This window comes from Macaca fascicularis, chromosome 3 (genome assembly GCF_037993035.2).
Source record: "Macaca fascicularis isolate 582-1 chromosome 3, T2T-MFA8v1.1".
Taxonomy (NCBI): domain Eukaryota; kingdom Metazoa; phylum Chordata; class Mammalia; order Primates; family Cercopithecidae; genus Macaca; species Macaca fascicularis.
In genome coordinates, this window is record NC_088377.1 from 41,319,326 (window position 1) to 41,463,504 (window position 144,179).

At 48.7% G+C, this 144,179-nt stretch overlaps 1 long non-coding RNA gene across 3 annotated transcripts; it reads right to left on the reverse strand.

Moving 5' to 3' along the window:
- Window positions 1-2,774: 2,774 nt before the first annotated feature.
- On the reverse strand, window positions 2,775-73,079 carry LOC141409996 (uncharacterized). 3 transcript variants are annotated; one of them, XR_012433179.1, is made up of 2 exons: window positions 72,976-73,079; window positions 2,775-4,980 (listed from the first exon to the last, which is right to left on the reverse strand). It is a non-coding gene; the product is annotated as an uncharacterized lncRNA (long non-coding RNA). The 3 variants fall into 3 exon arrangements; XR_012433177.1 differs by lacking the exon at window positions 72,976-73,079 and adding an exon at window positions 59,304-59,665; XR_012433178.1 differs by lacking the exon at window positions 72,976-73,079 and adding an exon at window positions 32,870-32,996.
- Window positions 73,080-144,179: the final 71,100 nt, after the last annotated feature.

Here is a 144,179-nt window from a genome sequence, read left to right on the forward strand (position 1 = left end):
CGTCTGCAGGAGGACGTGCATATGTCATATGCAAACACGATGCCATTTTATACCAGGGACCTGAGCGCCCACAGACCTTGCATTCCACAGGCTGTCCTGCAGCCCACCCTCATGGGCACTGCGGAATGGCTAGAATAGAAAATATAGAGGTTTTAAATACTTATGTACTAAATCTAATCTTTTGTTAAGTAATTACTGTGTATCACGTGTATTATTTGGAAGTCCTTCCTGGCCCAGAGACTTGACGTGTTCTTATCTTTTGTCCACTGATCTAGTCATTCCAGTAAGTTTATTGAACACAAATCAATTTTACAATTAAATTCTTACAGGAATCACACTCATACTGCAAGCTGCTTTGGTTTTTAAAGTGAAATAACCAATAGTTTTGCAAACCAGCGATATCATAGAGTAACAGGATAAAGCAGCCCCATGACATGCAGAAACACGGGGTTTCAAAGCTGACCAGTAAAAAACACGTTACCAACCCCTAAATGTGAAAATGTTTTACACCACAACAGATACTCCAGAGAAAAACAAGATGTTCAAAAAAGCCCTTTGCGGAAAAACACTTTCCCCTCCATTGTTCACACGGTTTCCAGAAGCTTGTGTTTGGCAATGACCATGAACCAGAAGTAGCGTCTGCTGCAACTACTGCTACTGCAACACAGAATATTAAGGCAAAAAAAAAAAAAAAAAAAGAAAGGAAAAAGAAAAAAAGAAAAAAAGGCACAGCATATTTCCTATTGATGAGAACAGGTAGAGTGTTATCAGAGTGAGTGTGTTCTACAGTCAACAATGTTCAAATTCTAAGTCTCCCGCAGACACTAGACGGTAACCGCCAAAGCTTGTGTACTTGGCAACGTTCAAGGAGACCAAGTTCAGAGCTGTCACAACGCAGCACCATCCTCACGCGATTATCTCAGGCGGGTTTGAGGGCACGTGCCCCCGTCACAGCGGGATAGCTGCCCAGCCCAGCACTTCCTGAGATCACAGACCTTCACCTTCCCATATCTTCAATAGTTCCTTTACACTGGGAACCAGAGAGCAAAACCTAAAACACTTCCTCAAATCTCAAGACAGTCTTGAGAGCTCTTCTTGCCCCTTCTCTTCTGAAAAAGCCTATTTCACAAGCAATCTGTAGCGCTTACCAGAGCTGGGGCAGGAGGAGAGCTAGTGTTTGGTAGACCGAGTTTCAAGTGTGGGGAGGCCAGAAAGTTCTGGAGATCAATGGCGGTGATCGCGGCATGATAGTGTGAACACAGTTAATGCCACCAAACCATACACTTAAAAACAGAGTGCTATGTAATTTTACCACAATAAAAAGACTGAGAAAAGTCATCTATAATTACCGTCTCCAATATCTTGCATCCTGTGAGGTGCATTTGCTTGTGCACCCTGTGACAGCTCGCTCCTTCCTGACCTCCTCCTTCGGTTTCCTGTCTCGATCCCACTGGTTACTCTCCTCATGAGCCTCTTTCCTGTCATCTGGCAGGGTTCTACCAGGACCCTCTGGCTCTCACGCCACCCCAGTTCCACAGACCCACCCACTGGGTGGACCACAGGTGTCCAGCCCGACCTTGCTGATATGCTTCAGCTGGCCCTGGACTCGAACCACGCTCCTGCGGCTTTCCATCAGTGTGGCATCTGCGAGTTACCTCCTGGGCAATGCCAGGTGATGGTAACATCAACCAGGAGGCACCGCTGAGAAGCAGAACGAATGGTGCGGTGCCCTGAACATCACATCCTTCAACAGAGCTCTGTGTTTTCTCTTCTTCTGGCACAGCTTCGCTGTAGGAAGGAGGCCATTCTTCCAGTGCTGCTACTTCCAGGACCGGGGAAAGCAAGCTTCAGAAAGGAACGGTGTCAAAGAGGCAGGACCCACCAGCAGGGCTGCTGGCGGCCGGGCGACCACAGCCCCAGCATTCCCCAGCCACCACGGCTGACAGCCCAGACTCCAGAAATGCACGGCTTCAACCTTAGGAGTAAAAACCCTCCCAAGCCAACTATTATTTTCAAGAATGGGATTGGGGAGGGGGCTGTTGTAACCCTGCCTCTCTCGATGGCACAGATCATCGGATCCCAGTTCTTATACGATTAGGGAGTGGGGGGGTCCTAACCCTGCCCCCCTTGATAGAAACGAACTGGGATCTGATGATCTGTGCTAAGTGAGCACTTTGATTCTGCCACATGCAGTCATCCTAAGCACCAGGAAAAGTCAGAAGCGTTGAGTGATGACACTGATACCAACACATGCGGTTCTGATGGCTCCGGTAAACTGGCTACACAGATACAACCCGACAGTGGTGAGATCCACGGAATTTACCAGTCTTCCCAAGGATCGTGTTCCTGAATCTTCTGCATTCGGAATAACCGTCTCCTTTGCCAGGGCTGAGCCATGCTACCCTCTCGCCTGTCCTCTGCTTTCACCAGCTTCGTGTGCATTTCCAGGCAAGTGTTTATGCAGGTACTATCACTTATTTCCACAGCAAGAACGTACACAGACACCACACAGAAATGGGCAACCCTATTAGGAGCTGTGCAGGTAGATCTAACTCATCAGATGTTGCAAATTCCTGTTGCCTTGGAAATTAAACTAAGGTTGCTATGACCGTATCTCTTACTGCACCACTAAAGACCATCCGGGTAAGAGGAATGTGCCTCTACATAGCATTCAGCACACGTTTACATGTCGGTTTTCCCTGAATATGGTTGTTATGTGAGACAGAAATCAGTAAGATGGGCTGTAACATATAGTATAGGATCATTGTGTCTCCTAGGCTTAAACACATCCTTTAATGAAGTTTAACTCTCTGGGGACATGAGTTACATAGTAACATGTTTTGGATATTGTCTCTTTCACATTCTAATTATCAACACCAAAGAAGTTCTTGAGTTCCTTGTTAAGTTGAAAAGCAATTTACAAAGCATAAAAGCCCCAATATTATAGGATACAATTCAGTCTTTTTAGCATATTCTCAAAGCTGTGCAACAATCAACCACTACTATGTAATTCCGGGACTTTTTCACTACTGGCCAAGGAAACCTTGAACCCATTAAAGAGTCAGCACCTGCTCCTTCCTTCTGCCAGCCCGTGGCAGTCGCCAGCCGACTTCCGTTTCTCTGGATTTGCCCATTCTGGACACCTGTTGTGAGAAGAATCGTACAGTGCATGACCTTTGGCGTGACCTTCGGTGCTGGCATCTTTCACGTCCAAGATGAGTGGAATCTCACAGTGCGTGATCTTTGGCGCAGGCATCTTTCACGTCCAAGGCTCATTTGGGTTGGAGCACACGTTCTTTTGTTCCTTTTTACGGCTGAGTGAGATTCCATTGTGCATACATTGTCTTTATCCATTCATCCGTTGACAGACACCTGGGCTGTTTCTACTATTAGGAATAATGCCGCTATGAAGATTCTTATATAAGACTTTTCGGTAAAAATACTTTCAATTTTCTTGGGCATATGCCTAGGAGTGAAATTCCTGGGTCGTACGGTGATTCTATGCTTAACTTTTCTGAGGAATTAACTGCCAGACTTTTCCAAAGCAACTGTACCATTTTACTCCCCCTCCCACTAGCAATATATCAAGATTTCAGTTTTCCCAAATTCACCAACATGTCACTGTCCAATACTGGGGTTTTACCCGTCCCGGTGGTTGTGAAGTGGTATCTCACGCTGGTTTTGATTTCCATTTCTAAGATGACGAATTCTGTTAAACATCTCATGTGCTTTTTAAGGCATTTATATGTCTTTCTTTGGAGAATGTCTATTCAAATTCTTTGTCCATTTTTAATTGGATTTTTATAAGAGTTTTTAAATATATTCTTGATATCAGGCCCTTATCAAGATGATGTATCCTATTCTGTGGGTTGTCTTTGTACTTTAACAGTATCCTCTGAAATGAACATTTTTCATTTTGATACCGTCTTTTTCCCGTCAGTTGCTTGTTATGCTTTAGGCGTCTCATCTAAGGAAACATTGCCTAATCCAACATAACAGTTTCACCAGGATTCTCCCCTAAAGGTGTCATAGGCTGAACTGTCCCCCTGTCAAGTTTCCCACGTTAAAGTCACAACCCCAGAAACTCAAAATGTCACTATATTTAGATACAGCGCCTTTAACTTGGCAATTTAGGTCCCATAAGATCTTAAGAGTAGGCCCTGATCCAGTATGACGGGTGTTCTTATAAGACAATTTAGGCACACAGTCCTCAGTGCTGCACACACGTAAGAGAAACCTGTGAGGACACAGAGAAGACGCCGTCTACACAGCATGGGGTGAGGCCCCAGAGAATCCAACCCTGCCTGCATCTTGATCCCAGGCTTCCAGCCTCCAGAACAAAGGAAATAAGATGCCGTTGTTTAAGCCACACGGTCTGTGGTGTCCGTTACGGTACCCAGCAGACTGACAGAATGGGTCTCACACTCAGCTCCTTAACACTGGATCCATTTTGAGCTTTGTGTGTAGGGTGAGGAAGGGTCCAGTCCATCCTTTTCCATGTGGATACCCCAGTTGTCCCAGCACCATTGAGTTGTGAAATGACAAAAGTAAAGCAACCCTTACGTCCTTTCTCCATCAACAGATTAGAGGATATACTGAAGAGTCGTGGACAATTTTGTCAGTTTAAGCCAGTGGTTTTCAAAATTTGGGTCTCAGGAACACTTTGCACTTTATTAAAGATCACAAAAAAGGTTTCTCATGAGGCCAGGAGTGGTGGTTTGTGCCTATAATCTCAGCACTTTGGGAGGCAGAGGCAGGTGCATCACTTGAGGTCAGGAGTTCGAGACCGGCCTGGCCAACATGGTGAAATCCCATCTCTACTAAAACACAAAAATTAGCCGGGCATGGTGACGGACACCTGTAGTCCCAGATACTAGGGAGGCTGAGGCAGGAGAATCACTTGAACTCAGGAGGCAGATGTTGAAGTGCACTGAGGTCACACCACTGCACTCCAGCCTGGGTGGCAGAGCAAGACTCCGTCTAAAAAAAAAAAAAAAAAAAAAAGGTAACAATTTAGTTAATTTTACAGTGATAAAGTCATTACATCTTAACACAGTCTTGAAGAAACCATTTTCCAAAATAAGCAGTAGCATGAAAACAGTTTGTGCTGCTGTGAAAATGCCTAACATCTCTGCATCTCAGAAAGCAGGGTTCTCATGGGCTGTCTGCGTTCAGTGGGCTGCAGAGTCGTGGTTGAAGTTTATGAAAAAAGTCTGACCCCATGCTGATACACAATTAAGAAGAAGTATTTTCAATGTGTTTTCAGATAATTTTAGGTATTCTCTGCTGCCAAATACAATAAGTAGTACTTCAGTACAGGCTGTCTGCAACGTGGAGTCTGCGCTCTGGCCGACGGGCCTTTCCGCCCCAATTCCTTCTAAGTCGACTGGTCCGTCCTGCACTTGAATGGCTTTTACCAGCACACGATTTTGTAATCACACATTGGTTAGAAAACACTGGTTCAGTGTTATGAGCAGCTTCCACATTTCATTCTACGTCAAAAAAAAAAAAAAAAAAAAAAACATATCAATATCACCGTTGATCACATAAGAAAGTGGTGGACACAAGATTTTTATATTTTAATATTCACTGGAAAACTCAAATGTCTAATCACTGGGAATAACGTAAGGTACTTTCGTGAGGTGAAAGAGTCATTTTGTTCAATTTTCAGGCCACACCTGCAAATAACTCCATCACCTCCATCTGAAGTAGCATTGTTTGTAAGTCATTCTTTATATAAAGGCAGTCTTAGTGGAAGAAGTGGTTCTGCAGGTTCATAGCTCAGAGGCACCAGTGTTCTCCCAAGATAACCATAAAATCCGTAGAAGACGCACCTGTGCACACTTTCTGTTTCTCACTCAGAACATTCCAGAAGGATCCCTGAATCCCGGTGCCGCAGCAAGACTGAAGTTTGCTCTCACCCACACAATAAACCCAGGGAGCTCCCCCAGCCCCCACCCCGAGGCCACAGCTTTGGTCCTCTGTCTGGTCTAGGGGGGCTCCTGCAGCTCCAGCCTAACAGGGAAAAGCAGGCACCCACATGTCAGAAAGACCTCCCAAGGTCCACTGAGCACTTCTGCTTATGTGCCAGCCAAGTGCGTTTGACAAGGCTACAGCCAGCTGTACGGCAGGCAGCGAGGTACCCAGCAAATACTTCAGGGCTCACGTTACTGAGGAAGGAAGGTGGACAGCGAGGTACCCAGCAAGTACTCAGGGCTCACGTTATGGAGGAGGAAGCCAGGCAGATAGTGTGGTACCCAGCAGGGTTCACGATACTGAGGAGAAAAGGAGGGTGAAGACAAGGGGCCTGGAACAGTCTGTCATAAGCTTTAGCATTTACAAGGCTCGCTATAGATTATCCGATTTGATCTTAACAGCTCCCAAGAGAGACAGAGGCCTGTTTTCACTTCATAAAAAGAGATCCAGAGAACTGATGATGTGCCCTTCCCACATGCTCCCAGAAATCATCCTCAAATCATCTCTCAGTTGTATGCATGTGATAATATGTCAGTCACGTCCCCTCCCTGCAGGGGGATCGTAATGTCGCCCTGCTGTTCCTTAGCACCCCTGCCCTCTCCTGCATTTCAGCCATGCCAACAATCCATGGGAAGTCGGCACAACCTCACTTCCGCTGCTGCTGATGGCTTGGGTCACCCTTATCTTTCATTTCCACCTGCAGGGACTTTTTCTTTCTTCAAATGCAGCTCAAACTCACTCATTGTGTGAAGCCTTTTCCAGCCATCACAACTGTCATGTGTAAAATCAGTCTGTGGAATGCTTCATTGAGGAGGGGCTTATGTTGCCTCATTGGCTGTGATCACCACCAAATTCTGAGCAAACCAGGTGGTCCCCTCTCCCCATCTCTGCTACAGTGCACTTAAAACAAGGATTCCTGGAAGCACCTTTTTAGTCCAATTCATGCATGAGTCTGCCCCACACCCCACAGACAAGCCCTGGCGGTCAGGGTTCAGGGCCCCCAGGTGGGTAAGGAGAGCTTTGTGCACTCTCTGGAGTTGTCACCCAGAGACCCACGGCTGGAAGGGAAGAAACTTGCATCCTATGAAACATCCAGGCCCTGAGACCCACTCAGAAGCAGAAAACGGGGAAGGAGCCTCAACCAGACCCTTGGGAGGGCAGTCAGCAGGAGCCACGGAGGTCACCAGGAGGGAGGGTGTCAGGCAATGAGGCCAGAAGTGATGTGGCCGGGAAGGAGGAGACGTGGCCAGAGGCAACGTGGCCAGGGAAGGAGACACAGCTGGAAGGAAGTGACAAGAGGGGTCTCCAGGCCTCAGACTGTGCCTGATTTATGGATGACATTTTAATTATGATGTTATATCTAACCTTAAAGAAAAGTAGCAATTTAGAACCACTGTGTACATTTAAAGCACAGTACAAATATAACATTTTCCAAAACAAAGAACAGTGAATTGAAGGAAAAAATAGCAACTCACCAAAAAAAAAAAAAAAGTGAATAAAAAAATTCATTTAAGATCAGAAATAAAGAGATCCTACAGCTCTTGTAGTCCAATCCCCACCCTAACGTGAATGGGAGAAAAAGGGAATTAGATTCTAGTCAGTCAAAATTAAAGACAAAACCGATGCACTTTACTTTCTACTTGACAGAAAACAAGAAAAGCTCATCAAGGAATCCCAACAAACAGTAACTTTAGGAGTCCCCAAAATACAAAATTCACCTTCAAATTAAATCTACTGCTAAGTGTGTATAAAGTTACGTTTTTCTTTATTGCCTTCCTCCTCCCCAGGGGCTTTTTTAGACCTTGTTTCCCCCTAATTGCCTCCAACATCCAGAAAATTTAAACCCCACAAATAAACCGTGTCTCGATTCACACACAGCATCCTTTGGAGCAGACAGTCCATTGCCCTAAGACGTTCTTGTCACCTAAGCACCAAGTACAGCCTGAGAACGCACAACACGCACACACACGAACTCGGACAGACAACAGGTGAGATACGGCACATGAGGAGGAAGATGAGACAAATGAGCTTCAATGACTTCACCGACACCCCAGATCCATGAAGAAGTGACACACGCAGCCTGATCGGGTGCCGGTGACTCCTGGAAAACAGCCAAGGGCAGCATTTGGAGAAGCAGCACCGCAGGCCAGGAGGGTCTCGGGGCTTCAGAGGAGAGGGCTTCCCCGACCAGGTGCTGAGGCTTCAGAGGGGAGGGGTTCCCCGACCAGGTGCTGGGGCTTCAGAGGAGAGGGGTTCCCCGACCAGGTGCTGGGGCTTCAGAGGGGAGGGATGCCCCGACCAGGTGCTGGGGCTTCAGAGAGGAGGGGTGCCCAGGCAGGCGCTGCAGCTTCAGACGGGAAGACGCCCCGAGCAGGTCCTGGGGGCGGCAGAACAAGCCCTGGGTCCCCTTGTCACTTTTCACTCCCTACTCCCGAATCTCGCCCTGAAATTGCAGCAAGTCCAGGTATTCATTTACCCATAAAATTAAGTATCTGTGAGTAACACAAGTCACTAATCCACACCGATCTGAGTCCACAGATACCTCCCAGAGATGCCACCATCCCTTCTGGTAGAAGGACAGCCCAGGGGCACACGCTGCTAGGAAGGGAGACTGTCTGCAGCCTGATGCTGCAGAGTCCTCAACACTTAGTCTACCTTCTGGAACCATGCCGTCTCCTACAGAAGCAACTAGGGGCATGTAGGGTTTTTAAAATCTTTTTTTTTCCTTAAGAGTCCCCCTCTGTCACCCAGGCTGGAGTGCAGTGGCACAATCTCGGCTCGCTGCAACCTCTGCCTCTCGAGTTCAAGTGATTCTCCTGCCTCGGCCTCCCGAGTAGCTGGGAATACAGGCGCCTGTCACCAGGCCCGGCTAATTTTTTTGTATTTTTAATAGGGATGGGATTTCACTCTGTTGGCCAGGCTGGTCTCGAACACCTGACCTCACATGATCCACCTACCTCGACCTCCGAAACTGCTGGGAGTATAGGCATGAGCCATGGTGCCCGGCCCATATAGCTATTTAAATTTGACTAAAATTTAAAAAAATTAGAAATTCAGTTTCTCATTTACACTTCAAGCATTCAGTCAGCCACAGGCGGCCACTGACCAGAGGCTGGTAGAGATGTCACACTCCACTCTGTAGAAGGATCTATGGACGAAGTGGCTCTAAGATCATCTCAGCATCTTTATATTGAAGCTATCGAAGTTTCACTCTGATTATTATAGACATCAGCATTCTCCCATTTAAAAATGTCAGTGCTATTGCAACGATCAGATCTGTGACTTCTCAGAAGCTCTTCTCTTCCTGGACAAAACTACAGAACATCTGCACTCTGTCTCCACACTAAGGGACAGCAGAAGCCTCCGTGTAAAATCAGGGGGAGAAAAAAAAAAAAAGAATCCCTGGTCCCTCTCCCCCTACAATTTTGTGAAACTCCTCTTAATATTCAGAATAACTGCCAGAATTGCAATAAACAAGCAGCCCTTGACCAGGAAGAAACAGGGAAGCAAGAAGAGGGAGATGCCAGGACCCTCAGATCCCTCCGGGACCCCAGGCCCAGCCAGGACTGAGAAGGGCAGCACAGCCCGGCAGACCTACATACCTGATGCGAACTGTGCACACGGCTTCCCCAGGCCTCAGTACCCCGCTCTGCCCTCACTGAGCGCTGTGGCTCTAGTAGAGGCAGCTCCCTGAGCCCCAACACCCACAGCCAGTCCCCTCCTTGCAGGTCTCAGCTCTGCTGTCACTGCCTCAAGTGCCTCCCTGATGCTTCTCAGCATCATCCGCGTACCGTGTCCCCTCTACCCCATAGCCCTTGCTACCGCCCACCCCACTACGGATTCTGGCACACAGCGGGTGCCTGAGACGCCCCAACGCATGGCATACCAGGGTAGGGCTTGGAGTTCCAAGGGCCACATCCCGCATACCACCACAAGCGCCACGGAGGCTGTAGAACGGGTCCAAGTTTCAGGCCGGCGCTCAGCTCCTCCCGGCTGTGGAGGCCAAGAACCTAGCAAGCGAGCGCAGCCGGAAGCAGGATCCCAAACCCCCTTCCTGTTCCTTAAGAGGAACGGGGCCTCGGAGCACAACCCCACCAGCGCCTTCCTCCAATCAGGCAGCCTGTCAGAGCACCGACACCTTCACCGCAGGGCAACCCATCAAGTACCTCCTGTGAGGAGAAAATCACCAAGTACCACAGGAGCCATGTCCACCGGCAGCGTCTGCTGAGCCCAATTAGTGACAACAGCAGCCGGGCCCCCACGTAGCACGTGCCCACTCCGAACCTGCCCCGCACACCACAAGGCCGACCATCCTGGCGCTCAGCTTCCACTCATCAGGGGCCTCTTACAGGAGAGCTCGGCATGTCTATCTTCCCTGGGCTCACAGAAAGGAGCGGGACTCAGCCCCAAGTGTGAACAGAGTCAAGCTCCCACTAGCTGTGCAGACAACCTTCCTAGCCCTGGCCTGGGAAGGGGCCAAGCCCAAACAGTCATCTTTTGCCCGCACAGGTACAGAATTGAGCCAGTTCTCTCAATGGACTCGAGACAGGTCAACTCCAGGCTCTTCAGTACTCTGGGGTTCACCTCGGGCCGCTGCACCTTTGAAACGTGGCTGTGGACTCCTCTAGGCTGCTCAGTGTCACGGCCCATTTCATTCCGACACTGCAGGCCCCTGCTGTGGTGTCAATACCCAGGACACCCCTGCCGGCATCCTCCGAGATGCTGCTGCAGCTGCTGTGATCTGAGAACAGCCACTTGCAGGCATCAAAGGGAGGGCTCAAGTCTCCTCTGAGAGCAGCGGCTACAGCTTTGGAAGACATTGCACTCAATCCTGGGTGAGCCTGGCTCGGTCTGCAATCTAAGCCTGGTTGCTGGGGAGACACACTCTGTTGTAACTGACAGAGGCTGTTGGTGGCAGCTCTACCAAGACCGAGAATGGCAACTAATCTGAGATTTACTATCCATACTTTCTATCTGATGTTTAAAAGGAAAGCATCGTGAAGTTCCAGTAGCAAGGAATTTTCTATCATCTATCACATGAAGATACAGCAGAAATGCAGCTAAAATGTTAGTAGGGTCTATGTAGAGGAACAGACGAGTCTATTTCAGGAAAAGTGCTTGCTGGCTTTTTAGAAACAGAGTGAAATCCCTGCCAAGTAAAAGGTTTGTACTTTTGCTTTGGAAAGTTCTTCCTTATTATTTGAATACATTAACTATATTTAAGTGTTCTTGTAGACTAAGTATTAAATATTCAAAAGTAAGTAATTCTGTTCGGTCTATTTCATTCTTTAAATGCAGCTTTCAAAAACTGACAAACACCTGGCTGGGTGCAGTGGCTCGCGCCTGTAATCCCAGCACTTTGGGAGGCTGAGGCTGGTGGATCACGAGGTAAGGAGATCGAGACCATCCTGGCTAACACGGTGAAGCCCCGTCTCTACTAAAAAGGCAAAAAATTAGCTGGGCGTGGTGGTGGGTGACTGTGGTCCCAGCTACTTGGGAGGCTGAGGCAGGAGAATGGCGTGAACCCGGGAGGCGGAGCTTGCACTAAGCCGAGATCACACCATTGTACTCCAGCCTGGGTGATAGAGCAATACTCCATCTCAAAAAAAAAAAAAAAAAAAAGTTACAAACACCCCATGTCTGCCCTGGCTCCGGCCATCTCCACAGAGTGGACAGAGCTTGGGAAAAGCTCACTGTGGAGGTCCAGGAGGCCGGGCCGCACCTTTGCTCAGCAGATGAGCGAGAGGGTCAGCCACCCTACGGAAGAAGCCCGCATTTGCTATGTTACTGATGATATCCACATAAATTTCTATTTTGCCTCCCACACACAGACCTGGGATCCATGTTTGAGCAAGCGGATCCTGCCAACAGAAGCTCCATGCCATCATTTCCCTGACTTCCCCAACAAGAGCCAGGCCAGGCAGTGTCCCCACACGGGCCCTGGGACTCAGGAAGATCCGGGTCCTGCCCTTCTCCCTCATCCCTGCAGCACCTGGCTTGTTGTGGAAGTGCAGCAGTGCTGGCTGAACCCACGTTCACCTGGGGTGTTCAGGAGAAGCCTCTGTGCAGAAATCAGCTGGGAAGCAGGGCTGTGTGTGCTGGCAGATCATCAAATGGATTTGCAGAACTGAGTTTTCAACACGGGTGCCGCCATCAAGTCCCTCAAGCCCTTCGTGAGCCTAGAGACACAGAGCCATTTGCTGCACTCCCACAATCTCTAACCACCCTGCATGGAAGCTCAGTTTATCCAAAGGACCATAAAATTGTGTGTGTAAACAAAGTTTGGCATAATGAATTAAAACGGAAATCACCACTTCTCTTTTCCATTAATCCATTCATTCAAACAAGTGTCTCGAGTATGTGCATCGAATACTGTGGAATTAGGATTTAGTCCATGCCTTCAAGAAATATACATCACAGAATAAAAGGTATAGCTTGTAACTAACAGTGGTGAACAGGCAAGAAATACACATCGAAGAAAAAAAGGTAGAGCTTGTAACTGTAACAGTGCTGAACAGGCAAGAAATAAGCATCATAGAAGGAAAGGTAGAGCTTGTAACTAACATCATAGAAGGAAAGGTATAGCTTATAAACTAACAGTTGCGAACAGGACAGAATCTCACAGGCTTATCAGGAGCCGCCGAGGAGGAAGCCATGATTCATTTCCACCTGCAGTTGATAAATGTTTCCTGGATAAAGTAACTTTTCTACAGTGATATCTGTTCCTTATTGTTTAGATCTTGCTTGATAGGGTATTAAATCACTACTTTATGTGCTGCTTATATAAAATACATCATTGTCGGGGGAGGTTATAAAGTAAATACTTCACACAAGCTTGGGCTGTGAATGGTGCAAGGCAATGGGACGATGTGTTCCCATGTTCTCGAGACACAGAAGGGGCAAGACCCTGGTTCCTTCTCCTCCCCACCGCCCTGTTCCCAGATGAGGGGTGGAGGCAAGGCCGCTGTGCAGTCCTAGAGCTGGCTCCAGGGCCGGGACACCACGCCCGCACTCTGCGCCTCATGCGAGAAATACAGCCTGGGGGGCAATCACCAATTGACCTGGCGGTGGGGAGTCCTTCATCAAAAGCCTGTGCTTCCAGGAACCAGGACAAAGCAGGACCCCCAGGAAAACTGTTCCAGGTGCTCCTGAAACCTGGGCAGAGTCACAGCCTGGCAGGAAGCACCAGTGATGCAGGTGTGCCCAAGATTGGGAGGATGGCCAGACGCCTGGAGGCCAGACCAGCCTGCAGGATATGACCACTTCTCTCTGGTTCGTTAGAGATAGACAGTCTGGGCTTCACTTTTGTATGTGGAGTCTCACAGTACAGAAATATCACAAAGGGATTAGACTTCATATATCCCAATTTTTTAATTTAAAAAAATCACATTTATTGCAACTAATTCTAAATGCAACAAAGAAAAATAAATAATTATGAAAATGCAGGCCTATAAAATATAAACCACAATCTCTTTACCCATAGGAGACCCAAAATTTAGTTTACCTTTACTTCAGTATCATCTCATTTTTTTTTTTAAACCATTGCTGAGGTGTCTCCTCACTGCCCCATGGGCTCTTCAGGGCTCTTTACTGTTTTGCCGTTTTTTAGGTTTCAGGGAAGGATCATTTTCCCACACTTGTTTGCTTCCTTGTTCACCAATTGTTCACAAGGACATCATTGTGCCTCAGAAAACCTAGTAACTGAACTTCATTAAAAGTGAAAAAAATAAGGACATATTGGCTGCTATGACAGCATCCTCAGTCACCGAATCTCCCTGGGGGACCAGACACACCCCCATCTCCTTGTAACCCCAGCATGCAGGTATCGCTGCAGCTGACAGGACTGACCCAGCCTGGGGGAGGCATGAAAGCAAAGAGAAGGCAGGTGACTCATTTAGGAAACTCGGGTGATCCTCTCGAGCCACGTTTCTCAGGGCGTCAGGGGACCAGCCACATGCAGGGAACCTCCTTGGCCTGGCAGGTGGCAGACTCCTGGGACCCTCCTCAGACACGTTAATCAGAGAATCTAAAGGCGGGCAGACTCTGAAAAGTATCTGTAAAGGAAGGACTTAGCTCTGCTGTGAGCCCACTACATGCGGGTCGCGCAGGACGCCGCTCCCAGCGTCCAGTCTCCATTTCACCCTCCTGGGAGGAACACCCGTCAAGTCACAGAGCACGGTCTTCAGCGAACACCTTCCTGCGCGACCTCCACTGTCGCCCAACCCTGCAGGAGTAGCCTCTGAGTAGGGGAAACAAGTCCTTGCTCCTGACTCGGCCACCTTGACGCTGGGCAGAAGACCAGCACTGCCACGTCTCTGGGGAAAGCAGCGGCCCTGGGCAGGAATGCACTTGGCAGCCCCAGGGAGGGGCCAGGTGTGGAGGAGCAGGCCTCTGCCCGCAGACACGTCAGCTCAGCATCCTGGAGCAGAACCTCCAGTCCAGCTGAGCCTACAGATGGCTGCAGCCCTGGACAGCATCTTCACGGTGACCCGGGGGACTGGGCCAGAGCCGCTCAGCAGGGCTGCCGTGAATTTGCAACCTGAAGAAGCTGTACAGTCGTACACATACGTTGCCTTAAGCCCCTAGGTTTTGGGGTCACTTGTCACACAGCGACAGACAGTGGATGTGCACGGACTCCCAGGCCACGATGGCCTCTGCCGGCCTCACCTGGGCTGTCTCATCTGTTCCCATGACATCACGTTTCTCAAAGTCAAAGGCTGCCAGGGCCCCCTCTTTTCTTCACAAAGTCGTTACAAGCTCACGATACAAACTGGAAAAAAAATCTGTAAAATACAACGTATGATGCAATACAGGGTGAATGCGCAGGCACATACACACGTGAAACAGGTGCATGCACACGTGAACAGGTGTACACGCATGAAACAGGGGCACGAGTGAAGGTGTACACGCGTCAAACAGGTGTGCATACACACATGAAAGCACCAGACATGAAGGGCTGTCTTTGGAATCCTGGTTTTTAGGCATCTCCCTCACCCTTTTACATCTACACGATCACAAACACAGCACACCACAGTACTGAGGGGAAGTCCCAGCTTCTCATGGGGGAACATGAGGCTTTTTATTTATGCCACAGGTTGCATCACTACATTCTAGAACTGCAAGGCCCCGCACTGCCAGGACTGGGTCAGGTCCACCCTGTGCTCCAAGGACCAGGCCGCCTGCCAGCCCACATGGACCTGCCCCTCGGATGGTACGGCTGCTTCGAAAACAGAGGCTCAGGCCCACCCAGAGACCTGAAGTACCTCTTATTAAATCAAGACTTGGCTGTGGGTAAACGTGAAGATTTTTATTAAACATGACTCTGGAACATTCAAAGGACCATAACTGAATGCTCCTTTCGCAGCCACGGCGTGTCCAGACGCTCATGGAGAAGGCCAGGGCGTGGGAACCCACGGAGCCCCGACAAGGCAGACTCGGAGCTGTGTGGCGCAGTTACCACCGATTTTGTGTTGACACTTGCCTTTTATATTCAAATTAAAATAAAAAACAAGACGCAAAAGTGGCTCACATTCTATTTCAATTCTCTATTTTTGTAGTAATTGGGCCCCTTTCCCTCTGGTTTCCCAACCAAGCGATAAATAGGCCCAGCTGTGATTTGTCAAAGTCTGGGCCTCAGTTGTAGAGTAAGTGAGGGGGGTAGGGAGGGGAGCAGGAGTGGTGAGGAGGAGTGGGGGATAGGGAGGGACAGAGGGAAGGATAGAGAGACAGACAAACTGCCGAGGGCTGGAGGCAGGAGGGATGCTCCCTGGCAGCCTCAGGCTCCCCGTTCCAAGGTAACTGAGCTGGCATCACGCATGCGGTGCCGTCATATGACTTGGCTGACACACGCCAGAATTACAACAAAATGCTTAAGGAGAAGAGTAAGCACCAGCATCTTCAGATTACGGTAGAGTCCCGGCTTCACGCTTGCCTTGTATGACATTCTATAAATTGTAAAGATAACACATTTTCTTACCAGCCACGCTGTTCCCCAAATACTAACTATAATAAAGACCAGACAGCATCTGAGTACTGAGCGTGTGTCAAGCCCCGTGAGGTAGGCAGCATTTACTTTGCTAGAGAAAGAAACAGACTCTGAGAGAAACTTCCTGAGGCCAGGCAGCTGTCTCCAAACCCACCTCGCGCCTCCTGACCCTGAACGTGGAGGACCCAAGTCATTCACATGAATAATTTACCTACATGCATGTCAGATTGAGATTCAGCCCCCAGATCTAATCATCTCTATGCAGGAATGTGTCAAGGAAAGTACACAATTCTATGAGTTCGAGCTGGGGGAACAAAGGTAGGCACCCTCGACACAGATGTGGCGCGGAGGTGGGCGCCCAGCGCAGGGGTGGACAGGAGCACGTCCAGCCCTGCCCAGTCACACAACCACCCTGCCGTGCCAGTGCAGGGGCCACCACAGTGTCTCAGGGAAAAGCAGCTTCTCCTGCACAGGAATCTACCCCTGAAAGTGTGTTGCTGAGCAGGTTTGGACCAACATCTCAGAAATCAGACACTGTGTAACACGCTTATCTATACAGGCTGCCTATGTCCGGGAATCACCAATAATTCCCATCTCGCCATCAGTTATTTCTGGTAAATACTGACTATTCTAAGTCAACTGAGGCAACACAAGAACAACATAATGGAAATGTCAGAGTCAATCAACTCCACCTGCTGAAGAGCTGGGACTAATGATGAAACCTAAGGAATCCTGGAGAACGCAGCAGGACCCCAGACCCTGAGGACCACCCCAGCCTCCTTCCACAGGAGTTAGTCGTGGGGCCAAGGAACGGCTTCCAAGGAATCTGAGGTTCTCAAGGTCTTGAAAGTTTAACGGGAATTGAATATTTGCATCTGAGTCACACGAGCACATTAAAAGTAAAATTTCCTCTTTCCACTAGAATTATGAGCTTGGGGAAGCGACACTGGCTGTATCTCATGCTCGTGAGATGTTGGGGGCAGCCGTACATCTCGGGTGAATCATTTATAATGATGAAGGAAGTGCTTGGGCCCTCGATCCAGGACCACAGACCAACAAGGGTCTAAACAGGACAAGCCTCGGCCTGGAATGGCTGGTGTCCGTGGGGGCTGGGAGGAGCACCAAGGAAACTCAGGGGCAAGCCCCACACAAGCTCGGCATGTCCTACCCCACGCAGTCGGCATCAGCCACAGGGATCTTTTGTTGTTTTTTGTTCAGGAAGGAACATATTAAAAAGCCTGGGGCCCAGGGCCTGGACTCCTCAAAGCTCTCCACAGAGCCGGGTTAATTGGCACCTTCCCTCATGTTAAAATCAACTATATATGGCTGCTGAGAGCATCTCAGAGCAGGTGCAACACTGAGCTTCCTTGCTGTCTGGGGAAAACAGGAATTCTAGGCCTCTGCCTTCCTACCTCCCCAGAGGCTCTGGCCCAAGTGAGCTCAGCTTCTCCCAGGTAAGGAGCACAGACCAGCTTCCCACATGCCCCTCAGGTCAAACCACAGTGGTGCAGACCCTTGCACCTTGGCACGAGCCCTCACAACCCACCCCAGAGGAGAAAGCCCAGCCCTGTTGCCCCGGCCTGGCAGGAGGCAGCTGCTGGGGCCCCTGCTCAGTGTTCAGCACAGCGAGGTCCAGCCACACCGGGTGAGACATCCACCCACCCGGACATTCGTCTTTAACCTAAAACAGACACAGGAATTCGGCAAGGGGATCCTTCCCCTGACAAACCCATCCCTCCTGTTCTCATCTCTCCCTCCTGCCCCAGTACTGCGCCCAAGGCCACCCAGCACTGCGCCCAAGGCCTGACTCCCAGTTTCACAGGGAATCCAAGACAATTATGATTTTGAGAAACTGGGAGCTACACAGAAAATGAGTCGGTAAAGCCAGTGTCCACTGATCCTCCACTCCACACAGTGGAGAGCAGTCCTCGGGATAAAACCCACGGGGTGGGGAAGACGCGATCAAGGCGGGCAGGACAGAGCAGCAGCAAAGGGGGTGATTCGGAGAACAAGGCCACATGAACACAAGGCTAAAGTGCTCAGCGGCTGGAAGACAAAACACAGGAGACAGAAACACTGACCGTTTAAAAAGAAAAGAAAAAAAAAAGCCTCACTCTTAAGAGTCCAGCAAGATTTAAGTTCTCAAGTCACAAGTGTATCAGCACAGACTTCTCATAATGCCTGAAACTTGGGTCAGTAAACACGTGAATCAGTTCTCCCAAGTCCATCGTTTTCTTTGATGAGCCTCTTGAGTCTCAGGCTGGTTTCAAAGCAAGCCCTTCTCTGTTTGTTGATGACTTAATAATTAACATACTTGAAAACACATTGACTTCCAAATTAATCTGCTAATAAAATATTAATTACCACACTGGCTGTTCATCCACAGAAGAAACACAATCACTTTCTGGTTGTAAAAACATTAGAATTTGAAGCCCCTTTGGCCATCTGAACAGCCCCTGCTTTTGACAAGCGCATTCCATAGCTAATCTGAAAATCTAGTCCAGGCCATGATCGGTGGGGGGTCGGACTTGCCTCATCACCCCACCTCCCTTCTGGAATTAGACAGAACTTAGACTCTTAGTCTGATGGGAAACATTTACAATCTATTCTCTCCGAAGTTATCTGGAGGATTCCCTCCACATGACAAAGCCTTGGTCTCCACAACCCCTTATCTGACAACTCTCTCGACCAACTGTCAAACAGGAAATTTTCGCATCTACCTATGACCTGGACACCCCTGCTTCCAGTTGTCCCACCGTTCCAGACCAAACCAATGTACATCTTACATTTATTTGATTGATTGCCTCATGTCTCCCTAAAAGCTATAAAACCAGGCTGGAATCTGACCACCTTGGGAATACATTCTTAGGATCTCCTGAGGGCAGCATCAAGGGCCATGGTAACTCATTTGGCTCAGAATAAATCTCGAAATGCTTCACAGAGTTTGGGTCTTTGCTGACACGGTACCTTTCATGGGTATTCATCTGGGGGACTCACAATCAACCGGAGGCAGCAGTTGCCCACTGTGCAAAAGTCTCTGCAGGACTGAGCCTCTGGCACGGGGACTCCAATCCCTGAAGCAGAAGCTGTCCCACGTCGCATGGCCTGATAGACCTGCACCTCCAGGGCTTCTCATTTCAGTCTCAGCAACAAATCTACCAAATGTCATCAACATCACAGAATATTCCTCGAGGCTTTTGGCTGTTGCTTCTCCCCAAGTTTACTCTAGAACCAGAATGGCAATACTCGGAACAGGATGGTTCTCAGTCACTGACCCTCCTGGTAAATACACTGTCCCCAATGCCCTTTCCCGCCAGTCACAGCTTCCTTTGAGTCAGGCTCGAAGGCCACCTCCCCAAGAAGGAAACCTCTTCAATCCAGCAGCCACAGCTCCTGTTCCCATCTAGAGCTTGTCTGCCAGGAAGGGAAGACTCCTCATTCCAGAGACAGCAGGTGCCACAAACTCAGGGTATTAGCCATTGTGAAGGCAAACACTCATGAAATTAATACACTTTTTCCTCCTTGGATACTGACACTTCCTCTTCTGGAGGTCAGCCAAGGTCATCTGCACGAGTCACGAGCGTGATGGCTCCAGCCCCTCCTTCGGTGTCAGCAGTGTGGTTCCACTCTGAGACCATCCTGCATCAGCCGGGCCATGCACCTGTTCCCACGACTGCTGTCAGCAGACTACAGCGATTCTAAGATAATCAGCAAGCTGATGTTCCGAAGGATGCATTTTAAAGAAAAATGTGTAAGTTTTACTGCATGAAATCAGCTACATCTTTTGCTACTCCAGAGGCTTGTTTTGCTTTCCTCAAGGTTCTCTACAATGATCCCGACAGTCAAGGTTCCCAGTTACAGGCAGAGGGGTTGGGCAGGCCGCGTCTGATGTGTAACACACACAGAGGATCCACCTCAAGGGATTTTCCCTGTTCACCAACATCATCAGGACAAAGTTTAAACAGTAATAATCTGCCTGTCTGGAAAACTGAGCCCACTTGAGAACTAGGGCAACAAATGTGTTTGACAAAGTTGCAGGTGGACGTGTTAGTGAATGAATCACTATTTCAAGGAGGATAAAGGCTCACTATTCAAAGGCATGTTTTCGTCAAGTTTTGTAATTTCAGCTTCATGCATTTAAATCATGAAGTGAGGCTTCTACCTGATACATTACAGAATCTCTACAAAATAGACAAAATTCCAATTTTGCACATTCACTCTCATTCTTTTCCATATGCATACGGATGGTGGTAATTTAAGTTGGCATTCCAACAGGATTTCTAAATTAAACTGTCTTCTACTTTAAACACTACGTGTTAAACATTACACACTCCATTGTTCAACATTTAAAGCAGGGTCTGTATGGCCAGTTTTAAAGATTTCTTCCTCACTAAAAACAAGCGTTTAACCAATAAATGGTCTACTCTAAAATATTCTAGAGACAGAGATACATTTGGAGAGTGGACACATTTAACACAGAAATTCGGAACATCAAACAGGCACAACCAGCAGTGAGGGCGGAAGGGGCGCCATGTGAGTGCCCCTAAAAACACGCACAAGCCTGGCTGCTTAAAAGGAATGAATATAGCTCAACACTCTGAACATTGATGGGTCTACTGCCTTACAGAATCCTCCTAGCTGAGCTGCAGGAATCTTCCTTGGAGCCTTTTCTCACCTACACTGCCTACAGGTGCCCACTGGGCTCCCAGGGCAGTATCGTGTCTTTGTTTAGAATATCACAGTATCTGGAGGCCTGTTTAATCCCAAGTCAGAGCCTTATCATAACTCAGACACCATCCCTCAGGACTTGTGGGCCAACTTCGGCTAATGCAGTCTGCTCCACGGTGCCCTGCAGATGGGCTTGGTGCATCCACACGATTTTAAGATTTAGGGCTGCCGTTTTCTGCAGTCACAGACTTACATATTCATCATGACTGAAGGCAGCACGTGTTTTTATGTTCCTTCTGTAATGGTAATAATCATGGCAACATTTCCTTGATCCTTAAAAAAGCCACCTAACAGCAGTTGCATTCCACCCCCTTCCTTAAAATTAATAGAATTTACCAAACTAGGTGAAATCAGTCTTCATGAGAAAGTGACAAATCAGTGTTCACACAATGGCATAATAGCTGGGCATACAGTGTATGTCAACATCCCAAACTAAGCACCCATCACAGTTATTCCCAATTCGCAGGAAAGCTAGAAAAATTAGAAGGCTTAAAACATAATTATAAATGAAAATAACAAGAAACCAAAGTTTCTGAGGAGCATTTGTTAGCCAAGCAAGGAAAGCCATTAACCAGTGCTGATTACATTGCATTTGATTACAGCAGCCAAAGACGTGTCCAGAGGAAGAGACTTTTAAAGATTAGTCTTTCGGTAAGAAAGGTTGCTTAACAAGTTCACACTACTGGGCTACACCAATCGTCAATTAAAAAGCAAGGCAAACGAGTGTGAGTCATTTTCCTTAATTCTTAATACGTCAAAAGTTACCACATTGGCCAAACTGGTCTCCAACTCCTGACCTCAGGTGATCCGCCCGCCCCGGCCTCCCAAAGCGCTGGGATTACCGGCGTGAGCCACCACGCCTGGCTGAGAAGTGTTTGACAGAGGCTGCGGGGAGGCTCCTGTCCCTTCCTGGGACATCCACATCCCACACAGTTTCCCATATCGACTATGACACTCGAAGCATCACAGCAAGGGCAGCTGCATCCCCGCAGTTCTCTGCACTAATGCCACAGCTGCGTGACCAGCCACAGCCCTGGAGCTGCCACTCAGCCTTACCGTGCTGGCACAAGCACAACAGAAACTACCACGCCCCCAAGAGGGAGGAGTGGGGACCCAGGGGAGTGAACCAGGAGGGAGGAATGCGGCCCAAAGGGAGTAGGGAGGAGTGGGGGTCCTGGGGAGTGAACAATGAGGGAGGCGTGGGGGCCCAGGGCAGTGAACCAGGAGGGAGGCGTGGGGGCCCAGGGCAGTGAACCAGGAGGGAGGTGTGGGGGCCCAGGGCAGTGAACCAGGAGGGAGGTGTGGGGGCCCAGGGCAGTGAACCAGGAGGGAGGCGTGGGGGCCCAGGGCAGTGAACCAGCAGGGAGGTGTGGGCACACAGGAGAGTGAAACAGGAGGGAGGAGGGTGGAGTTCGGCCCAGGGAGTGAACCAGGAGGGAGGAGTGTGGTCCAGGGGGGTGAGCCAGGAAGGAGGAGGGAGGAATGCGGTCCGGGGAATGAACCACGAGGGAGGAGTGCAGTCCATGGCAGTAGGGAGTGCGGTCCAGGGGAGTGAACAAGGAGCCTCTGGGGGTAGCAAGTTCACACACCACAAATACCTCCCAATCCATCCGCGTGCAGGGAGGGGACGGAAACCATGCAGGACCTGCAGCGCTTTCTCCTCGCAGAAGAGGAGTGAGGATACCGACTCATACATGAAATCAGAGCTAAAGTTCTACCACGGTGGGGAGACGCTTCACAGATCCAAATGGGTGCAAAAAGAAGCCAATCATACAAGAGCAGTGGATGGAAAGGGGTCAGAAATTTAAGCCTGTAGCAAGCTTTCAGAAAAAACTTCACTTGATCTGCAAGATGACTGCAGCTCTGCCTGATCATTTCTGCAAATGTCTAACTCGCGATGAGCCATCTCAGAGCCGTTCAAGAGGAGTAACAAAATCAAAACACCAAGGCATCCTCCGTATTTTAGATAGCCTGCAACAGTATGGAAATAAGCAGCGGTGCCAGAGCTTTCAAGTTTGTTTGAAGTAAATTCCAGCATGAGGGCAGCATCTTTCTGGCTGAAGCAATGAGGTGGGCCCCTGCTAACCGCATGGGAGACCAGCTTTCAGCTAAGGTGATGTCAAGGGTCTGCAAACCATGATCCCCGACCAAGCCTTGGCCAGGGAACCAGAAGTGATTTTTACACTTTGAAGTTTTAACAAAAGAAATATATGTAGAGACTTCTGTGACCCATAAAGCATAACACGTCACCTACCTTGCCCTTTACAGGAGCTTCTAGCTTTGGTGTCAGTTGCAAAGTGTTTCTATAAAATAATGTCACTGATTCTCAAGCATGCCAGGAAAAGTCACACTTCTGAACAACCCTCAATGGAGATGCACCATCCTGTGTGTTTCACACAGATTTTAGTTTATTAAAAGCCAAAATAAGGGAGATAATTCAGCTAAGTATTATAGTAACACAATTTGAGATACTTAATGATGTGTGACAACAGAACAATTGGCATTCCTGTGAGAAAATAAACTAGCTCAAACACAAAATAACAAATCAAAGCATGTTTCAGCCTCTCAAAGTGATCAGTGAAATTGGGAATAACTTTCAGTTAAATGATACCTAAAAAAAAAAAAAGCAAAAACAAATACCACTACACCGTCACTCCTTAAATTTATTTAACTACTGCTGCAAAATAAAGTGGAGAGATTTCTTACTGCAGGTCATCGTTACCATGAAATAGACCTCTGTGCAGGCTCAGGCCCTCCAGCTCACAAAGGCAGGGGAAGGGAGGAGAAACGATGGCCAGAAAGAAAGGGACAGGGCGATCATGACCTAATCAGCAATTGTACCCGCCCACCTTTCTTCTGGACTTAAAATTTTGGAGCCATCTGGGTTTACCTTCCTATATCCATAAGTCAGCAAGTTCTCGAAGCCAGAAATCTGCAATGCTTCTGGCATGCTTCTGGCAGCCAAGTCCTCTCGGCCTTCTCCCATGTTTTAAGGCCCCATCAGCTCATCCCTGGATAGTATCAATGGCCTCGGAGCTCCAGTCAACCTTGCACTCCACAGACTCAAGTATGCCAAGAGCCACTCGAGGTTGCCACTGCTATGACCAAAAGCTTTCAGAGACAGTCGCCAGCACTGCACAAATCCATGTAGCTTCACCAGGCACAAAGTGGCTCCAGCATTCCATCCAGTCTGTCTCTGCTACCATAGCTGTGAGTCTATGATGTGTCAGGAAGGGAAGGAAGACACCATGTAGATCATCTCATTTAAGCTTCAGTGTCACAAGATGGATTTTGTCATGCCCATTTTATGGATAGGGAAAGCTTTAAGGAGGGCAAGCACAAGGCCCTGCTGACACAGCAGCGAGCTCCACAGAGGCCCGGGCGTGACCACCATCCCACGCTCCCTGGGTCCTGATGTCCACTTCTCCCCCGTGGGAGCCTGATCCTGGGTCTGCCTGAATTGCTACCATTCCTAAGACATGACTCACGTCTGCCCACCTCCTCCTCTGTTTCCCACAGCCCAGAGGCATGTGCTCTTCCATCCAGCCAGACATCACACTTCAGCACCTGCACCTGACACCACTTCAGCCAAAAGCTTCTCTCAAACCTCTCCCCACACCTGCCGGTCACACAGGTCTGCACCCATCGCCTTTCTCACACGAATTCTCACGTATTCCTGTGTAGCACCATCCAACTGATTACAGTCTGAGAGGAGGAAGCTCTGTCGATAAGTCCACATTCTACTTTGCTCCCAGCATTCCGTCTTGAATGAGGCAACCAATTAACAGCAAATTCATTTCAGCACAACATTTCCATTTGAAGAAAAGCAGGGCCCAGAGCTCTGGTCATAATTAAAAGCTTGTTTCATTTGTCATTTGAAAATCCATGTACTGCTGCAACAGCAACACTCCCTCCTCACCAGGCTCTGCCTAAAGGACGTCTCTCTTCCAGCGCACGACTCCCATCAGAACCCCGGCAGCAAGAGCCACGCAGGTTTCCCAGTGCCTCCGGCCGCAGCTTCCATGCTGGGCCAGCACTGACACGACGGGAGTGGTGCCCCCAACAACTACAGGATCGGAAGCTGGCTGACTGCTCTGTAGAATGGAGACATGTTAGTAATCCCTGACATTTCCACTGACAGGCTGCTCAGCTAAACTGGGAAAAATCCTCAAAATAGAAAGAACCCATGGGGAGCACTTCTCTCTCCAACCTGGCAGCAAACGGTGGCTGTGCAGACGACCTCTTCCGGAAAACCATCGACTGCATCTCAGGTCAGCAACAGCCCCTCTGAGGGCCAAAAAATCAGCTCCCCCCGGCCCTCACTTCCTAAGGGTCAGCCCTCCCAGGCCACCTCCCCTGGAAGATCAGCTCTGATGCACCCACGACGGTCAGGAACCGGCTCTGGGACTCATTTGCCAGGCTCCTGCCCACCGCCCTCTCTCTTCTTCCTCCTCCATCTCCCTCTTCACTCCCATCCTCCCTCCCCCTTTCACTTCCCTTCTCTCCTTTCCTCTCCCTCCTTCATTTCCTTTCAGTCTTCACCTTCCTCACTGCACTTCCCCACCCAACTGAGCTGATGCATTCTCAGGTCAGTAGAGGGTTTTCTTTCACTCTGTTTTTATTGCAACGATCATTCTTAATGAACAGAAACCTGTTTTGGACCATGTGGATGCCGCCTCATGACCAACTGCTGCCCCGCGGCTCCGTGTCCACTCAGTGTCCTCATGGCGCAGGTGCCCAGCAGTATGGCTGTGACCAGGGGTAGCAACATGGGACATGGGAGAAGTATCCCAGCCAAGAGGCTCTGCAAAGCCTTCCCAGCAAACCGGAGCAAGGCCGAGGGCCGTAGGGAGAGCGCCGTGCTCATGATGTAGGTAGTTCAGTTTCCGCAAACTGTCCATCGACTGCAAATTACTTTGTTTCCATGGTTACAAAAGGACCATAAGCATTCTGAAATATGTTCTTGGTTTCATGTTTGCGAAATCTAAGCAACATTATATGAAAAATCACTGAATTCTGCCCGAGGCTCCAGGGGTGTTTTCCTCTCTGAAAGGAGTCCCTTCCGGGACTTGGGATTGAGTGACAGCCTTCAATCACGGTTATCCTGGTGGTAATAGGGAACTCCTCAGCCTGCCGGGAGCTGGGGCCCTCGACAGCCTCACGGCTCCACACACCAGTGTTCTAAGGATCACACGTGTGCAGATAGCAAAGCTTGCTGCACACACGCCAGGTGCTAACAAGCCCCAAACTTCTCACTCATACTTGTTAACCACATCTCTTCTCTCAGCCTCCACGGCGTTTCACACTCTGCCTTTGTATAGAGATGAACCAGGCATCCTGAGCGCCACAAAGATTCAACTCCTTCCGGGCAGAGGGGTGCATCTTTCCATCACGGGGTCCTCACTCGAGCTGGCATAGGATTTGCAGAGCGGGCGAGTCTACCGTTGATGATACTTTCTCAATATTCCCTTCACACCCCTCCAAAAACAAGAGTACTGCCAGCTTCTTACCGAGGTTGTAATGAGGAAAAATATTTTTCTCTTATTTGTCACTTTTTAACGTAATACTAGTGAAGAATGTGACTCTGCATGCACACTGTAAGCACCTACGGCGTGAACATTCTGCTCTCCAGTGACTGTATTCACAGGTCACAAAGACAAAACTTCTCCATAGTAGCCAAATAAATATATATATATATATATATATATATATATATATATTTTAACACGACTTCCACTCATCTGAAAGTCACAGATGTGGCTTTTCCTTCATAAAAAGATCCAAATGATCCACAAGCCAGGTTTAATAAACACGTTGGTCCAGGTGGGAAAATGACCCCTCAGTCTCCGTCCCCTCAAAGACCAGGGCAGCCAGGAAACTGCGCTCTCCAGTAAATGACAGCCGGCAGGATTCCCTAAGTAAGCAACCGGAAGATTCCCATCTCGCAGAGCGCGCCTTTCAAGAACAAAGAACAGACTACCCAACCGAGGACTGAGGCAGTAAAGCAACATATTTTCGGCCGGGTGTGGCGGCTAACGTTTGTAATCCAGCACTTTGGGAGGAGGTGGCAGGTGGATCACAAGGTCAGGCGATCGAGACCACCCTGGTTAACAGGGTGAAACCTCCGTCTCTACCAAAAATACAAAAATTAGCCAGGCTTGGTAGCGGGCACCTGTAGTCCCAGCTACTCGGAAGGCTGAGGCAGGAGAATGGAGTGAAGCAGGGAGGCAGAGTTTGCAGTGAGCCGAGATCACGCCACTGCACTCCAGCCTGGGCAAGAGAGCGAGACTTCGTCTCAAAAAAAAAAAAAAAAAAAAAAAAATTAAAAATGTGTCCTCATGTTTTGGCCTTTGAGACAAAGCCTCTTATTTAATCGAGTTCTGACTGAATTTGACTCACAGTACTCTGGCAGATTCTTCATTTTCTGGTGAGACAGACAAATGTCCCAGGGTGAGGGCAATGCCAGCCCTTTCCGGGTCAGCTTTTTGAGGAGTGATATCTGGCAGAACACAACCCAACACCATAGTAGGATCCCCCACCCAACCACTTAGACGCTTTCTGGTACTTACTCTGTCTGCTTGTTTCCCTTTCTTGAATTCAGCTGGGGGAAAAAAAAAACCCAAAAAATTCAAAACCAAAAACAAACAGCCCATGTGTTTTTGTGTCTGAAAAGCTAATACATCCACATCCAACTTTCTAAATGAGACCACGGCAGGTATGATGGTCACCGAACAGTGGCCACTGTTGACAAAATACAAAGTCTTCTGCAAACATGAACGAGTTTCTAGGAATACGAAAGTCAAGGGAATTTACTTCACATATTAAAGCTGTCAAGGGTGCTCATCAAAAATGTACTTAGAAGTTTTCCTTTAAAGTTATTTTTGAAGATTTTTAAGTTGCAATACTTAAAAGCCTCTGGGAAAAGAAAGGATACAGGTATCTGGAAGATTTATACTAAATGGTTTTCATGTCTTTTTGATAAAGTTAAATAAGATCAGCCTTGAAGTAATGGGTTCCACTACTCTGAGGCTGTGGATGGAATCCACAACCCCAAGAGACAATTGAATAAACAGCAAGGCTGCACACACAGGACACAGGTAGTGAGCCAGCCTGACTAGTTGTCAGCTTCTGGGTCAGTTCTAGCCAGTTCTGCCGAGGCCCCACTGGAGATGAAAACCTGCCCTTTAGAAGCCTTCAATCCCCACCTTTCAAAATCTAATCCTCTTCAACTGAGGCCCGAGTCCAAAAATCTACTGACATCTTAGCCCTCGTTAGGCCAGCTGTCCCCCAGCCTTTCTGGCACCAGGGATGGGTTTCATGGAAGACAATTTTTGGGGGGCTGGTTTTGAATTGCAACTCTTCCACCTCAGGTCAGGCATCGGATCCTCATAAGGAGCACCTCCGAGATCCCTCAAATACAGTTTACGATAGGGTCCCAGCGCCTAGGAGAACACACAGCTTATGATAGGGTGCCAGCGCCTAGGAGAACACACAGCTTATGATAGGGTCTCAGCGCCTAGGAAAACATGCGGCTTATGATAGGGCCCCAGCACCTAGGAAAACATGCGGCTTACGAACAGGTATTATACCTAGGAGAACAGGTATTACATGAGTTGGTAAAGCCAAAATCCACCCGATCTACCACTCCAAAACAAACATACACCACTGCCCAATATTGATGTGAGCCAAAAACATGGAAGTCCTGAGGGCCCACACTGACCACAGCCAGACATCACTTCTGCAAGAAGCAAGCACGCGCCTAGAGATCACCCGTGATGACCCAGGAGAGCAGTTTGAGCAGAGACAAACGTGAAGGAGAGGCACATGGGCCAGGATGCTGGGTGTGCCCATCTTTGTGACCTCACTGAGATTGCTGACCTCTGGCCCTTGGTGTCCGTCCTATGGATGAGGTAGCCCCCAAATCCCTGCCTCCCTTCAGCACTGACTGAGGTGGCTCTGAAGTCTCCCCAGGGCTGAGACTGCTTCCAAATCCTGTTAACTGCACACCCACATAAAAAACAATAAACAAAATATCAAGTATGCAGACAGGAAAAGAAAAGTATGGGAATCCCCCCTGATTCAACAGGCATTTAAAAAGTAACAGGAAAATTGTGATAGTCTTTAAACAACCACCAGCTATCACGTCCTGTTGAAATGTTTTAGCTAATCAGGAATATCTTTACCAAGCACCTGTGTGTTCAGGAAATCAGTTGACAGATTCCAAATAACCTCGGAGCCTGCGACTTGACCCCCACTCACGTGCATCACCTCTCCAGAGGAACGAGCCCTGGACACCATTCAAATGGTGAGGAACAGGAACAAGCGTAGCTTTCCCTCAACACCACAAAACAAGCTCGACCCCTAGAAGCCTGGAGAACAGCGACGTTTGTTTAGATGTTTTCCAACTGACCTTGTCAGAGCAAACGTTTCCATCCCACACTGCCCAGTGTTTTACTCTCCCTGGGATACCAGCAGCTGTCAACTCTCAACAAGCAGGAAACAGAGGCCAAGCTGACAGGAGGCCTCTCTCCATTCCCTACTGAATTCACTCAGGACACGGATGTTCCCAAACACACACGGCCCCGAGTATTCCACACCTGGAGAACATTCAAACAACAGACGCTGCAAAGACGTTCCCCTAAAGAGAAACTCAGTTTCTAACTTCCCTTAGGGAAAAATATGAGACCCAGAACTTTCCAGAAAATCAAGTGTGGGAGGAAGCCACTCACCTCTGGCACTTCCTAACCCTGCCTTCCCGCAGGTGCTCAGGAATGCCCCCGCGACAGCCCCGTCCACCCAGGATGACAGCAGGCCTCAGACAGCCAGCACCTGGGCAGCTGGAAAAGCAACCCCAGGGTGAAAATGCCATCCCAGGCACCACTTCCCGGAGCCCCTCAGCAAGAAAAACAGAGGCGAGGCAGAACCGAGGGCTGACTGGAGGCTGGGGAGCCACAGACCCGCACAGCTCAATCGTCGGACATGCTCTTCTGTGGACAGAGCCCAGGGAGAGGCCAGCACAGAGATCCTCGTGCCAGCTCCATGGGCCAGCGTCCTCCAGGGCTGCAAGTTTGTGATCACAGCTTCAGAATTTGGTTCCAGAATCTTCCGGAATCAAAGACACACCAAACTGTAAAACTGCCAGGACAGCAGGGCCCAGGAGCAGGCTCAGGGGAGGACCACGTAGAAACCCCACACACAGCACACACGTGTGCATGCTTACTCCACACATGCCACCCCTTCACCCAATACTATACACTCAAACGCATGTATGCACTCCATACACACCCTCAAATACCCTCACCAAATGTGATGCATGTACACACTCCACACACATCCTCAAATACATACGACACACATGAACATGCTCACTCCATCCACACCTGCTAAATACACTCACCACACATGCACAAACGTGACACACGTGCACACTCATTCCAGACATCACACCCCTCACCAAGTACACAGGTGCACACGCCCCCAAGTCCAGAACCTGCAGACTCCACAAGCTTTGGTTTCCCCCACTGTTTCTCTCAGCACATGAGATCCACACACAGGTGTCACTTACTGACATCTAACACCCGGGGAGGCCCTTAGACAGAACTGCAGTCACAAGTCGGCTTCATTCAGGCATTCATCACCAGCCTCCTGAAGCCACCTCCTGTCCCCACGGGGAGCGGGGGCCGAGACCGGAGACATCACTGGGCTTACAGATCCCCAAGGCTGGCAACCCAGAGAAATCAAGAGGGCTCGGCCACGGCCCTGGAGGGAGACGGGTACTGGCTCAGGTATGCGAAATAGGAGTCCTCATTTCCGTACAGTGTCACCTACGACAGCGTAAGGTGAAAGCCAGTGGTTTGGCATTCCTGGGATAGACAGTCCTGGAATTACAAGGGAAGCTTTTTACTCCTCCCCTCTGAACACATGAGGTCCATGGTCCCCTCACATCTAACACTGGGAATACGAATCAGTGACTCCTTCTCCACCTGAGGACCACCCAAGAGGATCCACACACCTGCTACAACAGTGGCACCGCACCTGGTCAGCAGGGGAGCAAAGCAAATCCCACCTTTATGACTAAAACTGGATTACCCCGACACTGGCAGCCTGCAGTGTGTATATCCTCAAGCCCCCACATCTGCACCACCTGCAAGAGGAACACAAGCCCTTAGTCCCAGGTTCTCAGGACGGCCTGTGAGGTGGATGCTGGCACCTTCTCATCTCCCAGTGGAGAGGAGAGAAGGCCAGGGTTAGGACTGGTGTATCAGGAGGGTCGGGGTTCAAACCCCATCTGCCTCACAAAGCACCCCTTGCCGTTCAAGTGACTTCTATCATCAGCCTTAAAATGTACCACAGTTACCAGCAATTCTGAGTGTTGTTCCTTAGGACGTCATAAGCAAACATTTTGTTAGAAATATTTTGCCAAATCTGCTTTCAAAATCCTATGTTATGAAATGACAAATGAAAATTTGAGCTATGAAATAAAGCACATAGTTAAATGAATCCCAAAATGACTATCGCGAAGGAAACTTTAACTTGAAGTGAAAAATATCCTCTAAATGACATCAGCCAGAATTATCTTCAATCATTACTGATCCCACATGCTTCATGAATTATACAACATCATCTCAGATATGAACTTAAAACCATTAGCTGAATGCACGTTTCAGCTCAACCAAAGTTCTGCTATAATAAGCAGCACAGGCATCTCTGGAGACGATTTTAATTGGGACTACAAACGATGCGCACGATTGTGGTAAGAGGTTTCATGCTGGCTGTTCTCCAAGGTGTGACACAGAGAAACACCACTAACCTCAAAGACACCTGCTGCTTTGTAATGAGATGAGAGACGATGTGGACGGACTACTGTAAATATTTGAAAAGGAGAAACAATGCAAGGAAAGAATCGTATCAGTTTCCCTTTACATTCTTAGAAAAAAACGATTTTTCTTTTCGGATGATTTAAAAAGACAATGACATTTCTGGATTTTTTTTTTAACTTTTCTTTCTGAGACAGGGTCTTGGCTCTGTCACCAAGATTGGAGTATAGTGGAGCAATCGCAGCTCACTGTAACCTTAAGTGATCTTCCCACCTCAGCCTCCAGAGTAACAGGGACCACAGGCACGCACCACCACACTCAGCTAATTTTTCTGTTATACAGATGGGGTCTTGCTATGTTGTCCAGGCTGGTATTGAACCTCTTGGCCTCAAGTGATCCTCCTGCCTTGACCTCCCAAAGATTTAGCCTAAGCGACCATGTGTTATCAGAAAATAGACATTAGAGCACATGCATTTCTATAAGATTTTCTACCTCTTTTCACTGGGGAAAAAGGTAACTTGCCTCCAAGGGTCGGAGACAAAGCTGTTACTGCAGACAAGAACGCTGTGCATTCCGGGAACCGCTACACCACGAGACACGGCCGTGCACCCTGGACGCAGGAGTAACAAACGAGGCTAGCACAGGCCGATGTTGGCCCTCTCCAGAAGCAGGCCTATCCTTCCTCCTCTCCTCAGCCCCCTCCTCTCCCTTCAGGCCTCAGTGGCTGCTGACAGGGGAGAGGCCACAACTAGAGAAGGCTCTCAACTCCACCAGGGACAGGAGCCCAGGACCCTGGGGACACAACTGCTGCCCTCTGTGCCCACCTCCTTCTGGTCCAGCCTTCTCAGGAGCCAGACGTGGCCACTTTGACGCCCTTTCCCTTCTGTGGCTCCTACAAAAACCAGTTCAGCGAGCCCAGGCTGCCTCACACTCCAGGGACACCCGGCACAGGCCCCCTTCATGACCTTATCCAAGCTCCAGGGGCCAGAAGGGTCTTGCAATGTTTCACTTTCCAGTTGAGCATCCCCAGCCTGAAATCCAAAGTGCTCCGAAGAGCGTTTCCTTCGAGTGTCATGAGGAAGTTCGGAATGTTTCAGGTTTCGGAGCATTTTGGAGTAGAGACTCTCAGCCTTAATTTGAACCTCTTCAAGGAAGCCACACACTGAAGCCCCCGATGTCCACCCTACACAATCCCAGCACACCCTCTAAAGTCCTCAGCAACAGATTTTCTTTCTTCAAAAATAACCACAAGTCACAAACTCACACGCAATCACAGAAGGGGGCTGTGGACACCCGCACAGACGATGAAATTTAACTGTCACATTTTTACCTGGGTAATTTAAAGTTATTTCTCAAAACACACCTGTTTTACTGAGTTGCATTTTAAGGTGAACACACACAAATCATTTCAGGGAAACCAACGTCACTTTGGGCTGCGTGTGGTTTCTTGACTCCCGTGAATAACTCAGCGTTCACCCTCACTTCTGGATAAGGGAGAAGATACAAAGAAATCTGTTAAAACAAAGACATGAAAACAAGTTTAAGAAGGGTTTGAAAGGTTCCTCCTGTCCCCCTTGGAGGGGAGAGGAGGACGCCTGGAAAGCTCACGGGGGACAGGAGCACGGCCTCCTCGGTGTGCCATGGACGCCGCCTCGCCAAGGGGAGAGGATGATGCCTGGAAGACTCACAGGGGTGGGAGCACAGCCTCCTCAGTGCTTTCTATATTCAGCAGCTTCAGAAATTCCCGTAGAAGCAGAACACATGAGAACTGAGACTGGAACATCCCAAAGAAAGGGGACGAGGGGTCAAAAAAAGCATTCGATCATTACCAAGGAGCGCGGGCATGAAGCCGCTTCAAAGACCATGTGAGAAGTCATTCATAGGCGTTTCAGAAAATAAGGGTAGCGCGAGATTGCTCGATCAGCTCAAACAGCCTGCCGTCCCTCAGGCCATGAAGTCTCTGAGTTGAGCCTCTCAGTGAGCAGAAGTCACTCGCATCTCTGCCAGAGAAAGTACTACAAGCCGACACAAAACCTCATGAAACCTGGGCTTCAGCCCGTCGACAACAGTGCGTCTGACATGGTACATCCCACCAGATGGTTAAAGACCCCAGGGGTTTATCAGACAACCTCAAAGGGCAGTGTCTGTCCAGCCCCCTTTCCAAGTTCTGGAGGATTTTTCCTGATGTACTATAAGCAGCATGCTCCAAAAGAGACGTAATTAACTGGCTGGGGGTCCTCTTAATTTTGAAATTAGAAACACACTTGGCCAGGCACGGTGGCTCATGCCTGTGATCTCAGTACTTTGGGAGGCTGAGGCAGCTGGACTGCTTAAGTCCAGGAGTTCGAGTCCAGCCTGGGCAACATTGCAAACTTCCATCTCTACAAAAAATACAAAAATAAGTCAGGCATGGGGACATGTGGGACATGTGCCTGTGGGTCCTGGCTACTCAGGAGACTGAGGCAGGAAGATCCCTTGAGCCTGGGAGGTTGAGGCTGTAGTAAGCTGTGCTCACACCACTGCCTGGGCAACAAAAAGGTTTTTTTTGCCTGTCTCAATAAAACCAAAGAGAAAAAGAATTATATACCTGACTAGGCCAAAATAAAAGAGGCCTTGTGGAACCACCTGAAACACAGCTGCAAATTCTGGCAGGGCCTCCCCTGGCTTGATTTGTGGTGAGTGTAGGACCACTCTGAAGGATAGGACCCCAGGAACCTTCCGAGACTAGACCTTACAGTACAACTTCCCTTCGCTGGATGGAACACTGGCCTTGGAGCCTAGGACACCCTGGGGCAGTGCCACCATCCTGAGGCCACCATGGCACAAGGAGGCCCTACCATCATGAAGCCTGGGACGTCCGTCAGAGCAGTGCCACCCATCTGAGGTCGCCATGCCAGGGGAGCCTGGACATCATGAAGCCTGGGACATCCTGAGGCAGTGCCACGAACCCGAGACTGCTGTGACACAAGGGGGCCCTGGTGCCACTGAGAGGCTGCACAGCAGGTCCAAGGCCAGGCCAGGAGTGAAGAGGCTCCACATCCTTTCCATCCCTCCAGCTGAGTCCACAGACGTCTTGGAGCAGAAATGCATCACCCTCAATGTCCACGGGTAAGTTTTTGGCCACAGAATCTGGAAGCATAAAAGATGGTTCTGGGCTGGTTGGTTGTCGACTCGGACCTGTCCTCTTTCCACACAAAACCTGGCTCACACCAAGCAGCGTCTAAGTCCTGGAAGACCTGCTAAACACAAGTGCAGTTACAAAGCAGAGAAACTGGAGGGGGCCGGGCTGTGCTCCAGTGGCACCAGCGTTTCTCAGGAAGACCCCGGGCATTACAGGGTCCAGGACAAGGGCTTCTTGGGATCCAGGACATGGAACAAGAACCCATTCCCCGGTCCTGTTGAATGTGAATTGGCTAAGGGCCGATTCCCTCCCTCGGAGGACTGAGCACTGCCCCACAACACATACCAAGGTAATAACAAGCCCGTTACCAGCAGGAGGCTGGTGATGAAGACGTGAGGACCAGATGAGCACAAGGGATCCTGACAGATCATCCCTGGCACTGAGCAAGGGGCGGACAGCACCCCCTGTTCCTGATGCATCAGCCCTGGCACTGAGCGAGGGGTGGCAGCATGGCCTGTGCCCCTGCAGATGCAGAGGGATGTGAGGGGGGCGCAGGCTGGGCTTGGAGGCTGACTCAACCACCTGCGCTTGCACTTCCGTTCCTCATGGCAGGGAGGCGAGGCACAGGCAGCATTAGGGCTCACCTTGCCCCCGGGCTGCACTTTTTCCTGCTTATGAGTCGTGCTCGCTTTACATGGACAGGCAGAGCTATAATAAAGGTTCCCTGATTATTTCGCTGCCTACATAAAGGGCTTTCAGAATTCACTTCCATCCTTAGGAAAGGGGGCCAACACCAGCCTGTCTCCCTTAAGATGCAATGTCTTATATGGGGAAAAAAAATCAAGAGAAATCAAATAAAGGCCATAAAATACATCAGTTTCAACATGAAAATTTAATAGTACGCTTTAAATTGAAGATGAGTTAATTCACATTTCCAAACCTCTGAAAGCACGGTTATTGGGAGGGAGTGGTTTGCAACACACAAAGGCAGCTCCGTAGAAGGGCCCAGGCTGGATGAGGGCTCAAACACCAGAGCAAGGAGAAAGTCTGAATAAACTTTCTCCTGCCCTGCTGCTGTCTTCTTCCAAAACACACTGGTTATCTGTCAGTTTAGAACAAGGCCTAGGGAGGTGGGAGGCAGGCCTGGGAGGGTCACCTAGCAACCAAGCTCCTCACCCACACAACCCCACCAGGCTGAGCTGAGCAGTACACACAAACATGACTAATTCTCCCCAAAAAGAAGACGGAAGGCAGCACACTGCCACGCCAGGCGCCCTGCAGGTGAGAAGACTGAGGGGGGCCAGAGGTACCTTCAATCTTGCTTGCATGGTGGAGGGAGGGGAATAATGCCACTCACTTGAGTGTTGCACAATTCTTTCTAGCACTGAGTGGCAGAAAACAAAAATTATAGATGCTTCCTCAGAGAAATGTTTCTGAAGAACTGAACATAAATTATGTTCAGGAAATAGCATTATGAATGCCTCAAGTGCTTCTGTTTTTAATAATCCCAGAGTAATTCTATAAACCCGGGAATCAGTCTCACCCAACTCCAGGATCACGGCCCAGGTGACGTGGGCACGCACATCCTGAAGCTCCAATGATTAACTAAAGTGGGGCAAGCGAAAATGATCCTGGGTATTATTTACACGGACACAGGAAGGTGGCTGAGCCCCAAACCCCTAAACCAGGAAGACCAGCATCCTTCAGGGGCCTCACCTCTGTCCTTTCCCAGCCTCTGGGAACCACCACTCTGCTCTCTACTGACACAAACGCTGCTCCACGATACAACCATCTGACCTGGCTGGGATCCAAGTACCCAAGTGCAGGATTGTACATCAGACCAGTGAAGCCAGGAGTACAGCCACTGAACGGCAGTTTTCCATCCCACGGAAACCGGCCTTGCTAGGGGCTTCCTTGGGGACCACCGACCTCACGCCACCACCCCTCAACTACTTCAACTAACTTACATCATGGCAGAGGCCTTTCCAGACAGACCAGCCCTGCCCGAGTCCTGCTTCATGGCAAACCCTCCAGGCAAACGTCCTTGGCCTCCCCTCCGGGAGGCTGTGCTTGGAAGGTGCCCTCATTTACTTCTGTGGCTCTGAGACTTTTAACTAGAGCCCAACACACCTCTTCCTGTTCACATAGTATTGAGTTAACAGATTTTTATGAGTCAATTTTCACTGGGAAAAACACCGTTTCAGGAACCCCAATGACCACAAAGAAAATGTTTTTACCTCCCCTTACGTGACGTTGGCAATGCCAGGTCCAGAAACGTTCTGGATCTCAGATAATGGCATATCCACTCATGGCAAGTCTTGGTCTTGTTTCACAAGCTATCAAATGCTGCCCAGAAGCAGGAAAAAACCCCACAACGTGGCAGGGAGGGGCGATCAGCGTGAGCTCTAAGGCCAGACCACCCAGGTCTGCTGACAGCGTGGCGAGGGGCAAACAGTGCAGGATCTAAGGCCAGACCACCCGGGTCCCGCTGACAATGTGGCTTCAGGAGTTTCCTAAACCCTCTCCTCTCCAAGTTTCATGTCAGAAAAATGTGGTGATAACCGTGTCCACCTCGTGGGATGACGGGAACACACACAGTAACAGTGTCAGCAGGTGTCTTGCTGGGCACCTGGTGAGGCCACACTGCTGTAGGTTGCCCCACGTGAAATCCAACTCGTTATATATGTATGTATGTATGTATGTATGTATATATATATATATACACACACACATGTATATGTATATACCCCAAACCTACAACCCTATAAAGGTCATTAATCCTAGTTATCCTCAAGGCATTGAGGGATCGATAATGAGCCATCCCCCTGCTGCTGACCTGCCTCAGCCCCACCCTCCAGAAACCCCGCATCCACACCAGCTACACAGGATGAGGCCAGGGAAGGAGCAAGACTGTGTCTTGAGAACTTAAACTCTGGGAGCTGAGTTAAATCAGTGCCGCTCAAATCTTGTCACCAACTATCTTGTTAAATTGGGAGATTCCATCTCTGGGGATCTTGAGGGAACCTGAGGCTCTGCATTGAGTGGGGTGAGCACTCGTGCTGGAATGAGATGGCAGGGAAAGCAACCGAATCTGGGGTCGCAGCTGCCTGAGGCTTGGGTCCCACCGGGAAAGTGGCACCAGGGCCCTCAAGACAGTGGCGGAGGTCCCAGGAGGCAAGTCCCTGTGCAGAGACTCATGGACCAAAAGCTTGCTCCAGGGCCAGGAAGGGCTGCTGCGCTGACAGCCATGAGGCAGGCAGCCTTCGAGCTCCTCCAGCTGCCATCCTGCAGGCAGGGAGGACAGTGCCCAGACCACCCCGGGGCTCCCCCAGCCTTCCAGGCTGGTACTCTTACTCCAGCCACTGACAAGAGTTCCTATGTTCCATGCTAGGTTGAAACAGTGCCCCAGGCCTTGGGGCACATGCACCCTCCTGCAGGGCCACTCCTACCCAACACCTGGGGATGGTTATTCCCACACATCCCCAACTCACAGCAAAACTTAAAAATGAAAGTCGGAAGATACAGCCAGAAAACCAATGCTCAAGAAGCAACTCCAGAGTGACTCTTCCTAGAGCTATTGCTCCTGAACATCTTTAAAAACATTTCCAGGGTGACTTCCTAGAGCTATTTCTGTTGAAAATCTTTAAAATTCTTCATTTCAAAATTAGCTTTTATTACACTGTCTTCCCTATTCTACCAAGACTCTAGAAAACAAAACCATTACAAATTCCAATTCTATCTTATAGCAAGTTCGAAATACACATGCTTCCTCAAAGGATTCTCCGTGTTTCCTTGGCGATATCCTTTCCATGCCCCATGCTACTGCCTGCAACAGGGAAGGCTTTTCCAACCCAACCCAACCCATCCCAACCCAACCCAACCCAACCCAACCCAACCCAAGGGCCCTGAGACAGGCCCCTAACGAATCGTCTACAAACTCCTGAGACAGGCTTGCCCTAACGAATTGTCTGCAAACTCCATCTTCCATTAAAAACAGTACTGAAAATGAGCATATTACCGCTTTTTAAAAATTACTGTAAAGCGGACAGTGTTCAGTTCTGTGAATTTCGGCACAAATATTCCCATAATCATCATCACACAAGCAGAACAGTCCAGCAGCCCCAAACCCACTCACGGGGCCTCATAAGCATACCGTCCCATTCCCAGCAACCACCGTCTCTGTGTTCTCCCATCCTCCGAGTCTGTCTTTTGCGAGTGTTGTGGCAAAACACTCGCAAAATCACGATTTCCTGGGCATCGTGCTTGGAGGTGCACCCAGGGTGTCCTGTGATCAACAGCCAGGCCTCAGGGTTGCTGGATGTTTATTATTCCACGTATGGCTGTAGCACATTGTAACCTGTTTTGGGCAACTATAGACAGCGCTATTAACATCTGGGCACAATTTTTCTTAAACATCAGCTTCTGTTTCTCTAGGGTAAATACCCAGGAGTGGGGTCACCGGGCCCCACGTTTGTGTGAGTTCAGTTTTATACGAAACCGCCAAGTTGTCTGCACCCTGCTGAACCCCAGCATCGCACAGGAGTCTCGACTGCCTGTCCTCAACAGCACCTGGGGCTGTCGGAAGACCTTAGTCAGGCGCTCCAAGCAGGGGTGTGAACAAATTCGCTGCGGCTTTGGTGCACATCTCGGTGCAACCAGTCACGCTGAAGGTCATTTCAGATGCTTTCAGGCCATCCTCCCATCCTTCTCAGTGAAGCATCTGTTCAGGTCTCTTCCCGCTTTTAAGTCAGGTGGTTTGTTCTCTGTCATGAGCCGTGGGAGTCCTGTGCATTCTGGATATGAGTCCTTTGCCGGCTGCATGGTTCATAGACATCTTCTCCCCATCTATCGAAAATGTGTCTCTTCAATTCCCTAGGGGTGTCTTTTATATTAGAAGTTTAATTTTGATGAGTCTTACTCACTTGTTTTCTTCCTTGATTATGGATCATGGTATCATGGCTAAGAGCTCTCACCCTAGGTCTTGACAATTTCCATTTCTTCTACAGGTTTTGTAGTTTGGTATTTTACATTCAGGGCTATGGTCCACCTTAATTTTCATACAGGAATTTCTCCCTGTTTTCACTCTTTTGCATACAGCTGTCCCATAATTCCAGCACCATTTGTTGAAAAGACTCAAATTCTACTGAACTGCTTTTGCATCTTTGGGTCTGTTCTGGACTCCACTCTGTCAGCTGACCCGTGTGTCCATCCTGAGCATAATTTATGACTTTAGTGGCCGTCTCTGTGAAAAAAGTAATTCTGTCTGGAAACAAAAACCACATTAGAAATGCTCTAAATAAGATTCTTCCTCTTGTCAGGAGAGCAAAGCCACCTCCCCAAGCAGAGGTGAGGCCTCAACAGCTCCCAGACACAACCTTAACACACAATGGAGAAGGCAATTCATTTCAAGGTAGTTACCAAGGGCCACAACGTGAGACCAGCATAGCCGTGAAAACTGCAATAATTTCACAATAGAATGAAATTCATAAAGAACTGCTGAGAAGCGTGTGATAAGTTACATAAATCACTGTTCCTTAAATTCTGACGGTTGACTAGAACAGAAATAGCTTCACGGTACAGTTCAAAGAAGAGAAAGGTAGGTAGGGGTGGTTTCCACACCACACAGGGCCTGCAGGAAAGGGACACTCTTCCTCTAAACAGGAGGTCCCGGGAGTGATATGATAAACCATGGTGAGAGGCACGGAACTGTGCAAGCCAGAGTCGCGGCCTTTGCCCCACCACGGAGCCTGTGTCCATGAACGACGAGGCTCGAATGTCAGGCTGAGGCAACCGAGGCAGTTATCAGGGGACAAGAAAACGAGCGCACGGTGGAGGCAAAGGTCTGAAATTGAGCAGCAACTTCGAGTCAAGTGGGACAAACTGACTCAAAATACAGGTTCCAAAAACCACCACAGCGAGCTGTTCCTCGGCTCTGGAAAGGCTAAGTGACTAATGCCCACACTGAGCATCTGCTCCCAGAGACGACCCTGGTGACCTAAGGCCCAGCTCCTCCAAGCCCGCGCCGAACCTCATCGAGGAACTTTGCTGGCATCTTATGGTACATTGACATGTTCCCTTAAAATCTGGTATTTCATCAACAATGCAGGCGCCAGCTTTGACTCATTCACATTTCGATTAAACAAGATAATTTACACCCTGGCCATCCCAGGTAAGAGGTTTACTACAATCTTTAAACAGAGCCAGAGGCTACAGTCTGCTCCTACACAACACCATGTCTCTACAAGTTCGATGGGTTTTTACTTTCCATGTCTTCACTTGCCTAGTGCTAGAAAGCAGATTAAAAACAGAAGGAACCCAGAAACACTCTTGAATGAGGCTCAAATATCTTGCAGTCATCATCGTGATGAGATGTTTATTAAACAGAAATGTTCTCCCCTGTAGAAAGCAGCACACATCAACACACACTGGTAACTGTCGCCAGCGTTCCAGATCATCTTCCCTTCCATGGCCACAGTGCAGAGCAATGAACCACGCACACCTGCAGACCCACAGAAAGCGGGGTGACACGGCCGATTCTTGTAGCGAGCAGACCAGGGTGCACTCAAAGTGCATCTCTTTCCAGAGGGCCGCCACGGAAAGTTACACATTTATTCCACGAGTTAATGGCGCTGCACCAAACATTTCTGTAAGATTCTCTGAGCAAGCTTTTCCTTCTGCCTAAAATGTCCTGACACAAACTGAAAAAGTTCTTGGAGCTGCCAAAGACTTCAGTATCCCCTTAACTATTGTCATGCACATCCGTGTGAAGAGACCACCAAACAGGCTTTGTGAGCACAACATGGCTGTTTATTTCACCTGGGTGCAGGCGCGCTGAGTCTGAAAAGAGTCAGCGAAGGGAGGTAAGTGTGGGGCCGTTTTATAGGATTTGGATAGGTAAAGGAAAATTACAGTCAAAGGGGGGTTGTTCTCTGGCAGGCAGGAGTGGGGGTCACAAGGAGCTCAGTGGGGGAGCTTTTTGAACCAGGATGAGCCAGGAAAAGGAATTTCACAAAAAAAAACAAAACAAAACAAAAAAAACCATCGCTTAAGCAAGGACCGGCCATTTTCACTTATTTCTGGTAGAACGTTATCAGTTAAGTCCAGGCAGGGCATTTGCACTTTTGTGATTCTTCAGTTACTTCAGGCCATCTGGGCATATATATGTACAAGTCACAGGGGACGCGATGGCTTGGCTTGGGCTCAGAGGCCTGACAACTATAGTCTTTACTTTTAAGGTGTGGGGTAAGATCATATAATCCTCAACTAAGCTCCTGAAGCTGTGTGTGGCATCCAGCAACAGCACGTTCCATTCCTGGATTACATTTGACTCAAGAGTCCACAGTGAGAACGATTTCTGGTGAATGAAACACCAGGCAGGAGAGCAATTCCGCTGGGCACCTCTTCACACACAGCCCAGGAGCTGGGGGGAAAGGAAGAGGCCCACGCGCGTCCACCGTGCTCACGCCCCCTTGGAATGCGCCCCACTCCTAGAGACCCAGACCCAAGGGAAATCTGACGTGAAAAGGGACAAACCCTCACTTTGGCAGAGGGACAGGGACTCGAGGCCACAACTTGACCTCAGAGCAACACAAGTGCAGACACAGCACCCCAGGACACCCTCTCCACCCAAATTCAAGGAGGAAAACCAACGCCCTGCCCCCTTGCGGAAACCCTCGGCTGCTGGAGCAGATGCCTGCCGGCATGTGCAGCCTCTCCCAACCCACATTCCTGGCTCACCAAATGTGCCTCAGCCCTGGCACTGCTCGCCACACCCACAGGTGTGCCAGGAGGGGCAGGTCCTAAGGTCTCCATTGCACCAAAGCCTGCAAGGCAAAGGGGCCGTTCCCTCCAGCAGGAGTCCAGAAGCACACACTGCACCAGCGTCACAGCGTGAGAATTCTCCCCTGGGTCTCCGAGTCTCCAATCTGTTGCCCGCCAGGGTCTTCTGCCAACGGCAAGGCCCAAGCTGGGCGGCACATTTGGTTCTCACCATTTCCCTTGTCAAGATCAATACTGCAAACATATCCAGTTCATCCTGTCACTAAAAATCAAATAATCCCCCATCTCCATCACAGATGACGCAGTCAGGTTTCCGTTACCGGGGTGTTTTTTTTTTTCTATTTTGAGATGAACGTTTCTGAACGGGTGGAGTGCAGTGGCGCAATCTCGGCTCACTGCAACCTCTGCCTCCCGGGTACAAGTGATTCTCCTGCCTCAGCCTCCCAAGTAGCTGGGATTACAGGTGCCTGTCACCATGCATGCCTGGCTAATTTTCATATTTTCAGTAGAGACGTGGTTTCACCATGTTGACCAGGCTGGTCTGGAACTCCTAACCTCAGGGGATCCACCTGCCTCCTCCTCTCAAAATGCTGGAATTACAGGCTTATGCCAACACGCACAACCATTACTGGTGTAATTTCTAAGCCACTCTCTCACACCCACTCCTTTTTTTTTTTTAAAGAACCATCTTTATGGCTATATTTTTTCCAAGAGAATCAGTTATCCGTTTGAAGTACAAATAAGACATTGTGTTTAAAAACCAAAAATGCCAATTTGCACACAAGTCTCCAAATACCCAGTTGATTTGAGCCTTCAGAATAAGATCAAGCTGTTGGCTGAATACAACTTCCCTTTCCATCTGTCTGCCTGTGAGTTAGACACAAGGACGAAGCCACGAGCTAGGGACATAAAGGCAGGAACCACCAAGGTAGCCCAGACTCTAAATAAAAGCTCGAAGGACCAACACAAAGGTACCACACCCTGCACGCCCTCCTCTCCTTCCTTTTCAGAATTTCCAGAGGATGAAACAGGGACCTCCTCAGATGTCCCACGGTGCAGGCGGCCAGAGGGGAAGGCGGCGGCAGCCTGAATGAGGTGACCGGGAAATCACATTCCACAAACAGAAATTCTCCATGTGCTTTAAATCCTCTGTCTCTGAAGAACTATGCCAGTCTAACAGTCGCTAGAAAACCGCATTCAAGTGTCATTTCCCATTTCAAGCAAAGAAAACAGTGGTGGGGCATGAGGGAAAAACATAGCCATGTGTTCTGGGGTATTAAATTTTTTTCTGTTATAAATATATAATTTTACATTATCAGTTTTCTGTATAATTGATATGCTTCCTAATTAGCAGACATAGTAAAAAAAAGTGAATTCCATGTGTAAGATCAGAGGACCCGTTCACATGGCTTCAGGTTCTGCTACTGTGTTTCAACTTAAGAAAATGGTTCTGTGCATTGGTAACAAGGCCTGAGAGTCTGTGTGAGAGTCTGTGTGGCTGTAATCAGGGTTCATGTTGGCTCCATAGCAGAGGATGTTACCCTGTTACATTATCTTCTACAAAAAATTCTGAAACAATGAAGGCTGAATAGACACACACACCCTCCCAAAATAATCCAAATGTCCACCGATATGAAAAACAGACGAATTACGGTTTCCATCATGGAATATTCCTCAGCAGTGAAAACAAAGTATAGCCACAGGTTCCAACCAGGATGAAGAAAACATTTTAAACACGTTTAAAGTGAAGCGACTAGGTGGAATTCCTCGATTACAGGCATCTGCTCCAAAAGGGTACTGTTCTGAATCCTGTGATGTAGAATGAGAGTTAGCAACCCTGTTTCTGGGCACATCTAGAAAAAAGCAAAATAATGACTACACAATTTTAAATTCTTTGTAAATTATAACTATTACTATGAAAATTCTAAAAATGTGAAAATCTTCCCAACTGTTATTGGACAAGCTTCAAAATAAATACCCTGGCATTGCTTGCCACAGCCACAGGTGTGCCAAAATAAATGAAAATATAGCCCAAGTGAGTAGAATCGAAACCTGAAGACGTACGAGCCGTCCCTGTCTCACTATACATCGTGGAGAAATTTAAGAGCAGGTAGTGACACTGCAATGCAAGGCTCAAACCAACTGGGTATTTGGAAACTTCTATGTAAATTGGCATTTTCAGTTTTTAAACACGGTGTTATTTGTACTTCAAACAGATAACTGTTTGATTTCCTTGGAAAAAACATAGCCATAAACCTGGTCTTAAAAAAAAAATACGGGAGTGGGTATGAGAGAGAGTAGCTTAGAAATTTTAAAAGTGTCGGCAGGGAGCAGTGGCTCATGCCTGTAATCCCAGCACTTTGAGAGGCAGGCCCCACGAGGCCTTTGAGGACAGCGGTCTCCTCTGCTGCCTTCCTGCTGGACTGACCCTACGATATTCACTGGGTTTCCACCCTTGTCTCATTCAACATCCCAAGGGTGGTCTTCATCCTCGTCTGGGGCTCAGCTCTGCCCCAATTTCCTAAATCTCTGCCTTCAGAGCCTGAAAACACCCACGCCCAGGGTCACCCTAAGTCCACGTTTACCCCAGAGAGTCCCAATTTTATGTTTTCCCAGCATCGCCTTAGTGATAATTTATCCTGTAAATTCCAACTGCCTTCACACCTCACCTTTGCTGTCTCCCAGCAGACCCCACTCAGATGCACATGCCCCAGACCCCACACCCAGGTCTGCGCATGCTGCCCTGCTCTGCCCATGTGGGGACCACCTCTCTTTCTTGAGGAATCAGCTGGCGATCATCATCTTGTGGAGGGCTGCCCTGACTTCCAACTCTCTCCAGCAAAGGCAGAAGCCATTCTCGGTACTTCCCCAAAACTCAGACCAAGTATGAATATGGCCCAGATGCTAGCTGTGCCTGGGATGCCATGGGCAGGGTCCCCAGATGCTCTGCACGTGGCCCGGGGCACCGCCTGAACACAGCAAGTGCTGAAGAAATAAAACTGACATGCGCTGACCTCTGATAGGGCCTCCTTCACCATCCACATCTGTCTCCCCTCTGAACAGTAAAATCCACAAGACACGGAGGGCTTGTGTCACTCATCTTCAAACTCCCAGGGTCACCCTGGCAGGTAAAGGGGACTCAAATGTCTTCTGAAGGAAGCAGCTGGTTAGCTGCCGAGTTAAAGGGCCTCTGAAATTCAGAGCTCTGCATAGGAGTCCAGCACACTTTATTATGAATGACTCCAACCACGGCAGAAGTGGCCGTGGAACCAGTGCTGACCAATTCAGGGTTTGTTCACTGTTTCTCAGTTCATTATCACAACTCATGCTCACAGAGCAGCCGCGCACAGATCCTCAGACGTCTACACAGAGTGGGACGATGGCGCCAAGTCACGTGAACGTCCTGTTGCAGACTGGGAGACACCGGTCAGACACGGAGCCAGGCAGAGCACAGACCTCGCGTTAAATCGGCTCCTTGTAAACAGCACTCCCGGCCAGGCCCTTTCCTATCTGCACAGCTTCTACAAATTCAACTCTCGCACCTGACACCTAAGAATACTGCACACCCCCATGTGAACCCCCCATTTACCTCCCAAAATGACCCGGCATGACCGAGGACAAAAAATTTCAACATAAGGGAACCGGAGGGTATGTGGGACTTTCTCGAGTCCCTGCTGCCTCCTGATGGGAGGGCCCAGTGCTTCACACCCCTAGTGAAGGGCAGGTCTCTTCGGCCCCCCAGCTTTGACCTGGAGCTTAAATCAGCATTAACTAAATTTCACTTTCCAGGACCAACTTCAAAGGCCTGCAAAGCCAGAGAAGGGAGAGGAGATGGAACACGCCCCTCAACCTCAGACCTGCTGCAAGCACGCACTTCTCAGATGCGTCCCAAGGTGCACAGCGTGTCCGTTGGCTGTTTCACATCCACCGACCTGCAGGTCTTCTATGTGGCATCAGCCTCCTGGGCACTGGAAACAAGAGGAATAATAGCAAGTCCCCTCTGCAGCAAAGCTGAGGCAAAGGGACCCAACGCAATGGAACTGGCCTTTTTCTGACAGTCTCAAAACAGAAGGAAAATACTGCACAGCCAACTTCCCCTCACGCAGGTTTATTTACCTGTGACTCAGAGGCCATGACAGACAACTTCAGGTTCTTACCGATTCCTATTTTCCCCATCCAGGAAGCCTTTGTTTTTAATATCGTACGAACTTGCCATTTTGTACGCCAAAAACAGCAAATATTGGCAGTTTCCTACAGTTCAACCGAATAAAATATGATCATGGCCTTTTGTGAAACCATGAAGGAAAGGTGGATATCTCAATATGTGTTTCCAGACTGGCTTTGTTCCTGAAGCACTAACTCTGTTCACTCAGGATTTTAGACACTGAAGAATAAACATCAGTATCTCACCAAGAAAACCAAAAAAATGAAACAATTTTGCATCCACCTTGGAGCCTTTTCAGGACAAGGCAGGACACAAACTTTTAAAAAGCTGCAGTTGTCCCTCTGTATACACAGGGACATGGATTCCAGAACACCCCCCGAGTTTACCCAAATCTACGTATCCACAGGACCCCGCGGCCACCCTATGGAAGCGCATGTAGGAAACGTCGGCCCTCCACAAAGCCAGGTTTTTTCAGTAAGGGTTTGGTTGGAAAATACTTAACATAAGTGATCCTTCGAAGCTCAAAACCTATGTTGTTCAGGGTCAGCTGCATTTACTACTTGTGTCATATCTGAGGCCTGAAAGCCATCATTCTCGATACCTTAACGTGATGGCTAACAAACTAACTGTTCTGATTAGAAAGAGGAAAAAGCTTATTTTTAAGCTGACAATGAGACTGGATGCGCTACGGTGAACAAAGAACACACCTAAGCAAGCACCAAGGTTGGGGTGACTTTCTGTGCTCAGACCCATGAGGGCCTGTTCCTCCATCTCCCTCTGCTGAAAGGGATAACTGCTTCTCCCCCATGACTAAAGGGCCTTTTTAAAATATTCACACGAGAAGTGCTATTAAAAGCTGAAAGGTCACAGATAACATTTTTAAAAATAAACACTAACGTAAGCATTTAACAAGCCCATTATGATTTAAAAAAAAATGGTATTAAGTTCTTGGGTGTGGTAGCTCATGGCTGTAATCCCAGAACTTTGGGTGGCCGAGGTGGGTGCATCACCTGAGGTCAAGAGTTTAAGACTAGCCTGGCCAACATGGTGAAACCCCGTCTCTAACGAAAATACGAAAATTAGCCAGGCATGGTGGCAGACGCTGGTAGCCCCAGTTACTTGGGAGGCTGAGGGAGGAGAATCACGAACCCGGGAGGGAGAGTTTGCAATGAGCCAAGATCGTGCCATTGCACTTCAGCCTGGGCGTTGAGTGTAAAACTCCATCCCAAAAAGAAAAAAAAAGTATCAAGTTTTCCTTCCAATGAACCTATCATTCAGCCACCGAGGTATACTATAGCTACTTATTCAGCCATGAGATACACCACAGGAGATACAGGCGAGCAGGACACAGTTCTTCCCTGAAAGAAGGCTGCACCCTCGACAGAAGGGAGGCACACACTCCGAATGGAATAGGCATAGGGAACAGATGCTGCTGCAGGTGGAACTGGCTGCACAGAGCACCCGCTCAAGTGTCTGAGAAACAAGGAGCCGTTGGTGCCATCACCTTCCATACCTGAGCTGGGGCAGTGGGGAGCCTGTCATCACCACCACCACCACCCGGGACAAAGAGCCCCAGAACCACACAACGAGCTTACAAACTCACCGAGACAATGACCGAGCAATGTGCGTGGAGTGATGCGAACACGCAGACGTCAGGGCCACGCGCAGCGTTGGTTTTGTGCATCAACCTGAGCGTGCCTGGGGTGCCCAGATGGCTGGTTCTGCATTATTTCTGTGTGAGATGCTTGTTTGCCTCTGCACTGAGTGGAGACCCATCCTCGCCGGTGTGGGGGGCACCACCCTATCCACCCAGGGCCCCAGTAAAACAGCAAGGCGGGGAAAACTGGGTTCACTCCACCTGTGCGGCTGACGGGCCGGTGACATCTGTCTCTGCTGCCCATGCTCCTGGGTCTCAGCTCCTCAGACCCGGGTGGGATCTGCACCCTCCGCTTCTCAAGTCTTCAAGCCACACCCTCCCAGGACTCTAGCTTGCAGGCTGTGGGTCCTGGGGCTTCTTGGACTCTGTAGCCCCTGCAGCAAGCCTCCCCCTGGAGACACACGCACACCAAGCTGGCTGTCTCTCTGGAGAGCCCTGACTAAAAGCCGCCCCTATAAGTGGTCTTCAGAGTTTCTTTCTAGCCCTAAGATCCCAGCGCCCCTCCTACAATTCTAGGCGGAAAGGTGAACGGAGACCAATGGACAGAGGTGTGTGCGAGGACACGCCAGGCAACCGCACTGGGCAGGAGGGCACTAACGCTCACTAAGCAAAGAATCAATGTGGCTTGCCACAAAAATGAGAACAGTAAGGATTTCTTCAAACAGAAATGAGTTTGTTTCATGATTTGTTCTTAATACATAAGAAAGCATAAAAGTAGGCCTATTAACAATTACGTAAGCCTTTAGAGGCCCTTGAACTACTTCTGTCCCTTTGTGTTTTTATAGAAAATAAGCCTGAGGTTAAAGAGAATAACATCACTGGCCACAGCTGGGGCCACGCGAGGACACAGCTTATACCCCTGAGGTCCCTGGGTGCCCCGAGTCCTTCCCTTGCTATTTATGGCAATGTGGGAGAAACCAGGAGGTCTGAGCATGGACCTGACCGTGCTCCCAGGGGCCGAGGAAAGCACCCATCTGTCCAGTCTTCCCTCCACCCCGCCGTTCCCTCCTACCCAGACTCTTGGGCTGACGCGGCTCATGCACTCAGCAGCGCCATCATTCAACGTTTAGCTTCGCATCACGAGGGCCTCCTCTGGCCTCCTCTGACCACTCCTGAACCTGCAGTCAGCACTAGTTTGCAGGACACGCGTGGACAAAGTTGATGGATCACGGCCTCCAACGAGGAAGGTGCCCAGGCAAGGAGTCGGAGAGCCGGGGATGGAGCAGCACTCACCCAGGGAGGCGAAGGCCAACAGCGGCCACCACTGAGGACCTCCCTTCCCACCCTGAGGGCAGCTCACCCAGGGAAGCGAAGCCAACACTGGCCACCACTGAGGGCCTCAAGGGCTCTCCCCACCCCGAAGGCGGCTGCGATCACATTTCCCATCGCACCAGGAGACCCCTGTATTGAGCACAAACCTTTTCAACCTTTGAATCAATAAGGAATCACAACACAGACATTCCCCCAATCCAAATGGCCAGCCCACAAAACAGACACGCAATCATACACGTTTCCTGTGGGAAAATCAGTCAGTCCCTGGGGCCTCGCGCCAGGGGTGGGGGAGCATCATGGGGAGATGCCCCAGCCCCAGCCTGGCTCTTCCCTCTACAGCTCCTTTCCCTCCTCTTCCCCCCGCCCCCGCTAGCCTCAGAGGCTCCTCCCTCAAATTCTTTCCCCTTGATGAAGTCATTCATGCCCAAAATACAAGGCAAAGTCATGGGGGCTCAAGAGAAAATCCATACCGTGGCTCACGTTTTAGATTCTCATAAGTTTGAGAATAACCAAGCAAGAATCTTTGGCATCTGAATGTGGTCTGAATGCATCTGAGCACACTGCCTTTCACTGGCCTGGAGTGGATCATGGGTATCTCGGACATCTTCGCAACTCTACACCAATTATTTTGAAACACACTAGCAGAATAGAACCATGTGAATAGCTGCTTCTCAGTTAAAAGTAGGAAAAGACTCCAAAAGCTGCCCTCAAGGAACATCCTTCCCACGAGGAGTTTCTGCATCGGGCCCTTCAGGCACAGGCAAGGCCCCTGGGCCCAACTCCCTCATCCCTGCGTCATAAAGCAGCAAAGATGGTGGGGAATAAAGGAAGTGAAGGAGTCAGTCCCGCACAAAACGGGCTCCAGAAGCCACAGCCACTCTCCCAGTGTGGGAGCCAAGTTCAGAGACCTGGAAACACCAGCGTTCCCAGGGAGGAGGGCAGAACAATGCCATTTCCCCCTAGTTTAGGGAGACACCACCCCACGTCCTCTGACCTCAATAGAAGAGACTTCACATAAATGATTTCAATGACTCCACCACACACAGAAAGTGGGCTAAGGGCTAACGCACCCATTTAAATGCCTGGCAAAAACACATTAAATGAACACACAGATAAGCAAGATTCTCCTGTTATCCACGAAATATTCAGAAACAAATCCAACAAGCAATCTCTTTGCAATCAAAAGACCAATTCAGAGGTGCAGATTAAAAAATAAACGTACAACTGAACCCTTAATACACCAAGAACCAAATTCCACGGTAGTGTTATCACATCACCACCTCCCAGCTGAAGGAAGCAGCACTGGCCACTGACCAGCTGTTCACTCGTGGGTCAGTGAACGAAAGGCAGTGCTGTCCAGGACAACGATGAGATGTTAACCTGAAAAGGGCAAAATTGCAGAGGCTGGAGGGACCTTCCAGGTAACCCGGCCCCCTCAGTGGACAGAGGACCCCCGTGGGGCCACAGAGCCCAGAGCTCCAATGTGTTCGGGGCAAGCACTCAACTGCAACCCTGATGATGTCCGAACGCCTTCTGCCCTTCTGCGTCTCTGCCCCACTAACAGGGAATCCGTGAATGCTAAGGACATATAACGCATTTTACAATACATGTAGATTTTTAGCAAATTAAAGATAAACAGTGACAAACTTTGAGAATTAACCAAAATGTAGTTCAGTGAATGCCCAAACTCAAAGCTAGTCTCCAAGAGGTGATAAGCTGTGTGTGGTGGTTAACGCCTGTAAATCCCAGCAGTTGGGGTGGCTGAGGCAGGAGAATCACTTGAGCCTAGAAGGTTGGGGTTGCAGTGAGCTGTCATTGTACTACTGCACCCAGCCTGAGAAACAGAGTGAGACTGTCAAAAACAAACAAACAAAAACAAATTAAAGGAGTTCAAATGAACTCGCCCATACCCTTTAAATTTTCATTTGGGTACATGGGGTGATCTAGTTCCTTTTTCCCTTGCAATACATGAATAATCTAATAATAAAATATAATCTAACAATTAAAAGGGAAAATTTAATTATTTTCCCATTTCATTATTCCCTATCTCAGGGAAAAAGTTAAAATTATTCCCTATTTCAGGGAAAAAGCTAAAAATCATTTTAAACCTTCCTTCCACAAAGCAGTATACTCAGTCATCTCTATCTGCTTTATCAAGTGGAATTCAGCTTCACATGTCTACAATACAGTTTTTGTTAAACAGCGTTTATGTAGACAGGCAAGAGAAAGAAACACTTGGTCTATGTAGAAGCAGCAGAAGACACGTTTTAACAGAAAAGGGAGAAGATACCACCGTGTGAATCTGGAAATTCTGTCCTCATCTTGTCCACACACACAGAAAACACCCAAGCAGGTGCCTAGTGTCCAACAGGAGCACAGAAAGGACAGGGATCCCTCCAGTTGTTTAATGACCAGCCCCACTTGTCACTGCCACATAACAAAATCCGCATGGCAACTTCAGCACGTTTCATTCAAGATTCCAAGGAAATCAGGCTGAAGAACATACAGATGTTTTGCCCACATTTAAAAATCCAGGTGTGGGACTCATAGAAATAAAACACACTATGGGTTCACTTAACTTTTCCAAATTTTTACTTGGAGAAACATATAAAGTTCTTGTCAGTTACATCCTTAAGTTTTTCAATAATTTTTAAATGCAAAGGTCGGGCAAGACTTGTAAAGAGGTACACACATACGGCCCGGCGTGGTGGCTCACACCTATAATCCCAGCACTTTGGGAGGCCGAGGTGGGCAGATCACGAGGTCAGGAAACCGAGACCATCCTGGCTAACACGGTGAAACCCCGTCTCTACTAAAAATACAAACAATTAGCCAGGCGTGGTGGCGGGTGCCTGTAGTCCCAGCTACCCGGGAGGCCGAGGTGGGCAGATCACGAGGTCAGGAAACCGAGACCATCCTGGCTAACAAGGTGAAACCCCGTCTCTACTAAAAATACAAACAATTAGCCAGGCGTGGTGGTGGGTGCCTGTAGTCCCAGCTACTCGGAAGGCTGAGGTTGGAGAATTGCATGAACCCGGGAGGCGGAGCTTGCAGTGAGATCGCACCACCGCACTCCAGCCTGGGTGACAGAGGGACAGTGTCTCAAAAAAAAAAAAAGGAGGTACACACATACATGCTACGTTCTTCTCTCAAAGAGACGGGCCCTTTTTTAAGATTCCAGAAGTAAATGTGGTTGTCACGCTGCTTTTGAGAGGATGGGCTGTGTTTTAAGCATGAACACACTTTCCTCCATGCACCAAGGATGCACCATGGGGGCAGTGCTACCGCCGCCTCCCCAGTCTCTGCTCAGGGTGGGGCAAGGGGAGCTCAGTTGTCTCCCGTATATACCGTCAACAGGCCAGGTGCTCAGAAGGAGGCTTCCAGGACTCGCTGGAGGCATTCGTTAGCAGGGCAGGCAGTGCCTCGTGCTGGTGGGCATCCAGCAGTAAGGGGGTCTTGCACTTCACTCCCTGGGCCCAGCCCCAGACAGAGGGGAAAGAGACACCTGTATCGTAACTCATGTATATTTATAGACACACAGAGACTCTGCAGTGCAAGGTGCAGAACTAGAAGGAATCATGGAAATAAGAGGGAAGACATTTGGTTATGACTGGCAGAGCCACCTCAAGCCTCAGCATTTCCTGCCGGAGCCCTCACTGACCAGACTCCTCCAGGGTCACTGCCACTGCCTTCCCCAGCTCATGACAGTGACACAGCCTCAGAACAACCTCCAACTCCTTCCTCACCAGCCCAGGGGACGAGCTGTTCATGAGTGTCCCAAAGCCTGAATGCGGGAACACAGAGGTGACTGAGCAGAAAGGGGGACAGCCACAATGGCCGCGGGTGTGCAGATATTGCGGGGTACCCCAGCAGCCCTTTCCGTCTTAAAGAGGACGGCCACGGGTGTGCGGATGCTCCCGCGTGACCCAGCCGTCCTTTCCACCTTATAGGGGAATGGCCACGGGTGTGCGGATATTCCCGGGTGCCCCAGAGCCCTTTTCACCTTAAGGAGATTTTCAGTCTCATATCAGTCTCCAAACTATTCAGTGAGGTTGGAGGAGTATCACTGTGGACCAATACTGATTGGCACCAAGTAAGGGCAATTTTATAACCATGTCTCAACCATGAAACAATCAGGTCTTTGGCCATCTGATCTAAGCTTTTTCTATAACAAAGTTGGATAAATAAGTTGAACTTTGGTTTTCCAAAGCTTGTTACAGAAACCACATCTTCCTAGGTGTGGCTCTGTGGTGTCACGTGCACACATCAGTAGCCAGGCTTGCCAAGACTCACGGCACATTACACGTTCACCTGAGAAGGCTGCTCAATCACTGAGGGCTCTGGCGTGCTCTGAAATGAATTTGCCACTTCAGCCTACACTCTACTCCCTTGTTTGGTTAAAGAAACCCAAAAAGCAGAATTTCTTTTGGTCAATCGCCTACTGACCCAACTGCAGAGGTGTTCATTAGAGTACTTTCATTGCATCATAGAAAGCAAAGTCATATAGATCAACTCATTATTACCTCTCCAAAGGTTTAGTAAATCTCCAGATAATCAGGCAAACATTTTAAGAAGCTACATTAAGGTTTACAATACTCAAAATTTAAAACTACATCCATACTTCAAAAAACCACCATTCCCATTTTAGATGGCCAAATGCATATGAGAAAGAAAGAAACGTGCTGAGCGCATTTTTTGGGTAATCTTATGGAGAAACTGCCACTTTAAAAATGGCTCTAGTTCCTGGCTCCAGATGGGTGTGGTGGGTTGCCTCACTCAAGTTCAACTCCACCTGAAGCTGGGACACTAGAAATCCATTCCCAGACTCCAGGGCACAAGAATTCCCACTTCTGGAAACAGCCTGGAAAGCAGACCTGTAGCAGAGAATTCTTTCCTGCCCACCCTAACCGTCCTCTGTGGAAGGCAACAGTCAAAGACAAGTCCACACCCCTAGGCGCAACTGCACTACGAAGAACCATTTCATGGTGGAAGGTGATTGATTAGTGGGAACAGGCACTTTAGCTAATCACTTATGAGGCAGAGATGGGGGTTTGAAGGCCTGTGTCTGGCCTTGTCCTCGGTAAATGGTCATCCGCAAGTCAGCCTAAGCCACATGGGAAGGGGCTTCTTGCAGTAGAAGTGGGGGCGCAGTTGTGGGGAGGGGGAATGTCTTAACCACCACTGTTTTACAGGATCACAGGGCTCAGGAAATGTTCAGTATTATCACACACCAAGGTTTTTACAGTCTGAAGAAAACTACAGTCCTAAGGTGTCAGTTCTCAAAGCCTTAAGTTCCTCCTGCTAAGATTCCCAGAGGGTCTCGACTTCTTGCACTGAACCCCAACTTGCACAGGCACCTGCGTCTTCCTCCTGCAGCAAATACACATGAGAAGGCTGTGGCTCTGCTGCAGTAATGATGCCATGCAGCTCTAACACCGTGGCAGAGTAATGGCTTTGGCCTGAATGTCCCTAAAACCTCATGCTGAAACCATCTCCGATGGGATACATTAAGAGGTGGGACCTTTGGGAGGTCCTGCTCTCAGGACTGGGGTTGGTGTCCTTGTTGGGAGCACCAGGGCTCCTCCACCATGTGAGTCCCAACGAGACGCCTGCTGCCACGCAAGACCCTGTGAGATGCTGCTGTCTGTATGCCACAGGCCCTGGGACACCAGATGTGCAGGTGCCTTGACCTTCACTGCCTTGACCTTGGACTTTCCAGCCTCCAGAGCTGTGAGCAATAAATGTCTGTTTACAAATCACCCAATCAACAGCAGCCGGACAGAGAGACAGTAATGTTACAACATGAGTCACTTTCTCACTGGGCCAGAGGCCTTCCCATGAGCCACCACCGTAAAGCAAGAACTCCCTGGAGGATGCAAAGGGGTTCACAAGGAATTCTACCCAGCACCAGGGTGTCTGTCCTTTCTCGTAGGAAGATAGCTGAGCCATGGCAGGAAACTACGGGGTGGGTAGGGCTAGACAGTAATGTGTCACCTGCTCATCTAAGCCTCAGTCTCCTGCCTCTCATCATGACAGCGGGGGTAACCCCCTCACCTGAGCTGTTGGGGGAGGTAAGATTGCTGGGTGATTAACAATGTTACTTCCATAGAAATTAGGCAAAGAATCCGCCCCTACGTCTTATAATACCAAACCAGGCCAGGAATTCCACATCACTACTAATTTGCATGGGAAAATGCTGGATTCTCATAAGTTCTGGCATGTCATTTGTATTGATAAAGTTTGCAGAGTTGTCATATACTAAGTATATAAAACAGGAAAATAAATCATGCAATTTGGAGGTTGAAGCAGGAGAATCACTTGAGTACAGGCGGCGGAGGTTGCAGTGAGCCGAGGCCAAGCCGCTGTACTCCAGTCTGGGTGACAGAACGAGACTCGATCTCAAAAAAAAAAAAAAAAAAAAAAAAATTGCTGCTTCATGCTAGTAAAGTGGGCAGATTCTACATGCCAACTTATTCAAAGGTCACCTAACACTGACTCAGGAACTCTGGCCCTGATGTGCTTGAAGTTTTAATGCTAACAGTGTTAAAGACCACTCCCCCAGGAGCTCTGAACAAGTACTCCAGGTATACGCTGAACAAGACCACACACTCTCTGACCGAAATCTAACTTCACAGACCCAAACTACAGAACCACAGAAGACACTGCTTCTGTCCAACTTTGTGTTCTGCCACCGTTTGTGTCCGTTATTTCCTACAAACCATCTCATTAGAATTTAGGGCACACAAAAGGCCGATAAAACAGGGTTACTTTTCAAAGGTTTGGAGGTGAAGAACAGATACAATGCATTAACTTCCTATTGCTGCTGCAACAAATTACCACAAATGCAAACCTCCTCTCAGGCCTGGAAGTCAGGAGTCCCAGGGCTGAAGTCAAGGGGTCAGTAGGTTGTGTTCCTGCTTGGAGTCTCCCAATTCATAGAGGCCACCATGCAGCTTGGCTCACAGCCCCACACCCCTCTGACCACTGTCCTGGCCTCAGCCCTGCACCCCTCCAGCCACTGCCCCACCCTTGGCCCATGCCCCTCCGGCCCCTACACCACCCCCGCCCTCAGCCCCACAGCCCTCTGGCCTCTATCTCATCCTCAGGTGTCCTCCTCTGAGGCAGACCCTCGTACTCCCTCTCATCAATGCACATGTGGGGACGCTAGACCCCACCTGGACAACCCAGGGTCCTCCCCCATCTCACTGTCCGTTACAGTCACATCTGCAAAGCCTCTTTTGCCATGGAAACTTCATTATACTAACAATCATTTAACAAGTCCATTATAATGATGTAAAAATTGGCATTGTTTTCCTCCTAATGAACAGATCAGTCACCCATGTAACCTATAAATATTTAACTATTAAATATACAATACTGTAGGGGACAAAGATGAGGAAGATGGTTCCTCCCTGAAAGATGACTGGACCCTAGATGGAGGGATGAACATTCTGAACAGAATCAACCTAACTCAACATTTGAGTCAGAGAGGCCAAGCAGTAAGACTTTCAAAAAAGCAACCAGAAAGTGTGTACCGTGCCTGTAGTTCACAGCTGAGCCTGGCGTCATGAGCATGAGCGTGTGGACATGCATACCAGACCCAAGTTTAAGATCAAATATAAGGAGCTTTCAACTGTAGTATTTAACTAGATCTTATTACAAAATAGCTTCTTGATTACAGTTTTTGTCCAAAAAGTTCTCTGTAATTAAAGAAATTAATTTTCCCCTAAAAAACACTTCACCATCTATCATCCCATAAAAACTAAATGGATATATTAAAGAAAAAAGACAAATGTTTGACTTCGGGGGTTTGCCTACGACTTGGATAAGAATGATTTTCTTCTGGCCAAGCAGGGAGCAGCTGGACCAGACTGGAGGGAAGGAAAAACAAATTTCCACTCTGACCTCAGTTGGACACCAGAGTCTTCCCTGTCAGAATGTGGGTGTGGTGCTTCCCACACACTAGCCTCTGACAAAACTCAGCCCAAGGGTGTGGGAAAAGGCCGTCTACTTCTGAAAACTCTATAAAGTACAGACACATCAAAAGCTTCAGAAGACTGTAAAGTGCCAAGGAGACCACTGCACCCTTGGAGTTTACAGAAAATCGTCAGCATCACACGTGTCTGAGGTCCAGGTTCAGCTCCCAGCTGCCGCGACACCGTGAGCGCAGTCCTGGCTTCCCCTCTGATGCAGAGAGCTGGAAACTCCGCCGGCAACACTCAGAGCTCAGAACATTCTAGATGAAAGCAACGTGTTCCTTTTAAAATGGGGAACCGGGGCAGCACAACTGAAGCGCTACGACTGTCTCAACTACTGGGTTTCGGGGTAGCATTAGGAAATCGTGAGAATCCAAACCTCAGTTTCATACAGATTCCAAACTCACTGCAGGTTCCAGAATTTTTTGAAGCATTCTTCCAATTTATCACTCAGGATTCCCTTGCCAAAGCTAATAAAGTCTAAATTCCTTACGGAAAAGCCACCATAAGCACCACCACAAATAAGATCAACTGAGGCCCGCCCTTTGCACCAAATCTATAAACTGTAACTCACACAAGACTGCTGGAGGCAGCTCTCAGTTGACGCCAAATCCGTGAGACTTCATTATCCCCATTTTGGATCGAGTGTGAAGACTGTCAGCAAACCAGGGCCCCAGTGTGAAGTAGAGAACAGATTCTCTGACACCTGCCTGAACATTTTCTTCCCACCTGTCTTGGATATTGAGCACCCTCAGAGCTACTGAGTCACCCACATTTGCAGGTCATTTATCCAGCCACCAGGATAACATAATTTTGCGACAAAAATGCCTTCTCGGGGCTTTGTCATACTCAACAAGGCAGCTCAGAAGGCTTGGTAAGCCCAAGAAAGGGGGAAGCGTCCTCCAAATAGACAAAGACCAAGGAAAACCGTGCAGACTCTCTCAAGACAGCAGAAACAGAGCCCGCTGTAGCATTTCAGGCCCTGCTGGCCACAGCCCTGCGTTAGGTGGCACCATTTCCACAGATGCAGCCTACTGGGCCCATTTGAAAGGTTCCGCCTGCGAGACACTCACCCCCACTTCCAGTTTCTGCAAGACCCGCTGCAGCCCCACTCCACCCCGGGGGCCGACTGTTCAAGATTTCCCGGCGAGACCCCTCAGAGCCTGCACAGCGTCTGAGACTGGGAAGCACCAAGGATCCAGAAACGCACAAACCCGTTCTCCTCATGCTGCTTTCTGGGTTCCAAGTTGTCTTAAGAACGAGTCCTGCATAAACCCCGGGCTGGGGAGCCAGCCACAGCCCAGCAGCACCCAGCTCATGTGCTCCACCCACCCCACAGAGGACCACGGAGGCCCCAGCATGCGCTGTCCGCAGGGCAAGACACCAGAAACAGCCACAGTTCAGGGTTCTCCCACCCACCCCGCTGCCGTAATTACCTGCTGTGATCTGAATTCTCATTGATTGGGTAGGTGATCCCACAGCTCCGCTGCCCTAATTACCTGCTGTGATCTGAAATTGCATTGGTTGGGAAGGGGATCTCACTGCTCAAGCACTCCCTGCTGCCACCTTGCAAACAACATAAAAACATCCAAAACCTCTCTGAACGTTTACTATAACCTCAAAACAAGACCCATCACGAGACCAGGGAAGATACACACGCACATCTGACAGCTGGTGGGCATCAGTGACCGACGCCACGGCTTCCGTGTGGTGTGTGAAGCGGGAGGCCTGTCACGGTGACTCAGGCTGGGGTCTGAATAGGGGTCTTCCAAGCAACTAGGCAACTAGGACGCACACCCCAAAACCCAAGTCCCCGCACTCATGTACCTGGCAGAAATGCTGCGTGGCCATTGACACCAGTTGTGCACCAAGACCGATCTGTGTCCTGTGGCCCTCACAACGTCCGTACACGTCTGGGCCCAGCACAGGCAAGCATGGCACCCTGCTCACCTCCAGTGGGGCTCTCTCCTACCAAGGGGGATGGCCCTGAAGTCCGTAGAGATTTCCAAAGCTCTACAAAGTCGTCCTTCCTCCTGCTTGTTCAGAAGACCTAAAGCCCTGAAGACACCAGTGAGAATTGACCTAGCCTCTTAAGGCAGCTCAAACACCTAAACACAGGAACGCTGGACCTCTCTGCCCTCGGGAGCAGCCAATAACCCACTGGGCTAAGCAGAAGGCACAGATGTCACATCTAGAAGCCAGTGGTGCTCACGTTTGCATTCCAGGAGCCGCCCTTGTGAGTCCCTCCAAGGCTTCCAAGTCCCACTTGATTGTTTTCATCGTATCTTTATAACATCAGAGACATTATATCTCATGGTATCTATGAGATCCTCTCTACTTTTATGAGCATATATGCTCCCTGACTTACCATGGGATGAAACTGTTCCAATAAACCCAGCGTAAGCTGAAAATATCCTAAATAGAAAGTGCATTTGACATAATAGTTTCAACTTACAATGGGTTCATCCAGAGGCAGCCCATCTCGGGCCGAACAATGCACTGAGTGTGACTAGTTCACACCATCACAAGGTTGAAAAAAAAAATCACAGATGTAACCATTGTGAGCCAGGGACCATCTGTATTGTGGCTCCTGTCTTCAGAGACAACAGAAACCTCTTCTTAGACAAGAATCACAATTTATAATCCTCAAAATATTAAACTTAGTTTAACAATCTACAGATTCAAACAAAGCCAAAGTAGGCCCACAAGACCGTTTGTGCCATTCGCTAAGACACACGACTCTGTAATAACCCTCACCACAGCCCCTCAGGGTGAGTCCCAGAGGCGGGTGAGGCTTGTAGCTACGGACACTAACAAAACCAAAATCAGAGTACGCAGGTGCAGTCAAGTCATTTGACTTCTCCACTAGCATATGCACAAATGTTTATCAGCAAATCTGATCTTTGCTTTACCTCCCTCCCATGACCTAAAAAGGAGTCCACCCCCCCACCACCCCCCCAACACACACCCCACTTCAAAAACATAATTCGTACTTGCATTCAATTCTGGGCCTTTGGAATAGACCTAATGGGGGATTAAACCTCTCCTCCAACCCATTGCTTAGTCTTCTTTGAGGATGAAGGATTTTGCATAACACAAGTCAGCATATAAAAGATCTTGTATAGAAACAGACTTTCAAGGGTCCTCATTAGAGTGATTCAACTAATATACAAAGGACCCAACACACAGCACAATGTCTATTAGAAGAATGATTAATTTGTTCCCCTCAAAATCCTAATATCTACACAGAAAAAATACCCGATACACATTTTATCATTCTTTACCAGTATAGTCATACAAGCAAAAGAGTATCACAAAAGCAAAAGAACACATTTGGTTTGACTCACAGTTCTAAATTTAATATAAAATTGCTAAAACCACCAAGACAAACATGACTATGAAATATTTAACGATCTTCACCTAAATTCAAGTCACCATTCAACCACCAATACCTCTGCTCTCCTTACAGGAACTTCCCAAAAGTAAATTCTGGAATTAACAGGACAAATTTTTCTAGTGATAGAAATTAGGAAGAAATTGGTTGAAGGTGGTTCCTTGGCTGTCAAACTTTTTCTCAATAATATTTTGTAAAATAAAAGCATCAAACAGATCTTTACATTAACTTACAATCTATCAAGCAATACTGGAGCAAGCTTTAAATATTAGCCACATTCTGTCAGGGCTGACTAACATTAAATCAGCATCAGTCTCATGTCTTGCAGTATCCACAGCTCATCTTCTCAAAACCATTTAAGATTTCATAATTAACTCAATTAAACAATCTAAGTCATCTCCTTGATCATTGACATGAAGGGATAATTTTCCCCCCAAATAGTACCTCTTTCCTTGACATGATTTAATCTGTGGTTAGAGTATTTAACAGGATTTCTTTCCTTCTTAGAAAATAAAATATACACCTTTCCAATATGAAAAACACTAACTGATAATGCTATAGCTTAACCAGGTCAAAAGGGTTTTTAAAAAAAAAAAAAAAGTTAAAAAAGGAACCTAACTGCATCTTTGGACCTTATGTGAGGTAGTGTCCAGGGTCACTGGGACCCCCACTTGGTCAGTGCAGCTGGATACCAATTAAAGACAGAAACCCAAGGGTTCACTCAAAGCCCCTTCCGAGCTCTTCATCCTAGTGGAAGCCATGGGCACAAAGGAATGCGGCATTCCACGGAGGACTTTGGGGAATGGCTGCTTGAGAACATCAAAGTGGCTCACGTCCCCAGAGTATAAAGCCAGTGAATGCTCTCAGCTTCAATGCAGCACCATCCACAGCAGCCAAGGTCTGGAATCACCTGAGAGCCCGTCAACAGGGGATGAAGGGAACGTGGCCCGAACATACACAGGAGCAATACTCCACCACACAGCTGAGATCCCTGTCATCCGCGACAGGATGGATGGAGCTGGAGGACATTACGTTAAGCAAACGAGCCAAGCAAAGAAATGGAGCATGTTCTCACTCATAAGCAGGAGCTGAGAGCAGATCTCAGGGAGGCCAAGAGTAGGTGGTCAACACGGCCCAGCAGAGCCCACTCATAAGCAGAATGGGCAGAGGCTCGTAACGGGCACAAACACACAGCCTAATGGCAGCACAAGACCTACTATTGATAAATCAGCAGGGGGATGGCAGTGGGTCATCTACTGTGTATTTCAAAACAGCTAGGAGAGAATATCTTGAACATTAACAGCATAAGGAAAAGAAAATATTTAAAGTGAAAGACATCCCAAGTACACAGATTTCATCAATATAGGGATGAATCAAGATATCACATGCACTCTGAAAACATGTACACATATTATGTATCAACAAAAACAAAAACCAATGACAGAACCATTTGCGAAGCATGGCAGGAGAAGAATGGGAAGCCTGACATGGTGTGGCTGTGTGTCCCCACCCAAATCTCATGCTGAACTCGAAACCTTCGTTGGAAGTGAGCCCTGGTGGGAGGTGACTGACTCATGGGGGTGGTTTCTAATGGTTTAGCACAATCCCCCAAGTGCTGTCCTCATGGTAGTTCTGAGATCTGGTTGTTTGGAGGTGCATGGCACCTTCTCCTTCACTCTCTCTCCCCTTCCAGCCATGCGAAGACATGCCTACCTCCCCTTCCCCTTCCACTCTAAGTTTCCCCAGATGTAGAAACCTGTACAGCCCACAGAACTGTATGCCTATTAAACCTTTTTTTTCCTTATTACCCAGCCTCAGGTAATTCTTTATAGCAGTGGAAGAACAGTACAGTCCTCAGGACCAGCAGTGTTTTCCTTCTACCCAGCAGCCAACAAGGTCCCACACACTAACTTGTTTTCCAAAGCCTTTGCCAGAATGCTGAGGCTGTTTTGGGGATACGGACTTTCCCCATCTCTGGCTAACCAGATGGGGCATCCTATTTGCCTCTTACCACCTTTCTCAGACAAACCCCACCTCTGAAACATCCTCCGCCAGGGGCCTCCTTCAGCAGCAGCAAAGCTGAGTATTCCTTGCACTTCCCTTCTTCTGAACAAGTAAACATCTTAAGCTTATTTTTCCATCTTCCCAGCTCATTGAAAAAAAATCTTATGCTTTCTATTTTCCTAACACACACACGGAAGAGAAGTGCCGTGAGGGCAGGGGCTCTTGCTTTCCCGGATCTGAGCCTGGCCCTCAAACACTAGCCGAATTCATACTGACACGATATCCAGAAGCAGAAATGCAAATATCCACATGACTTCAAATACTCTAAGGCTCTAACAGGCTGAGTGGCCCATGTAACTATGGTTTGTGCTGGGCCATTCAACTGGTGTCCAAATCCCTGTCCAAGTGAGCTCTTTAATCTTGGGACTTTTCAGACAGCTGTTTTTTTTGTTGTTGTTGTTGTTGTTCTGTTTTGTTTTTATTAAAGGGATCTATTACAGTTACAATCAAGAATATCCCAGGCCGAATGTGGTGGCTCATGACTGTAATCCCAGCACTTTGGGAGGCCAAGGTGAGCGAATCAAATGAGGTCAGGAGTTCAAGACCAGCCTGGCGAACATGTTGAAACCCCATCTCTACTAATACAAAAATGAACCAGCCATGGTGGCAGGCACTTATAATCCCAGCTACTCAGGAGGCTGAGGCAGGAGAATGGCGTGAACCAGGAGGTGAGGCTGCAGTGAGCCAAGATTGCGCCACTGCATTCCAGCCTGGGCAACACAACAAAACTGTCTCAAAAAAATAAAAATACACCAATAGGCCCAGTTAGTTCTTCACCAATGTCAGATACATCAGTTTGAAGAAAAATAATATGAATGCATGTTTTTAAATTTCAGTGTTGAATTTAACCATATCTTTTAAGAAGATATGAAGATAGAAGTTCCCCAAGGATCGGGGGAGAAAAAAGCAGTTAAGAAAATGTTAAAACCTCAGGAGAAAAACAAGTATGGGGTAAGACCTCAAGGCAAAACTTTTTCTTTGCGCTTTGATTTCAAAAGAACTGAGATGCCCAAAATATGAACTCTCCCATCTGCATTTTATATTCCTCTATGTCCTTTGAAAGACTGGAGATGGGATCCCAGGTTCCAAAGTGCCTGGTCACGGCTCACATCAGGCGGCATCTTTCACAGCCGTTTACTCCCCTGACTGTGCTTAGAGAGCTCTGTGGCCCAATTTACACAAAAAGGTCCTAATTTACACACGTTCATCACTTTGAACAGAGTCTCAAGAAATGAGACAAATATTGACACTCCACAGAAGCAAGTATTCTCTTCCGAAAAGTCAAGTGTCAGGTTCCCATGAGCCAGGCAGCTTGGTTACAGAAAGCACTGGCTGACTTGCTGGTTTAATGTTAGATGCATTTAAAATGTTAAGTGATCCGGCCCCCCTCCCAGTGGGTGTGTACATTGAGCTGGTTGCAGTAGTGATGCACAGACCACGTGGTTTTGCTTCAAGCAGAGCACCCCACACCCAGGAAGAGGCTAAAGGACGGCATCGAGGTCTAGGACAGTTCTAAGGAGAGCTGCAGTCTGAATGCCTTGTCTGCAAATAGTCTCTCATTTCAGAGGAAATCACTGAACAGAGTTCGTAACACGTGAATTTTAAAAATTCATATTTCTAATTTCATCCCATTAGAACTTTTGAAGAACAGATGTGCACCTGCTCCAAGTCAATGAGAGGACACTCAGACAGTCCCTCACAGGTCCTGGGCCTCCGCCTCTCACCTAGAGAATGTCAGCTCAAGCCAATCACAGCGCAGTGCGATTTTCTATAATATGCACGCCTGCATCTGAGCTGAGATGTGAATGTCTGGAATGTGCCTTGTGGGGACATAAGCCGCTAAAGAATCCGATTTGGAGGGAACTCGAGGCAACTAAAACTAGTTCCACTGGTTTTTCTTAGCAAGGCTTGACCAGGCAAACTGTTATCACTGTTGCTAATTCATGGTAATTGGGATGGGGACTTAACAGTAAGTAATTAGAGCAATTCTAGAATTTGCTACTCAATTACAATGGCACAGATTCCTGAGAATGGAAGAACTGTTGCCCAGGAATAGAGTTCAACAGGTCCTCCCCATACCCCAGGAAACATGACATTTCCATGCACCCCTGCTTTGTTCCCTGGCCACCTGAGCCGTCTGATGGCATCACTCCCCAGAGCTGGAAACACCTGACCTCTTGTCACCCTCCCATCTGCCCTGCTTTCCTCCAGCCCGGGAGACTCAGCGATGCCCACATACAGGACCAGGAAACCAGGGTTATCCTAAACCAGTGCCTGCATTCAAAGTCCTCCATGGCAGGACAATCACCAACGGCCAATACTCCCAGAACCTTCCACCTCAAAACGGGAGCACATCTGGATTCAAACTGACAACGCTGCATTCTCTTTGCCATGTACATATGGAGGCATGTCAGGTTCCACCTAAAGGTATCAAGTTTCACGCTGGTCAGGAGCCCAAACCTAGTCACTCTGCATGATCTCAATTCACCATCCACAGAGAAGCCTGCAGTTTTCCTCTGGTGCACGGTGTGGACGGTGGATGCATTTCCTCTGAAAATTTGGAGACGGGATCCTGGCCAAGGAGGCCAGTCACCCTAGCCCCTGCAAGGCCCAGACGTGCCCCTCTGCTGTCTGCACACAGTACCCAAGTCTAGCAGTGCTGGCTCTGTGGTGGGATCCATCTGGGCCTCAGAGGACCCGGGGCACAGGAACCGTGCAGCCTGGCTGTAGCCAGAGGCCTAAAGGATCCCCACGAGGCTCTCCAGCCAAGGTGCCCCCACCACAGGCACAGCCATTCAAGAGAACTGCCAGTTGAACCGGAAACGTCCCAATCTGCTCAGCCAACACAGAAAGATAACAGCCACCTACAGCTGCTGAGCCCCGAAACGTGGCCACTGGGCCTGAAGGGCTGAATCCGGAATTTAATCTGTGAAGTTCTTTTCAAATGTGTTTGGCTATGTAATCAAATCTTTATTCTAATTAAATTTAAAGGAGCCTCTGGCTATGGGCTCCCTTGTCGGGCATCACAGCTCCAGGGAATAAGAATGGGAAGGAGACGCCCAGAGCCTCTCTGCATTCTCCGCCCTAATTCAGCACGTCATCATAAGGAAAGGCACTCCAGCAGGAGAGGTGTGCACAGGAAGAACTGGGTTGGCCGTGACACAAGCATGACCCCCATGGCATCACAGCTGCCTCAGCCAACAGGCAAAAGACAATGATGCCCACCTGGACAGGTCACCGGATGTGATGATACACCCCAAGCCCTAGTCCCACAGCAGCCAGAGACCACCCGCTGCTCATCCCAGGTGAAACACAAGCCCTAGTCCCACAGCAGCCAGAGACCACCCCCTGCTTGTCCCGGGTGAAACAGGCAGAGCTGCCCGAGCCCTCAAAAGCAGGAAGAATTAAAGAGGCAATTCCCGCGATTCCCACAACACATGACACTCCTGGGAGACAGACACAGGCTTCGCTGTGAAAGTGCAGAGGACGGTGCAGTTCCTAGGTGGGCTGCTTCTTCCAACGATCAGGGAAGAAACCAGATCCGTTTCCTTGTAGGAGAATCTTTTGTACCGTGATTAGACAGAAGGTGGCCGATGTTATCAAATCATCAAGCACCGCACGGCTGTGTCTCCAAGGCGGGCCTGGAAACTTCCAGCCACCCGCCTAGAGGCCGCAGTGCTTACAATGGAGATACGGGTGACTGAGGTCTGGCTTCCTCAGGGAAGCCAAATTTGAACTTTCATCACTGAGGAATCACTCATTTACAGTCACTCACCCTCAGTGCAGAAGAGGGCTCAAGACACTGCACCAGACTTCAACACTCAGGGTTAGGGTCAGGGTCAAATTCACAAGATTTACAAAATGTATTTACTTGGGATGCCGGAAGAGATGTAGCTTCACACTGCCCCAGCTCCAGGGTTTGCTTAGCCCTTTCACCAGTGGATCTCACCAACAGATGACACATCCACGCCTCGTCCATGGCAGCACAGAAAACCATTTGGAAGACAGCCACTCCCACCAAGCTTCCTGACTTTTGGTGTTTAAAATCTGCATCATTTAAAATCTGTATCTCATACGTGAGATTACACTTCTCCGAACAGACATTGCGATTGTCATTTCACCCAAAAGGGCTTTAGGAAATGACACGCGGTCCAGACGCCAGAGGTCGCCGGCCACCTTACTCTAGCCTAATTCCTTTGTGCCTGTATGGAGGCTTCACAGATACAGCCCGGTCACATTAATGACCATATGAGAAGCTCAGGGCATAGACGAACTCAGTGCTGAATTTTTCCATTTTTTGCCCTTTTGTTTTATCCAGAAGACAGCTGAGAGAGGCTCCGGCAGATCATCTCCTCGAGTATAATGACTCCAGCCACTTCTCTTCACCCCAGGTCACCCTTCAGTCACACGCTTTTGAGAAGCCAAAGCAATTCTGTTCTCTTCACTCTGGGTTCCAAGCACTAAATTCCTCCGTTTTATCAATTAGATTATCAAGCAGCCGTTTGTAATCTGGACTGCAATCTGATACAAAATTTAAGGCTAATTTAGGTTGCGGTAACAGCTCCTATTTACGTTATAGACAAGGCATGAATGAAAACTTTAATCTGTTCATAGGACCAATTTTGTAAACAAACCAATTATTCAAGCAATGATTGTCTTCAGTTAGATGCAAATTTCTTTGCTCATAAAAGATTTTCCAGTAGGAATTTTTAAATCCATGGTCTGTCTTTCCTGAGCCGGTCTCTGCACCTTCCCCTGAGTGCACAGCAGAACTTCTCAGGGCATCCCATCAGCAGGCCCACTGAAGAGAATAAGCCCCCAGCCCCCAGCCCAGGAATCAAGTCCGATCCCCAACAACCCCTCGTCCAGCCGGGGCTTCCTCACCAGCACAGCACCCAGAGGTCTTCCTGGTTTAATGTCATGTGTGCATGGAAAGTAGAGTGGTGGAAAGACCACAGTGGACATTCTACAAATGCAAATTCCCTCCTGGAACAGCCCAGCAACCCTCTGTACCGTCCTCAAAGTACCCATGCCAGACAGGCATAAGAGCCTAATGGGGTGCCTAGGAATCAGCATTTAACACGATTCTGATGAATAAAAAAGTTTGAGAGGCCGGTCAGCGAGGGGCTGCTGTGGCCTCCACTCATTTGCAGGCTCTGAAGAGACACAGATTCAGGTAACAGGCCAGACAGGACAGGACAAGGATGGGAAAGTGGAGGGCAAATTCCATGGACCACCAACCACCCCGCCATCCCCACTGAGACTCCGTGATTTAAGGAGAGGCAAAGCCAGGGAGAAAAGATGCTCGCACCATGCGAGGGACTGAGATTTCACCTAAAACGCACAGCATGTGGCTGAGGGCCAAGGTTGGGTAAGCCGGGAGCACAGAACGGGATTCACAGGCCCAGAGGTGCCCCCCACACCCAGACCCCGTGTAGACCTCCCAAGTACTGCCTGTGTCTCCTGCCTGGTTTATTTCCTTCCCCCCTTCTACTGCTGTGTTGGTTTCTCAGCCGCCCCCCACAGCCACACACCCCTCTCTACAAGCTTGGTGGACTGAAAAGGGCGGGGGGGGGGTGGTAAGAGCTGGGCTCTGGGGCCAACGTCCTGCCTGAGACATTAGTTCCAACCCACCCAGCTGTGATGTGAGCCCGAGATTTCTCAAATGTGACATGGAAAGGTAACTGAACCCACTTCCCAGGATGGCTGTGGAGACTGAGATCACATATAGCCACACATCAGCGTCCAGCACACGTGGGACCCCAGCCGTGTTGCCCCTGTTGGGAATCCCTCTACACCCCCTCTGCTACCAGAGCCAACTCCCAGCAGTAGCTGTGGAGGGTGCATCCTCTATTCCCACTCCACTCACCTCCTATCGCTCCACCCAGTGACCTGCCACGCAGCGGCCACCAGCAAATCCGGTCCCACTGGATAACCGACCACCACCACCACCACCCCCCCCACTTTGAGGCATCTTCCACTTGCAGTTGCGAAGCAGGGAGAAACCGCCCTCAAGGGCGCTCACCTGTTCCTTATTGCACGTAATGACCAGCCACGCAGGGCCACCAGCAAACCCAGCTCCACCGTCCAGGTTCTGGTGGGTTACGGCCCCCCTCCCCTGCTTCCTCCTGGGGTGTCTGGGAGGCTCAGAAACTGCCCTCCAAGGGCACTCATCGGTTCCTTATTGCACTAATACCTCATTTACAGAAGTCCACTTTGACTTCCAGCACTGCAAGTGTGACAACTTAGGAATCCTGCTTGCAAGCTCCAAGAGCTTGAGGTCACGTCCACCTCACCAGCATTCCCGAGACCCAGCACTGTCCCACTCTGTGTTTAAAATTCCAAAATACTCTTTCAAAATGCTACTGGCGTTTGGTTTGCACATAAAATGATAAAAACCTTCCAGTGAAACAAATATCTTCAACGGTTTGATTCAATCATAACATGTGAGTTACACATCTGCCAAGTTGTAAAGCCTCATGCATTTATAACATTTTATGTATGGTCAAATGGTTCATTAATATAAATTATGCGAGTCTCTAAGAAACAGGTTTTTTTCTGGCATTAGATGACCAAAGGAAAACTGGGTTCTGGCCTGTAGAGGCAGACATATCTGCTGACACAATCAAGCTCTTTCCCACTGATGTGGTCTCATCCCAGGCCCCTCAGCCAGATGCCCGCAGGCCCCTGGAGGAGCAAGCTGACCTGCCCACATTTCTCAAATGCACAGCAGTTGCTCACACTGCAGATAGAGTTCAAGGCATGAGCAGGCCACCACACTAAAAATACCACGCAGTGTCCACGCCAAGTGACGGTGGTTTTCACTCCATCCCAAAGCCCCATGTATGAGTTTACAGCCATGATTACTACATGGATTTTTAGATCCTCAAGACATACTTTGTTTGCTTTTATGCAACAAAGTTAAAAGACTATCACTCAGATATAGGCTCTGAAACTGTGGAATAATTATTTGGGAACAGAGCCTCTGCCAGATCAGGATAAGCACTTGGGACAACACCCTGTGACCTCGGTCCAAACAAACCCATCCAGACCAGAGGCCTCCCGCAGTGCTCTGTAATTTCTGTGGATTTCTGTAAATGAGGTATTAGTGCAATAAGGAACAGATGAGTGCTCTTGGAGGGCAGTTTCTGAGCCTCCTAACCACACGGCCACATTCAGGCTGAATCCACGCCACCTCCAGAAATACCGTCCCTCGCTGAAGTGTGCCTGGCTTCTCCCTTTTTCCAGAACGTAACAAAACCTGAAAGGACAGGTCTGTGTAGAAAAACACAAACTACTTGTGATTCCTCTTCCCAGTTCAGGCTGTAGAAAGCTCGTTTCAGCCCTCACCATGTTCTGACTGTGGCCTGGTTCTCATAAGAGGAAATAAAGTCCGAATTCTAGTCCCTGTCTCCTGGGCGGTGTGGCAGGCATACATACCTTCAGTTACATGAGGAAAGGCATGGCGAGCCCCTTCCTTCAGTAAAGCTGCACAGTTCCCAGAACCCTGATGCCATCCCCCTCACGCCACTGTGAACACCTGGACAGAGCACATTTCAATGCGTGCACCTTCGTGGGCTGGTTTTCTATTGCTCCACTAAATCACCCCAAAGTTAGCGCCCTGAACACTCACTTATTTTCTCCCATTTCTGAAAGCTAGAGTCCAAAACAGGTCCCACCAGCTAATGTCGAGGTGTCGACAGGGCTGGCTCTGGGGAAGCGACCGTCTCCTCGCCTCCCGCAGCCTCTAGAGGCTTCCGCATCCCCTGGTCCATATGGCACCTACTGTCTTCAGGACCCACAGCAGCCCTGATGGCCCCTCAGCAGGAAGACGCAGAATCTCAGGAGCCCGGGCTCCAGTGCTAGGGCCAAGCCTCCGCACCCTCCCAGCTCCTCACACACGCCCGTGCGAGCTAATAGAGATTCCACTTTAAGTAGTGTCACCTGTGTAAGGGGTAAGTGCCCAGCTGTGAACTGGTTAACCTCGCTCACACAAACCCCGGGAATAACCTCACAGGCCATGGACCACTTCACAATGAGTGACCACCTGCTCGGGGACCTCCATGGGCCAGCAGAGCCCTCAGGTGCCTCCCCGTGGACTCAGGGTCTGCAGCACCAGAGGGCCCTGGATAAAAAAGACAGCTCCTATGTCGGGAGGCACCCACCAGTGGTTGGGTTCCCGGTACTTTAAGTAGCCCAGGTGGACAAGCCGGGCCCTGTGCAACTCCATCACAAGAATAACGGCTGCACGTGGTGAGTGCATGGGTGACCACCCCTCAGCCCAGATGGCCGCACTAAGCACATCACCGCCGTGACCTCCAATGAGACTCAGCTGCTGGCACAGTCCAGGTGTCGGCCCCCAAGAACATTCTGGATCACAATTCACAGTAGTGATTGTGATCAGGGCCACACATGGCTGAATGTATTTACAGGAGGACGCCACAGCCGATCTGGCTGGACTGAGAACATTTCCCATTGTACATTCTTACAACACCATTTTATTTGCGCTTTATTAAACTTTTATGGCTTTTTTCTGCCTATCTACTTTATGGGAGTATTTCTTGTTCTTATGACTGCAGTGACACTTTAAGCTACAACTATTAATGTGTAAAATTAGTTTGGAAGACGCCTTCTCATTAAACATTTCACAAGCAAGCAGTCAGAGGCACCTAACCCGGAGGCCTGTTTTCTTCTCTGAGCCAAACCTACATTGGACTCAAAGAAAAGGGCACACGGAGAGGGGCTGGATCTCCAGCGCCCATTCCTAGGGGGCCTCCTGGGGAGCAGATATGGAGGGAGAAGCCCTGGGCTACGGCACCGTCGTACTAAAGAAAAGTCCATTTGGGTAAATGTAAGTGCCAGACTTAAGAGATTAAGTAAACCATGAAAAGAAACCACTAACCACAACTTCTCCAAAACAGAACTAAACTCCCTTTAGTTTGAATTGGAAAAGCAGAAGTGATGATCAGAATACAAAAAAAAATGACAAAGTATCTGAACACAGGAGAATAATCAAGGGCCACTGTCTCTTCCTGTGTCAGTGGGAGCCTCGCATCTAAGCTGGATTTAGAAGGTTGCTACTTTGGAATGAAAGTTATCCCCAACCCGTTTGTAAGCAAGTGGAGCAGAACGCTTCAATTATTTCAAGGTTTAGCGGTAAAGCTCTGTAACTCTCACAACTATTTTAATTGGTGTGAATTTTAAAGTGACTCAATCTGTTGGCTGGAGTATCTAACCGCTTACCCACGGGGTCATGTTGGAAAATTATTCCAATTGCTTTTGTTTTTCCTACTGAAGATGCATTTGAACGTTCTTGTAGTTTGCAGTTGGCTGGTTCTGATGCTTGGTCCTGAGGAGGCCCAAGTACCCGGAAAGGAAGAATCTGAAACCTCAAGCCATTCGAGTGCTGTCTGGGGAGATGGAGACCCCAACCCGAGGGCCACTGACGGACTCGACACGAATGCAGGGCCGCCTGAGGCAACGGGCCACGAATTTGCCGCTTACAAAACAACATAAGCACACACCCCTAGGTGTGCACACACGCCCTGTACACGCTCACGTCTGCCCATACCAACACCAGCACACACCCCCAGGTGTGCACACATGCTCTGTACACATCTGTCCCCGCCATCACCAGCACACACCCCCGGGGTGCACACACGCTCTGTACACGCTTACATCTGTCCATGCCAACAGCACACACCCCCAAGGTGTGCACACACGCTCTGTACACATCTGTCCCACCAATGCCAGCACACATTCTGTATGCACTCACATCTGTCCCTGCCAACGCCAGCACACATCCCCAAGGTGTGCACACACGCTCTGTACACGCTCACATCCCTCTCTGCCAATATGAGCACACACCCCCAGGGGTGCACACACGCTCTGCACATACTCATGTCTGTCCCTGCAGCCTGAGTCAAACAGTCACAGAGAGGCAGAGGAGGAGGAGGAAGGACGCGATGGGCACCGAGGTCCTGGGCCCGTTCCCCTCCCTACCTCGGGAGAGACCCCTCATGTGATCCTGCCGTCACTCACCCTTCCGCCTCCATCCTCCATTCTCCCACATGGATCAGGAGGACGCCCACTGCACAGAGCTGTGATGAGCATGAACAGAAGACGGCAGAAGCTCACGCCAATGTGCTGAGCACGGGGCCTACGGAGTGCTTCTTTCTGCTGTGGCTGACATCATCAAACAAGAGGCTGACACGAGAATATCACTCGCTGAGAAACTGAAACGTGTGACCTAGGAGCCTGTGAAGGTCTAAGAACAAACCAACAAACCAACAAACCAAACGGTTTTGTTTGTTTTTTAAACACCATAGCCTGTTTTTTCTTTTTTTTCATGCTCTACCTTGGGTATTATTTATTTTAATTTCAAATTAATTCCAATAAATACACAAAATCACAGGACTGAGCATGGAGCATTGTTTCACTTCATGTCCTCCAGCCTTTAGGACACATTAAGGAAAGACATGATTCCAGGATTCCCATTAGAAAGGCTGCCCTGAGACACCTGCTGGGGCAGCCAAATTGTAGCACTTGGTGCTGCCCCCAAGCTGCTTGGATGAAGCAGAAGATTCCGGAGGTCTCTTCTCTTCTGCCCCTAGCCCAGGAGAGAAGGTGGGAGGAGAAAGGTGAGAGAAGACAGGAAGAAGGAGGGGGGAGGGAGGGAGAGAGGAGGGGAGAGGGAGGGAGACAAGAGGGGGGAGAGAGGGAGAGAGGAGGAGGGAGGGAGGGAGAGACGAGGGGGGAGAGAGGGAGAGAGGAGGGGGGAGAGAGGGAGAGAGGAGGGGGGAAGGAGAGAGGAGGGGGGAAGGAGAGAGGAGGGGGAGGGAGGGAGGAGGGGCATGTTCCATCCACCAAGGCAGCTGCACTGCAGAGAGAATGGAGGATGTGTTGCTTCTCAGGACAGCAAGTTCAAGCTGTTTATAATTGTTAGCGTAAACAGTGACCAGCTGAGGACAGGGCTGCAATTGGAGATGACAACGTTTTATTTTCATAGTTGATATTGGGGACCTGGACCTAAAGCACCATGCCTTACCCTTTTGCCAGATGGGCCAATGCCTCTCTCTACTTGACACTATTTGACTAAATACCCGATATTGACTAGGAATTATGACTTGTAGGATACCCCTTACCGCAGTAACATCAAACTCATGTTCTAAATGCAATTTGCTCAGGGACTGGCTTCTAACTCTGGGTGGGAATGTTAAGCTCAGTCCAGTTCAATTCAGTAAGCATTTATCAAGAAACTCCTAGACCAAGAGCTGTGTTAGACACTGGGTATGGGGTGACGGGGATACGAAGATGTGGAATTAGAACTCAAGAAGCTCAAATGCTCTCATTTAATTCCCTAATGCCATTACCTAGCTTCAACCTGATGGCTGTAATGTCTAAATTCACTTTTTCTTTATTCCAGTTCTACGTAACAAAGCATAAATAATCACAGAGGATGGCCGGGCGCGGTGGCTCAAGCCTGTAATCCCAGCACTTTGGGAGGCCGAGGCGGGCGGATCACAAGGTCAGGAGATCGAGACCACAGTGAAACCCTGTCTCTACTAAAAATACAAAAAAATTAGCCGGGCGCGGTGGCGGGCGCCTGTAGTCCCAGCTACTCAGGAGGCTGAGGCAGGAGAATGGCGGGAACCCGGGAGGCGGAGCTTGCAGTGAGCCGAGATCGTGCCACTGTACTCCAGCCTGGGCAACAGCGTGAGACTCCGTCTCAAAAAAAAAAAAAAAAAAAAAAAAAAAAAAAAATCACAGAGGAATGATTCTGTGTTGGACTATTCAGTGGACAGAGAAGAGCATTCTGACCGGCGTGAGACACTGTCTCTGTTCCCAGGCAGCCCGTGAGGTGGATGCACAGAGTACACGCGTGAAGATTCAGGAGCACGAGCGTCAGGTGATGGGAGGGGCACAGAGGCAGCACCAGAAAGATGCCTGCTGAGAGGCCGCTGCAGCCAGGCTGGTCGGGAAGGTCACGGGAGTGGGCGCAGGCATCTCCCTCCAGCCGCACTTGGTTTTCATGAGGACGCGCACAGGGAAGGGCATGACACCGAAATGCTGTGGCGCTGAGGGGAGGAGAGGGACACAGGGCTGAGGGCTGGCCACCACCCCTTGAGTCCATGCCCCTATGAACGCTGCCAAAATCAGCCCCAACGGGGAGAAATGAGGTGGGTGAAAGAGGTGGACACACTTGGCTCCCATGGAATTCACAGATTCCAGTCATTACAAATCCCTTCTGAGTTTTCATCTGGAAAACTTTGCAAATGTATTTAGGGACAGGAGGCAGAAGATGAAGCCAACACACTTGGGCTCAAACCGCCACCCTTCTCCTTCTCTCTGCATCCAGGACCCTCCCTGGGCCCCTGAGTGCGAGAACCCGGAGCTGCCCAGCCCAAGGGCGTGGCCCCTGATCAGAGGAGGGAGCCGCACGGCGGGGCCCCCAGCACGTGGATGGCAGGATCTGTGCTATCTCAGTCCCAGGGCCCCAAGCAGAGAAGGCCTGGGGCTACCAGCTGAAGTTTTGCTGTCTCCTCTGTCACCAAAGTCGAAAAGAACTGAGTGGGACCAACGCCGCACCTGGCGGCTCCTCGGTGGCTGCCGACGTGGCCCTCAGGCTGCGGGTGAGACCTTCTAGGGGAGCCCAGACAGCGGCGATAATCACAGCCACGAGTGCTCCAGTTGCCCCAAAACTCAAGCATAGCCTGAGGAAGGCAGCGCCCGCTCAGATCCCCGTCCGGGCTTGTGTGGCACACTGGAGAGGCACATGGCACCAGAACATGGCACTTTAAGTGGCTTTGTGGGGTGTAGGAACACAAAGTGGGGTCTCGAGTGGCTCAGAAGTCACTCCCACCAGCCTGCGGGACCCGGACGGCCGCTTTGGACTGGCTAGAGTCTCTCCAGGGCGGGCTCCAAAGTCCCAAGGATGAGGGGAGCGTCGGTCTTGCTCTGAGGAAGGCCCCTGACAAGTATCCTGAACATGCAGGCACACAGCTGGCTGACTCTTTTGAAGGGACCTGCTGAGCCTCGAGCCAGGGTTGGCTAGAGAGAACTCGACTAACACACGAACCCTGCCCAGGCGCCCACCTAGGGCGCCCACAAGAAAACTACGGAAGCTGTGAAGACGGAGGTGTCCACGGGGCTGGGAGAATCCTGGGAGAAGCCGGACTGGGGACCGGGAGGGACGGAGGCCTGGGCCCCACAAGCAAACGAGGGAGGCAGTCGGTACCCTGTAGAATCCTCTACACTCACAGCTGCAGGCCTGGCTGGCAACACAACCTTGTCTGCAGGGGCCCAGGAGCACGTGTGTTTGGCAGGAGCTGCCCTCCTGGAGCCACACTACGGGTACCGTCATTTTAGAGGCAGGTACCTGATATCAGCTATGACAATCAACCATGCCACCCTGTATTACAGCCGTGTCCTCAGCGGGTCACTCTTTGTGCTGACAATTACAAAGAGTTTGAACTCGCTGTCCCAAGAGGCAACAAGCCCTTCATTATCAGGGCCACAAGCCTCTGTGCAGACCTCCACCCCCGCCGTTTCCCGTCGGGGCAACATGAAGACCCATGACGGTGACTCAGAGCCAGTCCAGTAGCTTCAGTGCAAGAAAAATCACAAAAACTCAAACACATCCTAAACATGGGCAGTTGGTAGGAGCAGATTCCTCAATTCAACCTGTTCAGAGGCTTTCTGGGCTAGCACAGCTCTGATCACAGGCTTGCGCTTTCTGCTCCCCGTGAAGGGCGGCGAGGAGGCCGGGCTCTGCCATTCTGTAGGCTCCGCTACGTGGAACCTGCCCTGTGGCCTCGGTGGCCTGTGCCAGACAGCGTGACCGTAGCCCACAGTGAACACTCGGCACAGTGCAGCAGGCTTGGGGAAGAACAGAAAGTGACATCTAAGCCTGCAGAAGACGATAAGCCACGCACGGCCTCACGCGCACTGTGTGTCAATCGCCTCCGAAGCAGGAATGAGCTCTTCATAGTTCCAGTAAATGCAAAGGCCGCCCTGGAAAACTGCGTGAACCCTTCTGACAACTCACAGGTGGGGAGCCACTGCCTGAGACACAAAGGTAAAGAATTAACCTGAAACTGCATATTATAAAACTTATTTTTAAGTGGTGGCTCTTAATTTAAAAGACTCCCAAAAATACTGCATTAGAAAGTGACAGAGTGAAACCGTGAGGCTGACCACAGGAGTCCCTGGAAATTTCACCAAATGTTGTGTCAAAACTGGGAAACAGAAGAACCGCTCCTGATGAAACATTCGATTAATCACTTGAGTCCTCCCCACATACGAAGCTCTGTAAAAAGTGTTCCCAGAAGGTAAAGTGAGCAGGAGGGCTGTGAACACACAAAGAGAGAGCCACTTCGTCCACGGACCACAACAAAAGAAACGCTAACGAGTGCCGATGACACGCTGGAGTCCAGGGCTCTGGGTGCAGCTGGGACGGGGATACTCAGGGTCCCACTGTCCAGAAGGGAAACCAGGGTGGAAACACCAGGGAGCCTGTCCCAGGGTGCAGAGCCAGTGAACGGTGGTTCATACTGGGCCAATCCCAGCTGCCAGGCTCTGGGGCTCCTCGGGACAGAATCCTATTGGCTTCACTCTGGGGTGCGAGAGGAGGCACCATCCCCCAAAGGCACCTGGAGAAGTGGTGTTACCCTCCAACCCCTGTCCCCGGTGTTACCCTCCATGCCCCTGTCCTCGGCGTTACCCTCCATCCCCCTGTCCCTGGTGTTACCCTCCGTCCCCTCTCCCCAGTGTTGCTCACCATCCTCCTCACCTCCAGGCCCCTCTCCCTGTCCTCCCTCATTTTCCTGTTCAGCCAGAGCACATCACATGTCTCTTCCCTTTTCAAGAGGCTCAGCTGCACCCAGAGGCATTCCAGCCTATTCGGGATGGGGCACACACCCTGGGGAAATGCCAGCACAGGGCCGAAAGGGCCTGAGACCCTCTCACTGTCGCCCAAGAAGGATGGAACAGCCCACGGTCACGCTGATTGTGAGGCAGGATGAAAACTTCTGTGTCCGAAATGCTCTTTTCACTGGAACTGTTCAGATCATTCGTGAACGAATCCGTTAAATACCAGCAAGGGCCGTTCCCACTTATTCTTTGGCTACAGTTTTCCACCCACCAGCAACCACACTCTTAGGAATTATCCGTAACGCACAATCAGCGCCTTGTGCCTTTAGGAAAACATCTTTCTCTCCAGCTTTGTCCTCCTTCTACAAAAGGTGCCTCTGACTGCCTCACTCGCCATACCAGGATTTCACTCGGCTACGGAGGAAAATCTGCGTGGGGCTCAGAGGTGGGTGGTCCCTGCATGGGCAGCAGGTCTGTGACATCCTCCGAGGAGCCTGGCCCAGGCCTGCCTCACATGCCAGGACTCTGCCTTCTGGCCCTCGGGCCCCCGAAGCTGCTTTCCCTCCACGTGTCATGCCCCGGGCAAGAAGGCTGGACAAGGGCCCAGGGCTGCTGTGGGTCGGGAAAGCCTCCTGACACTTCCAACTCCAGGAACCCCCATCAGCATCCCAGCATCTGGACCTGTGTCACCAGCCGCTCCGCCGTGCAAGACAATTGGATTTTCAGCGGGGTGTGCTGCTTCCCTAAACAAAGTAGGGTGTTGTTACTGAGGAAAAAGGAAACAATTGGCATCCTCTGGGCAAAACTACAACATCCAGCCACCGGTTCTCACCACCCCAGAGATGTCCACCCAGGTCAGATAGTGTCTTCATCCAAGCGCCACTGACCCAGAGTGCAGTAATTAGTACACTTTCACCAGAGTCACCCACTCCTTCACCTTTACACCCAAGAAAAACATGTTTGCCAGGCAAATTAGATGTCCAGGAGGTGTAAGGAAACCCCAAGCCTGCTTTAAGCCTCAGACTTTTGAGACCGTTGAGGGCCGTGCACACAAGAGCAAGGCTGCACCCAAAAGCTCTGCTCCTGCCAGACATCATGGACAGACCGCACGGCTCAGCCACATGGACCCTTCCAGGACTTCACGAGAGGGACCTCCGTGGTACGTGCAATGATGTACACTTCGTTCAGCCTCGAACGGACCACGCCCTCATTACAGGGTCGGTGGTCCACCTCCTGCCATCAGCCCCCCACCTCACCGAGGGTCTGTGTCTGCATCTGAAATAACTTTGCTGTTTTACCTGAGTACCAAAATGCAGCATCGCGATGTTTAAAGGTCTTTAAATATCAACACTCCGGGTGCAGTCCTTGTCACTTAAATCGCTCACTCGATACAGGCCTCACTCACAACTCTGAGGTAGCTCATACCTTCCCTACCTAACCAAGGAAGAAACGGAGGCATGGAAGGTGCAGCTCCTAAGGATTAGGATTAGGATTAGGATTCAATCTAAGGATTAGATTAGGATTCAAACCAGTGATCTTCGTCACATGCTGACCTACCTCTCAGGCTGAGACAACGTTCAAAATTAACCAGGTAGAACAGCGTTCCATAAATCAGCTGGAAATGGTCCTTGTGGATGGGCCTGTGGTTACTCCCTGAAGAACAAGACCATTAGCCCAAAAATCCACCTGTGTCACACTCAAATGCTTACATATCCAATTATTTTTAAAATCACTCAATCAAGCATGTTCACAACCATTTAGAGCCATATAGATTGTCTGCTTTGCTGACAATCAACCCAAGACCTCTGTCGGCAAAGGGCACGGTGCCAGGTCCAGAGAAGGTGGGACAGAGACACAAACAGGAACCTCTCCATCCCTGGGAGCCTTGCTCTGATGGGTCCGTGAGGACATGGTACAGACCGCGGGGCACAGGCAGATGGCAGGCCAGAAGAACGGGCTGCATTGCCGGGAGGCAGTGCTTTGAACTCTAATGGATGGAACACTGCTAAACAGCGAAGGTGGAGAGAGGGCATGAAGAGGCAGCAAAGCACAGCCAGCCTCGGGGAACCAGAAGCCACAGGGATAACAGGTTGGGTGCTGCTGTTTGCTGCCCACCGGCTGGGGGACTGTACTGGGCCTGGAGGGACATCCCTGACACTCCCCACCAGATGCCAGGGGCACCCCCAGCCCCAGGTGAGAACCACGGATCCCATGGCGAATGAGGCCAGCCTGTGGGAAGTGGGGCTGGGACAGCTCTCCACAGCTTAATAGGAAAGTTGAGTTCTATTTTGTGGGGTTTTGGTCACGCCGATGGCTAGTCAGGGCTGTCCGTCAGGAAGTGATTTGAGGACAGACTAGAGAAGGGGCTGCCAAGGGCAGCAGAGCATTCGCTGCCTGGGTCCAAGGAAAAGGAAACAAAGGCTGGCGATGTGACAGTGCGGGGGAGCACAGAGGGAAGGAACTGGTGGAGACACAGGGCTGGCCCCGCACAGGGCTTTGAGCAGCTTCCTGGGGGTCGTCCTATTAATTCTCCTCATGGCCCCAAGAGGCGGCTGTAAGGATCCCTCTCCTGAGGACAGAATTGCTCCAGAGCCACACAGCGAGGATCCACAGAACCAAGATCCGGGCCAGCTCCAAAGCGGGTGAACTTGACCCCTCACCCATGGTCCTGAGACAGGGATCGGAGCCCCCTGGACACACAGACACAGGAGCTGCAGGAAGGGGAAATAGACGCCCCGGACCAGTGGCAGGACCCAGGGTTTCAGCCCTCCAGGGCCACTGGGACCAGCCACTGCACAGGTGGACACACGATGCTTTAACCCACTCTGGGGGAAGGAGCCCTCACTCTCAGGGTGGAGATCGAAGCTCAATCGGGCCAGCCTCCCTGCAGGGCACAGCCTGAGCCACACATGATGCTGAGGTGCCCCAACGTTGGGGTGCTCAGAGTCACTCAGCTGAGATCGTGGTGCTTTCTGTAACCACCCTCGTTTCTTTATGGTATAGATCTGGACTCCATCCTTTGCAATGTGTGGGGTTTTAGGAAGAGGCTGGCCAGCCGGGGAAGTGTCCTGGGCTCTGTCCCAGTGATGACGAACTTGGCTCCCCACAAGGGTGGCCTGTTCACCACAGAGACCCCCGGGGACCACGCCTGCACCCACCTTGCTGAAGATAATTCACTTCTCATCCGTGAAAAAATAAAGCTAGACTAACTCAATTTCACGCTCACTTCCAACTTTAACAACTTGTGTTAGGAAATCAAAGACAAGGACTCTGACCACGTCACAAACCCAGGAAGCAAAACCCGAGACTAACGGAACGATGCCACCTTCGCAGTTCCGAGCTTTACTACTTGTTTTTCTTTTCTGGTCTGTTTTTCTCTTTTGGTTTAAATAATTAAAGATCCTCGTTGACAAGAAAAAAAAATTCTCTATGAAACTAAAAAAAATGGTTCTAATTAAACATTTAAACATTCTTCCATATGCTTTATAAACAGTTGAAGTTACAGCTCTACTTACTGTTAAGTACTTTAACCAAATGAAAGATTAATTATACAGACTGGTAATTATAAAAAACAAGGCTACATATTCATGGCATCATGAATAATTAATAAGAACTGTTTGATTTCATTCAGACCAGGGATTCTGTGCTAATAGGCTCTCAGCTGTCTTGAAATAATGGTGAAATTTTAAAATTACTTTTGTACTTAAACGTGTCCGCAAAGTGAAGCACAGCGGCTAACATCCATCGTGGTGCCCAGCAGAGCGACCCGCCCTACTATGGCCGACATCCTGATTCCCGAGGGCTGCATCCCAGGGCTGTGCTAGTGCAGAGAACGTTCAGGAAACAGAACAGGTGGCAGGAGGGGGTCTTGTCCTCAAGGAACCTCATGAGTCTTGCTAAGGGGACAAACAGCGAGAGAATGAAACCGGCAGCCACGGAAAACGGACAGCGATGCCCAGGCCTTGCCATGCATACCCACTCACTGGCACCTCCCTGAGACCCGTCTGGCACAGGCAGCGGCAGGGTCTGGCCCTTGGAGCGCAGGGATGGCAGAGCAGAGCCATCAAAGCGGGCGGCATGCCGACAGTGGCTTCTCCGCAAGAGCTCCTGGCTCTCAGGTAGCTGAGGGCTCCTCAATGGGAAATTCTGGCTGAGCTCCAGGGGAAAGCCGGTGGGAGGCCCATCTCCTCTGCCCCCATCTCCTCTGCCCCAACCCTGGAAGAGGGTCAGATATCAATGCTAACTCTTGTGCTGACTCAATTAATTCCAACAATTCAGAAAACAAACTTGCTTTAAGTATTAATTTCCTAAAAAGAACTAACATGAATTCAAATAATTCTCATAATTAAAATGATTTTAATTGTTAATTTAATTAAAACATCTCCGTTTTCACAGCATCATGTACCTTGGTACTTTCTCCTTATTGCATTTCCCATCTTCCAGGGCAGGTTTCCTTCCACCCAGATCAGCAGCGACTCTGGTGTCTCAGGTGTTCCCAGGCTTCCGTCAGCCCCTGGGGGGCTTACAGTTCTGCAGTGGTCTCCATCCTCATTAATCTGCATAAGAACATCCGTCCGCAGGGATGTCCTGTGGCCACGTGGCCACATCTGACGTGCAGCTAATGCTGGGCGTGTCGCCTGGTGACAACAGATGACACAACTGTGGGCAAGGTAGCACCTCTGGGCGCCAACACTCTCGATGAGTTTTTTACAAGACCATTCTTTAATGGGTGAACCCTGACAGGGAACACTAAAGATTGTTTTTAACTATTTTTATATGGAGACAAATCTTTATCAAACATTCACTCAATGCTAAATGTCACTTCTCCAGCCAACCCCTTTAAGAATACCTAAAACTTAAGACTGGAATGACGCTTTCAAACACATACTCTACTCATGCATTCTCGGGAGCAGAGAGCAGCTTAATGTTTTCACGATACACAGGCATGAAGTTTGGTGAAGGCATTTTAATATTTTTACCTGAATATTTTAATAAAATCAAAAGATCATTTTCACTCTAATACTCTACTTACAATGTAATTTTCCATTAAATAAACAATGTTCAGTAACCCACATGCTGATAAACTTTTGAAAACTTTAGAAAGCATTAAGTATAATCAAAGATTACTTTTAATTTTCGAGCTGGTAAGAGCCTGTGTCAGGGACCAGAGTTGAGATTGAAGCGATAAAAGCACGATTATTTTCTTAAAGGAAAGCGAAATTCGTAAAAGAGACCACGTGATTATATAAAGCAACACAGAATCCGTTTTCCGAAAAGGCAAACGTGGACCACAGAACACCAGCGTTGCCCGTGACGAGAGAAACAGTTAAAAGGAAGAATTCACGGTGGCCCAGCATAGATCAGGTGTGGTAGGACAGAGAGGTGATGAAATGATCCTCCTTCTAACTTCCCAGAAAGGCACAAATGGCCAGCACTGTAACTGAAGACCACGCAGGCACCAGTGTGAACTCAGACTCCATGGCCAGCATCGTAACTGGAGACCACATGGGCAATGGTGTGAACTCAGACCCCACGGCCCACACCGTAACTGGAGACCACATGGGCACCGGTGTGAACTCAGACCCGACGGCACCTGCCTGGGCTGCTCCAGCCACCACCAGAACCTGTTCTGCAGCTGAACTGGAAGCTGATTCTGGAAGGAACTGAGGAGCATGAGGACGAGATCCTTCTACCTCAACAGGGGTCAATTTTTTAATGATTTCTTTCTTTTAGAAAACTGTTAATAAAATACTTTGTTCCAAAATGACCAGGATTTCAGCAGCCTCTACATTCCTTCATGTCAATCAAAGCTTTCAAATAAAAACTGGGGCCGCCTGTGTACCTAAGAGCCTGGGCACTGAACATCCAGACAAAACGTCCAGGGTGAGAGTGTTCACGTCCCAGCGTATGTGTTTGAAAGCAGGGAACTGAGATTCTTCTGAGTTAATGCAGGCGATTGGGCCAAAAAACAAGGCACATCCACCTGTGAATGGGATGAGCTCCCAGCTGGCTGCGCAGAGGCTGTAGATATGAAGGAACTCACTTCCCTGCACACTGAAGGGCATCAGCATCTCCACGTCGACCGCACCTGGGCTCTGCTCGCCCCTCACAAGCTAGGATGACAGTGGCTGCTTGTGGACAGAATGTCAAGGACGGATGGACAGACATCCTGGACAGACACTGTACAGAGACCAGGGGCTGGGCAGGGGGAAGTGGCACAGCCTTGGGGCCAGCAGAGGCGAGGCCAGGAAGCCTCAGTGAAGGCCTGCATCTCCACATCCAACAGAAGCAGGAGCGGCCACCCAGTGTGGGCTGCAGCTGCGGTGAAGTGGCCAGTGGGACATAGCAGGAGGCCGTGGCCAGCCTTAACCCCAGCCCCGGAGGAGGGGCCCAGCTGCGGGCACTGCCCCAGGAGCCGGCATCCTGAGCCCCCAGGGAAGGCGGGAAATTGCCCCTGGGCACTGGGCGCTCAGGCTGGAGGTAGTGAGACCTTGAGGCCCTGCAGTCGGGGAGGCGAGGGCAGAGGCGGCCAGACTGCAGCTCAGTGAAGGGCTTTGTCAGGAAAGGCCCCCAGAGGCTGCCTCACCAGCCCGGGGGAGGTTATTTCCAGCCCAGAGGCTCAACAGGGCCCTTGGTGGTGAAGCTTAACCTTGTCCTGTGACAGAGGACCATCGAGACAGAGTCACTCAAACCTCTGCCAAGCTCTGCACCCAAGTGAAGTTGGTACCACAGACGCTGAGGCAGGCAGTGCTCATCTCAACTCTGTACAAGTGGTTTCTTTAGCCAGTTCTCCAAATTCTTAATGACAAACCACACTAAACGTGTGTTTTCAGTATCACCTATGCTCATAGCTATGTATAAAATATCACCAGGAAAACTAGGTGATGAACCCAGGAGGAGGAAATCCCCAGGACGAGTCGAGAGAACACCAACGGACCGTTGGCTCTTCCCGGCTGAACTCAAGAGCGCTTGGCTGGGCTCACTTCCATTCTAATTTCCAGATTTATTTTTACTTTCCCACAATTTCATTATGAAAATGTTCTAACATATTTAAAAAGTGGAAGAACAGTACAACGAGTGGTTAAGTTTTCTCCACGCGGAGCTCCAACAACTGCTAACATTTCGTTAGATTTGCTTTCTCACTCTCTCTGTAGATCAGACAGAGAGACAGATTTGTTTCTCCTCTGGAGCCACTTGAAGGTGAGAGGCTCCTGCTGCCTCACCGAGTCCTCAGGCACACATTCCCTAGGCATAAGGGCCCCTCTGCAGCCGCAGTACCATCATCAGCAGACAAGAACGATTTCAGAGCATCGCTGTCCAGGTTATGTTCAGGTAGCACAATCGTCCCGAAAACGTCTTTTCTATCCTGGCCACACACTGCGCCGAGTGACTCTCCTTCCCCGTCTTCGTCAGGAACAGCCTCGCACCCCTTTTATCTGTGATCTTCACTTTTCGAGAGTCCGGGGCCATTGTCCTGCAGAATATCCCCTATCCCAGAGGCATCTGTTTCTAGGGCCATCATTAGATTCCCTACTATGCACCTCCATTCCCTGTAAACAGGAAGTTTCAGTCTCGAGGCACGATCACCTGTCAAACGCTTCTCGGCAGCTTCTGGGTGAGGCTGCTGGTTCACCAGGGGCGCGAGCTCCTACACCTGGTCACTGACGGCGCGGCCGTGACCAAGCACCACACCCCGAATCAGAAATGTCTGGAGGGACCGCCGGCAGCCGAGACACCTGGAGGTGTGAACGGCACAGGCGTGGGGCAAGAACAAGGTCAAATCATAACGGAACGTCTGATTCTAGACAGTCCCACCTGGGTAAGATGGTGACATCTCCCTAGCAAGTATCTGAAGCCAGAAACTACAACAGAAAATTCACGACCTGCCTTCGTTCACCCAGGCTGCTCTAACAACACACCACAGGCTGGGTAGGGGCTGGCGAACGACACAAGTTCATTTCTCACAGCTCTCAGTCTCAGTCTCAGGCTGGGAAGTTCATAGTCAAGGCCTGACAGGTTTGCCTGGTGAGGGCTTCCTGGTTCATAGACGGCGCCTTCTCACTGGGTCCACACACCGTGGAAGGAGCGAGGGAGCTCTCTGTAGTCCCTTTTTTGAGGGCACAAATCCCATTTATGAGACCCTCACGACCTCCTCACCGCCCAAAGCTCCCCCTCCTAGCACTAGCTCCTCGCGGGTGACGATTCCAACTTGTGAATCTTGGGGAGACACAAACATTACAAAAGCCCATCATTTAATTTTTTTAAAGGCATTTTTGCTTCTACAAAGTCTCAAGATAAAATGAAAAGAAAGAGGTCTGAGTCAATCCACACAGTTCTCCCAAAAAGGCAAGTGATCAATTGCCACCACTTTTTATCCGAGACCCGCTGGGTGCCCCGGTCTGCACGACTGATTCTAAATCGCCATCCTCTCCTCTGCCACTCAGAGGTCAGAGTCAGTCCAGAGCTTAACACCAAGGCAGAGCTGACTGAATGACACCAGCTAATCCAGTAAGACAAGCCAAGACTCCTGCCCAAGGCCTAATCCTTCCCCCAGGGAAACATGGAAGGGCCAGACACCTGGCAGCCCTTCCTTCCTGCTCTAAAGCCCCAGGGACACAGCCCCGCCAGGTGTGTGTCTCGGGCAACGCACGGTAATGTCAGCTGGGCACCGAGTCTGAGAACATGTTCCCAAGTAAAAATGAAAACAAGACTGCTGAGAAAAGTTCATGCTTAATCACCTCTGTGCTAAATTCTAAATGCAATGTTATTTCAGAGCTAGGTGGAAGTAATTCCTTAAAAATATATATATGAACAGTGACTAGCAACCAGGGTGATAAGTACTCAATATGTGTTTGATGAATCAATGAATTTTTAAAATTTATGAAAAGAACACACTCTATTTAGGAGAATTCTATTTAATCGGACGTCCTAACTATACAGTGGCTCCTTCGTGCTGACAGCAGAGTTTGCTTCAGTTAACTCAAAAAATGGTAAGTCACTCTAACAGGAAACCAAAAGGCTTTACAGAGAGTCAAATTATGGTGCCAATTCAACTGTGCATGGCAATTTCACCTTAATATTTAAATTCCTGAAGCACCATACTCAGAAAACAAGACATAACATACATAAATGCATCGCCTGAAGCACCATCATCTAGAATTTGACAAAGTTTGACTGTGAGTTTCAAGAAAAGGGCTGACGAGGTCAAGAAGTTCCTTCCCCTCTCCACTTACCTCCCATTTTGGTGACCAACTTAATGCAGAGAAATTCCTGTTTCAGGTTTACAGACATTGAAGCAATCCTGGTATCTATTCCCCCAAGACACCAACAGGCTGAAGTCTGCAGGGTGCACATATTGAAAATCACAGGAGCACTGGAGAGGCGGAAAGAGGTGCCCGTGAAGATGTCATCCTTTCCAAGACAGGCTCTGATTCCGCCTCCGGGCCCTTTTGCAAAAAGCCATTGCTACAAATTCACAGCCACCAGGAGGAAACACACAAAAGACCCCACTGCCCTCCTGGCTTCCCAGAAGGCCTCAGAAGAACGAGACACGGAGCCTGCGTGCAATCCTGGACCCTCCTCCCTGCATTCAGTTTGACGTGTGTCACTTGTTTGACTGACGGAGGTCCCACAATGGGCACAAAGAGACCGGTCAGGTCAAGAGGGTGCTGCCCGGCTCATGGTCCACACATGGGGATGCGTCAGGTCGGGAGGGTGCTGCCCGGCTCACGGTCCACACACGGGCACCCGTCAGGTCAGGAGGGTGCTGCGCAGCTCTCAGTATCAGCCACATATGCACATTCTTCACTGAAGCCACTGCATGAAGCCACGCTGGAAGCACTTTCTGGCAGGTTTAGGAGGCTCGTGTCCAAGGTCATTAAACACATGGCAAGCTCGCCTTGGAGGCATTTTACTTTGCTTATGACAATGAAGCATTCTCATTGCACTGAATAGAGCACGCTTTCTTGTTCAGTGCCTCTTTGAGATAGGCATTTTGTGCCTGTCTTACAGATTACATCAAGGCCCTAATACATTTAGACCCTTGTCTCAGGTACACACAAAGCAGCGGCATCTCTAGAATGTGTTTTGGACCACGGGAGGAAACCAAATCGCAGCATTATCCATTGATGTTGCTTAAAGTGTATTTCCAAATGTGTCTCCCGAGCCCGGCCTGTGTTCACGGCTTCCGCTGACCACACGGCATCTGCTGGGCACTCTGTGCACTTTCTCCCACACTCGCCACGCCTGTGGTCCTGTGCCTGTCCTTCCACACATCCCCAGGCGGCTAAATCTCCCACACTCACCACGCCTGTGGGCCTGTGCCTGTCCCTCCAGGCCTCCGCACCTACCACGCGGCTAATGCACACCTCCCACTGGCGGCAAGTGCCTGAACATCCCCACGGCTGGAGGGGCTCCGGGTAGGTTCTACAGAACCCACAGACAGGCATGGCCACCCCGCCCACGGCCACCAGAGGCTTTGCTTTGTCTCTAGAGGTGCCTTCGATGAGGCAACATGGCAGATGACCCAGTGTTAGGTAATTAAGACTCAGGAAATCACGGCGGTCCTACCTTTAGAACTCACCTCTCTCCCCAGCACTACATCGCAAAGGGTGGGTCGCCAGAGCTGCGGAAGAGATGCCCAAGGCTCCCTCCTGCCCTGACAGGCTGGGACACTGCTCCCCTCTGTTGGTTTCTCACCGCACCTCAATAAACTGAGCTCACAGCAAGAGTCGGGCATGGGCTGAGTAGAAACACACAGCAGACGCCGGGTGGACAGGACGGAGGACAAGGGTGCTCACGGAGACAAGGGTGTGCCCCAGGAAGAAGGTGCATGCGGGGTAGTGGGGGCACGGGGGGAAGAGGGTGCACAGGCTCCGAGAACCTGGTGGCAGCAAGGCCGGTCAAGGCTGAACTCCAACAGAGGCAGCAGCAACGGTGTTGGGCAAGTCACAGAGAAAGCACCACCCAGAGGGGCTGCAAGAACCAGCAGCGACCCCAACCAAACATGCTCATCGGACTGGGCACACACACACGCTGTGGACACGTGTGAATATGTTCCAATTAACTTGATGTTACATAATAATCAACAACGTTAACCCCACGACTTCATTACATGGCATCTGGCACATTGAGACTTTTTATTCTGTCTCTCTTCCTATACAAAGAAGTGGAAAATAGGTCCAAGATCATTCACAACAAATTATTGCTAATTGAAAAAAAAAAAAAATTCCTACCCTCACCTTGGAGGATCTCAAGGCAACACCTCGTTCTTTGAGGTCATGGATTGGACGCTCTCCGGACCCCTAGGTGGATCTGAAACTGCAAGGAATCCCCAAATGGGCAGTTTTGGGGCCAGCACGGACGCCAGCCATACATCCAGTCAGGTCTTGGCAGGTTGCTCCGTGACCTTGGCTGGTTCACTAACCTTTTCTTGCACTCAGAACCCGCCAGGAACGAGGGCACCGGCCCGCACGTCTCTGCTCCCAAGGCTACATCCCCTATGTTCTGCTGCACTCTGGGTTCCATGCCTTAGATCCCAGGCACCTTAAAGTTGACGTTTCCCCACCAGCCCTCATGAAGATGATACTCAGATAACGTCCTTCCTCTCCCACCTGGTCAGTACCCAGGGAGAAAGGAACCCGGGTCTCAGTTTGATTTTCTGCCAGTCCATCAAAAAACAGCTGGCCAGCAGCACTGGTGCACAGCACTGCCAGGTTACCCGTGATGAAAAGAAAGCAAAACGAGATATACTCAGGTCAGCTGCGGCAAGTGCTTCCACATCCCTGCTCCAACAAGGAAAGACAGGAGGCCGGGAGTGTGGCTCACACCTCTTGTCCTTCCTTGTTGGGTCAGGGGTACAGAAGCATTTTGGGAGACTGAGGCAGGACAAATGCTTGAATTTGAGACCAGCCTGGGCAAAATAGCAAGACCTCGTCTCTACAAAAAAAAAAAAATAATAATACAAAAATTAGCCAGGTGTGGTATCGTGCCTGTAGTCCCAGATACTCAGGGGGCTGAGGTGAGAGGATCACCTGAGTCCAGGAGGCGGAGGTTGCAGGGAGCCAAGATTGCACCACTGCACTCCAGCCTGGGCATCAGGGTGAGACCCTGTATCAAAAAAAAAAAAAAAAAAAAAAAAAAGAAAAGAAAGAAACACAGGAGACCACTAATAATTCCAAATAGTGCCTGCTAATTTGAAATCTTTTCCAGATATGGTGAAGGAAATCATTTTTCTTCCTACACCCATTCTAAGGAAACATTTCTCTTTTTCTGCTATACAATTTGATAAGCTGCCATTTCAGATCCTGGCCTCTTTAAGCAGGACTTGCTGGAGTGCTAGCAAAGCAGCGCTCTGAAATCTCAGCATCCTCAGGCCCACCTGGAGGGCAGGTGAAGGATGCTGGGCCTCCACCTCCAAAAGTCACACTGGGGTGGGGCAGATCTGGGGTGAGGCAGGGTTTGTACTTCTAATGCATTGCAGTCTAGGGCCACACCACCCTAAACACGCCCATCTCATCTAATGCATACCAGAAGGAGAAGCCACTTGGGGCAGGTCACAGAGCAAGCGTCCAGGCAGCAGGTCACCAGTTGTCTATTTAAATGCAAACCCGTCAAACAGCTTAAGTCAAACAGGTTCACCCTCCTAACACATTGGTCAACACAGCTAGTGATAAATATCACTGCTGTTAGACCTTCTGCTCACTGATGACCAGAGCAATGGCCTGAAGCATCAAAGCTGAAGGTTGTGTGCCACGGTCAGGGCTCTGCACACCCCCATCCCAGGCCATCTCACACAGGTGCCTTCACCGGCACCGGGGTCTCACAGACCAGCTCCACACTCACACTTCCTGGGACGCAACCACCCTTTCAGCCCTTCATGCGTCTGTACCCTATAGCAGTGTTCAAGGGAGGCTAATTTAAGAAAGAAATGTAATATGGACATCTGTGAACCCTTCCTCCATATCCACTGAGTGGCCGTCCAGAAACGGAAATATTAAAAAGAAAAAGAAGATTTAAGAATCAAACACAGGGCCAGGTGCAGTGGCCCATGCCTGTAATCTCAGCACTTTGGGAGGCCAAGGCAGGTGGAACACATGGGGCCAACAGTTTAAGACCAGCCGACCAGCATGGCAAAATCCTGTCTCTACTAAAAATAGAAAAATCAGCCAGGCATGGTGGCACATGCCTGTAATCCCAGCTACTAGGGGGGCTGAGGCAAGAGAATTGCTCGAACTGAAAGGGAGAAGTTGCAGTGAGTGGAGGTTGCAGTGAGCCAAGATCATGACACTGCACTTCAATCTGGAGGACAGAGCAAGACTCCGTCTCAAAAAAACAAAAACAGGCCAGGCACAGTGGCTCACGCCTGCAATCCCAGCACTTCAGGATGCCAAGGCGGGTGGATCACAGTGTCAGGAGATCGAGACCATCCTGGTTAACACTGTGAAACCCCGTCTCTACTAAAAATACAAAAAATTTAGCAGGGCGTGGTGCGGGCACCTGTAGTCCCAGCTACTCGGGAGGCTGAGGGAGGAGAATGGCGTGAACCCAGGAGGCGGAGCTTTCAGTGAGCCTGGATCGCGCCACTGCACTCCAGCCTGGGTGACAGAGAGAGACTCCATCTCAAAAAAAAAATAACAACAACAACAAAAACACAGAAACTCGTGGAACAAGTCCTTGCCCCACTCCATGTCAGCTGTGCTGTGCCACCCAGGAGCATGCCAAGCTCAGAGTCATCCACCTGCCTTGCGTAAACGATGTCACTACTCGAATCACAGAGACTGAGATTCCCTAGCCCTCGCCATGTGCATGTCACTCACAAGCAGGCATGAGGACCCCCGCAATTCACAGGGAATCCCTCTGGCCATCCGATGACCATCCATTCATAAATAAAAAGCATTAATTCCTGCTGGGTTGCAGAGGTGCACACATCAATACGTGTTACTGTTCACAAATGTTCCACTTGAGGATGGAGTGACGTTACGGAATTGGGAAGAACTTCACAGACATACGAGGGGTGCATTTAAGGAAAACGTGTAAGGAAAAGGTGAGAAAATGGAATATGCTAACCTCTGTCTTTTCATCACCCTCTAAATCTCATGATTCCAGTTCTGTTCATTCTGCAGTGAAAAATAACAAGTGATTCACATTGAGACACAAGGTGGCTTAGGAAACTCTGTCTGTTTTACAAAGATGAACAATTTAGAAGATCAAGATTCCATGAACCTACTTACTTAAAGAGATAAGAGAATGGGAGTTACACATCAGCTTACCAAGGCTGCCCCGAAGTCCAGGAGCCCCTTAGGAGAACAGAGAATGTGCAGCCTCCACAGACCAATGCAGGTGGCTGGGCCCAAGAGTGGGGACAGGGAGGCTGCAGGAGGCTTGCAGAGGGAGCTGTCCTGCCAGCCTCTCGCAGAAATTCCTAATTAAACCGTGACAGCAACTCTGTTTAGTGAATTGTCTCCTGGTTACTAAGAAGAGTGAAGCTGTTGAAAGCCTACAGCCAACCCTCTGGATAACAGTTGAGATGTATTTTAGAGAAGGAAATCATCCTGTCACAATCCCAGACCTGCCAACAGCTGCAAGCACGTCCTGGGAGTGCGGCTTCTTGCTCTGTCAGCACCAGAGCCCACCGTAGAGCCACACGGGTTCTGTCCAACGTTCCCACTTCAGGGAGTCTGGGCAGGTGCAGCTGAAACACCCAGGGGGCAACCCCCACCCCCACTTCTCAAAAGTACATGCAGAGGCAGACAGAATGAAACATGGCCCCCAAACCTCAGACGTATGGTTCAGCAACATGGTCCACCATAGAGCCACATGGGCTCTGCTCGACGCCCCCAATTCACAGAGTCTAGGCAGGTCCAGCTGAAACAGCACCTGGGGGGCAACCTCCAACCCCACTTCTCAAAAGTACATGCAGAGGCAGACAGAATAAAACACAGCCCCCGAGCCTCAGACATAAAGTTTGGCACGGGCATCTGTGAAACAAGAACAAAAGTCGCGTGGGAAAGTGAGCACAAAAATGAAAAAAATAACATAATTGCAGTGAAGATGGATGAGATGGGGAGGATTGTGAGGAAATTGAGAAAGGGACTGAGGACCTGAAGGGGCACATAAGGGGTGGACATTCCCGACAAGGTAACAAAAACAACTCTGGATGAGGTGGGACATCATCTTCATTATGGAAATAAAGGGGAAAAGCCTGAAAACATCAGTTTCCTACCATGAAGCAAAAATCAAACTGGCTTCAGACTTCTCCTCTACAACACTGGATTCCAAAAGATGAGGATGTGGCATCCGTGGGGTCTTGAGGGAGAGCTGGCACAAACATCCCAGAGCTGCCATCTCCAGAAGCAGCTGAAACAGCCTGAGATCCAGTAAACTCTTGTCTTGAAAAATCTATCAGTGTACACCCCCCTATCAAAGGGGCACATGGCTGCAGGGTTTGTGGTGTAAGGCGATTTAGAAATCTTACTCTGTGCAGACCCTAAACTTGGGAGGCTGCTAGTCACACCCTGGGAGGACCTCAGCCAGCGGGAAGCCCTGTGCCTCCTCTCTGCTCCATCTCTAAAGCCAAGAAACATTTTATGCATAAAATTACGTTATTTCTAATTTGTTAAATTGTATATATTAAGTCCACAAAGAGACCAAGAAAATGTATAAAAACATTGATGACTCCATGGTGGTATTATAATTAATTTTTAAACAAAACTTGTTGTCTAAATTTTCCAGACTGAAAAAATACTCTTTTTAGCAAGAAAGGTGCTTTTAAAGTCACCATAACCAATTATATATCCATCCTACGAACGTGGTCTTAAAATAAAAAGTGAAGAGCAAAAACAGCAGGAGGAAGTGCATGAATATGTTGATAACGTTTATCTCTGAATGGGGGGGGCTGTTTTGTCTTCCATTTCCCTATGTTTGAAGTGTCACCTCTGTAATGTAATAATAGAGCAAACACAACAGTTGAGGAAACACTGCTGCCCACTAGGACATAAACCAAGTCTCCTCCAAAATGCTGCGACCCCAACCTCTGATTTTATCTTTTAAATCAGCTAGGTTTTCTCCCCTAAAAAGAAGCATATTGGATCATTACTCTTTAAAGTTAGGTGACTTAACAGGCATACAGACTTAAACACCTTCTGGAAAGGTGATGTGTCAAGTTTAACTAAGGTTTGTTTTGTTCTGAAAAGAGCAGGGGCACGTTCCCAGGTGAGGGGACTCCAGGAAACACTGGCTGTGTCCGATGGGCCCTCAGCTGGAGAAACAAGTGCTCGACGCCTCCACCCTCCACCTGGACTCAGCAGGAAAGGGGTGCAGAGCTGAACACAGACTCGTCTATAAAAACCCCAAGGGCTGTTTCCAGGAGCTACTCACTGCCCGGTGCCGCCGCACCCTGCCCCACTGTGCAGGTACCGGAGCTGCTGTCCAGCCTTCCCCAGGCTCTTCATGCCTCCTTCCACCCCACGCCAACCTGCACCACCCAACTCCCCACCGTCACTTACTGACCACCCACCTCAACTCCCGCATAGCCTGGAAACTGCAAAGCTGCCTGGTAGCAAGAGGGGACGGGCAGTGACCGCACCAGCCAGGTGGCACTTGCTCCCACCAGACTGCAGGGTCACAGCGCCTGCCTCATGGAGCCGTTGTTATGCACAAGTACAGTGGGAAATCAATGCAGCTTTAGCTTTACTTTGGTGCTAAATTAACTTTATAACACTTGGTTATAACATACATTAATTTTTACAGCAATTACTAAAATAACAACTCATAATGCGTTCATTTACCATATTCAGAAAAGCAACTGAAAAACCAAACACACAGCAGAATTTTATAGGACTGTAGTAGTTTTTGTTAGGCTGTCAAATTATTTTAAGCTCAAAATTAAAGTAATTAAATCTGTGACTCTCAACTGGGGGAGGTGGGCACACACAGAGAGGGGAAGGTAAAATCCTTTTTTTCTTCCAAACCTCACACAGACCCACTCAGCTGGTAATTTCCATTGCTGGAATTATGTCCTGCTCCTTACGTTAAAAACAACTGCCTTCATGTCTATTAAAAATAATGTTTCTTCCTTTCCTGAGTGATTGTGAAATGAGCCATGGTGGCAAGGTAGGCACGAACAGAGGGAAACTGAGTCCATGTCCACATTTGATGGTGGGCGAGAACAGAAGGAAATTGAGTCTACATCCACATTTGATGGTGAGTGAGAACAGAAGGTAACTAGGTCCACATCTATATTTGATGGTGGGCAAGAACAGAGGGAAACTGAATCCGTGTCCACATTTGATGGTGGGCAAGAACAGAGGGAAAGTGTGTCCAAGTCCACATTTGATGGTTAGCCAGAACAGGGGGAAGCTGGGTCCACGTCCACATTTGATGGTGGGAGAGAACGGGGGAAACTGGGTCCACGTCCACATTTGATGATGGGCGAGAACACGGGGAAACTGGGTCAACGTCCACATTTGATGATGGGCGAGACCAGGGGGAAACTGAGTCCACATCCACATTTGATGGTGGGAGAGAACAGGGGAAAACTCGGTCAACGTCCACATTTGATGGTGGCTTTTAATGCACTGCAGCCTATGTCCCCTTGACCTTCATGAATTTTCAGGTAGTAAGAAAGCAATTTTTCTTATTGGAAAGGAGAAAACTAAGTGGCTGCAAAATAATATAATTTCCTTAAAGCAAAACAACAGAGAACCAACTTTGACTTTTTCCACATTACCCAGTAATTCTAAGACTCAGGGTTTTGTCATATTACAGCAAATGCCGTTCATTAGGGGGAAATTGGAAGTCAGAACAGTGTGTGCTATTCAAATTCTCAATGAATAATTAACTCAAATGGGTTCAGAGTGTTGTAAAATGAAATTAATTTGTTTTTAGTTTAACCCCAAATCCCCAATCCTTTGCCAAATGATCCTCTATGTATCCTACATAAAGGACAGGGTCTTTCTGGCAGAAAACCATTAAAAGTTTTATTTGCAGTAAGAGAAGCATACCTTCTTATTATCAAACAGGTGCATGGCCCCCTTGCGGGGGGGTCACCCATCACCCGCATCCCCGTGTGTCACGGTGTTGCCGCACACCATTAACGCATCAAAACGGAAAAGGAAATGTAAGCAGTGTTTGCTGTCCAAAGTTCACATCAACAACTCCTTATTATGAAGGCACTTCTGAGCCTTTCCTCCTGCCTCTGGGAGCTGCCAGCAACCCAGTTCCAGGAGAGAAAATAGCTCGACACCTCCTGCAGCCCATGGAGTCCTCTTGTTGGGACAAGGTCCCCCCGGGAGAGAGGAACCCCCAGCAGGGTCAACACTGGAGGTCCTGGGAGTTGGTGGTGCTGGGGAGGCCATGCGGGGAGGGCTGTTCCCTGTTCCCTTCCCCTCAGGAGACAGCTTGCCCAAGGTGATACAGCACCGGATGGGATTTCAGGGTCAGGGACCACGGAGCCCGGGGCTGTGGACCACACCAGCGCAAAGCCACTGCATGCCCCAGACTGGGGCTGTGGACCACACCAGCCCATGGCCACTGCCTGCCCCAGACCAACACAAGAAGAGTGCAGACCAACAACATCTTCATCTACGGTAGGTGCCACGGTTATCTTTCCTAAGAGAGCCCATGGCCACTTCTACCAGGTGCCCTCCACTCTTCCCCTGCCCCAGCTGGTCCCCATGTGACAGCCGTGTCTCTGAAAACGGGGTGTGGAGCCAGGGGGAAAACACAAAATAAACCACCTGCTACTAGAAACAGCCTCGCTGTCCTCAGGGAGCCGGTCCCAGGGCCAGCCTCGCTGTCCTCAAGGAGTCGATCCCGGGGCCAGCCTCGCTGGACTCAGGAAGTCGGTTCCAGGACCCCATGAACACCAAATCCAGGCACATTCAAGCCGCACAGGTGGACCTGCTGAACCTGCGTGTACAAAGAGTCGGCCCTCCGACACGCGTTTCACATGGCAGGAACACTGTATTTTCTGCGTGTACAAAGAATCAGCCCTCCGACATGCATTTCACGTAGCAGAACACTGTATTTTCTCCCTGAGTTTGGTTGAAAAAATCCACCTATAAGTTGACCCGCAAAGCTCAAGCTTGTGTTGGACAAGAGTCAACTGTATGCAATTGACACTGATTCCTACCAACAATATCCAGATCTTCATGACCAGCACGATAAACAGAATGAGCAAAATTTAAAAACTAAAGCAGAGTTTTTTCCTGCGAGTTGGTGCACTGCGTATCCCCTGTGGGAAAGACCACACTGGCTGCTGACCAAACTCCACCGGCCTCTTCCTCTGTCCTGAGGGCATCTTCCTCCATCCTGACAGCAGCCTGGGCTCACCTCAGTCCCAGGGCGGGGGAGGGGGACGCACTGTGCACCCTCCCAGCTCTCCTCCGCCCCTTCCCTCAGGCTGGCCCAAGAGCAGCCTGGACAGTCACGTGCTGGGGACACCGAGCTGCCCCTCCTCCACCCACAGCCTCAGGTCACCTGTCTCATCTGTGTCTGAGAAATAGAACTGCAGCTGGAGGCGGGAGGTGGGACACGCTGGGATCTACCCATGGCCAGGCCGAGCTGTTCGGATCACTCAAGCTTCACTTTCGTCACTCGCTCTACCAAATAGACTAGAATAAAATATGCCACGTCCTCCTTTCCACACACTCCCAAGCCTCCCATCCCACTTCCCGGCGCTGACCCCGTAAGAACACTTTGTGCGTCTTTCCAGGTGTTTTCTATCCTCCTCAAGCACAGAACCACATTCAGAGTGAATTTTTCTTTCTTTCTTTTTTTTTTTTTTTTAACAGAAATGGCACCAGGGCAGATGATGATTTTTTTGTACCATTTCTTTACTTTCTTGGGGATTTTCCACACCAGGACAGATGGGCTCTGCTCTCCTTCCTCCCCACCCAAAGCTGCCTCACAGCAGCCACACACAGAGCCGTAAACCCTTGCAAGACTGTGGGTGTCTCGGGGTGCCCCACGTCCCCAAAGACCAATGGTCACAGATCCACATTGTCCAACAACACTTCAGACATGGCCTCGAGCCTGGGAACCCTGCTGGCCAGCCCAGGCCAGCCCCAGAATAGAGGTGTGAGGGGTAACATCTGCACTTCTTAAAAAAAAAAAAAAAAAGGCAGATATTCAGTGCCACATTTAAAATGGTCATGGCGGCCAGGCACAGTGGCTCATGCCTGTAATGCCAGCACTTTGGGAGGCCAAGGTGGGCAGATCACTTGAGGTCAGGAGTTCAAGACCAGCCTGGCCAACACGGTGAGACCCCCGTCTCTACTAAAAATACAAAAATTAGCTGAGCATGGTGGCAGGCACCTGTAATCCCAGCTACTCAGGAGGCTGAGACACAAGATTCTCTTGAACCCTGGAAGCAGAGGTAGCAGTGAGCTGAGATCATGCCACTGCAATCCAGCCTGGGTGACAGAGCAAGAGTCTGTCTCAAAAATAAAAATAATAAATAATAACAAAAGAAAAATATGTATATGCATTCCTAGTCCCTTGGAGCTGCAGCAACAAAGCTCGTGATATATTTTGGGTGTTTCTAATCAATGTTTTCCATGAGCTACACTGCAAGTCTCAACCTTGATCCTGCTACAGTAATCATCTATTACAAATTAAAACAAGAACCATAACTCTGTCTCCTACTAAAATATTCTAATTGAGACATGTTAACAGAATACATTTCTTTGGGTGAGAAAGTATCCACCAGGGTGGGGAACAGACGGCCCACCGATTGTGCTGTGGCCCTAACCACCAAGGACTCACGAATCATCCACAGCCAGGCTGGAAACTCAAAAAGAACACTAAATTGCTCTTTGACATTAATTCTTAAGGCTTGAGAAACCAAAGTTCTCTTTGTAACAGACTTGAAAAAGGATGAAGTCAGAAGTGGCTCAGCAGAGATGCACCAACTCTCACCTGGGAGAGACACCGCTTGCTAATCACGTCTGGATTAACGGATGCACTAAAAGCATCTCTTCCAACAGGGACACAGACTACAAACAGGAATGCTGCGCACACCTTCCCCAGATTACCCAGTCCTGACCCATCCACCCCTTAGGAGGTCCCCAGCCAGGTCCAATAAGGAAATGAACCCACAGCAGACGCAGGTGCAGGCAGTGAGGGCAGTGGCGTCAGGGAATTCCACTCCATAAACCTTGGCAGCTCGCAGGGAGGCGCATCTCTCCTCATCAGGCACTAGTGTGGCTTTCATTCTTCACAGCTGCTATCTGATCTCTCGCTAATCAGTGTTTTCCTGACAACAAAGTCAAGGTTTCCCTGAAGAGACTGCCAGATGAAAGAAACGGAGAAAAGACAGAAAAGCCAGCTGTACCCAGCTGGACAGGTGAAGTCATTTAAGTGCAGGATGATCTGGCCACTCCAAATATGCAGGGCTTTCCAATTTTGTTAAAATGAAACCCAGCCTTTGAAAAGGCCCAGACTTCCCACAATGCATAGTATTTATGGTGTGGAGGGCACTGTAGAGAAGTTATCAGAAAGTTCACAACAGCAAGATCCACGGAGGCTCTGCCATGTGCCAGGCACGAGACAACTGTTTACATAAAACACCTCATTTCATGCTACAGAGAGTCCACAGACTGCTCCACATTTCACCCTACACAGAGTCCACAGACTGCTCCACATTTCACCCTACACAGACTCCACAGACTGCTCCACATTTCACCCTACACAGACTCCACAAACTGCTCCACATTTCACCCTACACAGAGTCCACAAACTGCTCCACATTTCACCCTACACAGAGTCCACAGACTGCTCCACATTTCACCCTACAGAGTCCATAGACTGCTCCACATTTCACCCTACACAGAGTCCACAGACTGCTCCACATTTCACCCTACACAGAGTCCACAGACTGCTCCACATTTCACCCTACACAGAGTCCACAGACTGCTCCACATTTCACCCTACACAGAGTCCACAGACTGCTCCACATTTCACCCTACAGAGTCCATAGACTGCTTCACAGAACACTACCAAAGGGCATCATCAAATGATCCCCAAGAAGTAATGAGCACCTTGAAAGTAAGAAAGCCAACCTCCTCCCTCTCCCTTATCTCCCTGTCCTCATTTCCAGAAAACCAAGGAAATATGAAGGGCCAGTGATGCCCCACTGAAGAACGCTCTCCTGGTGGTTACGCTCTGTACATAGGGAACACAACACTGCTCCGTGCTGCACGAGGCTACTATTCTATACTACACTAGTACGATCTGTTTGTTCTATTCTATACTATTCCATTCTCTACGATAGAATACAACAGTTTCATTCTATACTATATAATACTGTACTATCTGTTCTATTCTATATTATTTTCTTCTATACGGAAAGGAGTTAGCCAGCTTGCCTTAGGCAGACAGTAAGGAAAGGGTCTCAGAGAGCCTCCAGCCTCCAGCCTCCAGTTTTGTGCAGATAGGGGGCTTGCCTAAACATGCTCACAGCAGACTAAGGGCCCCCATGCGCACGGGGGAATGGGGTGGAGCCACCAGAAAATTGCTCCTTACACAGACAGGGAGCCCAGCCCCATCAGCTTCTATATAAAAGCACTTGTAGTCAACTGGGAAGGCGGCAACAAGCAACCTGCTCTCAGCACCCCTGTTTTCGCCGAGAGCTTTCCTTTTAGCTTAATAAGTTCCACTGCACGCACTCTTCGATGTCCGCGTGCCTGTTTCTTCCTGGTCATGAGAAAAGAACCTGGACTCAGCCGAGCTAAAGAGCAAAACTCCTGCATCAGTGCTACAGAACACTATCCTCTCTGTTCTGTGCCATGCGACTCTACTATTCCACACCACACTATGTAATATTAATACTATGCTGTGTGTTCTAATCTAGACTATATTATGCTATGCAATACTACGCCATTAGTTCAACTGTATACTCTGCAATACTATCCCACTCGTTCTATTCTAGACCATGCAATACTATTTGTCCTATTGTATACTATACTACATAATGTTACAATGTTTCTTCTGTTCTATGCTACCCTATATAACATTATACTATTTGTTCCATCCTGCGCTACTCTCTATAATTCTATTCAGTTGGTTCCATTCTATACAATAATCTTGCATCACTTTACCATCCTCCACGATACAAGAGTAGAGCCAGTTATACTTTCATAATCTCTTTCCCAAGCTCTTACCCCGTAAGAAATGTGATGTTTTACTATGCCTCACATAAATGCACATTTCATGATAATCAATGCCATTTCCTATGGTTATAGAATTCTGTCTCTATGATTCCATTGATATGGCTTCTTTGGGCTTTTCTGTAAGTCCTTTGCAGTGTCTAGTTTCCTAGTGAAAAGATGACTAAGGTCCAGATAAGATCCTACGAAACCAGCATCCACACAGACTCACCTGTGTGCACACTCCTGGACTCCGTGTTGAAGGAGTGACAGGAAGACAGATGGCTGTCGGTGGATGGAAGGCAACAAGGAAAGAGTAGATTCCAGAACTGAGACAAGTATCAAGGCTCTGGCACAGCTGAGGGTCGATCCCAATTCTAGCCTCTCGCAGAAAGGCAGAGGAGACTTAGCACGAAGAGCATGGAACTTTGCTTTAATAAAGCAAATGCTTACCATCCACTGTGAGGAACTCAAGAAGAAATGGCAGTAGGCTCTACTAATAACTACTGCTGTGAAAAATGGAAGGGAGGGGGTACATTTTCACCTGGGCCATGTGGAAAGTTGGCTGGAACTGCCGCTGGACCTGATACTGGACCTGCCCCTGGACCTGACGCTAGACCTGACGCTGGACCTGCCCCTGGACCTGCCCCTGGACCTGCCACTCGGTCTGCTACTGGACTGCTAACAAATGCTGCAGATTTTTATGGAGAGAAAAGTACAATGCATCTGAGAGCAGCTGTCCCAGCTCTGGATGAAGCCGGCAGAACAAGGAAGCAGCAAAGAGGCTGGTATCATTCAGTGGGCAGAGTCAATGACCGTCCTCCAAGTCCAGAAAAGCTCAACCTGCATGTCTGCAACTAGAAATACCAATCATAAGCCAGACCTCCTGGCAAATACCATTGACCCGCTGTAATTCTCTGTGGTGTATTATGCCCCATGTACAGGAAGTCACTCACAGAGCCTTTAACAAGGAAGTATTAACATGACTTTTAATGCAATATAACAGCTTTGCACCCATTTAACATATATTTAACCCCAGTGGTATATGTAAATATATATTTTATACAACATCAGGCATGTTTACCTAATGGCTCGAATCTTCACAATGTCTCTCTCCCTGAGAGGACAGCGGAGGATCCCATGCACTGTCTCCAGGAAGATGGCCCTCCCAGAGAGGACTCACAAATCAAATGTGCACATGCATGCATGCACAGACACATATCTCACACACACACACACACACACACACATGAACACGCACACCTACATGCAATACATACATACACACATGCACACACATTCACATAATCACATAATACCAACACATAACACATACATGCACACACAACATTCAAACACACATGCATATACATACACATTCATGCATATACATTCTGACACACACATACATATGTAAATGCATGGACATAACATGCACAAATAGACATGTATAACTATACACACACGAGCATCCATGTATGCATATTTCCACATATGTGCACTGTCATGCCTAAACATGTAACACATGCACACACATACATGCAACACGGATACACATGCACACATATACACATGCATGCACGTGTACATTACACACAAAGGCACACATACATGCACAACACGTATACATGCAATACACATTTTCATACACATAAATGCAAACACACATACATATATACACCCCTCAAGGACTCCATTATTCAATTCTAAACAAAGTGGTTTATCCCCCAAATGTACCTTCTCGTAATTAATAAGCTCTACTGCACATTTCTTGATTTCAAATAATGAGGTCTCACACGCGGCACACACACATTTATACTCAAATACATGTGAACATACAAATAGAAATAGGCACACGTGCACGAAGACCCTCTTCTGTAAAGGTTTTCTCAAACTTTAACTGAACGAATTCTGCTAATTATAGTCAGAGTCAGCAAAGATATATATTTGACGTCAGAATGAATATACTCGTTCTTTTCGTTACTCCTGGCAACAGCAAGAATGTAAAACAGAGTTGTGTGATACGATGCCACTTATTCAATCTCACTTCGTGGGATCTGACCCACTTGTAATAGCATTTCTGTCTGAGTGATTTCCTTCTGACGAAAATCATGAGATAATTCCTTCCCCTCCTGCTTTCTCTTTCCCAGGCCTTTTCACTGCCCTTTCATCATCTCGGAAACTAAATCATAGTTGTCAAAATGGAAGGCAAAGAAACAGCCTTAGGAGAGAATCTCACAGTGGAATGGACCCAAGAGAGGAAAAAATATTCTTTTTGAAAATGTACAAAAGGAAAAGTCAAGAGGCCTGGGTTCCCTCTCACGACAGAAACAGATGTCGGCAAACAGATGTCAGGTCGCTCAGCACAGTTCAGCTCTGTGGATGAAACGGAGATTCTAGTCCTTGTCCCTGTTTCAAGCTCTGTGTATGAAACAGATTCTAGCCCTTGTCCCTGTTTCATGATGTTGCAGTGAAGGAAACAAAACAGACAAAGGGCACAGGCTGGAGAAAAGGATTTTAAAAGGATGACTTTTAAAATGTGCGCCTGCTTTTCAAGGGCACAATGAGGACACTTTCAAGTACATTAAAGCTGATTTATAAGAGACGGGTATAAAGACTCTACAAGGTCATTAGACTTTAGACTTACAAAGAAAACAAATCACATTCTCCTAGCATCACCAGTCAGGTGTTCCACAAATACTAAGAATAGCCACCGCAACGCGATCCACTATGAGGAGTCAAAACATAAACCATGTAGCGTGGCCGAGAGCTCCTATAACCTGATTTCTAGGAATCTAATTTTAAACATCCTCACTAGCTAGCACATCACAAAAATACAGAGCTCCAAATGCCGTAACACAAGGGCTAAGAACACCTAAGCCAAAAATATACGAGGCATTTCAGGCAAAAATCCCAGAATCAGAAGAACACAAGTTTTCTAAGTTCTTCAAAAGCTGGTGTTGGTTGAGGCTCTTCTGCAGACTTCAACAAAAGACACGCTAGAATTAGCCATTGACGGTAACCCTGAGTCAACACGCACAGTGTTCGGAAAAGCACAAGGCCTGCTCCGGGCTTGAGACCCCTGGGAACTTTCTCTGGGCCACATCGAGTGGATGACTTTGAGAACTCAAAATAACCAACAATCAGTCCATGAACAGAGAAAGAAGACTGCAGCCTCCCTGGGGACGTGGCTCCATGCCTGCCCCCTTTCTTCCAGGTACCTTTGCCCTTCCTGGCTCCCTCCTCCACCTGGAGACGCTCTGGGTTCAGGCTCCTCTCCAGCTGTGTCTTGGTCCACGGCTGGCTGCCTGTGTGAAGCACCAGGGCTTGAAGGATCATATCCACCTGCTCCCTGCACTTCCCACACACTTCCGCGAGACCCCCAGGCTCTGGCTGCTCTCAGGGATCAGGGCCGCCAGGCTCCCCTCGCAGGCTCCAACTGGAGTCCTGCACCCTGGTTTTCAGCAACGCTTGGGACTTTCTCCTGGAAACTCTCAGCTCTGGGATTTAGTGAACTGCGCCATCCAGCTCTTCTCTGGACTCTAAGCAGGACCTTTTCTGGGTCTTCCAACCCTTCCTCCATTTCCAAATGTGGGCTTTCCTTTGGCCTCCTCTCTCCAGACATGCGCGCCTCACACTCTGGCTACTTGACCTGCACTTCTACGTTAGTGGCTCCCAAATGCACCCTGCTCCAGATTTTCCCCAAACCTCCTCCTGTATTTCCAAACTCGCAGCTTGCAGTGGTGTCTCTAAGTATCTCCGAGTCAGGTCCACACTTGCTTCTCCTCCTGATTTCCAGCAAAGCGCAACGCCGACCTCCGGGTGCAGACTCGCAGCTTCATCCGCCCTCCTGCACTCCCTCTTCCCCTCCTGACCCAGGCACCGAATCGCTCAGCTCACTGGCTGCCTTCTCTCTTCCTCTCACCACGGGGAGTGCCCTGCATGAGCCTGCTCTGTCCCTCCGGCTCCACGGCATGCCGCACATCAGAGGCACGATTCTCTCCGAAACCCTCAGTGGCTCCCTAGTATCCGACAGGTAAGAACTTCCACATTCTGGCCTCAATCTAACTTTCTGGTCTCAGATATGCACATGCTTATTTTATCTATGCAAAGAGAGTACAGGCCTCACACCTGCTCTCATTCCTGGGCTCCTAGCTCCTCCTGAAGGTGCTGTATGAGCTACCTATGCACTTTCCAAACACTAACTGAATATGCGCTTGGAGAACACTTACTTGATAATTTTGTGGCATTGCCGGATGACGTGGACAAAGTGAGAACTACGCAGGTGTGTGGATGCTGCCTTGTCCAGACCTCACTTACCCAGACACTCCCAGATGCTCAAGGTGACCAGCCCTATTGGAGCACAGACAGGCACAGGCTGCACTCCCACAACTGGGCCCCGCGAGCTGAACTATAATCATGAAGCAGCTGTTTGCTCCTAAATCTGTTTATGCCGCTGTACTTGTTACACATTACTGAAACCAATAAAGTACGACTCCAAAGAGACAATAATTGTATGAAAACTAAGTTGGATGCCTTTCAAAGACTTAATATAGGGGAATTTTTTTTTTCATTTTAATCTTTTCTAAATTGCTATCAAATTAGGTATGGGCAAAAAATATACACAATGTTTGAGGAAATAATTTTTAAAGGTTTCAAATCTAACATATCGTGTTTCTCTTGTGTTGCCTATTCTCTTCTAGAAGAATCAAAACTATGGCAGGCCTGCGATGGCTGTGGTTGAGGAAAGAGGCCACACCCACAGCCAGTAGAATCACACTCAGCAGCAGCCTAGCCCCGCGTGGAAGAGGCGTGAACACTCTCGGGAGAGGTGGATGTGCACTAACCGTTCCCAGCTCTGATCTCTTTGATTAACTGAATATGGTGATTGGTTTTATCTGAACGTCAGACAAAAGGGTGTCTACACCCAGGAAAGACTCTAAACACTCTGGACCCTGCTGGGGCAGATGGTGACCGTGACCCAGTGATACCATTCTCCAGTGGGCAGCCAGCCCAGTCTCTTAATCGTAAAGGACATTCATAGCAACACTACGAAAAAGAAACACGACTGTTCTGACCCGGAAAAGTGAAATTTAAAACATTAAATATACAGGTTCTAACTAAGAGGCAGACGGGCCGGGCGCAGTGGCTCACGCCTGTAATCCCAACCCCTTGGAAGGCCGAGGTGAGTGGATCACTTGAGGTCAGGAGTTCGAGACCAGCCTGGCCAACATGGTGAAACCCCATCTCTACTAAAAATGCAAAAATTACCCGGATGTGATGGTGGGCACCTGTAATCCCAGCTACTTAGGAGGCTGAGGCAGGAGAATCGCTTGAACCCGGGAAGTAGAGGTTGCAGTGAGCCAAAATCGCACCACCACACTCCAGCCTGAGCAACTCCTTCTCAAAAAAAGTAAAATAAAATAAAATAAAATAAAAGGCAGACAAAGAAAAGGAGATTTCCTTTGATCTTAAAAACAGAAGTATTTGATTCACAGCCTGGATAATTGAAGATCTGCATAGAAATCACCTAGGGCCTCGCCCTCCCTCACAACAGACTGGGATAGAGGGAAGGAGGGCAGGAGGTGGGCCCCTTGTCCACGAGAGGCTCCTACCGCCCCATCCCCTTCCGCAGGAGGGCAGGCCCGTTCTCCCCAGGTAAGACCCCGGCATCTCTACAGGGACACCCACCTCCCTTCCCTGCAATCCACTCCAGCTGCTCACGGCCAGTCAAGGGGGGCGCTCTTCAGAGAGGAGCAAACAGTTTCGGGGAGAGCCTGAACTCCAACGTCCCAGGTGTGGACGTTGTGCCAGGGAGCACAGAGGAAGGATGCAGGTTCTGAGAAGGAGGAGGCGCAGGAGAACGAGAGAGAAAAGAGAGACAAGAGAGGCAGACCGCCCAGCGGCGGGCTGAGCGCAGGACCTGGCTGAGGCCTCCTGGGGAGGGGCAGAGGCAAACATGCTGCTGATTCTAGGCTACTCGGGAAGTTACAAGCTCGGAAGGGGCTGCAAGGCAGGACTCGCTGAGGAGCAGTCATGTGGATGCCCCGCCTCTCACACGGTACACACTGACAACATGCAACTCACAAACAACACAACACGCATGTACAATGCGCGTATACAACACTGACAACACACAATGCACACAAACACACACAACCTATACAACACATACCCAATACATGCAACTCACAACACAATATGCATTTATAACACACTCATACGACACATAACCAATACATGCAACTCACAACACAACATGTACGTACAACACACTCATACACACATACAGCACACGTAACTCACAACACAACACGCACGTACAATGCACTCATACAGCACACACAACATACAACTCACAAACAACATGCACATGCAACACACTCATACAACACACAACACTCATACAACACACAACACACATAACTCACAACACTCACACAACATAGACACAATACATGCAACTCACCACATACACATACAATACACTCATACAGCTCACGTACAACACATGCAACTCACGTTCAACACAACATGCACCTACAACACAAGCAACTCAACGCAACATTCACGTACTCACAACACAACATACACATACAATACACTCATACAACACATACAAGAAATGGAACTCACGCACAACACAACATGCACGTACAACACACTCACACAACATATAACACATACAACATACAAAATACATACAACTCAACACAAATACATGTACAATGCACTCACAACACACAACACTTACACAACACACAACACATGCAACTCACAAACACACGTACAACACACTCATACAACACACAACACTCACACAACATACACACAATACATGCAACTCATATACAACATACACATATGCACAACACACAACATTCATACAATACACAACACTCATACAACATACAAAACATACAACTCACAAATACACGTACAACACACTCATACAACACACAACACTCAAATATACAATAAATGCAACTCAACACAATATGCACATACAACACACATACAACCCATGCAACTCACACACAACACAACACACTCATACAACGCATTCATACAACACACACTGTACACATTCTAAGTATGAAATGGAAAACAGCACACGCACGGTTTCTAAAGTATGATGAAAGTTTTCTCAAGAAGGTCATCCAACATCCAAACTGGCGCCATGTCCTCATTTTCAGCTGCTGTTCAGATTCAAGCATTTTTATCATCTGCTCTATGAATTATAATAATACAGCATAAACCCATTTTTCATTTTACACCCACTTTGGTGTGGGGTGCTCCAAAACAGGGGCCAGGAGCCTCAGAGTCGTCCCTCAGAACAAAACACAACCCACACTCAGAGGCCAGGAAGGGAACTCGGGGGGCGACACACACTCTCTCATCTGCAGAGCTCTGCTTCAATTGCTTCACACGTAACCAGGGCTGGAACGGGGTTGCTGAGGGTACAGACACGGCAAACTGAGAAGAAACTGGCAGGTGGAGAAAGACCGGCCAAAACCCAAGGAAAAATGCTGAACATTTTCCACAAATAGTTCACACAACAGATGATACTCGGGCTACTGAAAGTTTATTGAGAGGGGTCTTGCTCCAAAGAAAAAGTTCTCTCCCAAGGTTATCGAAGATTCACAGCAGACACCTGCCCCCAACACACCATCTGCCGAGGGCCTATGAGTCAAAAAGAAGGTAAGACAGAAGGAAGGGTGCAGGGGAAGGAGAGCAGAAGGGGACCGAGAACTCGGAACCAAGTGAAGTGATGGGCTGACACTGAATGCCTGACTCCAGGGTTATCACCTCGGAAAACAAGTCTGTTTAAGTCCGTAGTAACAGTGTTAGTGCTTTCACTGAACCTGCACTCAACACTGGAGAACCTCCCTGTGTTATGAAAACGATCTGAAAAATAACATTAATTCACAAGGTAGGGTGACGATTCAGCCACAGAAAATAAAACTGATATAATCCACTGCAAGTCACACTGTGTCTTTCTTTAAGACTGGTTTATGATGCAGAAAAGAGGCAGCTTGAGATCTAAAATACTGAAACTGGCAGACACCTTGTTTCCCTGAATTCTCACAACCGTGGCACCAGCTGGGGTAAGACAGAGTGGCTTTCAGAGCTTCCAGAACAGCAGAACAGATCAGTCATAAATGTGCAAAGGTGATCTGAAGACAGAATTAATATTCCACGTTTTGGCTTAAACTAGTCATGTAATTTCCAATAAGTGGGAAACATCCACACCAATTTTTATAAGAAAGTTCAATGTGAACACATAGTACAGAACACTATCTTTGTTTTGGAATTTATTTATTTAATATGACAATTTCAATTGTCTTCAGGGATTCCTGATATTGAATGCTCATCTTTATTAATGATGAGCTACCCATTTTCTGACTGAGGAAATGGAAAGTTGTCACTGCCTAACAGCAATACTCAACACAGCCTGTATGAAAGGGAAAGCTATACCTGTGTGCACACACATGCATACACATGCATACACATACCTACACATGTACACGCACACACATACACGTGTATGCACTGCACGCACATGTACACGTGTGTGCATACATACATATACATGCGCACATACGCACATGCATGCATACACACGCATATACGCACACACATATACACGCGTACACATGTACACACATTGATGCATATACACGTGCACATGGACACGCATACACGCACATACACACGCATACACACGTGCACACACATGCATGTGTACATACATACGTAAGTATCATCTCAGGTATGTGGATTCAAAATTCTGATGCAAACAAGAATAATCACAAAACAAGGTAGGGTGTCAACAAGTGAGAATTGAGATGGATGTCCTGGAATGTTCCAGAGAGGATATGAGGGAGGTCTGCACATCACATGAACATCTTACCCATTTTAAACGTGACCATTCCTGCCAACATCAGCCTGGATTAAGATGATTTCATTTACATAAGGAACAGAAAATATAATACTTGTTCTAATGAGGTTCTATAATCATTAGATTATTTTCATAATTATAAGTAATCACTAAATAACTTCCTTTCAAGGGTCTAAAAATAAAAATAAGATAACAAAGTCACAGTCCTGACAGTTTTATCATGCAAATCACAGCTGTGAAAATAAAGCATGGTTTTGAGACTATGCCCTCCTCAAATACCCTTCATGGAATTTTGTACCAGTAATGGCTGGTAATTAATTGTTATACCAGGTGGAAAAGTATATCATTTGGGGTATACGAAGTAACCATGTAAAGAGAAATGACCATACACACCTGAAACCAGGTCTCCTTTCAAAACTGTTTCCTACTTTAGATTTGCTTAATTTACTTCATGAGGTGACTTGAGGAGAGAAAGCAGAGCTGGGATCCGCCCCGAGGCTGCTTCGGGAACAGCTGGGTGGGCACCAAGACCCTCAGACCGAGGGCCGAGCTGCGTGGCTATGACCCCATCACTGTGGCTCCCCAAGTGTGTGTCCTTATGTGTCACGCAAACCTCTGCCACACAGGTGACACACGCCACACCTGACACAGGCTCAGCACACAGGGAGCGATCAGTAAGTGGTGACTAGAGAGAAGCGACGGCCTTCAGCGTGGACGGAGAAAACAGGTCACAGACTCACAGAGGAAACGCCGCAGATCCACAGACGGAGAAAACACCACAGACTCATGGACGGAGGAAACAGACCACAGACCCACAGAGGGAAGAAAAGCGCCACAGACGCACGGAGGGGGGGAAAGCGCCACAGACGCACACATGGAGAAAACGCCACAGACGCACGGACGAAAGAAACGCCACTGACGCACGGACGGAAGAAATGTCACAGACGCATGGACGGAGGAAACGGCACAGACGCACGGACGGAAGAAACGCGCCACAGAGGCACGCATGGAGAAAACAGGCCAGAGACGCACGAAGGGAGGAAACACCACAGACGCACGAAGGGAGGAAACACCACAGACGCACGAAGGGAGGAAACACCACAGACACACGAAGGGAGGAAACGCGCCACTGAGGCACGCATGGAGAAAACAGGCCGCAGACACATGAATGGAGGAAATGTGCCACTGTGGCACGCACGGAGAAAACAGGACACAGACGCACGAAGGGAGGAAACGCCACAGACGCATGAAGGGAGGAAACAAGGCAGAGAGAGAGCACACACCAGTGTGGAACATGGGACAGGAATGTCCCGGCCATGCACCGTCCACTCCCACTAGGGACTTCCCACCCCAGAGTGCTCAGGATGGCTGCGGAGCTCCTGCCACCCACCCCAGAGGTGAAGCTGGGGAGCCGGAGATGAGTAGGTTCACGTCCATCAAATGCGGCTGCAATCCCTGTAGTAACTGGAGGTCATCAATAAACAGAACCGCACTTCACTTGGAATAAAAGCACTCTGCATAAAAGAACTAAAGATTGTCTGGAGACGGCTTAGAAACCATCACAATCATTCTTGCTAGTGACAGCGAAGCTTTAAGAGTGGTCACTTTTCCTGTAGAAACGTCACAGAGGTGATTCCTGGAACTCATTTAGAATATTTGTTTCCCAGAAACCACACAACTAAGAATTTAATAATGCCGTCTCTTGACCAGAAAGATTAAGATTTCTGATGAAACAAAACCCTGGCCAGCCTCCTGATTCTAGAAGATGCTATACAGAAAAGCTAACTCAAAGGGGTTGCATTTCTTTTGTCGTCCATGACACACATAAAAAAAAAAAATTTAAATATACAAAAAATGTAGGAATTGTACAGTGAGTACCCATGTATCTACCCCCTGGATCACCGATTAGATTTTAAATGTAAAGTTCTAAATGTTCCCAGCTAAGAAAATGTGCAGTGTAAGCCTCTACCTGGTTAGAACCAAGGGGAATGGAATGAGCTTTCCCTGGCCTTGCTGCTCAGCTGGGAGGGGCTGCCACAGTTCAGCCACCCCACCCCAGAACACCCAGGATGGCTGTGGAGTTCCTGCCACCCACCCCAGAGGTGAGGCTGGATCCCCAATCGTGGTGTTAAGAGTGAGCCAGCCAGGTGCGGTGGCTCAAGCCTATAATTCCAGCACTTTGGGAGGCCAAGACGGGCGGATCACGAGGTCAAGAGATCGAGATCATCCTGGCTAACACGGTGAAATCCGTCTCTACTAAAAAAAAAATACAAAAAACTAGCCAGGTGAGGTGGCAGGTGCCTGTAGTCCCAGCTACTCAGGAGACTGAGGCAGGAGAATGTCGTAAACCCGGGAGGCAGAGCTTGCAGTGAGCTGAGATCTGTCCACCGCACTCCAGGCTGGGTGACACAGCGAGACTCCGTCTCAAAAAACAAACAAACTAAAAAAAAAAAAAAAAAAAGAGTGAGCCAGCCTTTAGAGGTCATGTGGTCTGTACTTGAATAGAAAATGTTCCAGGAAACCAAAGATTCCAATGCCTGCGATGAATTCCTAACCATTTGAAACCCAGGCTCCTCGTCTATATAAAGAGAACAATGCTCTCTCCTGGGAAAGCATTTCAGAAGGACGAAAAAGGATCCACATGAGAGCAGGTGAAAACTACAAGGCACCCTGCAATTATAAGATTTTTTCTATATTTTTGTTTCAAGGAATGTCAGCATTCTAAATATTTCACTTCATCCCACATCACCTTTCAGGAGCAAATCATAACGATTAAAACCATCAGCAGAATCCCTACCAGCTCAGTCGCCGCGTGCTTCTTCTCCCTGCATGAGAATTCTTGCAGAACGATGGGACCATCCAAGAATGGCTCCCTGCCATCATGTGCCCATACTCCTTCCCCAGGGAGCTATTCCTGTACTCATGGGGCATGGGAAATCTGTATAACGCCACCAGAAAGTCCTTGTTTGATTTACACACTTTCCAGAAGGGCTGATTTTATCCAGAATCCGAACTGTGTCAAACACTAAACCTAAGAAATCATCAAGAAACCAAGGAAATGTAAGGCCATATCCTGCCCTGGGTGCATGACTACTAGGGGAGAAATAGAAAGTGAGACATGAAAGGAAACTTTTAAGATATTCAGAACATCACTGGGTGATTCCAGGAATCCATTACAGATCATTGCTGTTCCTAAAAACAGGAAAGAAATTCTAAAATTCCAACAGGCATGGTGAGTCCCTTACTTGCATGAAATCAAAATAATAATCCGTCGCCATCTTTAAAAGACAAAAGAAAAACTCTATTTCCTCTTCATATTAATTTGTGTACAAATAACTTAAGTGAGAAAATCTTAATGTCTGGACTGTGATATCAATAGCAAAATAACCCCAAGCTTCCCAATGAAAAGATATAGATGGGCTGAGTGGATTTAAAAGAAGAAAAACCAACTACATGCTGCCTACAAAAAACTCACTTCAGCCGTAAAGACACACATAGACTAAATGTGAAGGGATGGAAAAACATGTTCCACATTAATGGAACTCAAAAGTGAACAAGAGTAGCTATATTTATTTCAGACCAATCACAATTTAAGTCAAAAACTGTAAAAAGGAGACAAAAAGGTAATTATGTAATAAAGAGATCAACATAGCAAGAGGATATAAAAATTACGAGTATATGTGCACCCAACAACAAAGCATCCAGATATATAAAGCAAATATTAGTAGATCTAAATAGAGAGAGAGGTCGGGCAAGGTGCCTCACACCTGTAATTCCAGCACTTTGCGGGGTGGAGGCAGGTGGATCACCTGAGGTCAGGAGTTCAAGACCAGCCTGGCCAACATGGTGAAACCCTGTCTCTACTAATACAAAAAATTAGCCCAGCATGGTGGCACATGCCTGTAATCTCAGCTACTCGGGAGGCTGAGGCAGGAGAATCACTTGAACTCAGGAGGTGGAGGTTGCAATGAGTTGAGATTTCACCTCTGCACTCCAGCCTAGGCAACAAGAGCAAAACTCCGTCTCAAATATATATATATATACGTACATATATATATATACACACACACATACATATATATATACACACACGTACATATATATATATATATATATATATAGAGAGAGAGAGAGAGAGAGAGAGAGAGAGAGAGAGAGAGACCAACACAACAATAGTAGGGGCTTCAGAACCCCACTGTCAGCACTGGAGATCATCTAGACCAAAAATAACAACAAATTATCAAGTTGAAAGTACAGTGTAGACCAAATGGACCTAACAGACATTTACAGAACATTTCATCCAACAGATACAGAATGCACATTCTTCTCATCGGCACATGGAACATTTTCTAGAATCAACCACACGCTAGGCTACAAAAGAAGTCTCAATACATTTTTTAAAAATTGAAATAACGTCTAGGATATTCTCAGACTGTAACAGGATAAAGCTATAAATCAACAACAAGGAACAGATACTTCTCAAAAGAAGACATTTATGCAGCCAATAGACACATGAAAAAATGCTCATAATCACTCGCCATCAGAGAAATGCAAATCAAAACCACAATGAGATACCACCTCAAACCAATTAGAATGGCGATCATTAAAAAGTCAGGAAACAACAGGTGCTCGAGAGGATGTGGAGAAATAGGAACACTTTTACACTGTTGGTGGGACTGTAAACTAGTCCAACCATTGTGGAAAACAGTGTGGCCATTCCTCAAGGATCTAGAACTAGAAATACCATTTGACCCAGCAATCCCATTACTGGGTATATACCCAAAGGATTATAAATCATGCTGCTATAAAGACACATGCACACGTATGTTTATTGCGGCACTATTCACAATAGCAAAGACTTGGAACCAACCCAAATGTCCATCAATGACAGACTGGATTAAGAAAATGTGGCACATATACACCATGGCATACTATGCAGCCATAAAAAAGGATGAGTTCATGTCCTTTGTAGGGACATAGATGCAGCTGGAAACCATCATTCTTAGCAAACTATCACAAGGACAGAAAAACAAACACCACATGTTCTCACTCATAGGTGGGAAATGAACAGTGAGATCACTTGGACACAGGAAGGGGAACATCACACACCGGGGCCTGTTGTGGGGTGAGGGGAGGGGGGAAGGATAGCACTATGAGATACACCTAATGTAAACGACAAGTTAATGGGTGCAGCACACCAACTTGGCACATGCATACATATGTAACAAACCTGCACATTGTGGACATGTACCCTAGAACATAAAGTTTAATAAACAAACAAACAAAAAACAAATCAACAACAAAGAGAACTTTCAAAACTGTATAAATACATAGAAATTAAACAATATGCCCTTGACTAGCCAATGGGTCAATGAAGAAATTAAGAAGGAAATTTAAAAATTTCTTGAAATAATTGAAAACAGAAACACGGCCGGGCGCGGTGGCTCAAGCCTGTAATCCCAGCACTTTGGGAGGCCGAGATGGGCGGATCACGAGGTCAGGAGATCGAGACCATCCTGGAGAACATGATGAAACCCCGTCTCTACTAAAAAAAAAAAATACAAAAAACTAGCTGGGCGAGGTGGCGGGTGCCTGTAGTCCCAGCTACTCGGGAGGGTGAGGCAGGAGAATGGCATGAACCCGGGAGGCAGAGCTTGCAGTGAGCTGAGATCTGGCCACTGCACTCCAGCTCGGGAGAGAGAGCGAGACTCCGTCTCAAAAAAAAAAAAAAAAAAAAAAAGAAAACAGAAACACAACCTATCGAAGCCTATGGTATACAGCAAAAGCAGTATTAAGAGGAAAGGTTATAACAATAAACTCCTACATTTAAAAAACAGATTTAAAATAAACAACCTAACAATGAACTGCAATGAGCTAGAAAAGCAACAACAAATCAAATCCAGTAGTGGTAGAAGAAAAGAAATAACAAAGATCGAAGAGGAAGTAAATAATATGGAAACTAACAAATATAAAAGATGAAGAAAAAAGTGTCGGTTTTTTGAAAAGATAAATACAATAGACAAACCATTAGCTACACTAAGGAAAAAAAAAGAAATCCCAAATAAATAAAATTAGAAACAGAAAAGGAGAATTACATTTGATACCACAGAAATACAAGGGATCATTAGAGACTATTTTTAACAACTGTATGTCAACGGATTGGAAAACCTAGAGGAAATGGATAAATTCCTGGACATGTACAACCTACCAAGATGGAACCAAGAAGAAACAGAAATCCTAAACAGACCAATAATGAGTAACATATATGACTATGTAATAATAAAATGTCTCCCAACAAAGAAAACCCCAGAACTAGGTGGCTTCACAGCTGAATTCTACAAATTTTTATTTCAATTCTTCTCATACTATTCCAAAAATATTGAAGAGGAGGAAATTCTGCCAAGTTCATTCTTCATGGCTAGCATTACCCTGATACCAAAATAAGACAAGGACACAATAAAAAGAGAAAACCACAGGTCAATACCCCTGATGAACACAGATGCAAAAATCCTCAACAAAATACTAACAAACTGAATCCAACAGTAAATCGAAAAGATTATACACCATGATCAAGTGGGATTTATCCCAGGATGCAAGGATTGCTCAACAAACACAAATCAATAAACACGCTACATCACATCAACAGAATTAAGGACAAAAACCATATCATTTCGACAGATACAGAAAAAGCATTTGATAAAATTCAACATTGCTTCATGATAAAAAGTTTCAACAAACTAGGCACTGAAGGAAACACACCTCAACACAATAAAGGCCATATGTGACAAACCCACGGCTAACATAATGGTGAATGGGGAAATACTAAGAGTTTTTCTCTGACACCTGTAACAAGACAAGGACGCCCACTTGTGCCACTCCTATCCAACACAGCACTGAACGTCCTAGTCAAGAGCAGTTAGGCAAGAGAAAGAAATCAAGGGCACCCAGAGTGGAAAGGAGGAACTCTAATTGTCTGTTTTCAGACAATATGCTCTTATATATTAAAAAAAAAAAAAAAGACTCCAGCAAAAATCTCTTTGAACCGATAAACAAATTCAGTAAAGTTACAGAATACAAAATAAACATATAAAAATCAGTAGCATTTCTGTAGACTAACAATGAGCCAGTGGAAAAAGAAATCAAGAAAGCAATCCCATTTAGCTACAAAAATATAAAATAAAAATAAAAATACCTCAGAAGAAGTCTAACCAAGAGGGTTAAAGGTCTCTATGAGGAAAATGATATTCTACCTTCTGAAGGTAGAACAGTGGAATCTAGAGACAGGAAAGGGCGGCGGGAAGGCAGAAAGGGAGAGGTTGGTTAATGGATACAAAATTACATCTAGATAGTAAAAATGAGGTTTAGTATGCTATAGCCTTGTAGGGTGACTGTAGTTTATAATTTATTGTATATTTTCAAGCAGCTAGAAGAGAGGATTTTAAATATTCCCAGTATTAAGAAATGATAAATGTTTGAGAAGACGGACATGCTAATTACCCTGATTTGCTAATTACACATGATAAACGTGTATTGAAATATCACACTGTATCCCATGGATATGTACCATAATGTGTCCATTAAAAATAATAATTGTTAAAAACCCAAGGGCCATTTCTCATTTGTCCTATGTCAATGTTGTGGTCCACTGGTGGAGACCTAGCCATTTGCAAGTAAGACTATAGTCACTTGAGCTGAAAGCAAATGAATCGTCACAAAAACTACCACTGGCACCAAGTCTTCTTTCCAGAATTTCCTGGCCACAGCACTGCCACAGTCACTGTGGGCAGGAAAGACACACTAGCAACCAAGTTTCAACCCCAGCACAGTTGATGCTTTTATTTCTCTGGTTTGGAATAAGTGTGTGTTCATAACTTACATTTACTCCAACTGTCCCCTTGCTTAAATAGCTCCTAAGGATGACTTCCTGTTACTAAATTCCAACAGCTTCTGAGCACCCATTATATTCTCCAAAGTAAATAAAAAGAGAAAATGTGTTGAAAGCCTGATAATATTCACTGAAGAATCCATCATGATGTACCGCTTGAAATGGCCACTCCACCTTGTTCCTTTACATGACTTAAAGTAGCCCCAGTTATTACACATAATTGAAGCCATAATTTCTGCAATACCATTAGGTCCACAAAGGGTGGGGCCAGGAGACTTCAAAGTCTGTCTCTGAATTTTTTTTTAAAAAAAGGAAAGCTTATGAGAGTAGGTAACGAAAATAAATATTCACGCAACTCGGAACAGGTGATGGTGACACATAAAGCTCCAGCCTGGCACAGGTGTCCAGCCAGTGAGGGTGGGGACACAGACTCATGCGGTTCCCACAATCCCCCAGAAGTGCCACAGACAGGTGGGTGGCCTGAGGCAGAACTAGGCTCCGAATTCCAGGAGCTGTCTGGCTCATGTGCACCCCATGTGGTCCACAGTGCACGAGGATGCCCAACGTCAGCTGTCCCGGTGCAGAGCACAAGAATGCCCCATGGCATGAGCCCCCGCTGCACAGCATAGCCCGAAGGTGCCAGCCCAGCCTCCTACACACACTGGCCACCAAGGCACTGCCCTCCAGGAAGGAGGACCCCAGAGGTCGTGGCAGGGTGAGGTTCTGCTCTTCATCATCCCCGAGCAGAGGGGAAAGTCCCAGCAGACATTTGGGGAGCCTCTACAGGTGGCTCTGGGACTCTGAGTGGAGGCTCAAAGATGTCCCCAGATACACCAGACTCAAACCTAAAACAGGCCATTCTTCCAGATATGCCCAGACTGGAACCTATATAGGCCATCCTTCCTAGCTTTCCTCTGGAAAAGCAGGCTTAAAAGAGTATGAACTAAAAGGGGCCACCAGGAAGAGGGAAGTCCTATCTTTAAAAAAAAGATTTTTTTAAAAAAAGAGGCATTGAGGCTCTGACCCATCTGATCACAGAGTACGTGCTCGGCAGCATCTGTCAGAGCAGAGCAAGTACACACATGCTCTCCATACCCTGTGCTACCGGTCCCCGTGCTCCCCGCACCCATGTCCCCTGCACCTGTGCTCCCCACACCTGTGCTCCGGGCACCCGTGCTCCCTGCACCCCTCCTCCCCACGCCCATGCTCCCCACACCTATCTGTGCTCCCCATGCCTATGTTCCCTGCACCCGTGCTCCCCGCACTGTGTTCCCTGCACCCATGTCTGCTCCTCGAGATCTCTTCCACTGATTTCCTCTGTACGTCCCTCTTGAGAGTCACTATCACCTCGAATCACCTGGTAAATGCAGGAAAAGAAAAAGTCTAGAGCAGCACATTGGAGGACAGAGTGGAAGTGGCTGTTTACCAAGCAGGGCTATGAGATGAGCGCATCTGATCCCCATTAATCCTGACGGTCAGTTGATTGGCCCTGTTCAACAGCTGGGGACACAGGTGTGGAGGGACGGGCTTGCTTACCCCGGACGATGCTGACAGTGTGGGCCCAGCCCGGTCCCACAGCCACCAGGAGGAGCTCCTGAGTGGGCATGCGCGGAGGTGCAGCCCAGAGAACGCCTGGGACCCTGGCACAGACTCCTCAGGAAGGAAACAGAGAAAGGTCCACAGAGACTCAAGCAGCACAGAAGAAGGTCACCCACAAGTTAAAAATAGATGTTTGTGCTTTATCGTCCCAGCGTGCTAAAAATCCAGCTCGCTCACACGCACAGCCTGAAGTGAGCCCGGCCTGCTTCAGCACTGGGCTAAGGGAGAGCCGCACCTGCCCCTCTCCCGACAATAGCAGGCTCGGCAGCTATTCTTCAATGAACTTGACACCCTTCCACGAGGATTAAGCTTCACTCTGTCGACACTGGGTAAGTTTAATCCCGACACAGCTAACCGTGTCGATCTGCAGTGAACAAACAACTTACTTTGGATGATTCTGTCACTGACAAAGACCCCGAATCTCCCAGCAAAGCTTAGTGATACGACTTACCTTTCTGTTTTCATTTCAGGTACACTGGTCCATTAGGTCTAGTTTACCTGCTGATAATGTCTTGGAAAGACCACCGGGGGCCCCACACCATTTTCAGCTTTATAGGGATGTGAATTTCCCTTTGATGACAAAGGTGATGAGGAAATAAAACAAGGATCCAAAACAGATGCCTGTGTGTTTCCTGGGAGTGATAAGGTCAGGGACTGCCGCTCTGTGTCAGGTGAGGGAGTAACAGAGAGAATGGCACCAACTCCTGAGACAGGACCTGATGCATGATGCAGCCACCGCCTGTGGCCATGGAAATTCCAGGGAATGCAGGCCCCAGTTGCATGATACAGCCGCTATCTGTGACCACAGAAATTCCAGGGAACGCAGACCCTCAGTCACATGGTACACCATCTACGGCCACAGAAATTCCAGGGAACGCAGACCCTCAGACACATGGTACGGCCACCATCTATGGCCATGGAAATTCCAGGGAATGCAGACCCTCAGTCATATGGTACGGCCACCATCTATGGCCACGGAAATTCCAGGGAACGCAGACCCTCAGTCATGTGGTACAGCCACCATATATGGCCATGGAAATTCCAAGGAATGCAGACCCCAGTCCCATGGTGCAGCCACAGCCTGCAGCCACAGAAATTCTGGGGAACGCAGACCCCAGTCGCATGGTACAGCCACCACCTATGGCCATGAAAATTCCAGGGAACACAGACCCTCATTCACATGATACAGCCACCACCTATGGCCACGGAAATTCCAGGGAACATAGACACCAGTTGCATGGTGCAGACACCACCTGCAGCCACAGAAATTCTGGGGAACACAGACTCCAGTCGCACGGTGCAGCCACCACCTGTGGCCATGGAAATTCTGGGGAATGCAGGTCCCAGTCTCTAAAGTGTTATTTGTTTTATGACCTTCACTGCAGTGAATGTGGAAGAGTTTCTCCAGGTGCAGAGCTCAGTATACAGAAGGGAAGTCGGCCCTAGGAATGCCTTCCTCCTCTTCAGAGCTCAGGGCCCAGGGCTGACGCCCTTGGGAGGGGTCCTTGTTCGGCAACTGTGCCTGTGGAGGGTTCCCCAACACTCACCATGCACCTCCTAGGAGCGGAGGCTACAACAGGGAGCCAGAGACCAAGCTCTGCTCAGACAACAGTGAGCTGTTGGCCTTCCACTCTAAGTTCAACAGGGAGCCAGAGACCAAGCTCTGCTCAGACAACAGTGAGCTGATGGCCCTCCACTCTAAGTTCCAACTGCACGGAGTGTGTATTCCATGAATGCTTGTTAAATGAATGATTCATATAAGGTCGTCTGTGCTGACCTTTGCTGGTCTGCTGACTGTGGGCTTCAGAGCATTGACCTCATTCCTGGAGCAGCCAGTTCTTCCCAGAGCGATGGCTGCTGGAGGACAAAGCCCAGGACTTCTGTCCTGCAGCAACGTGCTCAGGACCCTGCGCTGGGCACGCTGGGAGCCTCTCCAGCAGTAGATCCCCAGTCCTGACCTTGCAATACCAGTGAACCCCACGGGAGTCCCAAGTGCTCAAAATCAAGTAAATGTCCATTGTGATTTAACATATCAATTTTAGAAGAAAGGGCAGATTGCCGCCTCCCTCTTCAAGCTAGGGACCATAAATCGATCCACGGCCCTAACTGAGGCTCTGCCTTAAATCCTGCTAAAACTACCAGCCAAACACTCAAATTTACATTAGAGTTAAAGGAAAAAAAAAAAAAAAACTAAACCAAACACCTGTAAGAAATGGTCAAGTAAACTGTGATACATCAACCCAAAGATTAAACATTAAAACAATGAAGTAGCAAGATATTAAAAGAATATAAACTCTATGTACATCGTGGTTCAAGTTGCTAAAATTACACAGAGAGAAAGACTAGAATGGAAGGGGGATAGGTTTACAGATACATTTTTTAAAATTTTAAATATTACTTCTCTAACATATGATTTGACTAACCAGATAATTCAGCAAAAAAAAAAAATCAATTATGCCTATAGATAAATATGTAAAGAATCCTTCTCTCTGATGCCAATGGAATTAGTTTGGGTCCGGCCTACAGTCTTCAATCTTTTAATTAAGACACAAAAACCATCTGTCAAGCTATTAGGAAAAAAAAAAAAAAAGATTTATAACCAGGAGCCCAGAAGAAAAGGACCCGCTATGTATCACAGCGTCTCTCCACGCCTCTCCACCCCGGACAGTGCTCCCTCTTTCCCCATTTTCATACCTACTGCACAAAACACTTAGTAAAGAACTATCTCAATTCATGAGTCGCACAGCACAAAGGTCTGATGTCGCTGCCAAACATACCCTGCAGCCCCAAAACGAAGCGGCAACCCCCAGTGAAGGAAGAATGAGAGGCTGCTGGTTGTAATTTTAAATCTCGCAACTCAATGTCTTTGCACTTTCCTGCTTTGTTGGTTTCAAGGGCTCATTAAAATTAACCCCCCTACTGGATATTGAAGAAAGAAAGCAGGATGGTTGTGCAGGCTCTGAAGAGGCAGAGCCCTCGTTCCGTGGCCACCGCTGTCTTTCTACCCACAGCAGACGGGTTGACCAATTAGTCTCCCTTAGAGGGCGCTGTTTATGATCATTGCGAACAAATGGGTGCAATTGCTTCTTTTGAGATGTAGCAAGTTCTGGGCCCTCAGCAGAAAAAAAAAAAAAAAAAAAAAGTCCACTGGCACAATAGTCATAACCTCTGCGTGACACACACACAGAAGGAAAATTAAAGCCCTGGAGGCGGAGGCGTTTGGAAAGGGAAGGTGGAAGCAGGAAGGACGCCCACATAATAGAGTGGTCAGAAACCGACCACGTCACTAAAGGGCGCCTTAGATGGTCCAGAGGACAAAATGCCCCTCTTTCCAGGGTAAACACCCATTTGCCAAACAGCCAGTGACCGCAAGCAGGAGTTTGCTTTTTTTTTTTTTTTTAAGGCGTCGAGTAACAATGAGAAGAGCAAGAAATGAGCTTAATAATGGGACTAACAGGGCCCTGGGCTGGTGACTCAGCTGATGTGCACAGCATCAAAACCCAGGTCCCTCAATGCGCTCCCTCTGCAGTTCAGGCCAGCACTACAACTCACCCCAATCACTGCTTTAAAAAGCAGTTCTAGGCCGGGCGCGGTGGCTCAAGCCTGTAATCCCAGCACTTTGGGAGGCCGAGACGGGCGGATCATGAGGTCAGGAGATCGAGACCATCCTGGCTGACACGGTGAAACCCCGTCTCTACTAAAAAATACAAAAAACTAGCCGGGCGAGGTGGCGGGCGCCTGTAGTCCCAGCTACTCGGGAGGCTGAGGCAGGAGAATGGCGTGAACCCGGGATGTGGAGCTTGCAGTGAGCCGAGATCTGGCCACTGCACTCCAGCCTGGGCGGCAGAGCGAGACTCCATCTCAAAAAAAAAAAAAAAAAAAAAAAAAAAAAAAAAAAAAAAAAAAAAGCAGTTCTAAAAAAAGATATGGCCCATTTGAAAGCAGCTGGAGGAGGAAGACAGAGAGTGACTCGCAGAATCCAACCGCTTGTAGCTTCGGAACCATAACAAGAATATGAAACTAACCGGTCCAGTGTGAGGCAGAACAGAGACGCTGTCACCGCTCTCAGGAGGCTGAGCGGGAAGCCCATGGCTCAGGCCCCGAAACGCCCTAATGGTGCCTGGAGCAGCCCACAGGTCTGTGTCCTTCGTGTGGGTTCACCTTCCTAGTTTCCTGGGTAAATTCAATGTACAACATTTATTCGCCAAGAAAAGAACATTCAAAGCAAACTACTGTCATAACTCTGAAGGACTCTTAACACTCCAGTCCACACGTTCAAAAGCCCACAAATATCAGTGCTGCCACTGTGCAGGCAACAATGTTTTTGATGCATCATGCACGTAACCAGTAACGATGTTTTCATGTTTTCCGTAGCCATCCATTCAGGATACTTAAATATCTGTGACGACTTGACACTTAGTTACCTGTGACTTTCAGATAGATTTAACAAGGCTACCTGACGGAGAAGGTCTCACCCTCCTGATCCCGGGCACAGGCGCCCCTACGTGCACCCGGGGCCTCTGGAGCGCACTCTCCATCACCTCCCGCTCTTCAATGTTAAATGTCCTCCCGGGACGCCCGCGTCGTGGGCCCAGGCTCGGGCCCTTCCTGGAGAGCCGCTTCCACATTGCAGGGCAGGGGAAGCCCAGAGCCCGCGCCGCGGCGCCGATGACGTCCCGGAGTCCCAGCTTTCTGGTCCTTCCGGTCCGCGGAGGCTGGCGGGGAGGTCCTGGGACCCATTTTACTTTTCAGTTTTGTCACGAGCCAGAAGGCGACAGCACATCCGAGCACAAGAAACCCTTTTTGTAAATCTTCCAGCGGAAACGCGAGGGGCTGCCGGACCGCCTCGGAGACGCCAGGCGGGAACCCAGAGCACCCCCGCCGCGTCCTGCATTGCAGCAGCCGGGACCCCGCCCACACCGCGCGGGGCAAGAGGCGACAGGAGGCGTGCGGGGACACGGCCGTTTCTTTCTCGACATGCTGGGTGGTGGTGTGGGGCGGAGTTGGGGGGCGGGGGGCCACTTAGGAAGTGATCGCGCTGTACCCTCGCTTCGGAGGGGAAGCCCGGCCCCGTCCTACAGCTCAGAGGCAGAACGACCCCCGAGGGCGCTCCAGGCGACTCCCTCTGCCAGGCTCAATTTAAAACATAAACCGGAGGGGATGGAAAGCTCACTATCTTTCGGATGGAGGTTCCTACCGCCATGTCCCTTCCCCTCCTCCGCCCCACCCGGCAAGGACCCCGGGGCTGCCTTGACGGCTCACGCTGCCCCGCAGGTACCCCTGCCCTGACGCTCCCGGGCACCGGCTTCGACCCAGTTCTCCCGATCGCTTCCCCGCTCTTCTCCCCGGTTCTTCTCATCGCTTCCCCCATCTTTCCCCGGGTCCTCCCATCGCTCCCCCCTTCTTCTGCCCTGTCCCCCCATCCCCTTCGCCCTGTTCTCCCTCTCTCCGTCCGTCCCGACCTCGCCACCTGGAGGGGGGCGCGCACCTTGAGCATCCCCGCCGCCGGTCAACACGCCGATGGCCTTGCCGGCCCCGGAGAGGTGCTCCGGGAACTTCCGCAAGGAGCCCTTGGGGTCCCGGGAGTCGTCCGCCTCCATGGCGAGGAGGCCGAGGGGAATCGCTAGTCCGGGTGCGCGGCAGGCAATGGGGACCCTGCCCGAGCGCGCCGGACTCGGAACTGCTGCCCCGCCCGCGCCCCCGCCAGGCGCCAGCGCCAATGGGCGGTGACGGGCGGGGCCCGAGCGCACAGGAGGGCCTGCCGGGGCGGGGGCGCGGCTAGGGGCAGGAGCAGGGAAAGGGGCAGGGAAACGGGCAGGGAAAGGGCAGGGGCTGGCGGGGAGGGGGCGGGTGTGGGCAGGAGCACCTACGCGGGGGTCGTCGTAGGTAGGGGCCGCGCTAGCGGTGGGGGATGTCGCAGATGCGGGGGTACCTCCACAGGTGGGCGGGGTCCCTGCGGGTGGGGCCGCGTTGCTGGTGCGCGAGCCTCGCCGGTGGGTTGGAGGACTCTGGTTGGGGGCTTTAGAGATGCCCGGAGCGCCACAGGTTGGGGCAGGGGCAGCGTCCGGGGGAGGGGAAAACGCATGGGGGCGGTGTCACTACGTTTGCTGGGCTCGCCATGGCGGGACGGAATAGAACGCGGGGAGCATCTCCCGGGGGGGCAAGGGAGACCGTGAATGGGCGCGAACGGCGGGGCGGGTGGAAACCCCGCACTTGCTGGGAGCGCCGATGGCGGGGCGGGATGGAATTGGGGCGCGGAGACCCTACCTGGACGCGGAGGCTCGCGGCGGGCCCGGTCGCTCTGGCTGTTGTCAGCGCCGAGCCCGGCCGCTCGCACAGCTTGTAGTTGCCCGCAGGATTCCTCTGGGGGCTGCGCTGGGAGCCCCGGCGCCTGGCTTCCTCGACCCCCGCCCCCAAGTTTTCTCTGCAGCCTGAGGTCGGGAAGGACGCACGGAGAGTGGATCATTCAGGTGGCGAGAAAAGCTGAGCGCGGCAGGCTTAGCTATGACGAAACTGCGATTTCCCGGGCCCACGGGGGCTGTGGCGCTCCTGAGCCACCAGCCTGGCCCTTTGGGAAAAGAAGCCTTGGGGTGGAGGAGGGTATCGGGGCGCGACCCTCAGAGACGCCTGGGCACGCGAAAGTCAGAGTGGGGCTGGAGGAGGCGCAACAGGACTGGCCTGGCAGGGAGGCGGGACGACCCTTCCTCCCCACGGACACGCGCGCTGCTGTACACTGTGCCGACCTCGGCTGACTTCACTGGCCAACGCCAAGTGCTGAAATACGCACACGCAATGCGCTGTGCGGTTGTCCATCCACAGCTTAACAGCCTGGTGCCAGTTACCTACAATGGGAGAGGGGGCAGCCCCCACAACAGCACGGGCTTATGGGATCCCGGTTCCTTCAGTGCTCACCCCGCGAAGTAGGGCTGCCAAACGGCCCCACTCGAGGGCTTACCGGAGGATGGTCCTGCGCAGTGGGTGTTTGTTGAACAGATAAGAGACAACAAAAGAGACTAAGAAGAGGCTTGTTCTATGAACCGGGGAAAGTGAAGCAATCGTAAAGGAGCGTCTCGCCAAAGGGCAATTCTGGGGAAAAGATGGAGAGGCATGGATTTTTCTTGGCTATGTGCCTCATCCTGGGGCTCATCCCGCTGAGCATCAAATATTCATTGAAAAAAGAGGAAAAAGAAATATGCTGCGGACAATGCTGGATGGTCTGATCTCTCCCTTGGCCAGAATTCACAGGGAAATTCCTAACCCCTCGTGGTCCTCAGAATCACCTGTCCTATGCACACCCCCACTAAACCACTGAAGTCCAGTTTCTGGGAGCGCAGCTAGGGAATGTATATTTTTAAACAAACCACCTAGGTTACTCTGATGAATACAAAGTCGGAGAGCGCTGCTCTCATGCACTGAGCCTGAGCATTATTCTATTAATAAAAAAGGAGAGGAGAATCCTGGGTGTCTTAAGGTGGCAGTTGAGTCGCCTTTGCCTCCTGGCGGGCAGAAGAGCAGACCGAGGCTCTGAGCACCTGCAGCCACCGCTGGGCTCAGGATCTGTGCTGGAGAATAGAAGGGCTAATTTAATCATTCATGCCTTTTTAGAGCATATTACATGTGGAGAAGTTGGGGCACACTGAATTTTATTTTAGCCAAATACCCTTATCTCCTTATACAATTGATATTTTTATATTGAACGTTAGGGGATTGGTCATTTGTCATCAAATTGTCTATAACACAGAAAACGATAGACACAACCTAACAGTTCAAACATGATGAGTTAAATAAATGATGGTAAAAATAGACGCTGCAATAATATTTAATTGCTGTTACCGCTACGAAGATAAGTGTCTACTGACATGGAAATATGTTCAGGACATACAAATAAGTGAAAAGGCAGGCCTAGACATAGTGCGAGCCTGTGCGTGCGTGTGTGCGAGTGTGTGTGTGTGTCTGCATATATATGTAAATGTTTCTGAACATTTTATTTCCTTTCTTTTGCTTAGTATAGGTAATGCCATTTTTTCTCTCCGATGAACAGGTATTGCTTAGGGAATAGAAATAGTTAATTAAAAACAATAAAATTTAGAGTGTCAAGACCCCCAAGGCTACAGATTATGTTCAAAAATTTGTCTGTATATAAGCGCTGAGGTCAGGGTGGTCACTGACGGTCCTCACACATCTGTTCTTATGAGTTTGGCCCATTGCTCAGTCAGTCAGGGAATTAACATATATTAATATATACCTGTAACTAAGATGGAAAAGAATGGCTATGGCTCTTTTTTTTTTTTTTTTCTTTCTTTGCAAGTCATGTATTTTAATGGTGCTACAATTAAAGGTATGGTTTTTTTTTTTTTTTTTAAATCTTTGGCCTTAGCAATGAATCTTCTAATTGAACTGGAAGATGTTGCCATGCTCGTTCCTGCGAAGAGACCACCAAAGAGGTTTTGTGTGAGCAACATGGCTGTTTATTTCACCTGGGCGCAGGTGGGCTGAGTCCAAAAAGAGAGTCAGCAAAGGGAGATAAGGGTGGGACCCTTTTATAGGATTTGGGAAAGTAAAGGAAAATTACAGTCAAAGGAGGGTTGTTCTCTGGCGGGCAAGAGTAGGGGTCACAAGGTGCTCAGTGGGGCAGCTTTTTGAGCCAGGATGAGCCAGGGAAAGGAATTTCACAAGATAATATCATCGCTTAAGGCAAGGACCGGCCATTTTCACTTCTTTTGTGGTGGAATGTCATCGGTTAAGGCGAGGCAGGCCATTTGCACTTCTTTTGTGATTCTTCAGTTACTTCAGGCCATCTGGGCATAGACATGCAAGTCACAGGGGATGCAATGGCTTGGCTTGGGCTCAGGCCTGACAGATATTACATGCCGTGCTGACCCTACAGCTTCCACCCAGTAGGACCTGAGGTGTGTGTTTGTTCTTTATTGTCCCTTGACAGGTTACTCCAAACTGTGGCCCACACCAGCACACAGTTATACCACAGGAATGATTACTCCTTGGGCCAGGAGTTCAGGCTTCCCTGGGCCCTCTGCCCCAGGGGCTCTCCGCAGCTGCAGCAGGTGTCTGCCCAGGGCTGCCTTGTCCTCTGAAGGCTCAGGCTCATCAGGGGAGGAGCCGATTTCACGCTCGCTTCTGTGTTGCTGGCAGGGTTCTGTTGCTTGTAGGCTGTTGGACTGAAGGCCCCAGTCTCTCCGTGGCATCAGCTTCAGGCCACCCTCTGCCCTGGGCCAGTGACTGGCTTTGCCAGAACTAGCACCTATCAAGAGCCAGGGGGAGAATTCCAATGGACGGAACCTGCAGCTCCTCCCAATCCAATCTCAGGAGAGACCGCCATCTCTTTTGCCTGCTTCTATTCATTAGAAGTGAGCCGCTGAGTCCAGCCCTCTTCGAGGGTCTGGCTGTGAACACTAGGGGCAGGGGCCAAGGGGAGCCACTTGGGAGGGGAGGTGCTGCCTGGGACCTGCCTAGGACCAAGTGAAGGAGAACATGCATAGGGACAGATGCCCTTCCCGCTTCCCCTCTGTGGTGAGCGCAGGAGTTGCCCATATGCCCTAAAGGAGTTGTAGCATCCCAGGAGGGAAGCAGCTCCCGGCCATGAGGGCACCATGACCCATTGCCCCAGCATGTCGGGCTACACGTTCCAGGGCTACCTGAGCTGCAGCCTCTTCCCCTCCCCTGCTGTGTCTGCCTGTGCATGGAGTGGGCATCTCAAATCTGCAGGGGCCACACTCAGCTCAGGCCTCTGCATCTCTGCACAACCCCCCACCGCTCAGTCTTCCTCACCTCAGCTCCTCGTGACTCCATCCTCCCAGGGGCTCAGGCTGAAGCCTTGCAGTGCTCCTCCACCCTGGAATCTAAGTCCCTCAGGAAAGTCCCTCTTGGCTCTTCATTGCACCTGGAGCCACTGGGGCCAAGCCACTGCCTCTGACCTGGACCGGCACAGGCTCCCTCCCCATCCCATGCTCTGCCCCCACATTCACCCCACCTCCGTGCCTCGGGTGTCCTCAACTTCAAAGTCAGGGTGCACCTATCAGCATGTAATTCAGGCATCTTCTCTGCTGACTTGGAGTCACAGGCCCCACACACGGCACACTGGCCTGTCCTCTGGTCCCTTCAGATCCTGGTGCTGCCCAGAGGCCGATGCGGGCACCCGACAACCTCAGGCCCCGCCTGCTCTTTCCCCAGCCCAGGCCCTCCTCTCCCTACCCACTCTGTCCACCTTCCTCAGGTCTGTCCTGCAAGGTCTCCTGCATGGTGAGGCCTCCCCAGATCACCCTCTTAGAAATTTTGGGCTCCATGCACACTCCTGTTCCCTCCCTGCTTCTCTTAAAACATCCTCCTCAGTGTCACACATGGGGCATTTCACCTATCTGCTAGGCTTCTCCAGAGGTCCTCCTGCTAAAGTCTGAATGCCATGGATTCAGAGATCTTTGACTATTCCCTGCTGCAGGCCTAGGGCAACAGCAGAGCCCACGACAGAGTGAACCTGTCATGGGTGCTGCTGAATGAATGAATGAAGGAGTGAGTGAGTGAGTGAAGGAGTAAATGAGTGAGTAAATGAGTGAATGGGTGAGTGAGTCAGTCAGTGAATGAGTGAGTGAGTGGATGAGGGAAGAAGTAAATGAGTGAGTGAGTGGGTAAATGAGTGAATGAGTGAACGTGAGTGAGTGAGTGAATTGCTGAGTGAATGAGTGAATGAGTGAGTGAGTGAATGGGTGAGTGAATAAGTAAGTAAGTGAATGAATGAGAGACTTAGTGAATGAGTCGGTGAATAAATGAGTGAGGGAGTGAGTGAATGAGTGAGTGAGTGACCAAGGGAATAAATGAGTGATGAGTGAGTGAATGAATGAGTGAGTGAGTTAATGAATGAGTAAATGGATGAGTGAGTGAATGAGTGAGTGAACAAATGAGTGGGTGAGTGAGTGAATATGTGAGGGAAAGAGTAAGTGAATAAGTCAGTGAGTGAACAAGTGAACGAGTGAGTGAAGAAGTGAGTGAGTGAATGAACAAATGAGTGAGTGAATGAGTCAATAAATGAGTGAGTGTTGAGTAAAGTGTGAGTGAATGAGTGAGTGAGTGAGTGAATGAGTGAAGAGGTGATTAAGTGAATGAATGATTGAGTGAATGAATGAGGAAATGAGTCAGTGAGTGAATGAGTGAGTGAATGAGTGAATGGCTGAGTGAGTGAATGAGGGAATGAATGAGTGAGTGAATGGGTGAGTGAATGGCTTAGTGAATGAGTGAGTGATTGAGTGAGTGAATGGGTTAGTGAATGAGCAAGTGAATGGGTGAGTGAGTGAGTGAATGGGTTAGTGAATGGGTGATTGAATGAGTAAATGAATGAGCGAGTGAGTAAAAGGGTGAGTGAATGAGTAAACGACTGAGTGAGTGAATGAGTGAGTGAGCGAATGAAGCAGTGAATGAGTGAGTGAGTGAATGAATTAACGAGTGAGTCAATGAGTGAGTGAATGAGTGAGTGGGTCGCTCAGACGAGATGAGGACCGGAGCTGCTCTCTGACTGCTACAGTAGACAGGAGCTGAGGGAGGAGTCTGAAGGGTGGGATGTGCCCATTCGGTACATATACCCTGTTCCACACATCCCCAAAGAAACCCAATCTCACCAGAGTGGTCTCTTGAGAATTATTAGTAACAACCTTTTTTCCCAATATTTCACATGTGCAGGATGATTTCTTATTTTCCTTTAAAACGCTAATCGTTTTTTGGACTTGGAATTCTCCACTGCTGGTCCACGCCACTGTATTCTCCCATAGGGGCATCCCCCAAGTTGAAGAAAGAGTCATTCCCAGGAATGGATAAAAGCCAGAAGGGCATCATCAGGTGGGGCACCTTCTCCTATCATCCTCCCCTTCCTGCTTGGGTTACCCTGAGTGACTTGGTTTGGAGGTCTACAAAATACGAACATACCAAATTTGGATAAAAGCCTAAGCAGTTTAAGAGGTTGCAATGCTAGCAGGAAGGTCTTTGGCTCCCAGTACCCTCCTCCCCTCCAGTCTCTGCTGGACCCAGGACTCTGACTCAACCTTTGGCCTTGGGGGTTTCCTTCCTTCCTTCCCAGCCACTGAGCCGCCTTGGGCTAATCTGCAACCTCAGAGGCACAGCCCTCCTCCTTTCCTCCTGCCTCTTCCTCCCTTCTCACTTTCCTTCTGCTTCTTTCGGGACTTTGGAAAGTCCAAGAATAAGCAAAACCGTAGACCAGAAAACACTGCCTTCAGCCCATTCCCCTCCCACCAGCTTCCCTTCAGATTCCTTGATCTTTAAACATTATTTTGCTTTGTATCTAGATGCTAAACTTTATATAGAAAACAGGTGGAGTTGATTTCTTCGCTGGGTACAGTGGCTCACACCTATAATCCCAGCGCTTTGGAGGCCAAGGCGGAAGGATTGCTTGAGGTCACATGTTTGAGACTAGCCTGGGCAACACAGGGAGACCTCGTTTCTACAAAATTCAAAAAAAAAAAAAAAAAAAAAAGTAGCCTGGAGCGATGGTACATCTGTAGTCCCAGCTACTTGGAAGGCTGAGGCCGGAGGATCATTTGAACTCAAGAGTTTGAGATTACAGTGAGCTACGATTATATCAATGCACTCCAGCTTGAGCAAGAGAGTGAGACACTATCTCCGAAAAAAATAAAAATAAAAAGTGCTGGAGTCCATATCCAAGCCCACCACCAATTGCGACATGTGGATCTTTTATTTTTATGATCCGCCTGTCTTGTCTAAATGCCAAATGACACTCACATCGTGTGTAACTACTTCCACCTTTGTCTGGCTTCTCTTTCCTTATGTATTAAGAATCAGGTTGCATAGAGTTCTGAGAAAATAAAATAATAAATCAGCTGTGTGCCGTGGCTCATGTCTATAATCTCAGCGCATTAGGAGGCTGACATAGGTATTGCTTGAGACCAGGAGTTTGAGACCGACTTTGGCCACATAATGAGATCCTGACTCTACACAAAATAAAACAATAAAAATAAAACATTAGCAGGACATGGTGGCACACCTGCAGTCCCAGCTACTCAGGTGTGGAGGCCTGAGGATTGGCTTGACCCTGAGAGGTTAAGACTGCAGTGACCTGTGATCATACCACTACACTTTGGCCTGGGTGACAGAGTGAGACTCTATTTCTGAATAAATAAATAAATAAATAAATAAATAAATAAATAAATAGATAAAATAAAATAAAAACAGATGGAAGCTTCCCAAGACTTTGATGCAGAAACAGGTTGCCCTGATGTCAACTGAAGTCCACTTCACAGAATGACTTCATCTCCTGAGCACGTTGGAGAACGATGATTAAAGAGACTTCCTGGCACTCCTGATAATTTTAGTGTCACATGGAAGCAGCAAGAGTCATATGTGTGAAATGGGTGGTATTACAGTGGAAGACATTGGTTTGTTCTTTCACAAACATCATCGGAACATTTCCCTAATGACTAGCGTTGTGTCCGAAAATGGGGAGAGAGAGATGGTTCTTTATTGGCAAATAAGTTACATAAATTTCCCAGTTAGAAAAACAATCATGATTTTAGCCATGTCAGATGAGGTCGGATATGCCCTATGCTTCAGTTATGGAATGCTACCTCTGAATATTGATTGACAGTATCTTCCACAGACCTGTGACCTGTCGCTGTGTACAAGCTTGAATTCGTAACTACCAGTCATTGAAGCTCCCTTGCTGCCCGCGCTGAACTGAAGTGGCTCCCGACTGAGGCATTCAAGGGAGAACTCACTGAAATATTTGAAACCACCGCCATGAACAAGAATGCTCTTCCTGTGTGCCAGGATGTACACCCAGAGCGTTATCTTGTTTTTGTTTGTTTGTTTGTTTGTTTGTTTTTCTTTGAGACGGAGTCTCACTCTGTCGTCCAGGCTGCAGTGCAATGGCGCGATCTCCACTCACTGCAAGCTCCGCCTCCCAGGTTCACGCCATTCTCCTGCCTCAGCCTCCCAAGTAGCTGGGACTACAGACGCCTGCCACCGCACCCGGCTAATTTTTGTATTTTTAGTAGAGACGGTGTTTCACCGTGTTAGCCAGGATGGTCTCAATCTCCTGACCTTGTGATCCGCACGTCTCGGCCTCCCAAAGTGCTGGGATTACAGGCATGAGCCACCGCACCCGGTCTCAGGGCGTTATCTTGTTAGTTGTATATGTCAGCATCCCGCAGGAGCTTTTACCTTTTATGGATGTCAACTTTGAGATTCTGGTGTAAGCCACAGACCTCTTCCTCTGCCTGCAAGCACACCCACCAACAACCACGTGTTGCCTGGTTTAGAGAACTCCTGAGCCTGCAGCCGCGCCCACCTACAGGAGGAGTGAAGCCCAGACCAGGGACAGGGTCAGAGCTGCGGTCACTCATCCAGGGGTGGACAACTCTGCATTCTTGAGAGGGACCAGATACCCTCTTCTCTTGGAAGACCAAGCCCAGAGCCTAGGTCATCTTTGAACCCAAATAGACTTTGTGGTCTAGGGAATGAGAGCCCCACTCACCAGGGGAAGAAATTGGGGATCTTGGTCCTGAGTTTGTGGGGCAGACTCTTGCCATTTTCTTCCCCGTTTCCCTGCCATGCCCTATTTGAAGAGAGGTCACTTCCATTTCGGTGAACCAAGATCGAGCCACTGCACTCCAACCTGGGCAACAGAGTGAGACTCTGTCTCAAGGAAAAAGAAAAAAAAAAAAAAAAAAAGAGTTCACTTCAAAACTTCCCTGTTGAAACAGTTGACCCTTGAGAAACAGGGTTTAAACCGCGTGGGTCACTTACTTACACATGGATTTTCTTTCACTTCTGCCACCCCTTAGACAGCAAGACCAACCCCTCCTCCTCTCCTCCCACCTCCTCCTCCTCAGCCTACTCAATGCAAAAATGAGGAGAAGAACCTCTATGATGAGCCACTTAATGAATAGTAAACACATTTTCCTTATGATTGCTTTCCTCTAGCTTACTTTACTATAAGAATACACTTTACAATACATATAACACACAAAATGTGTGTTAACCGACTATCTGCGTGATCACTGAGGCTTCCACGCAAGAATAGGTTATAAGTAAATTCCTTTTGGCTACTCAAAAGTTATTGTCCAAATTTCAACTGTGTGGCCGGATTGGTGCCCTTAATCTCTGCATTGTTCACGGGTCAATTGTGTTGCTTAAGGGGTGGTCATTGGAACACTCCTTAGGGGCTATTTTTTTGTTTAAAAAAGTTTTTGCCACAATGGGCCACTCATTTAAGGCCCTAGGATTCCTCACTTCTGAGCTCCTGCTGCCATAGACCAAGTGCTGATCATTTTTGTTGCTCAACATACTTGTCGCTTCCATCCATCACAGGACCCACTCTGACCTTCCAGGAGCTGCTCCTTCCACTGCCTGTGATCTTGAGGGTCAGCACGTCCAGTCAGGCCAAGTAGCGAGATCAGTCCTCTCCTCTGCCCCAGTTCATGGATGGGCACAGGATGCGGGTGGTGGGGGTGGTCCACCCGGTTCCTGCTAATCCCACTGGATCATCAGGTGGGAAGAGTCAGCTTGCATAGTGAAACCAAAGAGCTGCGAGATGGAGAGTGAGAGTGAGAAACTAAGAGAGTGAGACACACACACACACGCAGAGAGAGAGAGAGAGAGAGAAAGTCAGAGAAGCAGAGACACAGAGAGACATAGAAAGATGGAGAAAGAGATGAGGGGAAGAGAGAAACAGAGACACACACAGAGTCTCAAAAAGAGACAAAGAGAGACAGAGCAACCAGGAGAGAGACACAGAGAGGGAGAAACAGAGACAGACCAAGTGAGAGGCAGAGAGAGATGGAAAGAGAGATGAGGAGAGGGATGGAAAGAGAGATGGGGAGAGGGATGGAAAGAGAGAAGCAAAAGCACAACATTCCTTGAATTGCTTCTCCCTGAAGTCACCATTCTATTTCTGCACTTCCAGTTGCCACCAAGAATCTTTCTTAGTCACCTGTCCTCCTTCCTTCCCCATCTTCCTCAGGCACTCTTACTAAAGCCTCCTGAAATCTGCCTTCCCAATGACAACTCCTCCTTGAAATGTCGCCACTGACTTCCAAACAACCAGCAAATAAAAAAGGTTTTTAAAACAATTACTTCCACTAGTTTCTCAGTTTTACTAAAGGTTATGGTGCTGTTTCTTAATACCTCTCTCGAAAATCTTTCTCTTTGTTTTTTATTTCTTTGCATGAATTCACATGAAAATAGAGCACAACATATTATAGTGAATATAGACTATAAATGATGTTTTGTGTATACCTTATTATTAGTGATAAACACTGTATAAGTAATTTATTCTTGTCATTTCTTTCTTACTATGGTTTCAAAGTGTCCCCCAAATTTCAAGTGTTGGAAACTGAATCCCCCATACAGTAGGGTTGAGGGGAGGGATCTTTAAGGGGTGATCAGTGTTAGGCAGGGACCCGGACCCGACATGGCAGCGCCACTCGGCGTAGCAGGCCCTTTGTTTCGAGACTTCCCTCCCTCTTTGAACACACCCTCAGACTTAGGTACATCAGAGGTTCCAGCTGGGCAGCCACACTCACCCATGACCTGCAGCTCACCTGCATTCCACACGTTCGTAAACAGCAGTTTTGGTTAACAGTTTCCAAAGACCCCTTCCTCATGACCCTTACTCAACTCCTGTTCTAGTAGTTTCAAGACCCCCCAGGCCCTGTTTGCACAACCAGCTTCCCTACCTCTCAGGCTATAAGAAGCCCCTATCCTCCTCCCTCAGCGTGACTTTCTGGACCCACACCTTTGGACCGAGGAACCTCGCCCGCAAGCCCTAATAAAAGCTATTCTCACTGTCATTTGCCTTATGTCTTCATTCCCGGTTCAGCTCCAGCCTCAGTTTACCTTTACAATCAGGTCATGAGGGTTTCACCCTCATGAGTGGACTAATGCTGTTATTGAGGGAGTGGGTTCCTTATCACAAGAGTTGGTCTGTTACAAAAGTGAGTTTGACCCCTCTTACTCCTCCATGCTCTTTTGCTCCTCCACCTTCCTGTGGGATGACACAGCACAAAGGTCCTTGACAGATGCCCACCACCCCTTAACCTTGCACTTCCCACTTCCAGGACTGTGAGAAGTGAATCTCTGTTTTTGTAAATTACCCAGTCTCAGGCACTCTGTTAAGAGAAGCAGAAAAGAGGCTAAGAAAAAATGTTTTAGGATCCTCTTCCCTCACAGTTGCAGTGAGAAGTTTATAGCTTTGTTTTGCGTTGTGGAAGATAAAATGCTAAATAGTAGACATAATTTTGAAGGTTTCTCCTTCCATCCAAATATTTGATTCATTTTAAAATTTCTATTACACTGAGTTGTTGACTGTCATGTACGTCCATGTGAAGAGACCACCAAACAGGCTTTATGTGAGCAATAAAGCTTTTTAATCACCTGGGTGCAGGCGGACTGAGTCTAAAAAGAGAGTCAGCGATGGGAGATAAGAGTGGGGCCATTTTATAGGATTTGGGTAGGTAAAGGAAAATTATAGTCAAAGGGGTGTTGTTCTCTGGTGGGCAGGAGTAGGGGTCACAAGGTGCTCAGTAGGGAAGCTTTTTGAGCCAGGATGAGCCAGGAAAAGGAATTTCACCAAATAATATCATCGCTTAAGGTAAGGACCAGCCATTTTCACTTCTTTTGTAGTGGAATGTCATCAGTTAAGGCGAGGCAGGGTATTTGCACTTCTTTTGTGATTCTTCAGTTACTTCAGGCCATCTGGGCATATACGTGCAAGTCACAGGGGGTGCGATGGCATGGCTTGGGCTCGGAGGCCTGACATTGACCTTTGCTTCTGATGCCCCAGAGATGTCTGGAAGAAAACCACGGAGGAAACCTCAAGTGCCATGTAGTCTGTCTTATCTAAGTGCCCTCTGGACTTCGAGAAGGATCTTTCTGTGAAGCAGAGAGCTAACAATGTAGCCCAGCTCAAGACACTTTTCTAGAAAAGCTTTCAGAACATAGCCATTCCTGGGGAGCATCACAGCTTTTAGACTTCACAACAGGCACCAGAGAGCAGTCAGAAGGCCATGGAATATTTTGCCTGAATTCCTTCCAGCATTGTGTTCCAGGAACCTTGAAACTCCCACCCCCTCCACATGGGTCTTAGGTTCCTCTTTCCAAACCCAAACAGTGTTTTTAAACAATCCCCAGGAAGATGGTGTCTTATCATTATATATAATTGAATTGTAAATCTTCTAAATTCAGAAAGAAAAAGTATGGAAATAATTCAGAAGTCCTTGAGTTTTTAGCGAGAAGACTCTGCAGTGAGGGGGAGACTCTTTTTATCCTGCGAATTCCCGACGTGCTTCTTCCACACACGATCCTTGCTTGTGTCTCTCTCCAAGCCTGTCTGTGAATAACCCACTCATCCTTCCAAGCTCAACTAAAACGCCATGTGACAGAAACAGTTGGTTCAACATCCATTTCTTCTTCCTCTTCTGACCAAGGCTCTGCACTAAATGCTTCATTCCCCAGCTGTCTCTGTGCACCCGTGTGGCCATGTGAGTCCATTCTGGCCCATGTGATTTAAGTAGAATTGTTGAGTAGCACATCCAAAAGGACTTCTTAAAAGGAGCCAAACTACTGAGTGTCGTGTTTTTTTGTTTTTTTTTTTTCTTTTTCCTGCTGCTTTGAATGCAGCTCTGATTGTAGGAACAAAGCTGCTATCTTGGGGCATGAGGTGATCTAGAAGATACAACCACCTTCAGTCAAAGTGTCTGAGGGAATGATAGGAGAAGCTGGGCTCTCTGATAAGATCACAGATCCAGTGAACAGGGGAGGATTGCCTGCCTTCAGATTCCTTTCATGTGAAAAGACAGACCTTTATATGTGTGAGCCTCTGTTAGCTTGAGTCTTCTGTTTTATGCAGCCAAACTTAACCGTAACTGCCACACACCATCTACGTATAGTTTATGATGCTCTCTCTAATCTCTTAGGTAATTATGTCCTCTCAGAAACCTATGGAGAGCTGAAGGGATTTTAGGATCATGGAATCCACCCTCCTCCTTTGGTACAAGAGTACAAAGGCCAGAGAGCTGTGCGATGGCTGAGGCATCCGATTGTAAACCAAAAGGTACCTGAGACTGATCTCAATCCATTTAAAAGTTAATTCTGCCAAGGTTAAGGCCATGCTTGGAAGAAAAAAAAACTGAATCACAGAAATAGTCTGTGGTCTGTGCCTTCCTCCCAAGATGATTTTGAGGTCTTCAGTAGTTAAAGGGGAAGGGTGGGCCGAAGAGGAAGGGTGTGCTGGAGGGAAGGGTGGGCTGGAAGGGAAAGGTGGGCTGGAGGGGAAAGGTGGGCTGGAGGAAAAGGGTGAGCTGGAGGGGAGAGAGGGAGCCTGTGGTCTTCCTCAGGTTGCAAGAGAAAGAGAGCAGATGGGGAATGATTAGTTATGTCTTCATCTCACATGTGGTAAATCAGTCCTTTACATAAGATAAGATGAACATAGACCAGCTTCCTGTGGAGATATGTAACCCTTTATCTGTAGCTATCTGCTTAGGAACAAAAGGAAAGGCACTTTCTTGCATGATTCAGCTTCCAGCTTAATGTTTTTTTTTTCTTTTTTTGTTGTGAATTGGGGTCCTGAGGCTTTATTTCTCCCTGCGTACTATATTGTATGTGAAAATTGTTGTTCAGGACCTAAAGCTGTTTACTTACTCCAGCTACATCCCTTAGCTCAATTTCCATTTGGAGCGGCTTCTGGAAGGCTGGAATTGAAATCCACCAGTGCCCATTTCAAGGTGTTCCCAACATCACCTGGAAAAAAGGAGCCCGGATACGCTTCCCTGTGGATGCAGGTCAGTCATCATAATGCACAGAAACAGCCTTGACCTCAGCCTGGAGCCATTGTCTTGAAAGAGGATTCTTCTCAGCTGGAGCCTGAGACTGATCCCTGAGAAGCAGCCGCTCCATCCCTGAACCCTTCCTGCTTGTGTCTCCTTAATTCCTAGTGATGATGGCATTCAGGCTCAGAATGCTGCAGGCCTATCCCACTGGAAGCTGTCGAGGTGCCTCCTGCTACACAGGACGCCCGACACGGCAGCAGCATCAAGGGACCAGCAGGGAAGAGGTTGCAGCGATTTGGAGGAACGGCCTGAAAATCACCTGGAGCCTGGTGGCAGATGGTCCCACCTCCTCCCCAATATTAGGTCCCAGAGAAAATGACAATATGAGCACCTCATGTCATCATTATTAGCAGAGTCTTTTTATTCTTTCCTTAAATTTTGCCATTAAATTGAGCTCTATAACAGGCCCATTTTCTTTTCTTTTCTTTTCTTTTCTTTTCTTTTCTTTTCTTTTCTTTTCTTTTCTTTTCTTTTCTTTTCTTTTCTTTTTTTTTTTTTTTTTTTAGACACAGTCTTGCTCTGTTGCCCAGGCTGGAGTGCAGTGAGGCGATCTCAACTCACTGAAAGCTCCGTCTCCTGGGTTCACGTCATTCTCTGCCTCAGCCTCCTGAGTAGCTGGAACTACAGGCGTCCGCCACCATGCCTAGCTAATTTTTTGTATTTTTAGTAGAGACGGGGTTTCACCGTGTTAGCCAGGATGGTCTCGATCTCCTGACCCCGTGATCCTCCCGCCTCGGCCTCCCAAAGTGCTGGGATTACAGGCGTGAGCCACTCCACTAGGCCTATAGGCCCATTTTCTGCTTTTAATGCCACCAATACATGAAATTCCAGAGCTGCTTCTGTAAAAAAAATTTCATTTTCATTATTTTATTATTCATTACATTAATTCTATTATTTTATTCTCTTTGTGTTTTTTAGAAGAATTTCAGCGTGAGACGGGCTATCCCTGCTGCCTTGTGGCTGCAGAAGGAGAGAGAAGGAGCCTCTCCAAAAAAGGGTTTCATGAAAGCCCTGAGGCAAGATACTCACTTCAGTGGGTTCAGAACAAGGACACTCACTTTGTTCTGTGCGGTGTGGAGACAAGGGTGAGCGTTCCTCAGTAGCACTAACTGGTTCCCTCTTGTCCTCAGCTGCCAGTGCCCTGGGGCATGTCATTTGGACAGAACACTTTTCCATGTCCTGCCATCCGTTCCACGGAGGCAGGAGAAAGGGGTCTGGAGGCAGGAACATAAGGCCGATTCACCCTGACTTTGGAGAATGAAATCAAATGGAAACTCTTGGGCTATGACAGGAAACATCCTCTCCATTTACACAGGGCATACACCGAGTATATGACTTTGTAATTGTACTTCCTCCTCTTCATTTACATAGGGTGCACACCAAGTAACCAATGGAAACCTCTAGAGGGGATTTGAAGCCCAGAAGCTTCAGTAACGGGCTCCCTGTGCTCAGGCGCTCCCACCCTGTGGAGTGTGCTTTCATTTTCCGTCAATCTCTGCTTTGCTGCTTCATTCTTTCCTTGCTCCATTTTTGCGTTGTGTCCAATTCTTGGTTCAAGGCACCAAGAACCGGGACACCTTTAACCAGTAACATTATCTTAATATCATGTTTTAAAACTGAATTCTGTTTTTCATCTGTTCATCTAGTTTTAGAAAATGACAATGAAATACAACTTGGAACTTACCACAGCTTAATACGAGGGTCACTATGAGCTATACAACAGGTTTGATGTTTAAAAGTTTGCAACATTTTTTATTGCTCTTTCATTTACAAGCTACAGTAAATATTTTATTTTTTATGTTTAATTATGAAATATGTGACATATAAGAGTCTATAAAATTTGGGTTGGCATGTAATCCCAGCACTTTCAGAGACTGAGGCGGGTGGACCATTTGAGGTCAGGTGTTCAAGACCAGCCTGGCCAACATGGTGAAACCCGTCTCCACTAAAAAAATACAAAACATTGGCTGAGCATCATGGCAGGTACCTGTGATCCCAGCTACTCGGGAGGCTGAGGTGGGAGAGTTGTTTGAACCCAGGAGAGAGAAGTTGCAGTGAGCTGAGATCATGCCATTACACTCTAGCCTGGGCTACATAAGCAAAACTCTGCCTCAAAAACCAACAAACAAACAAAACTGAATGCATAATCCGATAGATTAATAATTGCACTGATGTCATCATCCATTAGCATCAACTGTCTTGAAAGGCTACAATATGCTCGTCCTTGATCACCTGGCTCTCCCTTCTTCACCCAGACATAGGACTAATGTGTTAATGTTTGTCTTGCTTTTCATAAGGTTTATCATTTCTGTGTATATTATTAAGCAATGTCATATGTTAGGGTTTGTGAACTGTATATGGAATAGCAGTGTATTTTTCAGTAATTTCCTTTGTTCACTGTAATTTTTCATTGTTGATGCTTCTAACTGCAGTTCATTTTCACAGCTGTATCATATTCCACAATGTGACTATGCCAGCTTTTTTCCTTGATAGAGGTGTGTTTGGATGGCTTTCAGGTATTTTCTATTTCTGCAATCACTGCCTAAATATTCTTGCCCCGTACGTTTCTCTTGGAGAAGACACTCCAAGGGCATTTCTGGGGCAGACATGCCTGAGAAGGCAAGTGTGAGGCCACAGAGGGGCGTGTCTAGCTTTTTATGAAATACAATCTCTTAACAGGAGCAACAGCAGTGGATACTTTGCCAGCAGTTGATCTTTTCCACCTTTTGGATTTTTGTGGCTCTGCTGAATTTGTTTCTTGAATTATCGGATGTATCCACAGCACGTTGTTGACTTGTTTTGTAACTTTTTGCACGCGGACTTATCTTCCTTGGAATTTTATGTGGGGAGCTATTTTGAGGACAGGGTTGCATTGTTTCAGCAAAGATGTTCACTCACATGGGGTAGAGGTGAAGTGAGCAGCCTCCTGGTGCCACGTCGATTTGACCCATGCTCTCCAGGTCTTCCAGCATGAACTCCTGGAGGACTGTTTCTCATCGGTTCTCAGGGTCAGTGGTTTTCCCTCCACCCAGCACCAATGCAGGGACAGCTGCTCTCCTTGCTCCTCCTGCTCTGAGGTGGGCTTTTATTTTAAGCCTAAGATGTCAGATTTCTGACCTCATTTTGGAGAGACATCCAGTTTTGTTTCTGATGCCCCATCCTCTGTGCAACTGTCTAAACAGAAAAAAAAAAAATTCCACTTTGGTTCCTGCCAATTCTTTATTGACTGCTGTGGATTCCATCCTTCAATGCCAGCTCAGTAATGCACTTACAAAGATGCATTTTTGTAGGTTTTACCCACCATCTCAGTTTTTGCTGGGAAAGCTATTTAGCGTCCCTTATGTTGAAAGTTGGAAGTGCCTGGCAACACCATAGGTGAGAGAGCTGCTCTTACCCGTTTTCATCATCTTCCTGCTGGGTCCAGGCCTTCTTTTCCTCTGTGATTAAGCTGCTACAATGGGCCGGGTAATCTTAGCACTTAGCTCATGCCTGTAATCTTAGCACTTTAGGAGTGCAAGGTGGGTGAATCACTCGAGGCCAGGGGTTCAAGACCAACCTTGAAAACGTGGTGAAACTCCGTCTCTACTAAAAGTACAAAAAGTTAGCCCCGCATGGGGGTGCATGCCTGTAATCTCCGGTATTCCAGAGGCTGAGGCAGGAGAATTGCTTGAACCAGGACCCGGCAGGTGGAGGTTGCAGTGAGCCGGGATCATGCCACTGCACTCCAGCTTGGGCTATAGAGTGAGACTGTCTCAATAAAAAAATTAAATAAATTAAAATAATATATATATATGTATTTTGTGTATGTATGTATATATATATATATATATTTGAAGTATTATCCAATGAGAGCAAGTGTTCCGGAAGACCTCATTTAAATACAGAATCTGAATGGGGGTCCATGTCACACCTGCCATTTTTTCATCTTTGCAGCTGGGCTTTTCTCCTTTTCTCTGCTGGACTGTGCTGTTTCCCACAAGGTGTTCAGAGATTCTGCCCTGAATCGTGCAACCAGGAGATGAGAAGCACAGAGTGACACCAGCAGAACATAAAGATGCGGTGACAGTTGTCCTCCTCCTGCAGAGTCCAGAGCAGTGCACTCCTACCGCTGGTGCCCTAGCTAAGCCTGGGGGCCAGCATGTCCGATGATAGTCTGGGAGTGCTGCAGTCAGGGTTCCCACAATGGGCACCCAGCCTGTGCCCTTGCACTCTGGACGAGGGTGACCATTGTCACTTCAGAGCCCGTGGGTACAGATCAATGCATCCTACCAGAACTGCATGTGAGGAAGGACCATGTGAGTCCCAGGAAAGAGCTGAGGCCCTGCAGGGGGAGGTGGCCAGGACCGAGACCTGATGCCTGTCTGGAGAATCATCTGTGGGTGTGAGTGGCACTGTGGCGTCAGTGCCTGGGTTCTGCTGCTCCCCCTCCTCAAAGATCAGGGCCTGAGCAGGGGCTGACATGTGTGTGGCACCTGGAACAGCAGGGCCACCACCCATGTGTGAAGCCGTCATGGGGACCTGAACACGGTGTCGCGTGCAGACCCCACCCATCCATTGGCCCCAATTCCTGGCCAGCTTCTGCCAAGGTGAGAGGAAGGAATTTCAAAGGTGGGTGTAAGCTGAAGCCTGTCCCCCAGTAGCTGACATACAGTGGTGACACTCTCTGTGTGGGGGAAAGAAAGAGAGATCAGACTGTTACTGTGTCTATGGAGAAAGACGAAGACACAAGAAAGTCCATTTTGATCTGTACTAGGAAAAAGTATTCTGCCTTGAGATGCTGTTAATCTGTCACCCTACACCCAACCCTGTGCTCACAGAAGCAGGTGCTGTATTGACTCAAGGTTGAATGGATTTAGGGCTGTGCAGGACGTGCCTTAGTCAAAATGTGTTTACACCTACTGGGCTCCAGGCTGCCAGCTGCCTGCCCAGGGTCTGAATGTCCTACTGTGACCTGTTTCCTCACCTCGCCCAGAGGACAG